Source organism: Taudactylus pleione, unplaced genomic scaffold, assembly GCF_031769625.1.
Source record: "Taudactylus pleione unplaced genomic scaffold, aTauple2 ptg000136l, whole genome shotgun sequence".
In the NCBI taxonomy this organism is placed as follows: Eukaryota; Metazoa; Chordata; class Amphibia; order Anura; family Myobatrachidae; genus Taudactylus; species Taudactylus pleione.
In genome coordinates, this window is record NW_028284538.1 from 2783266 (window position 1) to 2922812 (window position 139547).

The following is a 139547-nucleotide window of genomic DNA, read 5'->3' on the forward strand; positions in this document are numbered from 1 at the left end:
GTTTATTATATGACTACTGTACCTCATACAATGTAAAATAACCACAAAACAATGCAATCACTGATAAGATGGGTACAGGATGACATCGCTCGTGATCCCGGCTGTCAAAATCCTGAGCATACCAGCACCTGTTGGTCGGAATCCTGACTCTACCCCTAACTTTTCCTCCCTGGTGCCTTAACCTAACCTCCCCCTACCTGCACCCTAAACCTAACCCTGCCACCTTAGCATACCTCCCAACTTTTCAGTAGCAGCTCGTGTACGCGCCTGAAAAGGGGGCAGGCCTTCATTAAAAGGGGGTGTGACCTCATGGAAAAGGGGATGGAGCCTCGCGGCATCCCCTTTCGAGTGACTGTGGGGGCAAATCGGGGTCCTGGGCTGCCCCCAGGCTCCCCCTAGACTATGAATAGATGCCGTGGGTATGCGCACAGCATCTATTCCCCCCCTGCTCTGGTATGCAGAGCAGCGGTGTGTGCTCCCCCCAGCTTCCCCCCCACCGCGGGACACTGCAGCTTGCGGGTGGGACAGTCCCAGAAAAACAAAACTGTCCCACTGAATGCAGGACAGTTGGGAGTTATGCCTTAGTGCCTAACCTTCCCCCTAGTGCCTAACCCTCCCCCTAACCTTCGGGTTGCCGGGGGTCGGGAATCCTGCTCCTGCATTAGGACCGCCAGCATCCCTTTTGTCAAGATACTGAACGTATCCCTTACTGATATATACTCTACTGTATATTGTATCACTATTCTAACTCATAGGATGCAATATATATTCCCACTGCAATGCAAGTGCTGATCTGTATTATACTGTATATGATATCACTGTTATCCCTCATGCTCTGTAATCAGGGCCGGTGTAAGGTTTCAGGGCGCCCTAGGCAAAAGTTCACAATGTCGCCCCTGCTTCCCTCAAACTCTCCTCCCAGCCCTTCACACATATCCACATCAGGGGGCCCATTTATCAATGATCCCCGCGTCAAAAAACAGGACTTCCACGCGAGAACACACTGATTCCGCGAGACCTGCGGAATCAGTGTTATTCTTGCTCGCGCGAGGCCGAATAGGGCGGCCTCACGCTGATTTTACCTCGCACCTACATGAGGTGCGAGGTAAAATCAAACAGCGGGGACTCGCGCGCGGGGTCTCAGGGATACCCGCGTGTGGAATCCCCGCTAAATTAATCCCGTCCAGCGTGCCAATTAGCCGCGCTTATTGAACATGCCCCTTTGTGTTTGGGAGCACTTGTCCCTCACTCACCTCTCTCAGGAGCCTATTCGTCAAAACATAATTATCACTTATGATAATTATGGTTGGAACTCGCTGAGGGTTTAAACACAGTTTAAGAGGAATTCATCATGCCTCCTGCCCTAAACGATCACTTCCGGCAAACTGCCATTTCCACTAAGCAGCTTTTTCGGAAATGAAAAACTTTTCATAGGCTGGGAAGAGAGACCAGTTCCAACTTAAGAAAGAGGAACTAACAAGTAATTCAGAAGCGGGCGCTAGAGGATGGCTTTTCTGAAGCAGCTGTATGAAAGAGAGGCTAGTCGCTATCTGTGGTGGAGAATCTAAAGCTGCATACACACGTAAAGATTTTCTGTCCAACCATCCAACTAGTTGATTGGTTGGAAAGAAAATCTGGTAACGTATGGGAGTAAATGATGATCAGCAATTTGCTCCTAAATGCCAGAAAACAGATGAAAATGGTCGTCAGACAAGTTTGTTAAATGTTTGATCTAAACTATTTGTTCAAACAACAGTTTTTGTCCATTTTCCGGCGTTTGGGAGCAAATTGCTGATCGTCAGTTACTGCCATACGTTACCAGATTTTTATTCCAGCCAATCAACTAGTTGGATGGTTGGACAGAAAATTTTTACGTGTGTATGCAGCTTAAGTTGCGCTATGTATCTTGTGCCATATGGTGAAATAAAACAGGTGTATGAGGACACCTCTGTACTGCTTGTTTCTCAGTAGCAGTTTTTTTTTTTTTTGTCTTTACTGTTCCATTTAAAATTTAATCTAATGGGAAAAAAGCAAATAGAATACTAAGGAGTATCATTAAATATTGCAGCATATTCCCCTAGAAACACCCATGTTCGCAAATATTAAGTATACCCCAAATGTACTATGGAGGGATTGTCGCAGATATCTCCAGTATCTGCTGCGGTCCCTCCATTTTCGGCAGCAGGCACAACCCCTAAAGGTTTCTATGGGGTATGCCAAGCCCTGGACGATGGCATTGTGCTGCTGCCTATTGAATACACTGAGCAAAATTTACCCCCGGCAATGCCCCCTGCATATGCGTAATCTGTAGACCGCACATGCACAGGAGTCCCGACAGAGTGAAGAGACCGCTAATGCCACTTCACTCCGAGCACATCGCAGGGATGGGTTCTTTTCAGAGCCCCTGTCCTGCATGTGCAATTGAATACATTTGAGCGGTGATGTATACTAATTGCATGAAATCAATTAATGTGAAAGTGTTATTCCATGTAAATTAGGCTATTCAATCCTACAAAACAAAAGACGTAACCAAAAGAAAAGAATTAGATCACATTGCCTTTAATACCCTATTTAACACTGTGAAATTGCTGGCCGTATGTAGGAATGTGCCAATCCACATGGGTTTTCTTAGCAGCCTGTCAGTTTATTTCTGCTGCTATTACAGTAATAGCACAACCATCCACAGCACTACAGACACTAGGTGGCGCCATATAATAATATAACCTATAGGTAATGACAGGACATGCAGTGTACCACAATTCCCAGATAACTAATACCCCTTTTACACCGGAGCTAAAACCTGGGTTTTTGAAGGGTTAACCCGGGCAGCTCCCTGGTGTAAAAGGGCAGAGGGTTGGATCGCCGGGTCGAGTGACCCGGCAATCCAACCCAGGTAACTAGCAGGGTTTAACACGGGCGTAGCCCGTGAAACCCTGCTATGGGAACAGCGCACTCCGGGTCATGAAGACCTGGAGTGCGCTGCTAGCCGGCCGATTGGTCCGGCTTCAGTGGCGCTTGGAGATGACGTCATCTCCAAGCGTCCACTTTCACTCCGCAAAAGCCGGGTCTATGCAGACCCGACTGTGGTGTGAGCGGCGCTGACTCGGGAATATCCCGAGTCAGCGCCGGTAAAATTCCGTGTCTGATCCGGATAGGAACTTTGTTCCAACTCCGGGTCAGACCCGGAATTTAGGTGGAAAAGGGGTGCAAGTATTGTAGTACTATATTAAGAGCCCCAGAGATGTACGCTATTCCAATGTTTATGCCTTTGAGCGATAATTGGCAATATACGTGTGCATCTGAGTCACACTGCAGATGCAGGTACACTACCAAAGTCGCTTGCAGCGACTTATTTACTCGCAGTGTAAATGACAGTCGGTGAGCATTTGGGAGAGATAACTGGCAGTGGCGAGAAAGAACGCTGGCAAGTCTCACCCATTTAGTGGGCGTGTCACACCCTGCAGATGCGATCCCGTACTCTAAAAAATGCCTCCGCGTCTCAGCTCCCGCAGCCATCCTGAGCGACCATATGCTTACACAGAAGACCGATAATCGAAGGATCATACGACTGATGCTGCATCTATGATTGGCGTCACTAGGGGGGTGCGGACCGCACCAGGTGACATCATCCGAGGGAGCGACCCCAAAATAGCAGAGCTGCTCTGCTATTTTGGTGTCACCATCTCAGATGGTGTCACCGACCAGCAGAAAGTCAGAGAGTGGCTGTGGGCTGCCCCAGCAGCTGCCGGAGCGCTGGGTAAGCCCGTTGTGTGCAGAGATCGGGGGGCACAACATGCGGTCACTCCCCCAAGATCGGCACACATAAGGGTCGCTCCCTTGCTCACCTTAGGCGCTCCAAAGAAGTCCTATCAGCCGCACCTGGTGTAACCCAAGTGACACCGCTGCATCTTTCTTGGATTTGTAAGGCCGCCAGTGGGCGCCTCAATCCTCGGCGTCTGCGACATTTACATATTTTCGCTCAGCAGCTGCGTACGGGATCACTGCTACGATGGCATCAGCCTACATCTCCGAATCCGGCACTCTATTCCTGGTACGCTTCCAGTTCATTCATAAAACATAAACATATACTAAGTAGCACAGATTCTCAAACTCGGTCCTCAGGACCCCAAACAGTGCATGTTTTCCAGGTCTCCTCACAGAATGACAAGTGAAATAATTAGCACCACCTGTGGATCGTATAAAATGTGTCAGTAAGTAATGAATACACTTGTGCACCTGCTGGGTGACCTGGAAAACATGCACTGTGTGGGGTCCTGAGGACTGAGAACCACTGGCATATAGCAGTGGTTCTCTAACTCATTCCTCAGGACCCCACACAGGTCACGTTTTCCAAGTCACCCAGCAGGTGCACAAGTGTATTCATTACTCTCTGACACATTTTAAAAGATACACAGGTGGTGCTAATTATTTCACTTGTGATTCTGTGAGACCTGGAAAACATACAATGTTTGGGGTCCTAGACCTGGAAAACATGCAATGTTTGGAGTCCTGAGGACCAAGTTTGAGATCCTGTGCTATATAGTGTATATAATACTATCCTACCGTCCAACATGACCCCTTCCATCAGATACACAATGCTCTGCTCCTGGACTTCCCATCCAATTTATAAATGCAGCCACTTGTGTTGAACTAGTAAATTGACGACAAGGGTGTTTCAAGTTCAACACAGGTGGTTGCAATATTAAATTAAAAGTGAAGTCCAGTAGCGGAGCATTTTGCAGCTAATGGTACGGGCAGGGCCGTAACTGGGGGGGGGGGGCTAGAGGTGCACGTGCACCGTAATGCAGGGGGTGAAAAAGGGCTGACTCAGCCCCTGCACACCCCGTGTAGTCTTGCAGTGCACAGTGATTGGGGGCTGCAGATTCCGTGCAGACTAGCCATCCGCATGGGCTCTGCTGAAAACGTCCATCCAAAAATGGCTGCCGCCAATGTGGAGCAAGATGCTAGAGGTCCTACTGGAAGTGCCGGGAACGCTGGCGCTGTCGGCAGCAGATGCAGAAAGCTGCATCTTCTCCCGTGAACCCCCCTAGCAATGAACATAAACCCCATGGCAATGAGCATAAAACCCCCTGGCAACAAACATAAACCCCATGGTAACGAGCATGAAACCCCCTGGCAACAAACATAAACCCCATGGTAACGAGCATGAAACCCCCTAGCAATGAGCATGAAACCACCAACAACAAGCATGGAATCCCTGGTAATGAGCATAAATCCCCTGACAACGAGCAGGTCATTTTAAAGTAATTAGAAGCCTTACTGTGGGGCAAATATGTAAGTGGCACTATGGTAATGGGCATTACAGTGTGTGACATAATGTGTAATGGGCATTATGGTGTGTGGAATAATGTAAGTCACTATACCAGGGCCGTCTGACTAGTGCACTGCCTTATGGAGGAGCAAGGACAAAATCCAGGTATGGGAAAGGACGGGGCGCAAAATTACTGCCTTGCACCGGGTGACAGATATCCTAGTTTCGGCCCTGGTACGGGTAATGGTGGAGGGTATGTACTATTGATGATAGCTCCGCTGCTAACCCGCTACCTCTCCCGAACGAGCGCTGCTTTTGAGCGCAGCTGCCATTTTGCTGGAGATCAGCACACACATGACACTAAAACAGTCAGCCGCCCCCACAGCGCAACACGGAAAAGGCGCTGGCTTCACTCTCTAGCAGACATCGCAGCTGCCGCCAGGCCGCCACCAATGACGAGGAAGGAGGAGGGCGCTGTGCACGCGGAAGCAGCCCGCGAGCCGGGGCAAGGGAGGGAGGGCGCGGGCGGGTGTTGGAGGAGCCTCCGGCCAATCAGGTGGATGGAGGAACGTGCCTGCTGCTGACGTCAGTCGGGGCGGCAGCCAATCGGACGCGACTAGGCCCGAGTGCCAGAGAGGAGTGAGGACAGGTCCGGGGGAGACGCGAGCCGACGGGGGCGACAGCGGAGGAGCCCGTATCTTCCCGTATCGCGATATACTTCCCGACTGCCAGTGGGAGGGGCATAAAGACCTCGCGCCCGCCCTGCTGATAGCCAGGTAGGGACCGGGAAGCGCACGATATGACGTGTGATAGGTCTGCAGTTATGATGTTTGGCCGGAATTGAACCTTTAGTATCACGGTCTCGCCGCACTTATAGGTGTAGACCGCTACCGCTAGTGTATTCCTTACATGTATGTATGTATGTATGTGTCATGATGGCTATGTATCTATGTGTGTATATGCAGATATGTGTGTATAAAATATATATATATATATATATATATATATATATATACACACACACATACACTGTGTGTATATAAACATCTATATTCTGTCTATGACTGTTTGGGTATAGAGGTGTGTATGTGTGTATATATATATGGTGTAATGTGTGTGTGTGTGTGTGTGTGTGTGTGTGTATATATATATATATATATATATATATATATATATATTACACACGTGTGTGTATCTCGGTACTTGCTAACACACATACACACCAGGTACGGAGGGAGCGGTAGAGATGGATAATATACAGATAATGGAGGGTAGAAAGACATATATTGCAATATCTAGCTTGTTGTATTAAATTCAGTCACATTATAGATTTAAAATCCTAATTACTACGATAAATATATTTTTAGTTTGTCAGTAGTATGTTGTTGTGTTTTTTTTATATATTTTTTTTTAATTAGAGTGTGATTAAGGAGCGAGGTAGCTGTGAGCATTGACGCCTTGCAGTTCTGGGGCCATGGGTTTCGTCGCAACCCTAACTGTGTAGAGTTTGCATTTTCTCTCCTGCGATGCCTCAACCGAGGATCGCAGAAATCCAACATGTTGTATTTTGGCGATTTGACGATCGCGATTAAAAAATGATCGCAATGGTCAAATCGGGGACATTTGCATTTGCAAATGTCAGCGATCCTGCGATGGATCGCTGAACATCGATGGTGGGCGATCGGAAATTTCCGATCGCATCCCTGCATCGCGATGATCCGTTGCAGATGTATGGGCACCTTTAGGTTTCCTCGCACAGCCTGGAAATATACTAGTAGCTTATTTGGCTGATGATGAAAGTGACCCGTGTTTGTGTGGAAGAGACCTTGGAGTGTAAGCTCCACTAGGGCAGGAAGTGATGTGACAGATTACACAGTGTCTGCTAAGGGCTGTGCACTGTTATTGGTGCTAATGTTCTAAAACTTAATAACCAACAAGGGAGACTGAAATGGAATAGCTTAAGGGGCCCATACATTCTAAGCTGTATCAGGGCAATTCCCCATGTGTGACCAGCTCTGGGCAATATTCTGCTGATAAACCTTGGGTCCTCAACAAAGGCAGACAGAACAGAGCTCCTGGTTAATGCCCTAAAACATAACCTTTAATTCATACATTAAAAATATATAGAAGTCAACACAGACAAAACAACGAGCTAAGAAAATTTTTAAAATGTATTCTGATAGATAGCAGATACGACATGTACTGTAAGAAGTGTCCAAGTATATAGAAAATGTGCAAAACATGTATGTGCATATAAATAGTGACAGTAGTGTTATTCACATGGAGAGTGAATATTGGCGAAAGTATAAAGAAGAAATGCAGAGATTAACAGTAAAAATACACAGTTTAAAAGTACACCAAGAAATCAGACCTGAGACCAATCCGTATCTGCGTATGTTATGTTTTAGAGTCTTAAGGTGTGCCCCATTAACTAGGAGCTCTCTTCTGTCTGCCTTTGTTGAACACTGTTTATGTGCTCTTAGGGTGCACCCTTGCTATGATCTTTGTGCCCATAATATATTTATCTGCCTACTGAAACATTCCTGAAACGGAGAAACTCATTCTAGATGTCTATCGAATTTTTTGACATAACCTACATTATTTAAACGGATCTCTTACCTCGGTGCGGTGTACATTTTTCCTCCTTTTCTCTTCCCCCCCCCTACCCCATTCTATCTTTATTTAGACCAAACCTTGGGTCCTGCCATTTATGTGGATGTTACTTTGACATGTTCCACTTACCTAAACATTGTTGCAGACCAAGTACACCCCTTCAACGGTATTCCCTGATGGCAGTGGCTTCTTTCAGCAGGATTATGCTCCCTGCCATACTGCAAAAAAAATGTTTAGGAATGGTTCGAGAAACACCACAAAGAGTTCAATGTGTTGACTTGTCCTCAAAATTCTCCAGATCTCAATCCCATCGAGTGTCTGTGGGCTGTGCTGGAAAGACAAGTCTAAGCCATGGAGGCCCCGTATAGCAACTTGCAGGACTTTAAGGATCTGCTGCTAACATCTTGGTGCCAGTGAAGTCCATGCCCCGGTGGGTCAGAGCTGCTTTGGTGGCACAAGGGAGACCTACATAATATTAGGCAGGTGGTTAAAATGTTATGGCTGATTGGTATTTGTCACTGTATAAATGTTAATAAATAATCCAGAGGGAAGTCTACCCCTGGTGGTAGAGGCATCCAGTTTATGTTTGCATCAACAAACAAACAAACCTCCTTACAGTTGATAGAATTATAGTTTTCAGATTTCTCAGAAGGCGATGTTCCGTATTGCATTAAAAGGGAAGATAAGCACAATAGCGTAATACAGACAAGATGTTAAACACCCCCCACGTGTCCAGATGAGTCGTTTCTTCAGGTTTAGAGTCCCACAGTCCAGTATATAGCACCAAAGTGTCATGAACAAGCCTAATATCAAGTGCAGAAGCTTACATGTATGCTTACTTCATCACAATGTTTACTGACACATAAGGGCTTCTTTACGGGTCTTCTGACTTCCAAGGTAGGTACACCATACAATAAAGTATTTACCTCGGTTAAAAGTAGAACCAAAACAAATCAGGTGACAGTGTTCTTAGTATAAAACAAAGATTTATTGATAAAAATTAGAGCAGGTATCCATACCACACAGTTGGATACATTACATACTCCACATAAATGGGCAAATGACACCCGGGTATCCCATTTGATTGCGGAATTGGACGAGTGGATCAAGGTACTGCTCCCTAAAACAAAAGAAAATGGCACTCCTATGTGTTTAAACTTACAAACTTGTGTTCATTCCAGAACCCTGCTCCTAACGTGCAGTTCCTTTTTTTAAGCCTGGGGTGTTGCTCTCTGCTCTCGATTTTACTAAAGAGATCAATTTGAAACTCACCCCCACACAAATCTAATCATAATTGCCGCCAGGAAGCCATTTTATACTAGTGCTAGCATCATCTAACTATATTATATCTATCTATGGCCCTCATTTACTAACGAGTTATCACCAAAACGAGTGATAAATGTCACTGTGTATGATAAATGGGGCTCCAGCCAATCAGCTCCCAACTGTCATTTTTCTGACAGTTGGGAGCTGATTGGCTGGAGCCCCATTTATCATACACAGTGACATTTATCACTCGTTTTGGTGATAACTCGTTAGTAAATGAGGGCCTAAATCTGGTCATGGTATTGTAAATAATTTGCAGTGTGTATGCGCTGATTGACTGATCTGCCGACCGTTTTATTTGTGCAGTGTGTACAGGGACACTATTTTTCCTTCGGTCACTGGGACAGATAAATAGGAGGATCGGAAGAAGCAATTGTATAGTGTAGTGTTCCCTCTAAACCCCAGGCAGGCTACTGAGGGTGTGGACAGGGGAGTCCCTGCGCGCACCTCCGGCACAGGCTCCCGAAGAGGGCAAGTGGCTGACCCTGGAGGGTGGTGTGTCCTTCCAGAGGTGCAGGGCTTCCCCCAAGCTCTTCCCTTAGGGTGAAAAGATGCTGCACTCATGCACCTTTTCACCCGGGGGAGATGGGTCACAGCAACTTTTCCCACCTGCGGGCCGCGGGTGAGGAAAGCACAGGGCAGGCTATTTTAGTGGGTCATCGCTAAAAGGGCAGGGCGCGTTTTGCCCATTTCAAATCTGGCAGGGCGCGACGCCCCACTAAAACAGCCTAGCAGGAACACTAGTGTGTACGTATGAATATCGGAAATTCTACACAACCTATTTCCAGGAATATTTTACTTCTTTGTGAATTAGACAAAACAAAACTAACATTTGATAATGTCTGACTTTTTTGTTTCTAAATATTTGAACAAGTCATGATTTGTGTTTGCTCCTTTAACCCTTTACAATCCATTGTTCAACTTTAGGCCAGTACGCAGTAGACGATGTCTAGGGTGTACCGACCTCGTAAGCAACGCCACCCGGCTGGGTGCTGGCATCGGCAAGTGCATATACACTTGCCGGTGACGGCGGGGGCCATGTTGCATTCGGCAGCATGGCCCTCGCTAACCATGTCGCCCGACGGGCGATGTCACTAACGATGCACAGGAGCATGCATCGTCGGCGACGTTGAGGGTACGCACTAGACGATGTGCTTGATATGTCCTCCGGTCTGGCAGGATCAGACGACATATAGTCTACTGTGTACGGCATTAGTCTTTGCTAACCTAATTTACAAACCTTGCTACAGTTTCCTTTGGGGCGGGAATTCAATTGCTTTCGCGTGCCTGATCGCCCTACTGAACTGACGGGGCATTATTCAAATGTTTCAGCTATTCACGCATGTTGCGTAAGGAGGCTAAACCTGTTTAGCTCACCCAAAAGAGTGACTTTTTGCTTATTTTCTGAATGCCACCTCAGGCAGGTGCGAGCAGAAATCAAGCCTAGCGGGAACACTAGTGTGTACTATCAAGCCCACCCGCAGAAACACTTGTATAGCTCCAACTGCCACTCAACAACAATGAAATTTCCCCACATAATATATTTATGTATCTTATGGGGGAATTCAATAGTTTTTTCTTTTTCTAATGAATGGGTACCCGACGGAGCAGTTCAATTGTTTTTGGGCACCCATTAACTATGGCGCTTGTCGCGCCCAAATAGACTGGGTTTAGTCATGTAAAGCGGCTAAACCCATCTAAAGTCCTGGTTAGGGCGCCCAAACCATGGATTTTTCGCAAATTTCTGCTTGCCAGCTCAGGAGACTGAGCAGAAATGTCGGTGCCGGTGGCATTCGCCCCCGAATGGAGCAACAAGTGAATTGCTCCGTCAGGTACCCCATAGAAGTGGCCGCCGGGGAAAACAATTGAATCGCTCCCTTATAGTTTCAAATGATCTTAACACACACACCCTCCATTAGTTTCTTGATGACTACATTAATTGCCCTTCATTCTTACAAATATTCCTGCCATACGGTATGTACAGTATTTATCAAAAGTGTTTAAAAATGTCACAGTAGGATTTTTCTTTTAACTAACATTTCCAGTCTACAAGGTTCATTGCTCCTCTGGTCTGATCAAACTTCCTAACACACTCTTAAGGGGCCTATCCACTAGGCGACCTGAAACAATGAATGGCCCACTCGTATTAAGTGACTCATTTCTGAATTTATCTACCAGGCTCTCTGCAGAAAGTGCCATTAAGCCATGCGAGCAGCATTTGCTTTCTTGTCTAAGAAATGCTCCTGTCGCTATTAGTCTGATATTGGTAATACTTCTTAATGCTACTTACTTTATATTCAAGCTTATCTATTGGCAAAATACACACATTCCTGTCACAGGATGTTGCCAAGGGTTGGGTGCGCAATCCCGGCACTGATGATGCCGGCGGTCAGTATCCCGGCAGCGTAATCCCGACGGTGGATATCCCGACGCATGCAGGTATGTATCCTAAGCCACCTTTCTCGCTGTCTAACACTAACCTTAAACCTAATACAATCGGGATCGTTGCCGTCGGGATGCTGACTGCTTTCGGGATTCCGGCACCGGCATTGTCTGCACCGTGATGGTGACTGCATCTCGTTGCCACAACCCTGATATACTCCCTCATCTCGTGCCTAGATTACTCCAACCTTCTGATGGTTGACTTTCCTCACTACCAGTAGCACCCTCCTAGAACTTATCCTAAAGACTGAAGCAATATTGATCTTTCTTTCTCGCCATTCTATAAATCCCTACACTGCCAGACCAGGCTCTACCTCAACCTTCACTCTTTCAAACGGCCTCTGAAATCCCACATCTTCTCCAGTGCCTGCCTACCCACCACCTGATGCACATACTATCATTCATCCCAACTGTCCTATAATATGCTGCCCATTTTATTTGCTGGTTATGATATGCTGGTCATTTCATTTCTGGGTGTTATATGCTGGTCATTTCATTCTTGGGAATAATATAATGGGTATGATATGCTGGTCATTTTATTTGCTGGGTATGATATGCTGGCCCAGTGTTCTCCCCAGAAAATTTCTCCAGCCGGGTGGCATCAAGAATAATAAAATGTTTTAAATCCTGACCTTATAATGATTTCAACTTGAAATACATTTTTTTATATTAATTCTCCTCTTCTTCTTAGAGGCCCAGTCGTCTGCAGCTTTTCATAAGCAAAGTCTGTAGGATCTGGTCCCTCTAGTGAAATTGGCATCAGGTTATTTAGTGCTGGCACCACAGAATTTTTATTTTTTTATACAGCTCCCAGATACTGACCCAACTTGCTGGTGTCACGACCAGGGCTGTGTGTGTCCAGGGCCAGCGAGCCTTACCTGTTCGGACGTTATTGCGGGGTCACTCTGGTGGGGGTGCGAGCATCTGGAGGTCAGCGCTGCACACCTCAGGGTTATGGAGGCACGGATTCCTGAATGCAGGTGTCAGTATGGGTCACACTAGGCAGTGCTGCAGCGCGACATGGGCGCCGCCATCTTGGATTTCATCAGGTGGCTCATTTCAGCCAATCCAGTCAGAGCATTATTGTGAGTCCTAGCAACCATTATGCACTTCCTTTGGTATTTAAGGGCTGCTGTGCAGTTCTTTCTTTGCCAGTGAAACGTTAATCCCAGTGCAAGCTGGGTACTAGTTCTCTGTGCTTCCTTGCTGTTACCTGCTCCAAGTTGTGTATCTTCAGACCCTGCTTGCTCTAGGCTCCAGCCACCCTTGTCAGACAGCAGTGCTACTCCAGGCTACCACCCCTAGGGGGAACTCCTGCTACTATCCGAACTGTCTGTGCTTCTCCTCGGTCACCCGATTACCAGTTGTCCGTTCCCCATGTACCTATCAGGTATAACTCTGTCTGGGTCTCCATCCGCCAGCGGGCAACTCATGAATAACACCCCCCTTAAACCTGCATCCTTCCTGTACCAGCAATCTGCCCTGAAAACTGCTCCTAGTTCCACTCCGGGTCCAAGTCCTCATCCACCCGTGACAGCTGGCAGAACAGAATTTTTTTTTTCTATACATCTACCAGTTACTGTCCGTGCTTTTATACAAGGGGAGGGATCTCTGCCCTCCAACAAGTGAATTGCTCCGTCAGGTACCCCATAGAAGTGGCCGCCGGGGAAAACAATTGAATCGCTCCCTTATAGTTTCAAATGATCTTAACACACACACCCTCCATTAGTTTCTTGATGACTACATTAATTGCCCTTCATTCTTACAAATATTCCTGCCATACGGTATGTACAGTATTTATCAAAAGTGTTTAAAAATGTCACAGTAGGATTTTTCTTTTAACTAACATTTCCAGTCTACAAGGTTCATTGCTCCTCTGGTCTGATCAAACTTCCTAACACACTCTTAAGGGGCCTATCCACTAGGCGACCTGAAACAATGAAAGTCTACCGTTCAGACCTTCAGGTCGCCGAGATGTGGTGCCCGCACTGAACTGCCTTCACTGAACGTCCTTCAGTGCAGGAGCCCGACCTCCTATCTCTGAACATGCCAAACCTGACGGGCATGTTCAGTAGACAGTCGGGGTCGGCAAGGACCCAGTGTGCACGTGCATCGCTGGTCCTTGCCGGCTATCCATTACACAACTTTGTGAGCAATGTGACCAAAACCTCCTGGTTTTGGTCGGATTGTTCACAAAGTTGTGTAATGGATAGGCCCCTTTACACCAAACGTTTGCGTGAAATATAATTCAGATGCTAATGTCACAGTTTGCCCACTGATAATATAATTCACCTGTACATTAGATATACGTATAGGAAATGATGAGTAATAAAAACTTAAAGTGAAGCAGAGTGTCATTTATAAAAGCACATACTTATCCAGTACCCCCTAACCAGAGAACAAATATACACTATGTCTACAAAACTGATTTGACCCCCCTGCGCAAGCAAAATGCATATCATTGCACACAAGTGGTCACTAATGTGGCGGTTTCAAGAAGAATTTTCGAGAAGAAGACTTGGTAGGGAGGCCATGCACTTGCAGTTTGACGGAAACAACAAATGTTTTTTATCAAGACGACAATGCCACCTGTCATGTTTCCAGGGTGAGCGCTGGACTGGTATACAGAAAATTCGGTAACCCGGATGGACTGTCCAGGTCAGAGTCCAGATCTTAACCCAATTGAGAACCTCTGGGACGAATTGGAGCGACGGGTGCGTTCTAGGCAGATTCAACCTTCTTCAGTGTCACAGTTGGTCACTGTACATAAGACCGGAATGGCAAAACATACCGCCTGCTGTTGTCCAGGATCTTGTGGACAGTTTGCCAAGAAGGGTGTCTGCAGTAACCACTGCCACTTTTGTCTACAGTGTATCTATTTAAATGCCTTTGAGTGGTACGCAAAGATCCCCATCCCTAGAGCTTGGAGGGAATAAATGTATTGCCCAGGCCCCACACTGTACTGGGCATGGTCTGAGGAACCCCTTGGCTTAATTTATTATCACCAGTCCCACATAGCATCAGGTGGGCTATGGTTGGTCCCCCAGTACTCAGCTAAGGGCGGTTTTGTTAAACCGTATTCAGCAACTTTGCAGAAATGTATTTATGTCTTTAATGTTGTTGCTTCAATCACTTTGGGGTGCCTGTACCTACTACAATCAGTATAATGCTGTATATAAATGTGTGGCCTGCATTGCTACGCTGTATTGTAGTATTGGCCATATTGTGTGAGTGCAAGGAGCTGTTATTATTTCTTATTACTTAGTGAAAGGATGTATAGCACTGCATGCTGTTTTGATGTTAGTTATGGACATATTATATGTGGTGTAAACTTTTGTCTGAAGCCTTTGCTTGTAATAAAGTTCATATCATAGTAATTAGTATGCTCTTTATACATTTACAGCATGAGGATTATATCAGGGATTTGCTGTTTGGATGAGTGTGTGAAGTTATAGGAGTTATGAGCCTGGCTTTTGCAATATGTCACTTCTATGGATCTAAACTTTGCTGCTCTGGCTTTGAGATACTCATTCACATATATGTGTACTGGCACTCTCCAAATACAAACTGTACCAGCATTTGAGAAAGACCATATTGTTAATGTGAGTTTTTTTTCCATTAAATGTTGGCGATTCATATGTATGTGCATGTACGTAGACATGGGTTTACTATGTGCTAGTGGGCTTGGACATATTCCTGCTCTATAGTAACAGATGTGGTGCAAGGCCGCATAATAATCCTGGCCCACTCGTATTAAGTGACTGATTTCTGAATTTATCTACCAGGCTCTCTGCAGAAAGTGCCATTAAGCCATGCGAGCAGCATTTGCTTTCTTGTCTAAGAAATGCTCCTGTCGCTATTAGTCTGATATTGGTAATACTTCTTAATGCTACTTACTTTATATTCAAGCTTATCTATTGGCAAAATACACACATTCCTGTCACAGGATGTTGCCAAGGGTTGGGTGCGCAATCCCGGCACTGATGATGCCGGCGGTCAGTATCCCGGCAGCGTAATCCCGACGGTGGATATCCCGACGCATGCAGGTATGTATCCTAAGCCACCTTTCTCGCTGTCTAACACTAACCTTAAACCTAATACAATCGGGATCGTTGCCGTCGGGATGCTGACTGCTTTCGGGATTCCGGCACCGGCATTGTCTGCACCGTGATGGTGACTGCATCTCGTTGCCACAACCCTGATATACTCCCTCATCTCGTGCCTAGATTACTCCAACCTTCTGATGGTTGACTTTCCTCACTACCAGTAGCACCCTCCTAGAACTTATCCTAAAGACTGAAGCAATATTGATCTTTCTTTCTCGCCATTCTATAAATCCCTACACTGCCAGACCAGGCTCTACCTCAACCTTCACTCTTTCAAACGGCCTCTGAAATCCCACATCTTCTCCAGTGCCTGCCTACCCACCACCTGATGCACATACTATCATTCATCCCAACTGTCCTATAATATGCTGCCCATTTTATTTGCTGGTTATGATATGCTGGTCATTTCATTTCTGGGTGTTATATGCTGGTCATTTCATTCTTGGGAATAATATAATGGGTATGATATGCTGGTCATTTTATTTGCTGGGTATGATATGCTGGCCCAGTGTTCTCCCCAGAAAATTTCTCCAGCCGGGTGGCATCAAGAATAATAAAATGTTTTAAATCCTGACCTTATAATGATTTCAACTTGAAATACATTTTTTTATATTAATTCTCCTCTTCTTCTTAGAGGCCCAGTCGTCTGCAGCTTTTCATAAGCAAAGTCTGTAGGATCTGGTCCCTCTAGTGAAATTGGCATCAGGTTATTTAGTGCTGGCACCACAGAATTTTTATTTTTTTATACAGCTCCCAGATACTGACCCAACTTGCTGGTGTCACGACCAGGGCTGTGTGTGTCCAGGGCCAGCGAGCCTTACCTGTTCGGACGTTATTGCGGGGTCACTCTGGTGGGGGTGCGAGCATCTGGAGGTCAGCGCTGCACACCTCAGGGTTATGGAGGCACGGATTCCTGAATGCAGGTGTCAGTATGGGTCACACTAGGCAGTGCTGCAGCGCGACATGGGCGCCGCCATCTTGGATTTCATCAGGTGGCTCATTTCAGCCAATCCAGTCAGAGCATTATTGTGAGTCCTAGCAACCATTATGCACTTCCTTTGGTATTTAAGGGCTGCTGTGCAGTTCTTTCTTTGCCAGTGAAACGTTAATCCCAGTGCAAGCTGGGTACTAGTTCTCTGTGCTTCCTTGCTGTTACCTGCTCCAAGTTGTGTATCTTCAGACCCTGCTTGCTCTAGGCTCCAGCCACCCTTGTCAGACAGCAGTGCTACTCCAGGCTACCACCCCTAGGGGGAACTCCTGCTACTATCCGAACTGTCTGTGCTTCTCCTCGGTCACCCGATTACCAGTTGTCCGTTCCCCATGTACCTATCAGGTATAACTCTGTCTGGGTCTCCATCCGCCAGCGGGCAACTCATGAATAACACCCCCCTTAAACCTGCATCCTTCCTGTACCAGCAATCTGCCCTGAAAACTGCTCCTAGTTCCACTCCGGGTCCAAGTCCTCATCCACCCGTGACAGCTGGCAGAACAGAATTTTTTTTTTCTATACATCTACCAGTTACTGTCCGTGCTTTTATACAAGGGGAGGGATCTCTGCCCTCCAGCCTTACACCGCCCCTGCGCTGTGATGGGCCCGAGCTGCACGACCCAGCACATCCCCCAGTCCCAATGCGCCGCGTCGCCCGGAACCCTCTCTAACCTGACCTGTCCTTATTGCCGGCGGACACAGAGCCTCCGATGGGAAGAACATGTGACATCAACGCAGCTCGGCGTCACATCAGTGTCCGTGGCAACAAAGAGACAGGTTGAGGGTGACCGGGCGATGGGATGTGGAGCATTGGGGCGTTGGAGAGTACCTGGCAGTAAATTATGGGATGCGGCGCATTGGGGCAGGGGGAAGTGTCGGGCGGTAGCTCTTTCTTGTTGCGCCTGCATCAAACAGCCTGGGGAGAACACTGCTGGCCATTTCATTTGCTGGATATGTTACTTATGCTGGCCATTTCATTTGCTGGGTATGATACGTATGCTGGCCGTTTCATTTGCTGGGTATGATACGTATGCTGGCCATTTCATTTGCTGGGTATGTTACTTATGCTGGCCATTTCATTTGCTGGGTATGATACCTATGCTGGCCATTTCATTTGCTGGGTATGGTAGCCATGCTGGCCATTTCATTTGCTGGGTATGGTAGCCATGCTGGCCATTTCATTTGCTGGGTATGGTAGCCATGCTGGCCATTTCATTTGCTGGGTATGGTAGCCATGCTGGCCATTTCATTTGCTGGGTATGGTAGCCATGCTGGCCATTTCATTTGCTGGGTATGGTAGCCATGCTGGCCATTTCATTTCCTGGGTATAATACCCATTCTTGCCATTTCATTTGCTGGGTATAATTTGCTGGGTATGATACATATGCTGGCCATTTCATTTCCTGGGTATAATTTGCTGGCATGATGTGCAATGAATGTGTGTTTTATAAACAACCTAATCAAAATCTTGTTTCATAATGATTATTGTTATTAATATGGGGTTATCTAATAAATTGATCTACTCTTTTATTAACTGTTTAATAATGTGTCCCTGTTAGATTATGAAAATGGGTCTGTAGTGTTCACTCCAGCGGCAGGCAGGGCGCCGGAGCTAAAGAGGGCACTTAAGTGCGCGTGCCCAAAAAGGGGGTGTGGTCATCAAAAAGGGGCGTGTCTATAAGCCGCATCCCCTTTTCATCACGTTTGGGGGCGTGCCCGGCACGTACGGGCACGCCGGGCAGCCCCCAAGCGCTGCAGACAGGAAGAATAGATGCTCGGCGTCTATTCTCCGGCGGTGACCGGGTCACCGCACATTTCTCCACTCGCGGGACACTGCGACCCACGGGTGAAGACGGCACCCCCAGGCTGTGAGGGCAGGGCGCTTTTTGCCCTCCTTCTGGAGGGCAGGGTGCTTTTTGCCCTCCAGAAGGAGGGCAGGGTGCTGCGCCCCGCTAAAACAGCCTAGCGGGAACGCTACATCTCTGTTTCAGATTAAACTGTCTAATAAGGGTTAAACATGGTCTCTAAAGGGGCCTATCCATTAGCAAATCTTTCTGAAAGACAAAAGATTTTTCTACTTCAGGGTCCATAGGGTATCCACAGGATACCTTGGGGTATAGGTGTGACGTCAGTCGCAGGGCACCAAAGAGTTAAGCTTTCAGCCTCCCAGGATGCACTAGGTCCCCCTCCTATACCCCGCCCCCGGGCCAAGGCACCTCAGTTTAGTTTGGTGCCCGGCCGGAGTCGGGTGCACCTGTTGGAGTGGGGGCTAGAAGAGCCCCTGAAGCTTATTCTTCATGCAGCTGTGGCTGCACATCTGGATGTACAGCATGGACAGTCAGTCCTGACGTCCATGCTGTCTTCCCTACACCCCGCCGGTACCAGAACGCCGGTACTGATCCGGGGATGCTGGTGGGCGTCTGGGGTCACAGCTAGCGGTGACCCCAGATGCTCCGGACCATGGCCGGATTCAAGGGGGACAGAGGTAAGCAGCGGGGTCCCGCGGTGGGTCCCCGCTGATCACATGGTCCTAAGTCCCCAGGCAGGGGGCTCCCTGGGGACTGGCTGCAGCGTGGAGCCAGGCGACCAACCTGCGCTTCCACTACCCCCTGGGACAGCGGACCGCAGCAGAGCGGTAGCGCTGCGGCGTCCCAGGGGTTAAATGCATGCCAGGGGAGCGCGCCTTCCCTGTCTCACAGCCGGCGCCTCCCCCGCTGCACACAGCCCTCTCTGCATGCTGCCGACTGGTCCTGTGGCAGCGCTCCTCCCCCAGGCCAGCCTCCTCTCTGCTCCTCGGCGGCCATCTTCTCCAGAACGCATGGTGAACGCTGCTGGAAGCGCTGGACGGAAGCATCGTGGTCTGGGTCCCCCCGCATACCTCTCCTCCGCTGTGGTCAGGTCTGTGTATGCAGCGCTGTGTCCTACCAGGCCCTGTGTCTGTGTAGTTGAGTGATCAGCGCTGTTAGTGCAGGAATTGTTATTTTTCTGCATTGTATGTGACTGTGCTAGCGCTGCTGCCTGTAATCTTTTCTTCTCTAAACTGTCAGCTTTATTACTGTCCCTGTTCTTTCTGCTAAAGCCCTTGCGGTGCGGTGCTGCAGGGTGGTCTCTCGCCTATTTAATACTTAATTGGTGAGAGAGGTCACATACGTGGTGCCATCATGTCTGAAAGTGATTTTCCCCTCCGGCTACAGTGTACCACGTGCAAAGTACCGTTAGCGGAGGGGGAGGGTAGCGCGGAGGGCCTTTGCCGGTAGTGTTTGTCCATGGCGCGGCCTATTACGGTTACAGCACCGGTACAGGAGCCGCCCTGGGCTTGTTTCGCTCAGGCGTTAACAGCTTTAGTGGGCCAGTTAGCTCCGCAGCCCGCGTTTACTCCGATGGGTTTGTCCCAGCAGTCTGTGGTGTCGTCACCCATGCAGGGGTTCCCACGACAATTGGTGGTACCCCACAGTCTCCCTATTTCCCCGCTCCCGGGTTCTCAGGAGCCAGCGTGGGTTAACTCCCTGACGAGTTCTGTACAGCACTTGTCGGATGTGTTGCAAGGGGAGTCTGTGATGCGGTCTCATAAAAGGCCGGTGGCGTCTCTGTCCGCTCCTTATGAGGATGACGAAGGGACGTCTGATGATGGGGAGATTCTAGATCCTTACGATCAGGAACCTCTCCATACTAAGGACGCTGATGCTAAGTCCAAAGTATATATTCCTGGACTTATTCGGGCGGTCCGCACAGCCTTGGTGATTGAGGACGAAGTTCCCCCAGCGGCTAAATCTAAGTATGCCTTTTTCAAAGATGTGAAGGGCGATGCCACAGTCTTTCCTCTTTCGGGTCAGTTGGTGGACCATTTAGAGGAGGCGTGGAAACAACCTGGCAAAAGATACCAGCCGCAGAGACGCCTGGCGGTGGCTTATCCGTTCGCGGATAATTATTTTGCGAAGTGGGAATCCCCTCCACAGGTGGATTCTCACGTGACCCGTCTTGTCCGTAGTGCCACATTGCCGATGCCATCCATGTCCTCCCTTAAGGATGCTACGGACCGCAAGGTAGAAATCTGCCTGAAGTCCGCTTATTCCCTTGCTGGGGGGGCAGCACGGCCGGCTATGGCCATTTGCTGGGTTGCCAGAGCGATGGAGCGCTGGGCGGATTCATTAGAGGCTTCTTTTGAATCCGACTGTCCGGCCGATCAGGCGGAGTTGATTGGCAATCTCCGTGATTCGGCCACCTACATCAACGAGGCGGCTCTAGACATTAGTACTCTGGTGTCTAGAATTTCTTCAGCAGCGGTAGCTGCTCGTCGCACCTTGTGGCTGCGATCCTGGAAGGCGGACGCAGATTCCAAGAAAGGTCTGGAAGCGTTGCCGTTTACCGGAGAAGTTCTCTTCGGTCCGGATCTGGATAAGATTGTGGCCACGCTGGCGGCAGCCAAATCTGCCTGTCTCCCGTCGGCCGCTGCTCCTTCTGGTTCGGGACCATCGTCCTTTCGGTCATCTAGGGCCCAGGGCAGGCCCAAACCACAGTCGTTTCCTCGACAGGCTGGCCCTAAGAAATCGGTCAAGCCCCGGAAGCAGGCATGGAGTACCAGACGTCCGGCCCCCAAGCCAGATGGCAAGCCTGCGGCCTGACGGTCCGGGCCTCCCTTTGGGGGATCCCAGGGTGGGAGGCCGCCTGCTACAGTTCGCCCAGTGTTGGTCGACCACTACGACAGACACTTGGGTTCTGGAGGTGGTTTCCCACGGATACGCCCTCTCCTTCCGGCACAGACCCCCGGCTCGCTTCTTCACCACGGGTCTCCCATCAGACCGGAACAAGGGTACGGAGCTGCGGAAGGTATTGCACACTATGCTCCAGGCTGGAGTTATAGTGGCGGTTCCATTCTCCCAGAGGGGCCAGGGTTTCTATTCAAATCTATTTTTGGTACAGAAACCCAATGGGTCATATCGTCCGATTCTCAACCTCAAAGCACTCAACAAGTCTTTGCGGGTCCCGAAGTTTCGGATGGAGACCCTACGGTCCATCATTCTGGCGCTGGAACCTGGGGACTACTTGGTGTCATTGGACATACAGGACGCTTACCTGCATGTCCCTATTCTTTGGCGCCATCAACAGTTCCTCAGGTTTGCAATCAGCAGCGACCACTTCCAGTTTCGGGCGTTACCTTTTGGCCTGGCAACAGCACCACGTGTTTTCACCAAGGTGATGGCGGTCATGGCGGCTTCTCTGCGGCTGCAGGGAGTCCGCATGTTGCCGTATTTGGACGACCTGTTATTGGTGGCAGGATCTCCAGAGCTCCTGTTACGCCACTTGGACCTGACCATTGCACTGCTGCAACGGCACGGCTGGCTAATCAACTGGCAGAAGTCCACTCTAATCCCGTCTCGGAGGATTCTGCATCTTGGAGCCTTATTGGACTCGGGACAGCAAAGGATCTTCGTGACGGAGGACAAGATCTCTGCTTTACAGTCAAGGGTGCGCAGTTGTCTGCACAGCCGCCGGGTGTCCTTACACTCGGCGATGAGGTTACTGGGCTCCATGGTGTCGGTGTTCGACATGGTGGAATACGCCCAGTTTCACTCCAGACCTCTGCAGCACCTGATCCTGTCCAAGTGGAACGGGCTGACTCAGTCTCTGAAGTCCCAGACGATTGTGCTCACCCAGGAGGTTCGCCTGTCCCTTACGTGGTGGTTACAGACGACCCACCTCAACAAGGGACGTCCGTTCTGGGTTCCAAATTGGGTCCTGTTGACAACGGACGCCAGTCTTCGGGGCTGGGGAGCAGTTTCGGGTCCACACTTGTTCCAGGGCAGGTGGACGCCGACAGAAGCGGAGCTTCCAATAATTATCTTGGAACTCCGTGCGGTCTTCAATGCTCTCCAGCAGGCACAGCGGTTTCTCCAGGGTCGCCCGGTGCAGGTCCAGTCGGACAACGCTACCACCGTGGCCTACATAAACAGGCAAGGAGGAACTCGCAGTCGGGCGGCTCTCGTAGAGGTCTCTCGGATCCTGGTTTGGGCGGAGCGCAATCTTCCGGCCATATCAGCGGTCTTCATCCCGGGAGTGCTCAATTGGGAGGCGGACTTTCTAAGTCGCCAGGACGTTCATCCGGGGGAATGGTCCCTGCACCCGGACGTTTTTCAACTACTGGTGGACAGGTGGGGTCTTCCAGAAATCGACCTCATGGCGTCCCGGCACAACAACAAGTTGCCGGTGTACGGGTCTCGCACAAGAGACGAAGGGGCGTCTCTGGTGGATGCTCTGTCCGTCCGGTGGACGTTCCGGTTCGCATACCTGTTCCCTCCGGTCTCCCTTCTTCCACGGGTAATCCGGAAATTCAAACAGGAAGGAGGGACGCTCCTGTTGATAGCTCCCGCGTGGCCCAGACGGCACTGGTTCTCAGACCTTCAGGGTCTGTCCGTGGACATTCCTCTGCGGTTGCCGCTACGACCGGACCTTCTGTCTCAGGGTCCTTGCCTTCACCCGGACCTGACTCGGCTGTCTTTGACGGCGTGGCTGTTGAGACGGCCATGCTGAGGTCCCGGGGGTTTTCCAGCTCTGTGGTGCGTACCATGTTACGAGCTCGGAAACCGTCTTCCGCGAGGATATACCATCGCGTGTGGCATACGTTCTTCCAGTGGTGTCGACCGAGAGGTTATGCACCGCGGGAGTTTCGTCTGTCTCGGATTCTCGCCTTCCTGCAAGCGGGACTAGATCATGGGCTTCGCCTTGCTTCTTTGAAGGTACAGGTTTCGGCCCTATCTGTCTGGTTTCACCGTAGGATTGCTACAATCCCGGATGTGCGCACCTTTATGCAGGGTGTTCTCCGCATTCAGCCGCCCTTTGTTCCACCTGTGGCGCCTTGGGATTTGGCTGTGGTCCTGAGGGCTCTCCAAGGACCGCCGTTTGAACCACTGGGCTCAGTGGATCTTAAATGGCTAACAGCTAAGACTGTTTTCCTTCTGGCCATTGCTTCGGCCAGACGTGTTTCTGAGTTAGGGGCTCTTTCTTGTAGACCCCCTTTCTTGGTTTTTTATGGGAACAGGGCAGTGCTCCGCACTCGGCCCGAGTTTCTTCCCAAAGTTATTTCCCAGTTTCATATTAACGAGGAAATAGTTGTTCCGGCCTTTAACTCACCGGGTCTTTCCGTGGGTGAGGCCTCTTTGGATGTTGTGCGGGCCTTAAGGACTTATGTTGACCGCACTTCTTCGTTTAGGAAGTCGGACGCTTTGTTTGTCCTCTTTGGCTTCCGTAAAAAGGGTTGGCCTGCTTCAAAGCAAACTTTGGCAGCCTGGATCCGTATGGCTATTTCTGAAGCTTATCTTCATGAAGGCCTACCGGTCCCTCCTTCTCTGAAGGCTCATTCCACTAGGTCTGTGGGTCCTTCGTGGGCAGCTCGACGTGGTGCCTCGGCAGTTCAGATCTGCAAGGCTGCTACGTGGTCTTCTGTCCATACCTTCGTGAGGTATTACAGGTTTGACACCTTCGCCTCTCAGGATGCTTCCTTCGGGCGGCGGATTCTCCTTTCTGCACAGGAGCGTCCCCACCCTTAAAGGATACTGCTTTGGGACATCCCCAAGGTATCCTGTGGATACCCTATGGACCCTGAAGTAGAAAATATGAGATATGGTAAGAACTTACCCTTGTTATCTCTATTTCTACGAAGTCCATAGGGTTCCACAGGACTCCCGCCCTGTCGCACCTGTGCTGCAGATGGGCTTTGCTCTGGTCACCGGTTTTCCGTCTCCCTCTGGTGAGAATGTGATTCTTGTATGTGTCCAGATCTTTGTTCTCTCTCTTCCTTCTCCTCCTCCGGCCTATGGCTTGGTAACTAACTGAGGTGCCTTGGCCCGGGGGCGGGGTATAGGAGGGGGACCTAGTGCATCCTGGGAGGCTGAAAGCTTAACTCTTTGGTGCCCTGCGACTGACGTCACACCTATACCCCAAGGTATCCTGTGGAACCCTATGGACTTCGTAGAAATAGAGATAACAAGGGTAAGTTCTTACCATATCTCATATTATCTTTTGAAAATTCCTGGGGCTGCTGTGACAGATATCTCATGTACATGAGAGATTTTTGCAAATGACAAATGATATTGCATGACATCATTCTGGGAGTGGATTTTTTCTTATGTTCCTATTCATTTTCATTAAAAAATCGTTTGTCGTTTACCGCGACAGATATTAGCGATAAACTATAATTGACCAACATGTTGGAGAGACAAAACACCCAATTTGTCGGCCGCGGGAGTGCGCATTTTTATTGTTCAGAGCCTATCCATTAGCAGATAAATTGAATGACTGAACGATAAATCGTTCATCGTTCAAATTTATCTGTTAATGGATAGGCCCCTTAACAGTATATATTCCCTACTACTACTAATGTGTGCCTAAATATATGGGGGTGATTCAATTGTTTTTTTAAGGCACGCTAACTAGTGGGTGCCCAATGTTGCAACTCAATTGTTTTTGGGCGCTCATTAATTATGGTGCTTGCTACGCCAAATTAGCCCGGGTTTAGCTACATAAAATGGCTAAAGTTGTCTGAAGGCTTGGTTTACAACTTATCGCACATTTCTGCTCACCACCTCAGGAGGGTGCGAGCAGAAATGCCAGCGGCTACCGTGCCACAACGGAGCAACAATTGAATGCTCCATCAGGCGTCCAATTGAGTCCGCCCCCCCTCCCCCATTGGGTTATTAAGTGATTAATGGTACAGGTTGAGTCTCCCATATCCAAAATGCACGGGACCAGGGGCATTTTGGATAACGGAATATTCCGTATTTTGGAATATTTGCATATCATAATGAAATATCTTGGGAATGGGGCCCAAATCTAAACACAGAGTGCATTTATGTGTTATATACACCTTATACACACATCCTGCAGGTAATTTTATACAGTATTTTCAATAATATTGTGGCTCAAGCAAAGTTTTTGTACATACATGAAATTTATTTATGTTTCATATACACCTTATACACACAGCCTGAAGGTAATTTTATTCAATATTTTTAATAATTTGTGCCTTAGACAAAGTTTGTGTACATTGAACCATCAATAATCAAAGGTTTCATTATTTCAGTCATGCCAAAATTATTCCGTATTTCGGAATATTTGGATATGGGAGACTCCACCTGTATATTGTTCTCTTAGATGTTAGAATAGGTTTATTGGGTTACACTTTTCCCATTACACCACACCATGCCTTTATGACTTTACGTAGTAAGTTATTTATATAGCGGACGCATATTCTGCAACTCTTTATAGATAATTTTTCAGTAATTCATATCAGTCCATCCCCCAGTATAGCTTAGTCTGTATTCCCTACCACATGAACACATATGTTAATATTGTCAGTAGCCAGTAAACTCACGAGTATGTGGGTGGAAATCTGTGCACCCGGAGGAAACCCACAGGGTGTTTTCTGCCCCTAGGCAGAAATTTTCTTATTGAGACATTTTTAAAAACCCTGTAAGTGCCCTGTGGAACGGCACACAGTTTGGGAACCACTGCCCGAGCCTATAAATGAAATGTATTTCAGATTCTTTGTAGAAATTTGCTTAGCACGACTCCTCGACCATAAGGTCCTCTTTCCCAAGTGCCTCAAAATGTTTAATAAATAGAGTTTTTGGGCACCAGTCACACCAGAGGTGTTTTCATGACCTAACTTTCCAGCACGTTTATGTGACCGAGCTAAAGAAGCCTGGTTGTTGTGCTGAGGAAATGAGGCACAGCGCCATGGGAGGGGGAGATTATAGCTACTTCTAGGAACTGGTGACTGTATAACAGTCATTCATTATACAATACATATTTCTCCGTGAGGGTACCAGTTCTGGCATGTATGCCACTGATACATGTAATTGTAAGTGGATGGAATATGAGACGAGATCATAGTGCATGTGTAAAAAGTGTACAGGAGCCAAAAAAGGAATATAGATGGGAATCATTCTTGCTGGCACATATACCTCTTATATGTATTGCTGTTGGTTTATCCTTCTCACAGGCCACTAATTACTAGTCTCGGCCTCAGGACTCCTATCGTGCCTCCTCATTTGCTTTAACATTCCACCACATACCACATCCATCTCCCACCTGCTCCTAAATAGCTCCACCTACCCTAAAAACCCACCAAACCCCCAGCTACATATGCTCAAATACTTCTTCACGTTCCCCATTTCCAGAATTTCCTAGGACAAAATTTAGTAAAGCTTCCTTCCCCTAACCTATTTAGGGAAGGGGAGAGGGATGTAATACAGATACAAGTTGGTAAAATTACAGAATTTTGTGTGATTTTTATATTGAGATTTAAAGCAATGATTATATATAAAGACAGACACCACTCTGCAGGCTTAATTTAAAACATCTGTAGCCCTTTATTTGCCAACATGTTCCAGGTCGCTGGTTTCCCCAATTGGTCTCTCTCTCTGTCTCTCTCTCTCTTCTCTTCTCTCTCTCTCTCTCTCTCTCTCTCTCTCTCTCTCTCTCTCTCTCTCTCTCTCTCTCTCTGTGTCTCTTCTCTCTCTCTGTCTCTCTCTGTGTGTGTCTCTCTTTGTCTCTCTCTGTGAGTCTCTCTCTCTCTCTCTCTCTCTCGTGCAAACTCATACCCTGTTACGCTCCCCTTTTACTCCTCTTTGTGTCTTGCTGCCCGTTTGTTTTAGACTCCAATCTTTAAATAGAAATCTATTTGTAAACCACACCAGCCACAAATGGTTAGAGTCAATCTCACTATTATATAAATAGGGATTAACATCCTTTGTCAGCTCCGCTGCCATTGTTCCGAGGCTACATATTAGCCGACCTTACTGACATAATTCTGTCACTGCTCCCTGCCTGTGTATACTAGCAAAACATTAGATTATTATAGTCACAATTTACTACAATCCTATGATGTGACACCTCGCCCTGACATTTTAAATGGTCACAAGTTTCTAATATTTAGGGCGGAATTCAATTGTTTTCGGCAGCAGCTGTCCCCCCTTCGCGCCCCGATGGAGCTGTTCAATTGTTGCTCCTGTCGGGCGCAAACTGCTGCCGGCGTCAGCATTTCAGCTCACACACCACCTCCCCCCCCCCCCCCCCCCCCCCCCGGGGGTGGCGAGCTGTAATGTGCGGAAAGTGACCCGTTTGGGCCAATTTGGTCATGTTTAGCAGTTTTATGCGGCTTAACCCGACCTCTATGGCCGCGATATTCTGAATCAATTGAATATCTCCCCACAATCTCCCGTCCGGGCGCGATGAAACAAATTTCTTTTTATATGTGTTTGTTCCAAGGTATGGATCTAATAATAGGGGTTTGTTCATTATTTCTGTATTTTAGAACAAACAATATAAATGCCAAATCTTACACAGTACTGTGGCAAAAATAAATGGTCACAAGTCATGATCAAGTATAGCAACAGGGTAAAGCGGAGTACACACTGTACAATTATCTGAATGTGTACACATGTACAATCTCCGTTTATCTCTGATAAATCGCTCTGATCGCATCTTCTAGGATGCTCATAAGATGCAATAAATCTGGTCACATTTTGCAGTTTGTATACAGGCACACAATCTTCCCATCCGGTCATTAGGACAGATAAATAGGAGGATCAGAAGAAACAATTGTACAGTGTGTGTGAGCTGACGACCGATATCTGTGCAGTGTGTACAGGGACACGATATTTCCTCCGATCAGTAGAACAGATAAATAGAAGTAACAATTGTATAATGTGTTCACGCGATAATATATAATTTTTTTTTTTTCTGTGTATGACAGGTTGATATTTAATGCGGTTTATTTTTTGTTTTGTTTTTTTACTATTTTTCTGTCTTTTTGTCTCTACAGGTTGCAAATTATTCCAGGAGTGCAGCTCCAAAGAAAACAGACTGAGCACCCACCCCCCAGTGTCATCAGCCACATGGATTACCAAGGGATTACTGCAAGGAGGGAGACAGACTGATAACGGGAGGGGGCAAAGAGCTGCAAGACATTGTATGCTCCCCTCGCTCTGGAGATTTGGAGGAGGGGAGGCTTTCACTATAAACAGCCCCCGATTTATTAAGCGCTGAATTACAGCCCTACGATTTTTATTTACCATGTGGGGAAATATTTAATAGGATTGGTACAGTTCCCTGGCTCCGACGTTTTGTTTCATCCCTAACTCACTTCAGTCCTTCCTGTGTATATTTCTCCCATCGCCTACTAGTGCTGTGTGGGGGATATGCTGTACCCCTTAGTCCCATCCTTCCATCCTCACGATGCCTGCAGGAACTGTCAAGTCATTCAAACCCAGCAAGTACATCCCTGTGGCTGCAGCAACCATATTTCTAGTGGGATCTACAACCCTTTTCTTCACCTTTACGTAAGTCTCTCAGACAACATACGAGGCTACCCCTTTACTCCGAGTATTTACTTTACAGTGTATCTGCATTCTCACAGCATTCTTTGTGGCATCTCCCGATAGCCTATAGTTCAGCTCACTTGGCGATCAACTTGTATTAATGTCACAGCCTTTCTTGATTAGCAACTAGATGCCCAGTTCTGTGTGGCACCATCTACCAGCGCAGCGGTGTCCTTCCTGTGGATGTATTCATCGATCGCTCTCTGATAATGTATATTAGTTTCATGCTGTGTAGACTTTCTTTCCCACCGGTCTGTTTTCATGTCTCTTCTCCTGCCGTCCATTTAAATATCTGTCTGCCGCCCCATCTGTCCTTTTAATTCTGTCCCAGTTTGCGGGATTACTTGGTATATACAAACCATCTAAAGAGATTACGCCAGTCTGAACCTCATGATATATCCGTCTAGTGCCTGACGACTTCAGTATAAAAACCAAATTGGTAAACGTGTAATATAGAGCTCAGTCTCTGTGACTGCCCTTTGTACATTAAGTTGCATGGAAATAATAAGGCTGAGATCTCATCATTTCTTAGTTATGGGCAAGAGCTTTGTACATAAGTAATAATACTGTAAAACATGTGCATACAGTAACTTTTTTCAATAGCATGTGCTATTTACTGTAATTGGTAAGAATATCTTCTCGCCATCTTCCTGATATTTTCGCACTTTGATTATTCCCTTCACCCCATGTCCATGTATTGTACTGTGTCTCTGCACAGTATCTCCTGTTATTCCAGCCCCAGCATACAGCCGCTAGCCAGCGCAGACTTTAGAATGCGTCTAATCTCCTTTGGAATCTCTTATTTGCCCAATTGCTTTGAAAAGTGCTAACGTGTGAGGTAATTCTAAGGAGTCCCACTTATTATTTTCATTAAGCCCATATTTGAGTTCATATCCAGTTACCTAATTTAAAAAGTAAATCAATTTAGAAGTAAATGTATGTACTAAAAATGGTAAACTGAATACCGTCCTCTCTCCTTACTGTCCTGATTTTTAAAAAATAATGTGCGGTTATATCCTTGCTTAACATTTTCTAAGTCATTGAACGATGAATAAATTAGCAGCGATGTATGCGCCAATATTTTTGTTATGTATTTAAATATGCTACTGTGGAAATCTGTAACCAGCCAGACATTCTAGTTATTCTTCCTCATATTTTCCTAATGGTTGCTGACAGCCTCCCAGGAATCCCTATGCGCTGTCGCAATTTGCAGTGTGTCGCGGTAAAGACGTAGGTTTAATGCTTATACATAGGTAGGTGGTGAGGGGTGGATGGGGGTCATAAAGGTGTTAATATACATCAAAGCTTTATAACGCTGAGCTACCCAATATATACTTTAAGTAACATGAGTGTTTATGCTCGACAAAGTTTGTTCATTATGCTCTCTTGACTGAATTAGCAGACAGTGACTGACTGCTAGTGAGACTTGTAACTCAGCCTGAGCTGTGACCTGACACAGATGCCGTCAGTATGCGGCCTAAAGGTGCTGCTGTGTGTAACGGACTGATTTGGTAATCATTTACGTTTTAGGAGTTCCTGTAGTATTATCAGGTATACACTGAACAATGTACTTTACCTTCTTGGTTTGTAGCTGTTTTTTTTTTGTTTTTTTTCCTTCTTTGCTCTATAGTGTTACTTTAATTCTGGCATCTCTTGTGGTAATTATGGGAAATTTTAATAGATGGCCCAAGCAGGATCTTTGTAAATATATATCTATGTATTCAGACCATTCTTATGCAAATGCATGTCTACGTTTTAGGATTGTGTGTGACATATAGATATTATATATATTATTTTTTATTATTATTAATTAATTTATTTATTTTATATATGCAGTAATCAAATGGATGAATAGAAAATTGAATACCAGAACAATAATTAGCTGTTATTTGATTTTAGTATCTTAATATGAGTCATGTACATCTTATAACATGAGACACAGGGTGTTTCTTGCTTTTAAAAGGCTGTTAAACCTAATATACACGTCTAACTATTTTATTGCAACATCATAACATTTCCATACCGTAACAGAACTAGTGGTGTTTTCTATTTACTATGCAGTTAGGTGCAGGCTATTGTTCTGAATGATAACCTTGCAGAAGTGGCCTTCGATATGCTTTCTAGCAGGAAGTATTGTGTGCATAGGAAAAAATAAATCACAGTTTATACTGGTGTAACTTTTTCATATGTTTATTGATGTTACTAGAATTATTTAGCATATGGGTAGTTGCAGTTTGTGTGTAGCCTCCCTTTTATTTATCAGTATATATATTTTAATTATGATCTACTTAGTTGCCTTGTTCACAACTTGTCTACACAGATGCCCTTGGCTCAATGTGGAGGTGTCCCCTGCTCTTCCTGCTTATAACGCTGTCATGTTTCTGTTTGTTTTGGCCAATTTCAGCATGGCCACATTCATGGACCCTGGAATATTCCCACGAGGTAAGAACCTGGTTATTCCTATCTAGAGCTCTCCTGAGAACTCTTTTCCAGCAAGTACTGTCTTACAGGATCTTTGTGCTCACCACCTATTTTCCCCCAGCGGAAGAGGATGAAGACAAAGAGGACGATTTCCGGGCCCCCCTGTATAAGACAGTGGAAGTGAGAGGCGTACAGGTCCGCATGAAGTGGTGCTCAACCTGCCGGTTTTACAGGCCGCCCCGCTGCTCGCACTGCAGTGTGTGTGACAACTGTGTGGAGGTGAGTTACACTTGGTCTCTTACATAGGTTTTAAATGGATGCGATTGCATTATCATTTTGTAGGTCTGTCTTTTGTCTTTGTTTTGAGTACAGCCAGTTTACTTGGGGAATGTGTGATGGGCAGATCCTGATGTAATTGCAGATAGAAGGGACTCCATGTGATGTTCTATCATTTGCCATTCAGAGGCAGCTACTGCCATTAACATCCTTGGAGGTATAAAAAAGGGGGGATTGATCATAAGAGACGACACAGTTTTGCCCATACGTGTCACAGGTGTGGCTGGTTAGCACTATTTTATTAATAGAGGAATTAAAAAAATAAATCTGCAGAAAGGTCAGAGACCCGGCTTGTCTTGTTTGGTTAAAAAGAACCTTAAAGGTACCATTTAATGGGGAGATCAGATTTGCTGATAGACGATGCTTTGGAAAGCAAGGTTTTGTACTTTCTACCTCCCCAAAACCTATTGTTTATCCTGCCCATTGTAACCTATATAGTGCACCCATGATGGATGCATCGTCTGCAACTTATTATTCTTATTAATCCTTTTGCACTATATACATATTCCTCCTCATCCAAGTAGCTCATTCAGTATTACCTGGCAGCACGATGGTTAGCGTTGCTGCCCAACAGCACTGGGGTAATGAGTTCGAGTCCTGACAAGGGCTTTACTTGTGTGGAGTTTGTTTGTTCTCCACATCTTTGCATAAGTTTCCTCCAGGTGCTCCGGTTTCCACCCAGATGCCAAAAACAGACTGGTAGGTCGATTGGCTGCTGACCAAGATGGACCATAATGTGTGTCAGGGTTTTTAAACCATGAACTCTAATGGGACAGGGACTGCCAGGAACCACCAGCACTGGCTGCTTCTTAATATGAGGGTTCAACTTATAGAGGGGAATTCAATTAGTCGCAGAACTTGCCTCAGGATTTTAGCTCCCTGGTTAAGCATTGGTGCTAGGGTTCACCTAACGCCGATTTCTGTTTTCACCCTCAGGGTTTACCACAGCAGTAATTGAATAGCTCTGGGCTCTTAACCCAGGAGCGAAATGTCTACGATAAGTCCCGCTGCTAATTCAATTTCCATCATAGTTATTTGTACTAACAGTCAACGCTCCCTTAAATTGCTGTCTCTCCTGTTCTTCACTTGTCTCCAGATGACTTAACCAATTCTCCTTCTCAGGATCTATGGTTTTCATCCCCTTTATCACTTACTCACATTCCCACAAACGGCTCTCGTGTATTACTCTTTATCTGGGCTGCTCTTCCTCCTTCTATCAGACAATTTCATCACTTTCAGTGTTGAAACCGCTCCTAAATACAAACTAATTAGGGAAGTTCACATTTGTTGCTACTCATCTGCCTTTCTCTAACCGTCTACATGCAGTGTCTACATTACTTCTATTCTTCTGGTTTCCCTTTTCTTTATGTGCACCAATGTATAATTATAAGACATCCCATAGGAGTCACATCAGCCCATGTCCCATAGTACGATTGTTTTTCATGTTTTCAGTCAGGAGGACTGATTTGTGAGTGTAACAACTGAAATGTAATAGTCCGGGACATTGATACTGTGGGTACAAAGAGATAAAGGTAATTTGCAATGTACGACACCATTGTAATTGCAGTGTAATGTGTAATGGCAGTATGGGGGAATTATTGCAGTGGAATGTGTGACGGCAGTATGGGGGAATTATTGCAGTGTAATCTGTGACGGAAGTATGGGGGAATTATTGCAGTGTGATGTGTGAGGCAGTATGGGGGAATTATTGCAGTGTGATGGCAGTATGGTGGAATTATTGCAGTGGAATGTGTGACGGCAGTATGGGGTAATTATTGCAGTGGAATGTGTGACGGCAGTATGGGGTAATTATTGCAGTGGAATGTGTGACGGCAGTATGGGGTAATTACAGCAGTGTAATGTGTGACGGCAGTATGGGGTAATTATTGCAGTGTAATGTGTGATGGCAGTATGGGGGAATTATTGCAGTGTAATGTGTGATGGCATTATGGGGGAATTATTGCAGTGTAATGTGTGGCGGCAGTATGGGGGAATTATTGCAGTGTGATGGCAGTATGGGGTAATTACAGCAGTGTAATGTGTGATGGCAGTATGGGGGAATTATTGCAGTGTAATGTGTGACGGCAGTATGGGGGAATTATTGCAGTGTGATGTGTGACGGCAATATGGGGGAATTATTGCAGTGTGATGTGTGACGGCAGTATGGGGGAATTATTGCAGTGTGATGGCAGTATGGGGTAATTACAGCAGTGTAATGTGTGATGGCAGTATGGGGGAATTATTGCAGTGTGATGTGTGACGGCAGTATGGGGGAATTATTGCAGTGTGATGTGTGACGGCAATATGGGGGAATTATTGCAGTGTGATGTGTGACGGCAGTATGGGGGAATTATTGCAGTGTAATGTGTGATGGCATTATGGGGGAAATATTGCAGTGTAATGTGTGGTGGCAGTATGGGGAAATTATTGCAGTGTGATGTGTGACGGCAGTATGGGGGAATTATTGCAGTGTAATGTGTGATGGCAGTATGGGGGAATTATTGCAGTGTAATGTGTGATGGCAGTATGGGGGAATTATTGCAGTGTGATGTGTGACGGCAATATGGGGGAATTATTGCAGTGTGATGTGTGACGGCAATATGGGGGAATTATTGCAGTGTGATGTGTGACGGCAGTATGGGGGAATTATTGCAGTGTGATGTGTGACGGCAGTATGGGGGAATTATTGCAGTGTGATGTGTGACGGCAGTATGGGGGAATTATTGCAGTGTGATGTGTGACGGCAGTATGGGGGAATTTATTGCACTGTGATGGCAGTATGGGGTAATTATTGCAGTGGAAAGTGTGATGACAGTATGGGGGAATTATTGCAGTGAGATGACAGTATGGGGTAATTATTGCAGTGGAATGTGTGATGGGAATATGGGGTAATTATTGCAGTGGAATGTGTGACGGCAGTATGGGGTAATTACAGCAGTGGAATGTGTGACGGCAGTATGGGGTAATTATTGCAGTGTAATGTGTGATGGCAGTATGGGGGAATTATTGCAGTGTAATGTGTGATGGCAGTATGGGGGAATTATTGCAGTGTGATGGCATTATGGGGGAATTATTGCAGTGTAATGTGTGGCGGCAGTATGGGGGAATTATTGCACTGTGATGTGTGACGGCAGTATGGGGGAATTATTGCAGTGTAATGTGTGATGACAGTATGGGGGAATTATTGCTGTGTAATGTGTGATGGCAGTATGGGGGAATTATTGCAGTGTGATGTGTGACGGCAGTATGGGGGAATTATTGCAGTGTGATGGCAATATGGGGGAATTATTGCAGTGTGATGTGTGACGGCAATATAGGGGAATTATTGCAGTGTGATGTGTGACGGCAGTATGTGGGAATTATTGCAGTGTAATGTGTGATGGCAGTATGGTGGAATTATTGCAGTGTAATGTGTGACGGCAGTATGGGGTAATTATTGCAGTGTAATGTGTGACGGCAGTATGGGGGAATTATTGCAGGGTTTTGTGTGATGGCAGTATGGGGTAATTATTACAGTGGAATGTGTGATGGCAGTATGGGGTAATTATTGCAGTGGAATGTGTGATGGCAGTATGGGGTAATTTATTGCAGTGTGATGGCAGTATGGGGTAATTATTGCAGGGTTTTGTGTGATGGCAGTATGGGGTAATTATTGCAGTGGAATGTGTGATGGCAGTATGGGGTAATTATTGCAGTGAAATGTGTGATGACAGTGTGGGGTAAATATTGCAGTGGAATGTGTGATGGCAGTATGGGGTAATTATTGCAGTGAGATGGCAGTATGGGGTAATTATTGCAGTGGAATATGTGATGACAGTATGGGGTAATTACGGCAGTGTAATGTGTGGCGGAAGTATGGGGTAATTTATTGCAGTGTGATGGCAGTATGGGGTAATTACTGCAGTGTAATGTGTGGCGGAAGTATGAGGGAATTATTGCAGTGAGATTACAGTATGTGGTAATTATTGCAGTGGAATGTGTGATGGCAGTATGGGGTAATTATTGCAGTGGAATGTGTGATGGCAGTATGCGGTAATTATTGCAGTGAGATGGCAGTATGGGGGAATTATTGCAGGGTTTTGTGTGATGGCAGTATGGGGTAATTATTACAGTGGAATGTGTGATGGCAGTATGGGGTAATTATTGCTGTGAGATGGCAGTATGGGGGAATTATTGCAGTGTAATGTGTGACGGCAGTATGGGGGAATTATTGCAGTGGAATGTGTGATGGCAGTATGGGGTAATTATTGCAGTGGAATGTGTGATGGCAGTATGGGGTAATTATTGCAGTGAAATGTGTGATGACAGTGTGGGGTAAATATTGCAGAGGAATGTGTGATGGCAGTATGGGGTAATTATTGCAGTGAGATGGCAGTATGGGGTAATTATTGCAGTGGAATATGTGATGACAGTATGGGGTAATTACTGCAGTGGAATGTGTGGCGGCAGTATGGGATAATTTATTGCACTGTGATGGCAGTATGGGGTAATTATTGCAGTGGAATGTGTGATGGCAATATGGGGTAATTATTGCAGTGGAATGTGTGACGGCAGTATGGGGTAATTAGAGCAGTGTAATGTGTGACGGCAGTATGGGGTAATTATTGCAGTGTAATGTGTGATGGCAGTATGGGGGAATTATTGCAGTGTAATGTGTGATGGCATTATGGGGGAATTATTGCAGTGCAATGTGTGGCGGCAGTATGGGGGAATTATTGCAGTGTGATGTGTGACGGAAGTATGGGGGAATTATTGCAGTGTGATGTGTGACGGAAGTATGGGGGAATTATTGCAGTGTAATGTGTGACGGCAGTATGGGGGAATTATTGCAGTGTGATGTGTGACAGCAGTATGGGGGAATTATTGCAGTGTGATGTGTGACGGCAATATGGGGGAATTATTGCAGTGTGATGTGTGACGGCAGTATGGGGGAATTATTGCAGTGAGATGGCTGTATGGGGGAATTTTTGCAGTGTGATGTGTGACGGCAGTGTGGGGTAAATATCGCAGTGGAATGTGTGATGGCAGTATGGGGTAATTATTGCAGTGAGATGGCTGTATGGGGGAATTATTGCAGTGGAATGTGTGATGACAGTATGGGGTAATTACTGCAGTGGAATGTGTGATGGCAGTATGGGGTAATTATTGTAGTGGAATGTATGATGGCAGTATGGGGGAATAATTGCAGTGTAATGTGTGATGGCATTATGGGGGAATTATTGCAGTGCAATGTGTGGCGGCAGTATGGGGGAATTATTGCAGTGTGATGTGTGACGGAAGTATGGGGGAATTATTGCAGTGTAATGTGTGATGGCAGTATGGGGGAATTATTGCAGTGTGATGTGTGACAGCAGTATGGGGGAATTATTGCAGTGTGATGTGTGACGGCAATATGGGGGAATTATTGCAGTGTGATGTGTGACGGCAGTATGGGGGAATTTTTGCAGTGTGATGTGTGACGGCAGTGTGGGGTAAATATTGCAGTGGAATGTGTGATGGCAGTATGGGGTAATTATTGCAGTGAGATGGCTGTATGGGGGAATTATTGCAGTGGAATGTGTGATGACAGTATGGGGTAATTACTGCAGTGGAATGTGTGATGGCAGTATGGGGTAATTATTGTAGTGGAATGTATGATGGCAATATGGGGTAATTATTGCAGTGGAATGTGTGATGGCAGTATGGGTAATTATTGCAGTGGAATGTGTGATGGCAGTATGGGGTAATTATTGCAGTGGAATGTGTGATGGCAGTATGGAGTAATTATTGCAGTGGAATGGGTGATGGCAGTATGGGGTAATTATTGCAGTGGAATGTGTGATGGCAGTATGGGGTAATTACTGCAGTGGAATGTGTGATGGCAGTATGGGGTAAATATTGCAGTGGAATGTGTGATGGCAGTATGGGGTAATTATTGCAGTGGAATGTGTGATGGCAGTATGGGGTAATTATTGCAGTGGAATGTGTAATGACAGTGTGGGGTAAATATTGCAGTGGAATGTGTGATGGCAGTATGGGGTAATTATTGCAGTGAGATGGCAGTATGGGGTAATTATTGCAGTGGAATGTGTGATGGCAGTATGGGGTAATTATTGCAGTGGAATGTGTGATGGCAGTATGGGGTAATTATTGCAGTGGAATGTGTGATGGCAGTATGGGGTAATTATTGCAGTGGAATGTGTGATGGCAGTATGGGTTAATTATTGCAGTGGAATGTGTGATGGCAGTATGGGGTAATTATTGCAGTGGAATGTGTGATGGCAGTATGGGGTAATTACTGCAGTGGAATGTGTGATGACAGTGTGGGGTAAATATTGCAGTGGAATGTGTGATGACAGTATGGGGTAATTATTGCAGTGAGATGGCAGTATGGGGTAATTATTGCAGTGGAATGTGTGATGACAGTATGGGGTAATTACTGCAGTGGAATGTGTGATGGCAGTATGGGGTAATTATTGTAGTGGAATGTATGATGGCAATATGGGGTAATTATTGCAGTGGAATGTGTGATGGCAGTATGGGTAATTATTGCAGTGGAATGTGTGATGGCAGTATGGGGTAATTATTGCAGTGGAATGTGTGATGGCAGTATGGGGTAATTATTGCAGTGGAATGTGAGATGGCAGTATGGGGTAATTATTGCAGTGGAATGTGTGATTGCAGTATGGGGTAATTATTGCAGTGGAATGTGTGATGGCAGTATGGGGGAATTATTGCAGTGAGATGGCAGCATGGGGGAATTATTGCAGTGGAATGTGTGATGGCAGTATGGGGGAATTATTGCAGTGAGATGGCAGCATGGGGGAATTATTGCAGTGGAATGTGTGATGGTAGTATGGGGGAATTATTGCAGTGGAATGTGTGATGGCAGTATGGGGTAATTATTGCAGTGGAATGTGTGATGGCAGTATGGGGTAATATTGTAGTTGAATGTATGATGGCAGTATGGGGTAATTATTGCAGTGGAATGTGTGATGGCAGTATGGGGTAATTTATTGCAGTGTGATGGCAGTATGGTGTAATTATTGCAGGGTTTTTTGTGATGGCAGTATGGGGAAATTATTGCAGTGGAATGTGTGATGGCAGTATGGGGTAATTATTGCAGTGGAATGTGTGATGACAGTGTGGGGTAAATATTGCAGTGGAATGTGTGATGGCAGTGTGGGGTAATTATTGCAGTGAGATGGCAGTATGGGGTAATTATTGCAGTGGAATGTGTGATGGCAGTATGGGGTAATTATTGCAGTGGAATGTGTGATGGCAGTATGGGGTAATTATTGCAGTGGAATGTGTGATGGCAATATGGGGTAATTACTGCAGTGGAATGTGTGATGGCAGTATGGGGTAATTACTGCAGTGGAATGTGTGATGGCAGTATGGGGTAATTATTGCAGTGGAATGTGTGATGGCAGTATGGGGTAATTATTGTAGTTGAATGTATGATGGCAGTATGGGGTAATTTATTGCAGTGTGATGGCAGTATGGGTTTATTATTGCAGGGTTTTGTGTGATGGCAGTATGGGGTAATTATTGCAGTGGAATGTGTGATGGCAGTATGGGGTAATTATTGCAGTGGAATGTGTGATGACAGTGTGGGGTAAATATTGCAGTGGAATGTGTGATGGCAGTGTGGGGTAATTATTGCAGTGGAATGTGTGATGGCAGTATGGGGTCATTATTGCAGTGGAATGTATGATGGCAGTATGGGGTAATTTATTGCAGTGTGATGGCAGTATGGGGTAATTATTGCAGTGGAATGTGTGATGGCAGTATGGGGTAATTATTGCTGTGGAATGTGTGATGGCAGTATGGGGTAATTATTGCAGTGGAATGTGTGATGGCAGTATGGGTTAATTATTGCAGTGGAATATGTGATGGCAGTATGGGGTAATTATTGCAGTGGAATGTGTGATGGCAGTATGGGGTAATTACTGCAGTGGAATGTGTGATGGCAGTATGGGGTAATTATTGCAGTGGAATGTGTGATGGCAGTATGGGGTAATTATTGTAGTTCAATGTATGATGGCAGTATGGGGTAATTTATTGCAGTGTGATGGCAGTATGGGGTAATTATTGCAGGGTTTTGTGTGATGGCAGTATGGGGTAATTATTGCAGTGGAATGTGTGATGGCAGTATGCGGTAATTATTGCAGTGAGATGGCAGTATGGGGGAATTATTGCAGGGTTTTGTGTGATGGCAGTATGGGGTAATTATTACAGTGGAATGTGTGATGGCAGTACGGGGTAATTATTGCTGTGAGATGGCAGTATGGGGGAATTATTGCAGTGTAATGTGTGACGGCAGTATGGGGGAATTATTGCAGTGTAATGTGTGATGGCAGTATGGGGTAATTATTGCAGTGGAATGTGTGATGGCAGTATGGGGTAATTATTGCAGTGAAATGTGTGATGACAGTGTGGGGTAAATATTGCAGAGGAATGTGTGATGGCAGTATGGGGTAATTATTGCAGTGAGATGGCAGTATGGGGTAATTATTGCAGTGGAATGTGTGATGACAGTATGGGGTAATTACTGCAGTGGAATGTGTGGCGGCAGTATGGGATAATTTATTGCACTGTGATGGCAGTATGGGGTAATTATTGCAGTGGAATGTGTGATGACAGTATGGGGGAATTATTGCAGTGAGATGACAGTATGGGGTAATTATTGCAGTGGAATGTGTGATGGCAATATGGGGTAATTATTGCAGTGGAATGTGTGACGGCAGTATGGGGTAATTAGAGCAGTGTAATGTGTGACAGCAGTATGGGGTAATTATTGCAGTGTAATGTGTGATGGCAGTGTGGGGGAATAATTGCAGTGTAATGTGTGATGGCATTATGGGGGAATTATTGCAGTGCAATGTGTGGCGGCAGTATGGGGGAATTATTGCAGTGTGATATGTGACGGCAGTATGGGGGAATTATTGCAGTGTAATGTGTGATGGCAGTATGGGGGAATTATTGCAGTGTAATGTGTGATGGCAATATGGGGGAATTATTGCAGTGTGATGTGTGACGGCAGTATGGGGGAATTATTGCAGTGAGATGGCTGTATGGGGGAATTTTTGCAGTGTGATGTGTGGGGTAAATATTGCAGTGGAATGTGTGATGGCAGTATGGGGTAATTATTGCAGTGAGATGGCAGTATGGGGTAATTATTGCAGTGGAATGTGTGATGACAGTATGGGGTAATTATTGCAGTGGAATGTGTGATGGCAGTATGGGGTAATTATTGTAGTGGAATGTATGATGGCAATATGGGGTAATTATTGCAGTGGAATGTGTGATGGCAGTATGGGTAATTATTGCAGTGGAATGTGTGATGGCAGTATGGGGTAATTATTGCAGTGGAATGTCTGATGGCAGTATGGGGTAATTATTGCAGTGTAATGTGTGATGGCAGTATGGGGTAATTATTGCAGTGGAATGTGTGATTGCAGTATGGGGTAATTATTGCAGTGGAATGTGTGATGGCAGTATGGGGTAATATTGTAGTTGAATGTATGATGGCAGTATGGGGTAATTATTGCAGTGGAATGTGTGATGGCAGTATGGGGTAATTTATTGCAGTGTGATGGCAGTATGGTGTAATTATTGCAGGGTTTTTTGTGATGGCAGTATGGGGAAATTATTGCAGTGGAATGTGTGATGGCAGTATGGGGTAATTATTGCAGTGGATGTGTGATGACAGTGTGGGGTAAATATTGTAGTGGAATGTGTGATGGCAGTATGGGGTAATTATTGCAGTGAGATGGCAGTATGGGGTAATTATTGCAGTGGAATGTGTGATGGCAGTACGGGGTAATTATTGCAGTGGAATGTGTGATGGCAGTATGGGGTAATTATTGCAGTGGAATGTGTGATGGCAGTATGGAGTAATTATTGCAGTGGAATGTATGATGGCAGTATGGGGTAATTACTGCAGTGGAATGTGTGATGGCAGTATGGGGTAATTACTGCAGTGGAATGTGTGATGGCAGTATGGGGTAAATATTGCAGTGGAATGTGTGATGGCAGTATGGGGTAATTATTGCAGTGGAATGTGTGATGGCAGTATGGGGTAATTATTGCAGTGGAATGTGTGATGACAGTGTGGGGTAAATATTGCAGTGGAATGTGTGATGGCAGTATGGGGTAATTATTGCAGTGAGATGGCAGTATGGGGTAATTATTGCAGTGGAATGTGTGATGGCAGTATGGGGTAATTATTGCAGTGGAATGTGTGATGGCAGTATGGGGTAATTATTGCAGTGGAATGTGTGATGGCAGTATGGGGTAATTATTGCAGTGGAATGTGTGATGGCAGTATGGGTTAATTATTGCAGTGGAATGTGTGATGGCAGTATGGGGTAATTATTGCAGTGGAATGTGTGATGGCAGTATGGGGTAATTACTGCAGTGGAATGTGTGATGACAGTGTGGGGTAAATATTGCAGTGGAATGTGTGATGGCAGTATGGGGTAATTATTGCAGTGAGATGGCAGTATGGGGTAATTATTGCAGTGGAATGTGTGATGACAGTATGGGGTAATTACTGCAGTGGAATGTGTGATGGCAGTTAGGGGTAATTATTGTAGTGGAATGTATGATGGCAATATGGGGTAATTATTGCAGTGGAATGTGTGATGGCAGTATGGGTAATTATTGCAGTGGAATGTGTGATGGCAGTATGGGGTAATTATTGCAGTGGAATGTGTGATGGCAGTAATGGGGTAATTATTGCAGTGTAATGTGAGATGGCAGTATGGGGTAATTATTGCAGTGGAATGTGTGATTGCAGTATGGGGTAATTATTGCAGTGGAATGTGTGATGGCAGTATGGGGGAATTATTGCAGTGAGATGGCAGCATGGGGGAATTATTGCAGTGGAATGTGTGATGGCAGTATGGGGTAATTATTGCAGTGGAATGTGTGATGGCAGTATGGGGTAATTATTGCAGTGGAATGTGTGATGGCAGTATGGGGTAATATTGTAGTTGAATGTATGATGGCAGTATGGGGTAATTATTGCAGTGGAATGTGTGATGGCAGTATGGGGTAATTTATTGCAGTGTGATGGCAGTATGGTGTAATTATTGCAGGGTTTTTTGTGATGGCAGTATGGGGAAATTATTGCAGTGGAATGTGTGATGGCAGTATGGGGTAATTATTGCAGTGGAATGTGTGATGACAGTGTGGGGTAAATATTGCAGTGGAATGTGTGATGGCAGTGTGGGGTAATTATTGCAGTGAGATGGCAGTATGGGGTAATTATTGCAGTGGAATGTGTGATGGCAGTATGGGGTAATTATTGCAGTGGAATGTGTGATGGCAGTATGGGGTAATTATTGCAGTGGAATGTGTGATGGCAGTATGGGGTAATTACTGCAGTGGAATGTGTGATGGCAGTATGGGGTAATTACTGCAGTGGAATGTGTGATGGCAGTATGGGGTAATTATTGCAGTGGAATGTGTGATGGCAGTATGGGGTAATTATTGTAGTTGAATGTATGATGGCAGTATGGGGTAATTTATTGCAGTGTGATGGCAGTATGGGTTTATTATTGCAGGGTTTTGTGTGATGGCAGTATGGGGTAATTATTGCAGTGGAATGTGTGATGGCAGTATGGGGTAATTATTGCAGTGGAATGTGTGATGACAGTGTGGGGTAAATATTGCAGTGGAATGTGTGATGGCAGTATGGGGTAATTATTGCAGTGGAATGTGTGATGGCAGTATGGGGTAATTATTGCAGTGGAATGTGTGATGACAGTGTGGGGTAAATATTGCAGTGGGATGTGTGATGGCAGTATGGGGTAATTATTGCAGTGTCATGGCAGTATGGGGTAATTATTGCAGTGGAATGTGTGATGGCAGTATGGGGTAATTATTGCAGTGGAATGTGTGATGGCAGTATGGGGTAATTATTGCAGTGGAATGTGTGATGGCAGTATGGGTTAATTATTGCAGTGGAATGTGTGATGGCAGTATGGGGTAATTATTGCAGTGGAATGTGTGATGGCAGTATGGGGTAATTACTGCAGTGGAATGTGTGATGGCAGTATGGGGTAATTATTGCAGTGGAATGTATGATGGCAGTATGGGGTAATTAATGTAGTTGAATGTATGATGGCAGTATGGGGTAATTTATTGCAGTGTGATGGCAGTATGGGGTAATTATTGCAGGGTTTTGTGTGATGGCAGTATGGGTTAATTATTGCAGTGGAATGTGTGATGACAGTATGGGGTAATTATTGCAGTGGAATGTGTGATGGCAGTATGGGGGAATTATTGTATTGAAATGGCAGTAAGGGGTAATTATTGCAGTGGAATGTGTGATGGCAGTATGGGGTAATTATTGCAGTGGAATGTGTGATGGCAGTATGGGGTAATTATTGCAGTGGAATGTGTGATGGCAGTATGGGGGAATTATTGCATTGAAATGGCAGTATGGGGTAATTATTGCAGTGGAATGTGTGATGGCAGTATGGGGTAATTATTGCAGTGAGATGGCAGTATGGGGTAATTATTGCAGTGGAATGTGTGATGACAGTATGGGGTAATTACTGCAGTGGAATGTGTGATGGCAGTTAGGGGTAATTATTGTAGTGGAATGTATGATGGCAATATGGGGTAATTATTGCAGTGGAATGTGTGATGGCAGTATGGGTAATTATTGCAGTGGAATGTGTGATGGCAGTATGGGGTAATTATTGCAGTGGAATGTGTGATGGCAGTATGGGGTAATTATTGCAGTGTAATGTGAGATGGCAGTATGGGGTAATTATTGCAGTGGAATGTGTGATTGCAGTATGGGGTAATTATTGCAGTGGAATGTGTGATGGCAGTATGGGGGAATTATTGCAGTGAGATGGCAGCATGGGGGAATTATTGCAGTGGAATGTGTGATGGCAGTATGGGGTAATTATTGCAGTGGAATGTGTGATGGCAGTATGGGGTAATTATTGCAGTGGAATGTGTGATGGCAGTATGGGGTAATATTGTAGTTGAATGTATGATGGCAGTATGGGGTAATTATTGCAGTGGAATGTGTGATGGCAGTATGGGGTAATTTATTGCAGTGTGATGGCAGTATGGTGTAATTATTGCAGGGTTTTTTGTGATGGCAGTATGGGGAAATTATTGCAGTGGAATGTGTGATGGCAGTATGGGGTAATTATTGCAGTGGAATGTGTGATGACAGTGTGGGGTAAATATTGCAGTGGAATGTGTGATGGCAGTGTGGGGTAATTATTGCAGTGAGATGGCAGTATGGGGTAATTATTGCAGTGGAATGTGTGATGGCAGTATGGGGTAATTATTGCAGTGGAATGTGTGATGGCAGTATGGGGTAATTATTGCAGTGGAATGTGTGATGGCAGTATGGGGTAATTACTGCAGTGGAATGTGTGATGGCAGTATGGGGTAATTACTGCAGTGGAATGTGTGATGGCAGTATGGGGTAATTATTGCAGTGGAATGTGTGATGGCAGTATGGGGTAATTATTGTAGTTGAATGTATGATGGCAGTATGGGGTAATTTATTGCAGTGTGATGGCAGTATGGGTTTATTATTGCAGGGTTTTGTGTGATGGCAGTATGGGGTAATTATTGCAGTGGAATGTGTGATGGCAGTATGGGGTAATTATTGCAGTGGAATGTGTGATGACAGTGTGGGGTAAATATTGCAGTGGAATGTGTGATGGCAGTATGGGGTAATTATTGCAGTGGAATGTGTGATGGCAGTATGGGGTAATTATTGCAGTGGAATGTGTGATGACAGTGTGGGGTAAATATTGCAGTGGGATGTGTGATGGCAGTATGGGGTAATTATTGCAGTGTCATGGCAGTATGGGGTAATTATTGCAGTGGAATGTGTGATGGCAGTATGGGGTAATTATTGCAGTGGAATGTGTGATGGCAGTATGGGGTAATTATTGCAGTGGAATGTGTGATGGCAGTATGGGTTAATTATTGCAGTGGAATGTGTGATGGCAGTATGGGGTAATTATTGCAGTGGAATGTGTGATGGCAGTATGGGGTAATTACTGCAGTGGAATGTGTGATGGCAGTATGGGGTAATTATTGCAGTGGAATGTATGATGGCAGTATGGGGTAATTAATGTAGTTGAATGTATGATGGCAGTATGGGGTAATTTATTGCAGTGTGATGGCAGTATGGGGTAATTATTGCAGGGTTTTGTGTGATGGCAGTATGGGTTAATTATTGCAGTGGAATGTGTGATGACAGTATGGGGTAATTATTGCAGTGGAATGTGTGATGGCAGTATGGGGGAATTATTGTATTGAAATGGCAGTAAGGGGTAATTATTGCAGTGGAATGTGTGATGGCAGTATGGGGTAATTATTGCAGTGGAATGTGTGATGGCAGTATGGGGTAATTATTGCAGTGGAATGTGTGATGGCAGTATGGGGGAATTATTGCATTGAAATGGCAGTATGGGGTAATTATTGCAGTGGAATGTGTGATGGCAGTATGGGGGAATTATTGCAGTGAGATGGCAGTATTGGGTATTTATTGCAGTGTGATGGCAGTATGGGGGAGTTATTGCAGTGTGGTGACAGTATGGGGTAATTATTGTAGTGGAATGTGTTACTAGAGGCAGACTAGTGCCTAACAACTTGCCACGCCCACTGTAGATTGACCACACCTTCTTTGGCATCATGGATTTATGTACAGGTGTGGAATGCGTAGTAGTTCCACCTAACGTATATTACAGTGATTTAATCTGTGCATGCAGTGGCAAGAAGTGTGCTGTCTGTTTAAATACGTACCACTGCCTTATTTTCCTGAATTATTGAGGATCACTTGTGTAGTTGTGCAGGGTTATTTTTATATTTATTTATTTCTTCTTCTTAAGCTGTCATTATTTACCTTGTGGCGCACACCTTGTATTTATTATGTAAATCTGCAACAGCATCATGTGCAAGAGTGTTATACTGGGTCTGGGTACCATTGTGAATTGTTTTCTGGGTGTAGATCTTTATGTAGTGTTCATTCTAGTACACTGCAACTGTCACAACCCTGCAGTCAATTTTTTCTGCCTAGGGTGTTGCTCTATGCTCTGGTACTTCTAGCACATTCTGGTCTATCTCGGCAGTTTGTTCAATCAGCGGAGTGTGCTAGAAGCACCAGAGCAGAGACCAACACCCCAGGCAGGAAAGAAGAACTGCACGGGTTGTGACAGGTAGAATGAACACTATTTTTAGCTAATGTATCAAAGACAAGACACCCAGTAAGAGAGTAGGCAGGAGCTCAGTAATACAGACTGTTGCATAGTGTGTTGGCTAGTGACCAAAATATAATAGGCCATGTAGTCCCACTTGTTATTGCTATGCTCCTGTTGGCCAGTTAATGTAGTAAGTTGCTGCATATTCCATTGTCTCCCAGCGCTGGGGACATGTGTTCATTTGACCTTGGCCCTATCTTTGTGGAGTTTGTATGTTCTCTTTGTGTTTGCATAGATTTCTACCAGGTGATGCGGTTACCTCTCATGACAAAAGCCTACTAGTAGTTTAATTTGCTGCTGACAAAATAGCTCCCGTGTGTGTGTGTGTTAGGGAATTTAGGCTGTATTCTCCAATGGGGCACAGACGGATGTGAATGGTGGTGCTGTATTAATAAGCGGTGTGATAATAATTGTACAGGGTTATGATAAGCAAGCTGTATGTGGTTTTGATACTCTATACCTCTGTTCTTTCCCCTGGCACTTTCTGTCTGCTGGGGAGGCTGCAAGATAATGAGCAGACAGGCTGCAGGAGGCAGCGCTGGCACAAGACGTTTGCAGACCTAACCTACCATGGTCTTGTGGGGAAGTGCAACTCTCCTCAGTATAATGTGTGAGGGGTAATGAGAACAAAGGCCTATGTGTACCGCAGTATGCAGGAATTGTTACAGTTCATATTGGAGGTACTGTGGGGGTATTATGGTGGAATGCAGATTTCCTCAGGATAGTATTCGTGTTGGAGGGTAATGAGGACAATTACGTGTGCGTATGGTGCAATGTGCTTGACATAGATTTACGTAGAGCTAATAGAGCTGTCAGATAGAAGTTGGAGTCTCCCGAGTATTTTCTACTTCAGGGTCCATAGGGTATCCACAGGATACCTTGGGGTATAGGTGTGACGTCAGTCATCGGGCACCATAGAGTTAAGCTTTCAGCCTCCCAGGATGCACTAGGGTCCCCCTCCTATACCCCGCCCCCGAGCCAAGGCACCTCAGTTTAGTTTGGTGCCCGGCCGGAGTCGGATGCACCTGTTGGAGTGGGGGCTAAGAAGAGCCCCTGAAGTTTTCCTGCATGCAGCTGTGGCTGCACATCTGGATGTACAGCATGGACAGTCAGTCCTGACGTCCATGCTGTCTTCCCTACACCCCCGCCGGTACCAGAACGCCGGTACCGATCCGGGGATGCTGGTGAGCATCTGGGGTCACAGCTAGCGGTGACCCCAGATGTTCCGGACCATGGCCGGAATCAAGGGGGACAGCAAGGTAAGCAGCGGGGTCCCGCGGTGGGTTCCCGCTGTTACATGGTCCTGAGTCCCCAGGCAGGGGGCTCCCTGGGGACTGGCTGCAGCGTGGAGCCAGGTAAGAACCTGCGCTTCCACTACCCCCTGGGACAGCGGACCGCAGCAGAGCGGTAGCGCTGCGGCGTCCCGGGGGTTAAATGCATGCCAGGGGAGCGCGCCTTCCCTGTCTCACAGCCGGCACCTCCCCCGCTGCACACAGCCCTCTCTGCACTCTGCCGACTTGCCCTGTGGCACCGCTCCTCCCCCAGGCCAGCCTCCTCTCTGCTCCTCAGCGGCCATCTTCCTGAACGCATGGTGAACGCTGCTGGAAGCCTGGACGGAAGCATCGTGGTCTGGGTCCCCCCGCATACCTCTCCTCCGCTGTGGTCAGGTCTGTGTATGCAGCGCTGTGTCCTACCAGACTCAGTGTCTGCGTAGTTGAGTGATCAGCGCTGGTTAGTGCAGGAATTGATTTTCTTTGCATTGTATGTGACTGTGCTAGCACTGCTGCCTGTAACTTTTCTTCTGACTGTCAGCTTTATTACTGTCCCTGATCTTTCTGTTAAGCCCTTGCGGTGCGGTGCTGCAGGGTGGTCTCTCGCCTCTTTAAAATACAATTGGTGAGAGGGGTCACATACTTAGTACCATCATGTCTGAAAGTGATTTTCCTCTCCAGCTACAGTGTACAGCGTGTAAAGTACCTTTAGCGGAGGGGGAGGGTAGCGCGGAGGGCCTCTGCCGGCAGTGTTTGTCAATGGCGCGGCCTATTACGGTTACAGCACCGGTACAGGAGCCGCCCTGGGCTTGTTTCGCTCAGGCGCTTACAACCTTAGTGGGCCAGTTAGCTCCACAGCCCGCGTTTACGCAGATGGGTTTGTCCCAGCAGTCAGTGGTGTCATCACCCATGCAGGGTTTCCCAAGACAATTGGTGGTACCCCGCAGTCTCCCTATTTCCCCTCTCCCGGTTTCTCAGGAGCCGGCGTGGGTTAACTCCCTGACGAGTTCGGTACAGCACTTGTCAGATGTGTTGCAGGGGGAGGCTGTGATGCGGCCACATAAACGGCCGGTGGCGTCTCTGTCGGCTCCTTATGAAGATGACGAAGGGACGTCTGATGATGGGGAGATTCTGGATCCTTACGATCAGGAACCTCTCCATACTAAGGACGCTGACACTAGGTCCAAGGTGTATATTCCTGGACTTATTCGGGCAGTCCGCACAGCCTTGGTGATTGAGGACGAAGTTCCCCCAGCTGCTAAATCCAAGTATGCCTTTTTTAAGGATGTGAAGGGTGACGCCACAGTCTTTCCTCTTTCGGATCAGTTAGTGGACCATTTAGAGGAGGCGTGGAAACAGCCTGGCAAGCGATACCAGCCGCAGAGGCGCCTGGCAGTGGCTTATCCGTTCGCGGATAATTATTTTGCTAAGTGGGAATCCCCTCCACAGGTGGATTCTCATGTGACACGTCTTGTCTGTAGTGCCACATTGCCGATGCCATCCATGTCCTCCCTTAAGGATGCTACGGACCGCAAGGTGGAGATCTGCCTGAAGCTTATTCCCTTGCGGGGGGGGCAGCGCGGCCGGCTATGGCCATTTGCTGGGTTGCCAGGGCGATGGAGCGCTGGGCGGATTCATTGGAGACGACCTTTGATTCCGACTGTCCGGCCGAACAAACGGAGTTGATTGGTAATCTCCGTGATTCGGCCACTTATATCAACGAGGCGGCCTTAGACATTAGTACACTGGTGTCTCGAATTTCTTCAGTAGCGGTGGCTGCTCGACGCACCTTGTGGTTGCAATCCTGGAAGGCGGACGCTGACTCCAAAAAGGGTTTGGAGGCGTTGCCCTTTAACGGAGAAGTTCTCTTCGGTCCAGATCTGGACAAAATTGTGGCCACGCTGGCGGGAGCCAAATCGGCATGTCTCCCGTCGGCCGCGGTTCCTTCTGGTTCAGGACCATCGTCCTTTCGGTCTTATAGGGCCCAGGGCAGGCCCAAACCACAGTCTTTTCCCCGACAGGCTGGTCCCAAGAAATCGGCCAAGCCCCGGAAGCAGGCATGGAGTACCAGACGTCCGGCCCCTAAGCCTGATGACATGCCTGCGGCCTGACGGTCCGGGCCTCCCGTTGGGGGATCCCAAAGTGGGAGGCCGCCTGCTGCAGTTCGCCCTGTGTTGGTCGGTCACCACGACAGACACTTGGGTTCTCGAGGTGGTCTCCCACGGGTAAGCCCTCTCTTTCCGGCACAGACCCCCGGCTCGATTCTTCACCACGGGTCTACCATCAGACCGGAACAAGACCACGGAGCTGCGGAAGGTCTTGCACACTATGCTCCAGGCTGGAGTTATAGTGCCTGTTCCATTCTCCCAGAGGGGCCAGGGTTTCTATTCAAATCTTTTTTTTTTTGGTGCAGAAACCCAATGGGTCGTATCGTCCGATTCTCAACCTCAAAGCTCTCAACAAGTCTTTGCGGGTGCCGAAGTTTCGGATGGAGACCCTACGGTCCATCATTCTGGCGCTGGAACCTGGGGACTACATGGTGTCATTGGACATACAGGACGCTTACCTGCATGTCCCTATTCTTTTGCGCCATCAACAGTTCCTCAGGTTTGCAATCCGCAGCGACCACTTTCAGTTTCGGGCGTTACCTTTTGGCCTGGCGACAGCACCGCGTGTGTTCACCAAGGTGATGGCGGTCATGGCGGCTTTTCTGCGGCTGCAGGGAGTCCGCATGTTGCCGTACTTGGACGACCTGTTATTAGTGGCAGGATCTCCAGAGCTCCTTCTACGCCACTTGGACCTGACCATTGCCTACTGCAACGGCACGGCTGGTTAATCAACTCTCAGAAGTCCACTCTAATGCCGTCTTGGCGGATTCTGCACCTCGGAGCCTTATTGTACTCGGGACAGCAAAGGAACTTTGTGACGGGGGAAAAGATCTCTGCTTTACAGTCGAGGGTGCGCAGTTGTCTGCACAGCCGCCGGGTGTCTCTACACTCGGCGATGAGGTTACTGGGCTCCATGGTGTCGGTGTTCAACATGGTGGAATATGCCCAGTTTCACTCCAGACCTCTGCAGCACCTGATCCTGTCCAAGTGGAACGGGCTGCGTCAGTCTCTGAAGTCCCAGACGATAGTGCTCACCCCGGAGGTTCGCTTGTCCCTTGCCTGGTGGTTGCAGACGGCCCATCTCAGCAAGGGACGTCCGTTCTGGATACCAAATTGGGTCCTGTTGACAACGGACGCCAGTCTTCGGGGCTGGGGAGCAGTTTCGGGTCCACACTCCGTGCGGTCTTCAATGCTCTCCAGCAGGCACATCGGGTTCTCCAGGGTCGCCCGGTGCAGGTCCAGTCGGACAACGCTACCACCGTGGCCTACATAAATAGGCAAGGAGGAACCCGAAGTCGGGCGGCTCTCGTAGAGGTGTCTCGGATCCTGGTATGGGCGGAGCGCAATCTTCCTGCCATATCAGCGGTCTTCATCCCGGGAGTGCTAAATTGGGAGGCGGACTTTCTAAGTCGCCAGGACGTTCATCCGGGGGAATGGTCCCTGCACCCGGACGTTTTTTAACTGCTGGTGGACAGGTGGGGTCTTCCAGAGATCGACCTCATGGCGTTCCGGCACAACAACAAGTTGCCGGTGTACGGGTCTCGCACAAGAGACGAAGAGGCGTCTCTGGTGGATGCTCTGTCCGTCCGGTGGACGTTCCGGTTCGCATACCTGTTTCCTCCGGTTTTCCTTCTTCCACGGGTAATCCGGAAATTCAAACAGGAAGGGGGGATGCTCCTGTTGATAGCTCCTGCGTGGCCCAGACGGCACTGGTTCTCAGACCTTCAGGGTCTGTCCGTGGACAGTCCTCTGCGGTTGCCGCTACGACCGGACCTTCTGTCGCAGGGTACTTGTCTTTACCCGGACCTGGCTCGGCTGTCTTTGACGGCGTGGCTGTTGAGACAGCCATTTTGATGTCCAGGGGGTTTTCCAGCTCTGTGGTGCGTACCATGTTACGAGCTCGGAAACCGTCGTCCGCGAGGATATACCATCGCGTGTGGCATACGTTCTTCCATTGGTGTCGACCGAGAGGTTATGCACCACGGGAGTTTCGTCTGTCTAGGATACTTGCCTTCCTACAAGCGGGACTAGATCATGGGATTCGCCTTGCTTCTTTGAAGGTGCAGGTTTCGGTCCTGTCTGTCTGGTTTCACCGTAGGATTGCTACAATCCCGGATGTGCGCACCTTTATGCAAGGTGTTCTCCGCATTCAGCCGCCCTTTGTTCCACCTGTGGCGCCTTGGGATTTGGCTGTGGTCCTGAGGGCTCTCCAGGGACCGCCGTTTGAACCACTGGGCTCAGTGGATCTTAAATGGCTAACAGCTAAGACTGTTTTCCTTCTGGCCATAGCTTCGGCCAGACCTGTTTCTGATTTAGGGGCTCTCTCTTGTAGACCCCCTTTCTTGATTTTTCATGGGAACATGGCAGTGCTCTGCACTCGGCCTGAATTTCTTCCCAAAGTTGTTTCCCAGTTTCATGTTAACGTGGAAATAGTTGTTCCGGCCTTTAACTCACCTGGTCTTTCAGTGGGTGAGGCCACTTTGGATGTTGTGCAGGCCTTAAGGACTTATGTTGACCGCACTTCTTCGTTTAGGAAGTCGGACGCCTTGTTTGTCCTCTATGGCTTCCGTAAAAAGGGTTGGCCTGCTTCAAAGCAAACTTTGGCAGCCTGGATCCGTATGGCTATTTCTGAAGCTTATCTTCATGAAGGTCTGCCGGTTCCTCCTTCTTTGAAGGCTCATTCCACTAGGTCTGTGGGTCCTTTGTGGGCAGCTTGACGTGGTGCCTCTGCAGTCCAGATCTGCAAGGCTGCTACGTGGTCCTCTGTCCATACCTTCGTGAGGTATTGCAGGTTTGACACCTTCGCCTCTCAGGATGCTTCCTTCGGGCGGCGGATTCTCCTTTCAGCACAGGAGCGTCCCCACCCTTAAAGGATACTGCTTTGGGACGTCCTCAAGGTATCCTGTGGATACCCTATGGACCCTGAAGTAGAAAATATGATATATGGTAAGAACTTACCTTTGTTATCTCTATTTCTACGAAGTCCATAGGGTTCCACAGGACTCCCGCCCTGTCGCACCTGTGCTGCAGATGGGCTTTGTTCTGGTCACCGGTTTTTCCGTCTCCCTCTGGTGAGAGTGTGATTCTTGTGTGTATCCAGATCTTCTTTCTCTCTCTTCCTTCTCCTCCTCCGGCCTATGGCTTGGTAACTAACTGAGGTGCCTTGGCTCGGGGGCGGGGTATAGGAGGGGGACCCTAGTGCATCCTGGGAGGCTGAAAGCTTAACTCTATGGTGCCCGATGACTGACGTCACACCTATACCCCAAGGTATCCTGTGGAACCCTATGGACTTCGTAGAAATAGAGATAACAAAGGTAAGTTCTTACCATATCTCATATTATGTGTGTATCAATTTGTCACCTGATTGTCCCAAACTCCATTTTACTTGGATTCGGCAATACTTTTATGCAAATTGTAGTACCTGTAGTATTATCCCATATTTCTAAAGTGCCAGCTTTTTAACCAAGGCTTTATATTGAGGGTTCCGGGGGACAACCAAATGACATACAATGACTTGCAATAAATGCTAAAGACAAATGAGCTTGCAGTCTCAGAATAACAGTTGTTCTAAAGGTGGAATAATAAAGCTGGGTGAGGAAAGTGGTATTAGTAGGCGGCATTACTAATAATGCAGCCATTGGTGACCGGCATTTCTGTGCAGCTGCCGCTGGTGTGTGTTTGGCATAAGTAAATACAGTGGAAGGAGGGAGACATGAGAGATGAACCCGTTATTGTAGACAATGTCAGCAACCATGACTGTCCATTCCCATTTAAACTCACTGATCCTCCTTCCTGTACTGGCTGTGGAGACGGCACGTTTCTATTCACCTAGGCTCTCGGTTTATGCACTGGAGTGATGGATGAAGTAGGTGTCCTATTAGAGAGTGGTTGCACTGCATTGCCCCCATTCGGATTTCTGGCGGCAGGCTTGTTGATATATTTTTCTGGTCTCGCCCTGTGGGTACTTGCCAGGCCGGAGTAGCTGTCTGACCGACACTTTTGTCCTCAAAGCAACCCTGCCCTTGGTGCTGTGACTCCTCGGCACCACATTGTAATTTCCCTTTGCCTGCACACAAGTCAGAAGGAGATTATGTGGGTGGTAGGGACAGAGCTGATCTGTAAGTGCCATCAGCATGGTAGCCCTACCTTACACAGACCTAGGGTATAGGTACATATCAATGTGTCTTATTGGTCTATTATTTGCAAAACCTGTCGTTAATTACCTTTACCGAATCATAATCTTCTTTCCAGTCCTAAGGTGTATTATAAAATATTAATTCATGATGCTATCATCTCAGCCTTCATCTTCCTTTTGTATCCTATGATTTTGTGACTTGTTTGTTGGTACGCTCCACATACAGTTTTTGTATTTTATTATTTTTCCCCTGAACCCCACCTTCACCCGTAGTTAGATTACACACAGTCATCTGGACTATATAGTGCACATCATGGCAAAACAAATTACCTCAGCCCGTGTTAAGGCCCTCATACATCAGCAATCGATTGTGGCAATTCTGCAATTTGCAGATGATTGTGTATAAAATCTGCAATTTATGGGTATCACAGATCGTAAATTGCAACCAAAAAGTGATCGGAATTGGTAAATCAGATTGTCCAACATGTTGGATGTCACAGATGGATTGGGGCTGTAGATTGCTAGTGTATGGCGATGACCAGCAGATTTGCAGACCATTACCAGTAAAAGGATGGACCTTTCAAGATTGGCAGATCTGTGTTTGCTGCAATCGATCTGCAAATCACTGAAAAAGATCTGTAATGTATGGGCGCAGATTGCTAGATTGGGAAATCCTAACATCGGGCAACAAATCTTCAAATTGTTCAATTGTGGTTTTCAGATTGCTGGTTTTTGGGGACCTTAACAAAGTAGTTCAAGACAATTGCCAATTTATTAATGAAGACATAAAGTTAAGCAGTAAAAAACAGCTGCGTAGGAGTGCAATAACTCCTTTAATAAACAGTACACAACAGCATCATGATAATAGCAACACAATGATACACACATTCTCCATTTTCCCACCGAATAAGACGTTTCTGCAGATAGTGCAAGCCTGCAATAGATTTCCTTTTGTGATGTCTCACACCTTATTTTGCACACAGATTTGTGACAAAGATTGTAGAGTATTTTGGGGTGTAAAAATGTACACCGCCCCATGGGGGGAGTTGAGCAGATTGAGGGAATTCCTTGATAAATGGGTATTAGGTGCAGAACTGTGCCTAGCTTTGCACTGGTCTGAATGATCAAACCTAATTTTCTGGGATGGGAAGGTCTGCATTTAGGCGCACAGCTTTTTCCTCTAAGTACGTCTATTTACACAAAGCCGGGAAGAAGCAGAAATGAAATCCTGGCATGTTTGATACAGTCCAAATGAAGTGGCAGCATTATAACTTTACCTCGCAGAGCAATTTTGCAAAGGGAACACTGAGTTATAGAAGAGCACTTTGTAGAAATGTGCTTCGTGTTGAACCATGCTAACAAAATAACGTGTATCACTGCTTTCAATGTGCTCTTTGACTTAATCATTAGATCTAAACTTCCCTATTGTTGTTTTTCTTTAGCGGCTGCAGCTCCACCACCTGCTTAATGTAGCGCTGTGTGAAGTTGGTACACTCGCCATCATAATGCGGAAGTTATTCAGTGATTAACGTTAACATAAAAACATTTTCCATGAAAACCACAGCACCAATCCAGATTATGTAGAAAAAGGAGGGGGGTTTAACCCCCTATTGTTCCTCAGCACACTGAATAGTACTTGCAACAATATATGAAGACTATATGGTCATAGAAATCAAAGATATTAGTTGCATGCATTTGCAAATACATGGGAAGCTGCTAGGCCACGTCACGGCTTCTCTGCCTCTAGCAGTCCCTGACACTAAGGGGTTCACATCCGGGGCGCAGTGCACCCCAAAAAATGTCCAGCCCTGATCCCCCCCCCAGGGCATCACACGAAAAATAGAAAAAGAGTGACAGTGCAGTGTAAAGTATAGCTGTGTAAGACTAATTAATGTGTGTTGGAAAAAGGGTTAAAATATATGTGAATTATTACATGAAGAAAATACAAACATAATATGTGATGTAAAAAGCAACTATGTGTATTAAGTGGTGATGCCATGAGGGGGCCCAGCCAGACCAGCCCTCTGGGTCTTACGCCCGAACGCTCACCCCAAATGTAAAATATACCAATTATAAGGCCTCATGATAAAGGCACATATAAATTTTGTCAAATGTAAGGCCTCCTGATAAAAGCACATACATAAATGCATCCACATTGAGAGCCAGCTTACCTGGGAGTCACCCCTGGGAACTCCAACTAGCACTACTAGAACCAGCATGCCCTACTAATGCTGGCTCCTTCATGCCACTCATACCAAACAAACAAAAAATGGCAGCTGCTCAATCAATTTAGCAGTACTAATCAGGTGCATGAAAGGGAGGGGTCATACTAAGTAGAAAAAGGAGGGGGGTTTAACCGATCCAGATTATCCAATAGTCCATAAATCATTTTCATTAAATCCTTTACATGTAAAACTTGGTAAGCGTCCGGCTGAGCTACAGAAATGCACCTGCCACAACTCGTGCAGTTCCTCTTTCCTGCTTGGGGTGTCGCTCTCTGCTCTGGTGCTTTTAGCACACTCCGCTTTGCAACAAACTGCTGGGATACCGACCAGATTGTACTAGAAGCACCAGATCAAAGAGCGACACCCCAAGCAGGAAAGCGGAATTGCACAGGGCTGTGACAGGTGCAGGGTGCTAGGGTGAGCACTACATTTGCATAAAGTGGCAGACGGGTGATCACCGATAGACACTGCTGCCGGGCGCTCCTGTCTCCATCTCTGAATCAAGCCCTTTATATTTTGTCTGAATTTGTAGCTTTAGCGTAAGGTGTAGAAGGGGTTTGTCAAGAAAGCAGAATCCCAGGCTGACCACACATCTTACAGCTGCTTCTCTCTTCCCCGTATATATTTCTAAGGTGCATGTGATTGGTAACACTACTCTAAAGAGACCATCACTATCAAAGTCTCTCTTACTAGTGCTCTGTGTATCCCCAGGCAATTGCATGAAGCCAGCAGCTTTCCATACAAACACCAGAAACCGCTAAAATGTGCCATAATCCCCTCGCTGTAAGGGACTTATTTTGACTGTGACACTGTTTGAAGATGACTGTAGTTACTGAAGTAAGCCATGTAAACACTGCCCTGCTCCATCCCATTCATCCTCCATTGTAGTATGTGTCCTGACTACATCGTGTACGTAGGTCAGGTGCTAAGGTAATGTGCTAAAGACAACAGCATTTGAAAAGAGTATGAAGAAGTGTATTAAAGGCATGATAGATGAAGGGAAGGATAACGTAATAGAACATATACAGTAACTGAGACCTGTTTCCGACTAGGCGATAGCCTTACTATACAAGGGTATAGGGTGCAGTCAGTAAGACCAGAGCCAGCATTTCCTCAGCACGTCAGTGAGCAGGCGTCCTGACCTGTACATTCTCCTATGAAAACCCATCTGGCCCAGAGCTGGCAGGTGCATTTCAGTGTCTGATATTTACATCCATGACTGCTGTCCATGTTTGCGTATTTTATTTTTGCTTGATAGATTTTTTGCTTTATTTGTGGAATGACTGTAGCATTAATTGTGCTCAGCACATGTGGTGTACATGTTACACATAGTTATTATCCCTTTGTGCAGGCTATGAGCAAACTCTGGGACAATGTTTTGTTTTCCTTACTGGTGCTACTCCAAGTGACGGCCTATCCTGATCCAGTGATGTCACACACGTCTGTCACATGGCCTCGTTCCGTCTCCCCATCATTCAGCCATTGTTAGAGGATTGTCTGGAGAGCTATTAGACGTGATGAAAGACTTGAGGAGAAGAGAGAGAATACTTTCTACATATATCCCTTGATATTTACATTACTGTAAATGGGAAAATTAAAAAAAAAATAATAATACAAGGGATGGAGTCACAGTAAATATACAGTGCAGAAATGATATAAAAGTATTTAGCCTAGTACCTGCTATTTTAAATTGCCACTTTCATTTCAGTTGTTTTTACTCCGTTCACTGTTTATTTTGCTTGCAGGAGTTTGATCACCACTGCCCATGGGTAAATAACTGCATCGGGCGCAGGAACTATCGTTACTTCTTCCTCTTCCTGGTGTCTCTTACATTGCACATAATGAGCGTCTTCATCTGTGGCCTTTTCTACACATTGGGGCACCCCGACCAACTCCGAGACATCCCAGCAATTGTCACGTATCCTTTCAGAATGATCTATCTGTACCTTCTGTCCTCTCGTCGGTGTTGTGCTTCTGTGTCCGGCTACTTCCACCATTTTGTTAGTGTCACACACTGTCAGTCTGTTCCTTTGGCTCCCATTATTGTCACTTGTATATCTTAACTCAGTTCCAGTATTTCAGTGATGTGCGTGGCTGGCCTATTTTTCTTTCCTGTCGCTGGTCTCACAGGATTTCATATTGTCCTGGTTTCCCGAGGTCGCACTACAAATGAGCAGGTCAGAAGCTGTTGTATATCGCAAATAATATATATATAATATTTGCTGCAGTCTTGTATTATCTATTGTCTTTTATCCTGTTTCTTGTAGTCTTTATAATCCATTTTCTCTCACGTAGTGTATCTTTCCGCATTTTACACTCTTTTTTTTTTTTTTTTTTTACTCTTAGGTTACCGGGAAGTTCCGGGGAGGAGTTAATCCTTTTAGCAATGGATGCTGTCAAAACGTTAGCCATGTGCTGTGCAGCTCTTCCCCGCCCAGGTATTTTCATTTTATCTAGATAACATTTCTGCATTACAGTCAACCAGTCTGTTAACCTAGGGTAAGATCAATAGGTCTCTCCCTCTCCCTCCCCCCTCCCGGTCGCTAAACCCGACCACTTTGGGCGCGAAAAGCTGGAACAATTGAATAGCGGCCCGTGATCTTCCGTCACTTTAGATGGGAGATCCGGACCGCGAAAACAATTGAATTCTGCCCATTGTATTTGTGTTTATGTTTAGTATTATAAGTGATTAGATTGCATGGTTTTTCAAAACAAATAAGTTATGTAGGAGTTTTAGTTTGTAGAATGGATAATCTGTAGTCACCGTGATTATAGTGAATGATAAATGAGGTAAAAGCCGGCCATACATGGTGCGATTTCTTAACGTTCAGATGTCGTGTACGATTTCCCTTGGGATTCTTCCCTTGAAATCCTCTATACGATTTGTCAAATGGTGTACATGATTGTACATACGAGCATACGCGTAAAGTATCACATCGTACACGATAGGTCGAAATCTTACCGCTTTTCCATAAGATCTACGATGCAGAATTACGACGGTGGGGACGCGCACCGTCATTGTAATCGTACAAAGCCGTACACGATTGGTCGATACGATTGATCTAAATCGGCCATATCGTGCAAAAAATCGCACCGTGTATGGGCCGCATAACCATAAGCTGTAAAGATGTGTTGAGGGTGTAATTTATGCAGTTTTAATATGTGTACAGCAGATTTATTTGCAGTACTATATATATATATATATATATATATATATATATATGTGTGTGTGTGTATGTTTATTACATGTGAATAGATGTATAATATGTGGCTTCGCTGACCTGAACTTCTAGCTCACATACCCTACATTAATAAGTGCATTTACACAAGCCAAAGCCACACTCCTACATAGGAACGCATATTATGATGTCCCCAAGGTTACAGGTAAATATGGCAGTGTCACTCTGACCTGAGTAATAATACAGCGCTATAAATCAGTGTGCCTGGGATCTTGTTTATATACAGGGCAGCTGTATGGAGAAAGCACAGAGAAAGGGACATATTACAGTGGCCAGGGTGCATTACTACAGGGGTTTGTCTATCAATACTTGTTCAGTCATAATATGGGGGTGTTATCTGTTTATACAACTCCTACTGTGTTTACAAAATAGCAGCTACAATATGGTGGTTGCTGTTGGTTGATGGCACCGTTTTCTACACAGTTACCTATGTACCTGGGAGAGAGAATATATGTGAAGTGAAGGAAGGAGAGGCAGGAGAGTATAGCTGGGTACACACCTTATGGCTGTGTGATGCTGCGATGTAACGATACATCGCATCGCCATACACAATCCGCTATATGATGGTGCAATGTATTGTTATATGCTGCTTGTAACAACACCATACCGGCAGTGGAATCTTCCTATCTGGTGTACAGCACAGCAGATGGAATGATACAATGACCGATGGCGGGAATGACGGATTGGACATGCACACTATACGATGTGTACGATATATTGTTCCGATCTGCATCAGTCTGATATATCGGACAATAGATCGTATAGTGGGCCTGATTCATTGAAGATCGATATTGCTAAAGCGTACGCATATGGCCGATTGTTGCTTACTGCATGTGCATCGCAGTGGTGCACTAATGAATGCCGTTGGATGGGCGTGCTTAAATTAGCCAGTGTGAATGCATAAGCAGCTTGAGTACAGAGCTGTGATTGGAATAGCGATCCGTAGTGGATCAGACTCAGTAAAACTTCTACCACAAGCATTTGGCAATGAGGGAGCATTATTGGATGTATCTGGTAATTGCCACAACTACTAGTAATTCATCAAAACATATGCATTTAACTAGAAAACATATCTTTCTATATAGAAATACTTACAATCTCTATATCCAATGGCGAAACACACCGCCCTTCCCCCATACAGTTCATGTCTAGTAGTGGATTTACTTACTCCTTATAATTCCTTGACAAGATAGTGGGTGTGCATCACATGCAATTTAATACAGCATATGATGGTATACAGGACACTAATCGTTACCCTTAGATAACCTCTACCAGGGAGTATATTTAACAATCTGAAGGCGCTAAGTAGGAAAGTTATTGCTAAACATGAACCTGTCTTCTCAACTAAATTTGCCAAACATGTATTGTGGATTGATTTCAGCTTGTCCACTGTTATCGTGATTGTTGTTATCTGATATTATTAGCATTGTTATCTTTTTTTATTTCTTTTTCAGATACATAAAGCGCAATCGTAACCAGCCCGTTCTCTCTCTGTCGCCTCCATTTTTGCGCCCAGAGATATCAGAGAGTCAGATTGGCCTTAAAATATTGGATAACGGTGTACAGAGCCCTCTTCAACACTACCAGGTACAGTACATGAAGTATATAAAGGATGTTGCTTCACAGAGCCTCCATCACAGCAGAAGCAAATACAGCACATTACAGGGAATCATGAGGGGTCCATCTCTCATTTGGCAGTCTATTATTCTGTATTAAGCTCTCCAGTGACAGATTATATGTACTGCGATATGTGGTTTTCCTTTCGCACAGGGGAGCTTCAGCTGTGAGAACTATAGGCATTGCTTCACCAGCTGATATGCTACAGCAGGGGTTCCCAACCACGGTCCTCAAGGCACACTTAAGCTGGCCACACATCTAAAGATTATCTGTCCAACCAGCCAACTAGTTGATTGGTTGGAATGAAAATCTGGTAACGTATGAAAGTAAATGACAATCAGCAATTTGCTCCCAAACGCTGGAAAATGGACAAAAACTGTTGTTTGAACAAATAGTTTAGATCAAACATTTAACAAACTTGTCTGACCGACCATTTTCATCTGTTTTCTGACATTTAGGAGCAAATTGCTGATCATCAGTTACTCCCATACATTACCAGATTTTCACTCCAACCAATTAACAAGTTGGCTGGTTGGATGTAAGTTGGGCTAGTGTGTGGCCAGCTTAACAGTCCAGGTTTTGAGGCTAGCCATACTGGAGCACAGGTGACTTAATTAGTACCTCAGTTATTTTGATTAACCATCTGTGCCTTGAGGACCGAGGTTGTGAATCACTGTGCTACAGTGTCATAGGTAAACCAGGTTTAGCATCCCACACACCTGCAGCAGTGTTTCATAGCTCATGGATTGAAGCACAGAAGTTATCATGACTAAGAATAGTTATATCAATAATTTTTTTCCCCTGAAAAGTATTGGCACAGCACGGGAGAATGTGTAAATCACTGCCTTAAGGCTCTGACTGAAAAGCTTTAGAAAATTGTTGTAGAAGGTGCAAATCAAACGTTAGTATTTTTTGTCTCTCGTTTCCCATGCAGCATTGCCGCCTGGTCAGGGTTATTGTACATGACACTTGCTGTGTACATTGCAGCATAGGTTCTTTTGTGCTAAATTAAAATTATACAATTTTTAATGTTTTTTGAGTTTTTTTTTCTTCTTCTGCTACATCCATAACCAAACACTTCTTTTACTCTTTAACACATTACTCTTTCTAGTCTCGGAGCAGTCTGGAACTGACAGAATCTCAGTCAGCAGACGCAGAACCCCCGCCCCCACCGAAACCTGATTTAAGTCGCTACACAGGACTGAGGGGCCAGTTAAGCCTGGGAGAAAGAGAGGGTAAGTTACATAAAGAGATGCATACAGACAATAAGAAGCGGTATCTATATCCCAGAATGCTTTGACTCAGCGATTTCTTAGATAATAGATTTTTATCATGCCTAAAATCTACTAGAAGTTGTTGTTTTTTTTCTTTAATATTTGCATGTCACCAGGTTATAGAGTCAGCCAAGGCAGTGAAGGGAGTATAGAACATAAGCACTGTGGGTTTGCCACCCATCCGGGGTTGCTCCGAACTGTCCGGAAATCAGGACATCTGTCCGGAGCATTAGCAATCCCGGATGAGTTGTGTCTGGAATCCAGAATGTCAGCCAGCCCGGCCCCTCAATCTCTTCTCTGTCCATGCCTCCCTTTTCTCAGTCCCACCTCCTCCTGGTCCGTTCGACCATTACTTGAACTGAAATGCCATGCAAAGACAGAGGGAACATGCCATGCAAAGACAGAGGGAACATGCCATGCAAAGACAGAGGGAACATGCCATGCAAAGACAGAGGGAACATGCCATGCAAAGACAGAGGGAACATGCCATGCAAAGACAGAGGGAACATGCCATGCAAAGACAGAGGGAACATGCCATGCAAAGACAGAGGGAACATGCCATGCAAAGACAGAGGGAACATGCCATGCAAAGACAGAGGGAACATGCCATGCAAAGACAGAGGGAACATGCCATGCAAAGACAGAGGGAACATGCCATGCAAAGACAGAGGGAACATGCCATGCAAAGACAGAGGGAACATGCCATGCAAAGACAGAGGGAACATGCCATGGAAAGACAGAGGGAACATGCCATGCAAAGACAGAGGGAACAGCACCCATGAGTTAAGCTCCAAAACATTGGCACCTGGACATCTCTATCTGCTCAGTTACCTCAACACTTATAGTGAGCTGCCAGGGTGGCGCAAATTGAGTGCATGCAACATTAAAGCATCTTATTGTGAATACTCACTATTCTTAAACTTATGGATTAAGATATCCTGCATTTTATGGACAATGTAAATAACTGGTAACAGATCCTTGACTACTGCAATATAATATGCTGTTCCTGCATAATAGTTTGATGTACGCAATTATCCATGTAACAGATATAACGCGTTGTCAGAGAGTTACTACAAATGCCCTGTCCCAGGTTTGCGGACAGCATACCAAGAGACATGTACAAAGTATTGTCATATAGCTTAGCCTGAATGGGACACACAAAAAGCTAACAATATCCTTGTCAATAGGATAAGGACACTGCAGACTGTAACTCATGCTTAGAGCTGACTTCATCCTGGAATTACTGTGACGGAAATTTATGATCCCTACTGTGCGTACAGGAGTCAGCCACGTGTCAAAATATCTTTCCACAGCCAAGTAGTCCTATAGCGACCTGCCAGCAACTATACAGGCGCTTATTTTACAAAATCCTATTATGTAATTGTTTTATGTTAATAAATAACCCTACTACTGTTTTAGCCACACTCCCGATCGCACCTCCTGTCCGGGAAGCTGAAAGTAAAAAGTTGGTAACCCTAGAGCACTGTCTTATAGTAACAGGCTGATGGTGTGTTAGGGAAGTTGGTTTGGGGGAGAAAGTGACTTATGGGGCCCATACAGTTACAATGTATTGCCCCAATTCCCCATTCTGCCGGGATCTGGGAAATCCAAAATGTTGAATGTAAACCTGACCAAAACATTATCGAGGTCAGCCAGTCAGGGTTTTTTAGCATGCTGTTTTTTTCCCTGATCTGCCGACTGAACGTCGATAATCGATGTCCGCGGATTGGCGTTTTTGGTAGCCTTTCAGCATCAGGGAATTACGGCGCTGATGTATGGCCTGCATTAGAGTGCTGGCAATTTCCTTCAATTAAACAGTCACAAGCCTTCCTAAAATTCCTAGGCTCACAGGTAAACTGCATGACGAGCTGTGATTGCTAGCCGTTCCACCCAGAGAGTATGGCTGAGGGTGTCAGTAGTGGTAATTATCACACACCTCTCCATGACCAAGATTGTCCTAGTAATTCTCCCTCCTCATGCAAGACTGTACTAAGAAGTACAGTCTTTATATCACCCTGATGCTACATTGGATTGTAATTAACTAATGAACTTATTTAATTTTTTTATGTCTCCGGTGCATTTTATTTTATATAATTTTTTTTTTTTTCATTTTCCATGATTCTTGACCAGATAATTCCCTGTTGAGCACAGAGAGCCCTCCTACTCCTACTATGTATAGATATCGTCCGGGCTACAGTAGTGCAAGTGGTGCTCCTCCTCCCAGTTCAAAGGTAAGTGCAGTTGTGTGACCTTATTGCAGGTGTTACCACAACCTAGCCACAGGTCCAGCAGTCCTGACAACCTAAATAGAAGAGAGATGGCTCAGTCAACAAGCCGTGATGAAAACAGGTCCTAATGGATTTCTGCTCAGTCCTCAGACCCGTTCAGAACTTTGAATTTCCTGCCTAGTATCATTGGTTTCTCTTCTTACTGCTGTCGCCTCCTGGCTGCAGTCTGATAATGGTGGGGTTCAAGGTGGTTTCCCCAGCTAGCAGAGCTTGTCGAAGCTTGAGCAGTCTTTTAGTGTAATCTATAATATACGTCCGTTTCGGACTGTAGTTTTGTTTTTGTTTTTTTTATTAATATTATTTTATGACTTGATTTTATACAGAGGCCCAGTTGAAGGTGTAATAAGGCAATAAAAATACAAACCTGTTGTTGAAATAAATTAGCCAAACTGTTAGCAATGCCCACCTGTAATCTTGTTGGTTGCGTGGAAGGACGGATAGGGGGCAAGATTCTGGTGCGCAGTTCTGCCGTCCTGCAGGAGCTTCTGCCAAAGGAAATAGAGTGTATAAGTCTGCTGCATTTATTGATGTATACTTTTGAAAAGACTGCACTAGGCTAACAAACAGGAATATGGTGCTGGTTAGGTGATGATATTCCCTGCATGCACGTAATGGCATGGACTCTTGAGTTTGATGTCCTGTATTGTTTTTATGGGCAGCATTTATGGTATCAGTTACAGCTGTTGTTTCTATCATTTGCAGGTAAATGTATTAAGAGATTGCTCTCCAATATCATATTTATTTTACAGCTCAGATTGAATGGTATTAGTTTCCTGTGAGCTGCAGGACATTTGCGCACATTGCACTGCTTTGTTATATAAGCCTCTGTGGCTACTCTATGTATGCCCATTATGTCCACAACAGCCTGACATTTCTTATTCTGCATTTGTCTTTTCAAACAGCTGTCCCGTGTAGACAGTCTGCAGGACTCTCCTATGCCAACATCTGATCTGTCTCGCCCCCCAAGTTCTCGCTCTGAGCCCAGCCTAGAACCAGATTCCTGCCACCCACCACCGGCCCGCTCGTCCAGTCTGCGCTCTGCCATGGGCACTTCTGCACCACTCCCCTCTCTTCCCTCAGAAGGAACAACGTCCACTTCATACAAAAGTCTAAACCAGACACAGAATGGAAGTCTGTCCTACCAGAGCCTGTTAAGCCCGTCTGATGAGACGGAGCCTGAAACTGCTGGATACTCCTCACCCTATCTCTCAGCTCGGGAACGCCTCCGACCAGCCTGCCCTCCCCCGATTGCTCCTCGCTATGGCAAGCCTCGGATCAGCCATCACCGTGTTGCAGATACAGATGTAGCAGCTCTACCCTTGCTGACACTAAAGTGAGTTTGAGAAGGAATTTCCAGTGTTTCTTTATGGCACACTAACGGTAAAATGCGTTTTATTAAATGCCTAATACAGAGGCATGCATAAGCCAGACAAACGTCGTGGCCGAATGGTCTGTCATCCAGACTATGGTTGATTTCCACAATCTATTGTATTGTAAAATGATTATCATATGTGATTGTTACGTAGTCTGTGAAGGGGTTGGGTACAGCGCTCGGGATCCCGGCTGTCCAAAACCCGGCACCCCGACAGGAAACTTACCTACACATGTCGGTATCCTAACACTAACCCTCCCTCACCGCTGCCTAAACCTAACCCTCACCCCTTAATGCCTTACACTCCCCCTAGTACCTGACCCCCTAACCACAATACTTACCGTTGGGATGCTGGTGCCAGAATTCTGAGCGCTGGCATCCCGATAGCCATTATTTAACTACATCCCCTGTGAAGAGATAATGTGCCTGATTCTGGGTGCCATATAAAGCTGTCACAATTCCCAGAAGGTCATTGGTGAATTTAGTAAGGGTTGTTTCCCTAGAGTAGAGGGGGCGGAAAATACATTGAATAGTGTTAAGAGTGGGAAGAGATTAATGGGGGGTGAGATGGAGAGAAACAGTCCTCTCAAGGAGCTGGGAGGCAAACGGAAGGTGAGAGATGGAGCCGTAGTTTGAGAGAGAGAGTCGGGATTAAGTCTTAATGGAGGATGAAAATAGTGCAAGTTTAATGGAGGATGTGACAGTGCCGGATGGGCAAGATTAGAACAGGCTTCAGTAGAGCGGGAATAGGGTCCAGGGGTCAAGTGGTGGGATGTAAGATGAGAGGAGGACACACACTTTATGGAGGGTCTAGATGTCATTGTGGATTATGTGAACCGAAGCAAAGTAGGTGGCAAAATCTACGGTAGTGGTGGTGGAGGGAGTTGAATGTGACCAAGAGAAGGTGAGTATATGTAGATTGGGAGGAGATTAGAGGCTGTAAGTATGAAAGCTTGGCATAGGTAAGGACAGAGCTGCAGGAGGGGAGTATGAATTTGAAGTGGAGGAAACAAGCATGAGAGTACAATTATATTCCCATTGTTTACAATCGCTCCGTATATATCTGTCAGTAATGATTCTGTGATTGCTATTGATACTAGTTGTATTTGTTGTAACTTTTAATATTTTTTGTTTAATTTAACTGTCCACTGAAATTATGAAATAATTTTTAAAATCATAGGGGGAGGGTTAGGATACTTATCTTCAGGTGTCTGGATTCTGACTGCCGGGATGCCGCTGACTGTATTCTGACCGCCAGCATTCCGACCGTCTGGATCCCATACCCACCGACATACAGATAGACAGATGTCTTCAAAACCTATACCAATAGCCCTGTATTATGTATACTGTCACTGCTCCACTTGCTCCTGCTGGCAGCTTCTTGTTGGCGGACTACATGCTGCCTGTCTGAAGAAAAGATGGCAGGAGTGAGGCGAGTCCAAGTAATGCCTGCTGCACTCCTGCTTACCCGGTCTTCTTTCAAACAGGCAGATTGATGGCCAACAACAACCAGCTGCTAGCGGGGCTCTGCATCAGACGAATGTTTAGAGGATGTGCTGAACACCGGACTCGTGGTAAATATATTTTTGGGATCTGGTTGTACTTTGGAATTTCACGTTTTGGGTTGAATTGAACTTTCACTCTTTGCCATTAGATAAAATGTACGCACATCTTTTTCACAAAAAGTTGCCTAATCAGGCCATTTGTTGGGTCAAAATAAAGGCCAGATGGGATTGGCCCAGATTTATATGCTAGTATAACTAATTTTTTAAATATTCTGAAAAGTATTTATGAAAGTAATTGCTTAGTCTGTACTCTTAACGTAGCAATCATGAACGATCTATTCTCCGACAGTCCATGTTTTTGTTCTGAGATGTTCCTTTATGTCTCTCTGTAGGGACGAGACTACTGTAAAGTCGGTGCACTCTCGCAGCAATGGCCAAGCTACTGTCTCTCCTCCGGTCAGCCCTTCACGTCCCGGAGGTGTAAAGACTGTATCAGGTGTGGGAGGAACTACTTATGAGATATCCGTATGAATAGATGAGAACTTTTGGACACACAGGTGGTCAAAGTGACCAAAGTTATTAGTGTGAGAATCAACAATGGCCAACGCTGGACTCCCTCTGTGTGTCCACACGTCGTGTTCCTGTGGAGTCACTTGTGGGTTCCTTTTCTTTGTTTTTATTTTGTTTTGTTTTAAAAACTTTTCCCACCAACAATTTTTTTTATTTTATTTCACATTTAATTTTAGGGCCAGAAGGTGGGCTGTTTAACAGGGATGCAGATTTCTCTGAGAACATCCAATTTTTTGAATTTTTACTGAGCACCGTCTGTCTTTTTATTGCTAAAACAGCCATTTCTTACTCCATTTTCATCTGGACTCTTTTGCCACCAGAGTGCCAGGGATGCCATGTATTCCCTGCCCAGGCTACAGGGAGCGTGGTATATAAGGTTACACCTGGTGATCGGTTTTTGGACAGAAGGCTTTCTTATACGTAGGCGTGGAAGTTGGGTGCATTTTTTTTTTTTTAATGTTTTATATATATATTTTATTATTATTATTATTTTTTTTTTCATCTGAGGAGGAACATGATCTGCACAAGTTTATAAATAAGAGATGAATATATGATATTATTTTACAGCTGGGGAGCAGGCAATAAATACCCCTCCACCTCCAAACAATGGAGAAATGAGGGAGGGTGCCTTCATTTTTATTATTTCATTTAAAAAAAAATAAATAAATAAAACAATGACCAAATTCTGAGACCTGTAAGGTGGGTGCGAACGTATGTGTATTTTGATTGGTAACAAATACAGTACTATATGATCGTTGCTTCCACCTATATGTATCCATCCTCATTCATTTGTAGATAGCAGTCCTTAAAAGCTTTCTCTTTGCCCTAAATACGGAGATTTATCCCTACCACTTGGCACTGGCTCCTGTTTCTTCTGCTTGCCTCCTGCTGCTTTTCCTCATCCTCATTGTCTGCACTTTGGGCCTGATTCATTATGGATCTCAACTGGGAATGCAATAGCGATTACGCACGCAGTCTAACTGCGATATTATGCTAATCCATTGCGATCGCTTTGCCGTCACAGCACTACATAGGGATGACCACTAACATCCATAGTGTTTAGCAAGACTGCGAAAACATCGGTACAATCCAGTACCATCGCAGCGTCAGATACACTTGCACAGGATCTGACCTTACTCAGAAATTGCTAACTTCAGCGCACGCTATCAGGCTGCGTAGTGGCTAATGCACGCCCCTGCAACGGCGTTCGATTGCACTGGCACGCCTGCGTTTTGCCAACCACCCCCCCCCCCCCCCGTCACCACCCACAAATGACAATTCCTGTAAATCACTCTGCGATGGGTCTGCGTAGTCACTGCAATCGCAGTCCCGATCGCAGTGGCCGGCACGCGCACTGTGGTGCATACTCCTGCCCAGAACGCAACAGTTTGCCGATTGCGTGCATATTAGCAACTGCGATCCGAGCTGAATCAGGCTTTTTGTCTTCACTTTCTATTTGTCATACTTGCTGTCATGTCCTTTTTTTCATTATTTATTTTGCTTTTTTTGTTTGCTGTTTACCCTCTTGTAACATGGTGCAGAAATCGCTGCTGAGTGTGGGCTACACACTGGGCAGGTTGCCACACTGCGCGGAACCGACAGTGAGAAGACGCTGAGATGCTTGAGATAGTTACACTGTGTGATAAGCTTGCAGCATATAGCAAAGCTTATATTCGTCCACCAGTTCCAATAAAAGAACCTCTGTAAAATAGATGCAGACAGTCAACTCAAAGCTCAACATCAAATTTGGGTAGTGTTCCTAAATTCAAAAATGAGAAAAGGTAAAATACCAAGGAAGCAAGCTTTTTTTGCGTCATATGGTGCCAGACCCTCGGCGCAACATGGACTCTCCACCATGGGCAGCGATCCCTGCGCTTCATTACCTTTTCCAGAATTTTGTGTCTTATTGACATTATAACTGCGTACAAAGTTGATTATAGTGTACTAGGCGCAGTAGATTAGCACTTTTGTCGCAAAGACATTGTTACAAAAGTCACAGATTAAGCATAACAATTCGTGGAGCAAGGCATGGCGCAGGTCACTCATATTGGACCTATGTCTTTTGCCTTATTACGTAGATTTGTGACAATCGGGTTAGGTACGCGATCCCGGGCAATGGTGGAACTCCCGACACATGCAGGTAAGTATTCAAACCCTACCCTGAACCCACTTTTCCCGCAGCCTAACCCTCCCCCTAGTGCCTAACCCTTAGTCGAAATTGCAGAGCCAGGATTCGCGCTCGCTAACACTAGTGTTAATTCTGTTAGAATCCAATGAATCTACCGTGATGTTTCTGAAGTACCCAGAGGAAACCCATGCAACACACTCAGGGAAAACATACAAACTACACACAGATGGACCATGACCAGGAATTGAACTCCTGACCTCAGTGCTGTGAGGCAGTAATGCTAACCACTACGTTATATAATATGGGAGAATAGGGAAAAAGTGATGCGCCCTACAGTGCTAAATGAATTCAAATGGAATTTGTAGGTTTCATCCAGAACGCCTTGTCCAGAAAGGAGACAATCCGATAATCCACAATGTTATACCAGCATCACAGAGGAAGATAATTCTGGATAAAATCTGCAATTTCCAGGAATCTAGCAGATAAGATGTCCAGTGCAGGGTTACACTTCCTAAAAATCACAGATAAGCCTTTGTTACACCTTTTTCTTGTATATAATTTGTGTGATGGTTTTATTTAAAAAATACATATATTTAAAACACAACACTATATTGATATTTCTTTGTCTTCACATGAGTGTTAATATGATCTGATCTGATCGCACACGTGGGACTTTGAAGTATTTCTAAAGACAGCTACAGGGGAGGGGGGGGCGGCCGCATTTTATTTCGTTTATTTAAACATAGTTTTTTACTACTGAGTGGTCAGTGTAAATTGTCCCCACTGCCTCCCAGCGCCAGGGCCGCAGAACTGACTCCTGGGTCAGTGACTTCGGCCGCTGACACCGGAGCCGCAGCCAGCGCTTCCAGGGGACAAGGTTAGGCGGCTCCCTACAGTCAGGGAGCAGTGTGCCGCGGCTGATTACCGGCGGTGCAGGAGACCACCGGCGGTACTGGCTAGTGGGGGCTCCCAGTCTCCCACGCCGACCACTAGACACCAGGGCATTATAGTGCAACTGGAGGCTGCTTAATAGCTGCAGCCATTAACCCCATTCCTGGGGTACGCTTATCTTACAGAGACCGCAATCCCCAGGCAGAATCCTCCCCTCTCTGAACGCTGAGCGGCCATTTTCCTCCGCCTGCCTTCGCAATGTCTCCTTTATAACTTGCTCCCTACAGCCTTGTGAGGTCTATTTAACTCCTTCCTGCTTATACAGCTGGATTGTTGAGTAATATTGCCCATATTTTCATGCATTTAGTGGTCTGTGTATATGAGTATTACTATTCTGTGTCTGTGTGCCTGCTGTAATCACTGGTCACATGGGGGACATCCGTGGCAGTTGGGGAGTACAGCTCTCGGTATATTTATGCGTCGCACTTTTAGACCATTTTTGCTACCTCCCTTTTTCCATTGTCATTTGGGTGTGTGGGGATTTCTGCGACGATAACTATGTTCTGAAATAAGACTCCCAAGAAGGTGAGTGCTTCAGTGATGCGCACCTGTAAAAAATCATCTCTCCTCAGGACCCGGAGCGCAATGGCCTTTGCGTCAGTTGCTTTACGGCCCTGCAACAGGCGACCTCTGCCGCTGAGTCCATTAAGGAGCAGACTTGGGTGTCTAGGTTAACGCAGGTAATGTCAGTTTGTAGACCGATTGGCAGCTCCAGTGCCCCCTGCCCCCACCGCTGTGCCTCAGCTTCCTGTGGCGGAGCCTCCTTGGATGCAGACTTTTTCTTAGTCAGTCCAGGGGCTAGCCCAGATGTCCACATATTTTCAGCAAATGCTATATAAAGATAGGGCTCCCAGACGCAGGTCTGCTGCACGCATGAGCTCAACTCCTCTATCCGGGGGAGGTCTGGACTCAGAAGTATCCTCAGATGGAGAAGCGAGCACTTCTGTTACTTCTGACGTTGAATCATCTTCAGTCCCAGTAGATGAAGAAACTCTTATTAGAGCAGTAAAGGCTATTCTCCTGGTTGAGCCTCCTTGATCCAAAGCACCTGTCTTTTAAGAGACAGAAGAAGGCAATAATGGAATTTCCTTCTTCGGCGCAGCTGGAGAACCTTCTAGCGGAGGCATGGTCTCGCCCAATAGACTCAGGTCTACCCGCAACGCATAGGAGAGTCTCCTCCCCCTGTGGACGCCCATATTACTTGTCTTATTAAGTCGTCCCTCCTTCCTATACCTAACACTGCATCTCTTAAGGATCCTAAAGATAGGAAGCTAGAAAATTTCCTGAAGTCCATTTATGATAATGCAGGTGCTCTGGCTCATCCAGCCCTTGCATCGGCTTGGGTAGCTAAAGCTGTCGGATGATGGGCAGATGCTTTAGAGGACGGGCTCACCTCGGGAGCTCACAGAGGAGACCTTAGTGCCTTTGGTTGGGCATGTTAAGGAAGTAGCTTTTTATCTCTCCAAAGCGGCCATAGATTCAGGGATTATAACATCTGAGGTATCTGCTTCTGCTATTGCTTCCATAAGAGCACTCTGGTTGCACACCTGGAGGACTGACACAGAATCCAAGAAGGCTCTGGAAGCCCTTCTATCTTCAGGAGGCATTCTGTTCGGTCCGGAATTGGAAAAGATAGTGGCCACTCTGGCAGAGTCTAAGTCCGCTTTCTTACAGTCAGTTGCCACTCCCAGACCTAGGTTTCTCATTCCTTTCGTTCGCAGGGCAGAGCCAGGGGTCAACCATTTCCCAGAAGCCAAGGTTCGGTCCCCAAAAGTTCCAAACCCCCGAGGTAAGCAACCCTGGTCCACTAGATGTCTGCCTCTCAAGCCAGTGGACAACCCTGCCGTATGATGGGGTGGGCGGCTTCTCTTTTCGGCAGTATGAATGCAGACCACGACACGCTTGGGTCAGATGTCGTGTCTCAGGGCTCCCTTCTAGCATTTCTGCAGCGTCAGCCGTCCCATCAGCCTTCTCACACAGCCAGAAAAGGCAGAAGCTCTAGAGGAGTCTATTCGCTCTTCTGGCCTTAAGGGTCATTATCCCTGTTCCCACGTCTCAGAGAGGGTTAGGCTTTTATGCCAATCTGTTTCTAATACAGAAGCCGGACGGCTCATTTCGACCCATTCTCTATTTAAAGCACCTGGCCAGGTTCCTCTGGATTCCCAAATTCCACATGGATTCCATGCAGTCCATCTTCCTTGCCTAGGAGCAGGGGGACTTTATGGCATTGATGGATATCCAGGATACCGATTTTGCATATCCCCATATGTGCCAATTACCAGCGCTTCCTCAGGTTTCAAGTACAAACCAGCCATTATCAGTTCCAGGCGTTGCCTTTTGGTCTGTCCACAGCCCCTCTTGTGTTCACGAAGGTCATGGTGGTAAAGGCTGCACATCTTTTCCGCAAGGGCGTCGGAATCTTACCCTATCTGTACAATTTGCTTCTTCTGGCCCAGTCTCTGACAGTTCTCAGATTAAGTCCCAGGAGATGCTCCACTTAGGAGCCTTGTTGGATTTAAGAGCTCAAAGAGTCTTCCTTCCTCCAAGATCTTGACCTTACAAACCAGAATCTACACCTTTCTAGCCCAGTACTCATGCATGCAGATTCTGGGCTCTCTGGTCTCAACTTTTGACATGGTGTAGTACGGTCAGTTCCACTCCCGGCCTCTTAAATGGGTCAGTTTTAAACGATGGATCAAGTATTGCCCGAAACTCAAGGTACAGACTCTCATTCTTCCCCCAAGAGGTTCATCTCACTCTGCTGTGGTGGCTCCAGCACTTGGTCGGATCTTCTGTCACAGGATCCATGTTTCCATCCTGATCTGGCCCGTATCGCTTTGACGGGGTGGCTCTTGAGACATCCGTCCTGAGAGCGAAGGGTATTTCCAGAAGGGTAATTCAGACCATGCTGAATGCTAGAAACCTTATCGGGCATAAATCTATTACCGGGTTTGGCATACCTATTTTATTTTTCTTGGTGTGCGACTAGGGGTTTTAACCTCGGGTCTTTTCGCCTTTCTTGTATCCTTTCCTTTCTGTAGACTGGTCTAGACGTGGGCTCTCGTCTGTAAAGTGCCAGGTTTTGACTTTGTCCATTCTCTTCCAGAGGCAGTTACCAGACGTGCTGACCTTTTTCCAGGGAGTTTTCCACATTCAGCCACCGTTTTTGTTTCCTGTGGCTCCCTGGGATCTGTCCCTGGTTCTCTGAGCTTCTCTATTCGGCTCTCTTTGAACTGTTAGAGACTGTTTTCCTTGGAAGCCAGCGTAATTCAACAGTTTTTCTTCTTCATGGTCCATAGGGAGACATTGGGGTGTAGGTGGGACATGGAAAATCGGACACCAACAGCAAAGCATTTCAATCCCTCTATGCTCCGGTCCTTCCCCCCTATACCCGCCCACAGTCTGAGGGCACCTCAGTTTCATTGGTGTCTGGCAAGGAGCTGGACCACCATTATAACAGGGCTGCCTTATGCAGCCCAAGCTTTTATTTTCATTTAATTTTTATTTCTACCAGACTGTCTTCCGGACGTCTGTGCTGCCACCCCATCACCCCTCCGCGGCACCGTGACCCCAAACCTGTCCTAGGTACTCCCGGTGGGGCTCCGTTGGGGACTAGCTAGCAAGCTCCCCGGAACCCCAGACTGAAGCCCGGAATCCAGGGGACAGGTAAGGTGGAACCCCGTTTCCGAGGACCCGCATAATAGTGCAGTCCTGTTTCCTGTCTCCGGAGACAGACCGGAGTCGCCGATGTTATACACTGGGGAGGCAGCCCACCACTCCACTAGACCAACGTGGCATTAACATACTGGCGCAGAGGTATAATTAAGGCCAGGGGACCCGGTGGGGTTAACCTCAGCCAGGGAAAAAGGTGCTCTCCCTGCAGCCCCTCCCTCAGCTCAGGGCGCCGTTCCTTTTCGGTCATGGTGTTCCTTGGGATGCTGCTCCGCCCCCTCAGACACACGACAGCCATTTTAGGAAAGCAGGTCTCCAGAAATCGCTGGGTCCAGTCTCCCTGTATACCTCTCCCAAGGGCCAGATCATACAGCGCTATTTCCTACCAGCCACTGTGATCTGTGTAGTTGATATTAATGCCCATTGCAGAAAATGTGATTTTTCTTTCTGATTTGTATGTGACTTGTGCTAGCGCTAACTTCTCCTTTTCTATACGGTCAGTTATAACTATCCCTTTCTTCTACTTTACAATCATACTAAGGTATAGAGGGTCTTTGTACCTCACATTTGTGAGTGTTATCACATACTTGACACCACATTGCACACTACATGGTGCCATATCTAGTGTGGTTGCACGTTCCCTGGTATCAGATGTAGCGGTTTTGCAACTAACTTGTGCCTTATAAAATACTCACTCTAGGGGGGCCACCAGCGGAATCAGTATGTATGACCGCCGGCGGTTCAAACCCCGACGCCAGAAGACCGGCAGCAGTGAAGATCCCGACAGGTAGGTAAAACTAACCCTGTCCCAACACCCCCCAAGTGCCTAAATCTCCTGACCCCCCCCCTTCTCTTAGCCTAACCCTCTCAGGGGAGGTGCCTAACCCTAAGTCCCCCCTGGGAGCCCCTAACCTAGACACCCCCGCCCCCCTCCCCGCGCCCGTCACCCGGCCTACCTTTGTTCGGTATGTCGGGCTCACGGCGTAGGGATAATGATAGGCGTCAGCATTTCGACGCCTATCATTAGTCCCGTCAGGATTACATAATCGGGAGCCGGCGGTCGGCATTTCGACAGTCTTCTTCCTGACTGCATACCCTACCAGTAGTGCCGTTGCACACTATATTGTGCTACCTTCATGTTCATTTATTGCGCTGTTGCACATTACCTTATGCAATATATGGCGTTGTTGCATACTACATGCTGTCATTTTTAACGCTGTTGCATACTACATCATGCCATATATAGTGCTGTTTCATTTGATATTGGGTCATATATAGGGCATGTGCACCCTACATTGTGCCATATTTCACATATTTTCACAACGTGTTTACTGCCTTGTATCATTACTATGGCAGGCTGAAGAAAGAATAATAAACAGCCTCAGGATCATGCCCCTATTCTGTTGTCCTGTAAAGCCTGCTCAGCGGGTTTGGCCCCAGGGGACTTTATTCAGGATGGGCTTTGCACTAATTGTTACACAGCCCCTGGTCCCTCAGCCCCGGTGTCTCTCCCTCAGGACACTCCCTTGGCTCCTTTTCCACAAGTGCTGGCAAAAATGTTGGAACAGAGCGTTCCCCGTAGTGGCTCCCCCTGTGGGATGGCCACAGCAGGTACTACCTGCAAATCCTTTGCCTCCCTCATGGGTAGACATGCTGTCTAACTCAGTACAGAGTTTGGCTACTACTTCTACAGCCTTGCAGCAACTGCTACACAAGGAAGAGCCTTTACCTACAAAACCCTCTAAACGGGCTCTTTTCCTCCCAGTCCACTCAGTTATCTGATTCTGATAGATCATCTGGGGAGGTGGAAGATGCAGACCTTATTCACTCTGACTTCGTCTCCGGAGAAAAGGAGCCACCCTCTAAGCTAGATATACCTGCTCTTGTTAGAGCTGTAAAATGCATTTTACAAAGTGAAGAGAATGAACCCGCTCCTAAGAAAAAGAATGCACTTTTTATACGACAAAAGGTAGTTTTATCAGAGTTTCCTCAATCAGACCAGCTATCTGATCACATGAGTGAAGCATAGATCATGCCTGGTAAAAGGTTTCAAATTTCAAAACGGTTAAGTTCCTTTTACTGTGCATATAATACAAATCCTTGGACGTCATCCTTTTGCCAAAGTCAAAGGTCCGTCTTTTCCACGGCACCAGACGTCAACCAAGGCCTCCAAGCCTAGGGCCAAACAAGCCTGGACTACTAGACAACCACCAGCCAAGTTTACGGACAAGCCTGCAGCCTGACGAGGCGGGGCTCCCAGGGTGGGATGCCAACTTCTTCAATTCGCCCAGGTTTGACATCAGGCCACATCAGATGCCTGTGTAAGAGAAGTTTCCCATGAATACGCCCTCTCTTTCCTGAGGCGACCCCTGTCCCCCCAACAGTTCTTTTGCACAGTACCTCCATCGGACTCAACCAAGGCCCTACTGCTCTACAAAGCCATTCAGTCTTTACTGAATTCAGGAGTAGTAATTTGGGTCCCCTCGTCACAATGGGGCAAGGGCTATTATTCTACCCTTTTTGTAGTTCAGAAGCCCAGTGGGTCTCATCAGCCTATCCTCAGTCTCATGTCTATGAACAAGTTTTATCAGGGTGCCCAAGTTTCGTATGGAAAGTTCTATTACCCTAGCTAAGGAGCCTGAGATTTTATGGCTTCCCTGGACATTCAGGACACTTACCTACATGTGCCAATAGTGCCTTATCAATATCTCCGGTTTGCTATACTACAGCAACATTACCAATTTCGGGCTCTACCATTTAGCCTCTCAATGGCACCTCTGGTTTTTACCAAGATAATGGCGGCCTCACTTCGTCGTCAATGACTCAGACTGCTCCCATACTTGGATGATCTTTTGCTGTTGGCAAGCTCCCCAGAGACTCAACAACGCCATCTGCAAGTAACCATTCCCTTTATACACATGCACAGTTGGCTGATCAACTGGAAGAAGTCTTTCCTGACACCCTCTCAAAGGATGGTACATTAGGGAGCCCTCCTGGACTCTCGAGTTAAGAGAATCTTCCTGACAGCAGACAAGATTTCAGTGATACAGTACAGACTACGCAGACTGCTTCACAGTCGCAGAGTGTCGATTCACTCTGCAATGCAGACCTTGAGATCAATGGTATCCACCTTCAACATGGTGGAGTCCGCCCAGTTTCACTCCGGGTCCCTGCAAAACCTGATCCTCTCCAGGTGGAACGGACTAACTCATCTGCTCCGATCCTAGATGATGAGCCTCCCCCAGAGGTTCGTCTGTCCCTAGCCTGGTGGCTACAGACTCCCATTTGAACCAGGGTCGTGTCTTTTGGATCCCGTTTGGACTCTCCTCACCACAGACGAAAGCCGCCGAAGGTGGGACGCAGTAACCGGCTTACACTCCTTCCAGGGCCGATGGTCCCCAATCAAGGCAATCAACATCCTGGAACTTCGAGGCATATACAGAGCTCTTACTCTGGCTCAGCATATTCTGAAAACACGCCAGTACAAGCCAGTACAGTCCGATAACACCACGGCTGTGTCCTACCGCAATCATCAAGCGGGCACTCAAAGTAAATCAGCAATGATGGAGGTGTCCAATCTCCCAGCCATCTCCGCAGTGTTCATCGCGGGGATTCTCAATTGGGAAGCGGATTACCCCAGCCATCATGACGTGCATGCAGGAGAATGGTCTCTACACCCAAAAGTCTTCCAGCTTTTGGTGGCTAAATGTCCTCAAAACACAGCAACAAATTTCAGTTTATAGAGCAAGAACAAAGGACCCTGACGGGGCCTTCATAGACGCCTTGTCGGTGACAGGAACTTTCTAGTTAGCATATCCCTTCCCTACTTCCTCGAGTGCTTCGGAAATTCAGACAGGAAGGAGGCATAGTCCCGTTAATAGCGCTTGGTTCAGACGTCATTGGTACGCGGATCTTCTAAGACTATAGACGTTTCTCTTCGACTTCCTATACGAGTAGAACTGTTGTCTCAGGGTCACTGTCTCCATCCGGACTTAGCCAATCTGTCTTTAATGGCTTGGGTCTTAAGACTCTCCCCCCTCCCCTTAATGGCTAAGGCATCTTCTAGCTCTGTGATCCAGACCATGCTTAGCGCATGTAAACCGGCCTCAGCTAGGGTTTACCCCAGAATTTGACATTCATATTTCCAATGGTGTGCTATTAGAAACTACGACCCTCAGGTTTTTAGAGTTTCTCGAATTCTTGCCGTTCCGTTCGGATTTAAAAACCTAATCTTATTGGCTATCCAAAACTCGTGACAGCTGATACCCAATAAGATTCGGTTTTTAAATCCGAACGGAACCGAGTAGAACCGAATCTGCTCACCCCTAGTTTTAACACAAAATTGCCTCTACGCCTGATGTCCACACCTTCATGCAAGGTGTTGTACGGATACAACCTCCCTTTATCCCTCCTGTGGCTCCATGGGATTTGTCAGTGGTGCTCAAAGCACTTCAGGAACCTGGATTTGAACATCTGGAATCCGTGGATATAAAATGGCTCACTACGAAGACCCTGTTTCTTCTGGCTATAGCATCTGCCCGTAGGGTATCAGATTTAGAGGCTCTTTCATGCTGCTCCCCCTTTTTGATATTTCATCAGGATAGGGTTGTTCTTCGAACTCTCCCAGGCTTCCTTTCTAAGGTAGTTTCTCACTTCCATCTGAATACAAAAATTGTGGTTCCGGCCTTTAATTCACCAGACCTCTTGGTAGGTGAGGCCTCTTTGGATGTGGTCCGTGCTCTAAAGATCGTCGTGGACCGTACTACTTCCATCAGGAAATCGGACTCCCTGTTTGTCCTATATGGCTTCCACAAGAAGGGATGGCCAGCTAACAAACAGACTCTGGTCAGATGGATTTGCATGACTATCTCACAAGCTTACACGCAGACGGGCCTTCCTGTGCCAGCTACAGTCTCTGCTCATTCTACTCGCTCTGTGGGTCCCTCGTGGGCAGCCCGGCGTGGCGCCTCAGCTGAACAGCTATGCAAGACGGCCACCTGGTCTTCTGTCCATACCTTTCTTAGGTTTTATGCCTTTGCTTCATTTGGAATCGGTATGAAATAGTGCCGGCCGGCGGTTCGATTCCCGGCAGCGCCTGGCCGACAGATGAGTAGAGCCCGCCAGCGGAAGCCCGACAGCGCTGGAAATCCCGATCGTCCTAAGGTAAGTATAACCTAACCCCCTAACCCTCCTTAGGGGTGCTTAACCCTAATCCCCCCCTTCCCCGCTACCTAAACCTAAGTCCCCCGGGGGGGTGCCTAACCCAAGTCCCCCCCGGAGGTGCCTAACCCTCCCTCCCCCTAGCCTAACCCTCCCGGGGGGGTGCCTAACCCTAAGTCTCCCCCGGGTGCCCTAAACCTAAGCCTCCCTACCCCCCCCCCCCCGCGGCTGTCCGCTCGCGGCGCCCGGCATCCCTTCGATCGGGATGCCGGTCTCCCGGCGTCGGGGAAATGTCAGGCGTCAACATCTAGACGCCCGGCATTTTACCCTCGCCGGGATATGACAGTCGGGAAGCTGGCTGTTGGTATTAAGGCAGCCGGTTTCCCGATTGTATACCCTTCGTTTGCCTCTCAGGATGCTTTTATCAGTGCAGGAGCATTCCCGCCTTTGAACAACTGCTTTGGGACATCCCCAATGTCTCCCTGTCGAGCCCTAAGGACCCTGAAGAAGAAAATGAGTGTTATGGTAAAACTTGCCTTTTGTTAACTCTTCAAAGTCCATAGCGCCCTGTTAACTCTTCAAAGTCCATAGCGCCCTGGCGCACCTGGCTTCTATAGGTTTCTTCTGTTGGTCACTTGTTTCCTTCTCTGTGTGAGTGTGTGATTCTTCAGTGTACCAGTCTTCCTTCTCTCCTGTCCTGCTCCTATCTTGGGCTTGTTAAAGAAACTGAAGTACCCTCAGGCTGTGGGCGGGGTATAGTGGGAAGGACCAGAGCATCCTGGGATTTAAAAGCTTTGCTGTTGGTGTGCAGTCCTCCAGGTCCCACCTACACCCCAATGTCTCCCTGTGGACCCTATGGACTTGGAAGAAAGAGTTAACAAGGGTAAGTTTTATGCTCATATTATTCTAGCAATTGAATCAGCCCGCAGACTTTGCTAAAGAACAAGTGGCCACTTGCAATAACGTTTGAGGAGTGTTTATACTACATATATTGTGGATATTGCATGTTTTTATTGTATTATATATTGGGGTCTATGCAGGGCCAGTGCAAGGTTTCTCGGCACCCTAGGCAAAACTTCTGCCTCCTGCCCCCCTCCTCCACACAGACATTTCAAGGGTTTCAAAGCCGCCACTGACAAATAGAGAAACACCCCCTCCAAAAAAAGAATGTAAAAAACCATCATGCGTGGTATTTGCTGGTACACCCAGGCAGGCTATAGTGTAGACAGGGTACACAGGCAAGATATACAGATAGATAAATAGGGCCTGGTTCAGAGAACACATTTCAAACACGGGGCGTCTGCGCATATGTTCCAATACAGATTGGAATTACATAGCGATCCATGCATCTCCGATAGGGGTGACTGGGGGAGTAACTGTCAGGAGTGGACGTGTCAGTGTCAGAGACTGCTTCGAAAGACGCAGTTCCACTGACACCGGTCGCCATATACAATTGGACATTCTGAGCAACAATAGGGTCGCTCTAATGTCCAATGGTGCGGACGATGTCCGTCCGAAAGTGAGACTTGTACCACATCATGGCAGATTAGATCCGCAGCAGGTAGGCAACCCATTGGCTACAGCATTATCATAAATTCTTACTTCTGCATTACCCTTCTGCTCCATGGGAGGTTTCTGTCCTCCCTGAGCTTGCCTTAGGACACCTGCGTTACGGTTTGACAGGTGTATCGCCCCAGTCAAACTCCCCACCTGCCACTGTCCACCTCTGTAACAGGCCCATAGAGAGAGATAGATAGAACACACGTGTGTGTGTATGTATATGTATATATATACATACACACACACACACACATATATATATATATATATATATATATATATATATATATATTCCACCAGCCTGAATAATGTCCCACAGAATACGTGGAGAGGACATCTGTGCTGTGTGGCTCAGGTCCCTGCACAGGATGGGAGAGGCGTAAGTGCTGGGAGCCAGAGAGCATAGGCATACTGTCAATGCAGACGGAGCAGTAGAGTGGCCCTACCGGTGCCAAAGTGACGTCACTGGCGCCGGACTTGGGTGCTGCTGCTTACCTCCCGTGGCTCTAGTTGTATGCGGTTTCTTTAGCTTGCGCTGCAGGGTCGGTGTAAATGGGCTGCTATCGGGTTGAAGTGGAAATTTTGATGTTGGGGTATGGAAAATCTAAGGCTGTACTTATGGGTGCCCGGTAAAAAGGGCATGATCACTCACAAGGGGTCGTGCACTTACGATGCACCCCCTTTTCATCAGAGTAGTGTACCACACCATAGTACCCTTTATACACATTACGCCACACAATAGTAGTGCCCCTTATACATATTATGCCACACACAGTAATACCCTTTACAAGTGATGCTACACACACGGAAAGCCCTAGATTTGAAATGATGGTGGCTCGTTGCCTCTGTCTCGCCATCCATGAATGTCTGCTGGTGCGCCGGTAATCAGCTGGTGATCCGCCCACAGATCTTTTGCATGTGGACATGGTGCAGCCTCTATAAGAGCAGGGTACACAGCTAAAATAATACAACATTTTAAATGTGAGAGTACAGAGGTTGTATCACCATAGAGAGCAATGATCTTTATTTTGACAGTGGTCAAATATGGTAATGGGAGAAGTCAGCTGACAGTGCCCAGTCTCCGCACACTCCTGTCAGTCGCACAAGGACTGACCTGAATCCTAATCCAGAGGTCTAGTGTGTCTCCAAGATCACACACAGTCCTGGGGGGAGAGACTGGGGAGTCAGTCCTGTCTGCAATCCTTGCCTTATTTCCCTGTCTCCTGGACTCTCTCCTCCTGCTGACTGGCTTCTCCCTGTCACGTGGAAATAATATTGATTTCTCCATGCAAAGAGCCCATCTATAGGGAGCAGAGGCTGCACATCCCTGGGGACACCTCCTGGGACTTCCCCCACTATTGTCAGCACCATTAACAATCCTCCCTACTCCCCTACTCCCAACATCACTAACAGCCTCCCCCCTACTCCTAGCACCACTAACAACCCCCCACCACTATTCCCTACATCACCACTAACAACCCCCCACCACTATTCTCTACATCACCACTAACAGCCCCCCACCACTATCACCCTACATCACCAACAACCTCTCCCCCCCACTATTCCCTACATCAGTAACAATACCCAACCTCTGTCACTCTGTTTTTTTGAGGTGCCAGGAGCGGTGAATCCAGCAAGGGAGGGACAGGTGAAGTTCATTCACCGGGCCCAGTCCCCTCTCTTCGCACCAATCGGTTGGAACTTTTGAGTGTGACGCAACGTTATGACGTCACCGTCACGCTCCTCCTAGCAGGTCCCTGAAACAGTAGGAGCGGAGCTGCTGTCTCACCACCGGGTACCATGGTCTTGCTCGACAGCGCAGTCTGGCTGCTGCCGTTACAAAGTGTGCAGGCGGTACGGTGTACCACCGCCCAAATTCTTAACGGTACAGGCCTGGTGCCCTTAGGTAGCTGCCTAATGGAAGCGCCGGCCCTGGATCTATGATTTTTTTTTTACATCAATATAGAGAAGTTAGGTGGAGAGCCAGAAGCCCTTCGCCACAACTAACATGCCGGAGATGGGACATACCATCTATGAATACGATTATTACAGTATGAGTAAGAAATTGCTTGTTGCTCCCATCTTGCAATACCAACCTTGGGGGTATGGTAGACAAACAACATTGGGGTCAACCCAAAATATTTTTCAAAAAGAGCTGCACTCTATGTGTCTGTCTACCTGCGATATATATATAGACACACACACACACAACTAGTCCATTTATATTTGGACACTGACATAATTTTGGCTCTATACACCACCATAATGGATTTGAAATGAAACAATGGAGATATACTGTAATTGAAGTGCAGACATTTCAGTTTAAATTCAAGTGGTGGAACAAAAATATTATATGAAACATTTAGGAATTGTAAACCTCTTTATACACAGCCCCCAATTTTTTAGGGGCTCAAATGTAATTAGATAAATGCTCATTTTTAATACTTTGTTGAGAATCCTTTGCAGGTGATGACTGCCTGATGTCCGGTACCCATGTACATCACCAAATTCTGGGTGTCCGCCTTTGTCAGGCCTTTACTGCAGCTGTATTCAGTTGTTCTTTGGTCTTAGTTTTGTCTTCAGCAAGTGAAATGCGTGTTTGATTGCAGCTGATTGACTCGCCCATTGCAGAATATTCCACTCCTGGGAAGCTTGTGCAGTATGTTTTACATCATTGTCCAGCTGTATTGTGAAGTGCCAGCCAATAAACTTTGCAGAATTTGGCTGAATCTCATTTTGGGTACACACTGGCCAATAATTAATCAGCCAATATATCTGCCCGTCAGCCAGTGTGTACAGACGATATGTCTGTGAACGATGTCTTTCACAGACATATCGTATTGGCTGTGCTGCACAGCCGATGGACAGATATGTCTGCAAATGCCATACTTGGAATCAACTCCAGATTAGGCCTACTTTATTGATAAATAAGGAAGGAATAGCCCACACGTGTCCTTGAAAACAGCTTTTGAGTCAGTTTTTCAATTACTTTTGGTCCCATGAAAAAGAAGGGGCTACATAATAGACAGCTGTACAGGTGCGAATCCACTACACGAGAGTGGAACGACTGTACGATTAACAACATTGTAATCGTACAATCGTTCATCACCCTGTCCAGTGAGTAATGTGCACACACTGAATTTTATGTCATGGAGTGCAGGCACCCTCCCTCATCCCCGAACATGCACAACCTGGTGATATCGTCAGGTTGGCCTGCATGTTCAGGCGATGAAAGATACTGACAACGACCAGCGGGAGTGTGCATTGCTGGTCATTTAAATTTTTTTTTTCTTTATGAACGATAACTATGTCGTAATCGTCTAGTGGATACGCACAGGGGTGTATCTATAATGGGTGCGGGGAACACGGACCACGCACCGCACACCCTGCACCCATAATAATACTTACCTCTCCGGAGTCCCACATCGGTGCGGGGGTCTGGCGCTGGAAAATGGCCACGGCAACCATTTTCCCGTCGTTTGTGCATGCGTAGTACAGGGAAAATGGCCGCCGCGGCCATTTTCCCAGTGCCCTGTGCATACATTATAGAATCTGGGCGCACTCTAGTGCCCAGAGTCTATAACTCCAGCACTCCTTCCAGGTCAAGAGGGAGGGGATACATTTAAATTAGTTTTGGCAGAAAGTAATGGATCCAGTGCTACTTGACTACCAAGGAAACTTCCCATGGCAGGAGACGCCCATTCACCTGTAACGAGGCTGAAAACACAGGCACAGAAACTGGGGAAAACTACGAATTTCATACATGGCGGATAGATCTCACCAATCCCATGGTTACCACGTAGACGCACCATTGTCACAATGTCCCCTATTCACACGGTGGTGGAAGTAATAGATGGAAGCACACACACACTTTTTCTATAAAAGGATTTTTCCTGCTAGGCTTACATAGGAAAGTATGCAGTTTGCCAAATAAGTATCCTAAATATATTTGTGACGATGCAAAGAGAAACATTTTTAGAAACATAAATCACATTACCTATGCCCATGATGTCCCTGTGTGCAAGGCCGCTCAGAAGAAAATGGCCACTTACCTGCTCAGTAAATGTGTTTTAAAAACAACCCGACGCAAAAAAGAGGTTCCACTCTCTCAATGCCCTCTGGGCCTGATTCAGACCCGGTCGCAAGCGCTGAGCGCTCGCAACCGGGTCGATGGTGGCCCAGAGCGCATGACCCGGATAGCGACGGGCAATCCGTCGCTCAGGGGCTCGCACCAAAGGGGGCGTGCTGTCGATGTTGAGTGACAGCACGCCCCCTTTGGTGGGCGGGCAGGGGGGTAGCTGCCCAGACGGAGGCGTTCCCATGAGAACGCCTGCTGTCTGGGGGCGGCCCCACTGACATCACAAGTGATGTCAGTGGGAGAGCTTTCGGCTCTGTTTGAGCTGAAATCTCTCTGGGGCTTGCGTCCACGAGACCCTACCACAAGGGCCTCATCGCAAGCCTGATGGTCGCGGTGGTCTTGATCATCGCGACCATCATCCTGGCCGCTCCATATAAAAAATAAAAAAAAAGACGCCCTGATTCAGAGCGAGTCCGGCTCTGAATCAGGGCCTCTGTGTCTCTACATGGGGGCAAGAGTGGAATTCATACACAGCAGATACACATTACCTCTGTACTGAATGTAGGAACTTTGGCACCCGTACATCTAAAGGCCCCCATACATCAGCAATCTATTGTGGCAATTCTGCAATTTGCAATCGATTGTGTATAAAAATCGCTAATGTATGGGGATCACAGATCGCAACCAAAAAGTGATCGGAATTGGTAAATCAGATTGTCCAACATGTGGGATGTCACAGATGGATTGGGGCTGTAGATTGCTAGTGTATGGACATGATCAGCAGATTTGCAGACCGTTACCAGTAAAATGATGGGCCTTTCACGATTGGCAGATCTGTTTGCTGAAAAAGACCTGTGTGGGTGCAGATTGCTAGAATAGGAAATCCTAAAATCGGGCAACAAATCTTCAAATTGTTCAATTGTGGTTTTCAGATTGCTGATGTATGGGGGCCTTAAGATAAATCTTAACAGTTCTCTGAATATAAGTGAAATGGGAGACGTAGCTAGATTTGCCTCTACGAACGGTTTTGCGATAATTATAGCTTATATATTAACATACTTATGCTGGGTTTAGGAGAACTAATAAAAGATCAAGACGCCAAAATAATTTTACAAATAATTTATATTAAGTAGTAAGATCAGAGTAAAATACTATATGTAAAACAGCACTTCACAACACTGTATCATACCATAATGGTTTTTATTTAGACTAATATAGAATGTAAATGACTATTATTAGCTAACTGATCTTAATTGTCCACATATGAACCATCAATAGCACATTTGTAGAGAACAGTCTGTCCCGTTAGTCTCACCAAAAAAAGTTTAAAGAATGAATAAAAGTCTGTGCCTCCACTCAGACCTCCAGGTCTATAGCAGTGTAAGCCACGTCAGGCTATGGTAAGGATTACCATAGTGAGGGACTGGTGAATAAGCACTTGGGTGGAATTTCAGTCCCATGGGCATGGGTGTTTTGCAGCTGGATGATACAACACAATACACATACTAGTTGATTAGCACCCTGCTTAGTAGTTTGTTTTCTTATTTTGGACCACTCCTCAGGATCCAGAGTTTACTGTGAGAATGGCTCACAGTACCCAACTCGCACCTAATTGGATTGAGCCCCTAATTTACTACCAGGCCATGGTCAGAATATCACCTATACATATCCCGCCGGCTCAAGGTAAGTATACCTAACCCTCCCCACAACCACACTACTTACCACCTCCGGCATTGTGACCGCCGGAATCCCTGCTGTCGAGATATTAAACGTACCCCCTAATAGTATATTCTGGGTTATAGGTTCATGCAACCATTTCCATTACTCTTAGAAAGGCAGTAGGGCCAAACATTGGTCATGTACAGTGATGGCGTGTTCAAGCATATAGATACCATGCAGGCCACAACATATTTGCCGGTCCGGTACATAAACCTGTGGGTACTCGTCTTGGTGCAAAATCTGTATGGATGACTATGATCGGCAACAGTGCTCTTTGCATTGTGATCCCTTTCGCTGATGCTGTTAATATTATTAGCGTGGCTGCCATAACTATGCACATTGTTTATTAGCTATTTGCAATTACTCAGTGGCACAAAAAAATTCCCTTTTAGACCATCTATTTTCTTACTCAACCAAACTTAATTAGTACTTTATATTTGCATTAGTAGCTCAGGAATTTATTACCCGGCACATACACTACTGGTTTTTCCTGGCATCAACATGATGCATTTTCTACAATATTTCCCTGGTATAAAACTGGCACATATGTTACATGCAGAGAGCTGGACATAGCTTGAGAATCGCCAGTGGCACAAAATGCACCTTTCTGATGGTTCTGTGTACACATGGGCACAAAATTATTAAAAATAAAGTATAAAATGACCTATAGGCTCTCTGTATAAAGTATATTTAAAACATAAATAAATTTCATGTATATACACAAACTTTGGGGTATATTCAATTGGCCACGAGAAAAGCCAAAAACCCGCACCTGCGGGTTTTTTGCTATTCTATTAGGTTCGTGTTTTTTATAAAAACACGCGCCGGGAGGTTTTTTTTATGCGCACCTCCTGAGCAAGCGTGATTTTTCCAGAAATCAATGTTCTTAGGAAAAATCACGTGTACTTGCTCTGACAACCCCCCCCCCTCCCCAAAGGACTAATTAAGCAATTGGAAGTATCCAATTAACTTAATTAGTCCTTAATTACTCACCTTCCGAAGCGCTGTCTTCTCATCTTCTTCTGCATCCAGCGTCGGCACGGTGGTGGTGGTGTGTGTGTCTCCCGGAATGGGCGCTGGGAGAACTACATCTCCCATCAGCCCCCGGGACTACCAGCAGCCCCCTCTCTCCAGTAAGGAGAGAGAGGGGAGGCCGCCGGCAGCCGCGGAGACCCGGACAGGTAAGTGACTTTTTTTTTTTTTCAATTTACGCAGCGCGTGGTTTTCAGTGATGAAAACCCCGCGCCCACTGTTTTTTTAATTGAATCCCGCGGGTATCGGGAGCGCGTATACCCGCGGGATTTCGAAATTCGCCGCGAGGGGCGCGAGGTTTTTTCCTCGCAAAACCTTGCGGCCAATTGAATATACCCCTTTGTTTGAGCCAAAAAATTATTGAATATATTGTATAATATTATCTGCAGGCCATGTGAATAACGTGTACATAAAACATAAATGCACTCTGGTTAGATTTGTGTCCAATTCTCAAGATATCTCATTATGGTATGTAATTATTCCAAAATACAGAATATTCCGATATCCAAATTACCCCTGTTCACAAGCATTTTGGATATTATATATATTTTTTTTAAATGTATTATTTATATTATAGTACAAACATATTATGCAGCACCTTAAAATCAAACTGTTTATTTACAGTACATCAGGCACTGCCCACAGGAATGTTTATAATCTAGTTCTCTATACACAAATTAACACTAGGGGGACGATTTACATAACATCAGATTTTCAAACAGCAATAGTAATCCTTAACAAGCCAGACTTAAAATTAATTACTTATGCCGTTTGAAAAACATTGATAAAAGCCGCCGATCAATGAAAACTTCAAAACTCCACTATTCAACTAATCTGTCCCTAGAGGTTAGATTAACTAAGGTGCGGTTGGACAAAGTTGTAGATCAACGATGGCTTTGACCAATAGTTTTAAAACGGCAATGCAAATAAAAGTGCTAAACGGGCTTACTTTAGCATTTATTCTTATTGGCGGTTTAAAACTAATCGGTCAAAGCCTCTTATCTGCCGCACCTAAGTAAATTTACACCTAGTGCTAGTTTAGTTTGATGCTACTTAAGCTAGCTATGTTTAGGGACTGTAGCAGTAAACCCAAAAGAACAGGAAGTACATACACACACACACAATGCAGATTGCATAAGGGCCCCTATATCACACAACCGTGCAAAGTGCCTCTCCTAATCATCATACACAATTTATTCTTTCCACTTTAACTGCACATTTTCTTAAATAAAAAAAAATACAGTACGGAAAATGAACATTAAAATGTAATGCATCTTACAGAAGTGTTGTCTGTCTATGAAAATATGTTACTTTATTACAGTAGTAGTTACTCAAATACAATATATTTCAGCCATAGCAACAGTGTATAAGCATATAGCAGCTTCCAATAACGTTTTTATCTCCTACTGCTTTAAATAAAAATAATTATATATTTAAAAAAAAAATTAAAGTAAACTATATTAATCTATTTTCCAGTTGTGTTTTATGTTTTATGTCGAAGTGACTAGATGAGGTTTGTGATGCTTCGAATACATGGCAGTCTTGATGTACCCCTCCGAATCTTATGCACTTTTTACAAGACAGACGAAACTTTATTTTAATAACATTAAAATCAGACAGACTCTATTTTACTCAGATTACATAGGGAAAAAAACCACAATGTCCCATTATTTGTTCTACAGCTTAATATGAAATTGTATCACCATTGTAACATTAGTCAGCTACAACAACCCCCTAATAAGTGGCGTACAAGCAAACAGCAGCCGGCTTTCTATCAAGTTATTGGGCACCCCCAGGGAGTTAAAGTTTCATCATTCGCAAGCCAATAAGGTAAAAGAAAAAATAAATTGCGTTGTCACAAACAAAATCTGCAACTAAACCTATTCTATACAAAACATCTGCCCTGTTATCAGCACTCACAGAGTGGCATTAATCAACTATAATCCGATGGTGGCAATAAATGAAAGAAAAATTACGTGGAAGGGGAACCTCTAAAAATTAGCTTTGTTAAAGCCAGTATTGCTCAGTTATGATTTATAGCTCTGCAATACAATTGACAGTGACAAGATGCAGAATATTCTGTATTAGGTCACATGGAGAAACCTCTGCTGCAGTACAGAGAAACCGTTAATTGCAGCAACTCAATATCCAGTATTATCCATAGATCCTAGCTTGTTAACACTTCAGAAACACTGGCTTTCTTGTCAAAATAGATGCAGATCCTTCTACACCGTACCTTTAAAATATTAAAAGCAGCCAGCAAAACGAGGATGAAATATATTAACAATTAGCAGACGAAGTATAGTACGGCCGACAGCCATGGCAGGAGGGACCGGTGCATTCATAGGCGTCAGCGATGGCGACAATTCGTACAGTAGGATGTGAGGTGAAACTGTAATGGAGTGTCAGTCTGTGTTCTATGTACATGATTTAGATAACAGCAGGGAGGAGGGGAATCATGAACAGGGTTACTGGTCCTTCTTGCTCTCTATTGGCAGTTGGTCCTTCTCAGCCTCTGCTTCTGTGTCGTCTTGATTCTTCCAAAGTTTCTTTGCTTTCTGATACAGTTCATTTAGATTAAACTCTCTAATAACATTCTCCTGCGAGACAACACAAGAGAATAGAGGGAGAGGTTAGACTAATCCAGTCCAAAATTGCATCTTGCACCATTAACGTCTAAAATTGCGGGAGAAGGAAAAGGGGTTGTTGGATGGGCGTACAAAGAAGAAAGTAATAAATAAAATTTAACTTTTATTAATTATTGATTTAAAATATATCCCAATTTATTGGGAAATATACAGTGAAATATAAGGATTAAAACTTTTATTTAGACAAAACAAACATGTATCATAAAATGGTAGGTCCACTAATGAATTAATTGATAATATGGGGTGGTTGTATACCTCTTGGAATTGGAAATATATTTATTAATAAATGTTGGAAATATTCAGGCAAAAAATGCAATATTATTATATTAAAGTTAATTGATCAACTATTACTAACTAGTATTGCCTGATTGTATTAATGATGTACTTATAATTCCAATCCACTATAGTTATTATGTATAGGTAGCGGTTTCAGAAATTAAGTCCGTTGCTGTTAAATAGCAGCAATATTCATGAATCACTGTAGAAAATAATATAAACCTTATATATATGTCTCATATTATATGTGATATAATTCAACAATTGTTAATGTCTCATTGACAATATGATTTCACAAATAACGTTCAACTGACTATATAATAGTCTGAGACAAAAATCCCCTATTACATAGTATGTTCCACAGTGTGAGACACTAATTGCTACTAAAAGGCAGTAGTGTCTATAAATCACTGTTTGTCAGTAATACTGATAGCAGTGAAATTTTGGTTTGATTCTTAAATGGCAGTCTGGATGACTGTGTGTCAATTTAAACCAGTTTTTCACACAAAATAATATTTTCCACAGTGTGAGCCGCTACGCAACATATTCCAATACAATATGATATAAGTACTAATGCCCAACAATAATCATAGTGGAGCTGCTAGTGACACCGACGCGCGCGTTTCACTGTGTTAACAACAGCTTTCTCAAGGCTGAACCCGATTGTTCGGCTCAGTCAAATATTTATTCAAGAACGGAACTCCAATCAAATCAGTGTCCTATATCACGTGGGACCGGTAGCCAATAGAAAGTAGTTATATCCGGAATCGTATATTCTCCTACTACGTAGTTTAGACTGGTAATCGTAAGCCCCAAACATAGTCATGTGGTTGGAGCCGCATCCAATAAGAGGAGAGGTGTGTCCATTTGTTTTGTTTATATCATGTGATCGGAACTCTGTCCAATCATAAAGGAGGTGTGTCCATTCATTAAATTCATATAGTATACAAATAGTGATCATTCATTGGGTATTGAATATATATAGAGAGAGTAGAAAGTTATTTATACCTCCATTTGATTACTATACTAGATCAAGTGGTAAAGTACTATGTATATGTGTAAAGCCAACTTGTTAGATTAATAGTCATAAGCTCCAAACATAGTCATGTGGTCGGAACTACATCCAATAGAAGGGAAGGTATACCCATATGTTTTGTTTATATCATGCGATCAGAACTCTGTCCAATCATAAGGGAGGTGTATCCAGGCACTAGGTTCATATAATAAAAGAATAATAGAAGAAAGATGATCATTTATTGGTGTTAAATATATAAAAAATATAAAAAAATAGAGAATTATTTATAATTCCATTCAAACAATGTGCTAAAACAAATAATAAATAAGTGTGGACCAACTATTGAGATAATATTAGAATTAAATATTAAATCTATATAATAAATAATTTTCAACATTAGTTTAAATAAATAACACACAATAAAAATCCCTTATACATATCCCAAAATAAAAAAAAGGAGGAAGAAAGGGGAGGGGAAAAGGAAAAGTAATTATTAATAATAATAAAGAATAATAAATAAATAAGAAATAATAAGAACTATAATAATAAATTAGTTGAATAGATATTATACCAAGGAAATCACATATTCTCCTATCGTATAGTGATTGTTAAATTTATGAATATTGATGTTGATCTATATAAGACCCCATCCAAAATGTGAATTTGATTAATAAATATTAGAGTTGATCAATTATAAAAAATTAATATATATGTATATATACTACATATATATATATATATATATATATATATATATATATATATATATATATATATTATGTGAAGTGACATGTGCAAAAAAAAATTCAATACATATGCAAAAAATTTTAAATATGAAGTGAATACTAGTGAAGAAAAAAGGGGGGGGGGTGGCAAAATGTGTAGTGATGCAAACAAACAATTCCCTAAGTGCTATTAACGTGTCGGAGATGGAATTCCTCCAATAAATTAAATTACTGATATCCTCAAAAATTGATAAATTTATTAACAAAGTGTAGAATTAATAAGTGCTATTAGTATAATTCATAAGTGTACAAGGATTTAACATCCTCTACCTATCTTCACATAATAGTTAAATTGTGAAAACTCATAATAAATATAAAGTGACATAAAAATTAGTTATAATTTTCTATTGTGATAAATATTACGCAAATAATAGTCTATTGAAAAGTAATACCTATAATTTAATGGATCACAAAAATTGGGCATAACTGTTTGCTTCATTTAGTCCTTCCGGATGTAAACTATTCATCACAAAAATCATTTTGGTTTCCCATTTCAATAATTCTCGGTCTAAATCTCCTCCCCTTATTCCAAGTTGTATGTGTTTCATACCATAGGCTTGCAGTCCTATGGGATCACTATTGTGAAATTTTTGAAAATGTTTGGCTACAGATGTTAAGGTCTTGAATCTAGCTTGATCCTTATTTGCGTTCCAAATATTACCCACATGTTCTAATATTCTGACCTTCAAAAGGTCTAGATGTTTTGCCAATATAGATCTTGTGGCATGGACATTCCATATAATAGACAACACCTACAGTAGTGCAGGTTATACAAGAAGATATAACCCATTTGTAATTGAATTTGTCAAAGAAACACTGTTTTGGAACCATGTACTTGCACGCCTTACAACGTCCACAGCATGAAAATCCCTTCTTATTGATACTATTTTTTGGTATTTTGGATAGATGACTATGCACTAAAAGGTCTTTAATATTACGAGACCTCCTCCAACTTGTTTGAACGCTAGCGGGTAAAATTCCCTTCAAGTCATGATCCGTTTGCAGAACTGGCCAGTGTTTCTGGAGAATATGGTTAATATTTCTCCAGTTGGTATTAAAAGTGCCAACAAACCTTATTGGTTCTTCTTTATTACATCTTAGCTTTGGTTTGAGAAGAGAATCCCTAGGGTATGTCTCTACTTCCCAAATCAATTTTTTTACAAGGTTATGACTGTATCCTCTGTTAAGAAATCTCTTACTAAGTTCTCTTTGTCTCATGTTAAAGGTTTCTGGGTCAGAACAATTCCTCTTAGTTCGTAAGAGTTCACCCTTTGGTATTGATTTGATAGTTGCCGGAAGGTGCGAACTACATGAATGGAGAATACTGTTTGTAGATGTTGGTTTCCTATATATATCTGTTACAATACCTTCTTCATCAATACTGATCATCAAATCCAAGAAATTAATTGATTTCTGACTGGTCTCATGAGTTAATCTCAAATTGAGATCATTGTTGTTAAGAATAGATACAAATTTATTGATGTCCTCCAATGTTCCTTCCCAGAGGATCAAAATATCATCTATGTATCGGAAATACAATAAAATATTATCCGTATACAATTCCATCGATTCATGAAACACAAATTCCTTCTCCCACCACCCCAGGTAGAGGTTAGCATAGGTGGGGGCACAAGCTGTCCCCATAGCCGTCCCTCTCACCTGGAGGTAGTGGGATTCATTGCAAGTGAAATAATTTTTCGTCAGGATAAATTCCAATAATTGGATCAGAAAGTTGTTATGCTCACACTGAACTTCCATATTGAGAAAATATTTTGTTGCCTCTATACCTCTATCATGATTGATACTTGTGTATAGGCTTTCAACGTCACAGGATACAAGCCATACACCTGGATTAACATTCAAATTCTGGAGTTTGGTTAAGACGTCCATAGTGTCACGGGTATATGAAGGCAATGCTGTAACATGTTTATGTAGAAATTGATCTACATATATGCTTGCCTTCTCTGTCAAACTCCCTATGCCTGAGACAATGGGTCTTCCCGGTGGTTGTTTTTATGAACCTTGGGGAGAAGGTATAGGGTTGGAACCCTGGGTTTCTCAATTCTCAGAAATGTCAAATCCTGTTTGTTGATTATACCATTCTGAAATGCAGTTTGAATCATTGTATTGTATTGTATTGTTTGAGATAGTTTTGTGTGGGATTGAATATTAATTTTCTATAACATAATGTATCACTGAGTTGTTTCTCAAGTTCATCCAGGTACATGTCCCTGGGCCAAAGTACTACATTTCCCCCTTTATCTGAGGGTTTAATTATCACTTCTTGCCATTTTGAGATCTCACGTAAAGCTAATCTCTCACCTGCACTAATGTTGTCGGGATAAATTTTACCATGTAGACAAAGTTGATCCTAGTCTTTAGATACTAAGTCCTGATAGACTTGTACTGGAGGACAGATTTTATTGTCCGGAAAAAATATAGATTTCTTTTTGATTTTATTCTGATCGTAAGGTTTGGACACACGAGTTGGTTGAATTCCTTCATGTTCCAGATCTTCCAATATCTGTAAGGTAGCCAGATCTTCAGAGTCAAAAATTGATTCATAAGAGTCAGAAAAGTTGGGTAGATCCTTAGAAGGGGTGTGGTTCAAGAAAAATTTCTTTAATAATATTTTCCTTGTGAATAGATGAAGATCTTTTTCTAATTCGAATCTATCCAGATTCTGGGCAGGGGAAAAGGAAAGTCCTTTACTCAAAATTTGTTTTTGTTCTGCGTCAGGATTTTATCGGTTAAATTAATGATTCTTAAAGAGTCTCCGTGGATTACTTCCACTGAAGGCTCCACTAAAAGTATTTCCTGTTCCTCCTTTCTCTTGGTTCCTCCTTCCAATCTAAATTTTCTCTTTTCCTTCTTCCTCCCCTGACCCCTCCTGATCTTCCTCCACTTTGTCCTGGATCGTCCCTCATTTCTCTTGGATGTTTGCCTAAAAAATCCCTTTTATAGGTTTTGTTAAGAGTCATATTATTGATATTCTCACCATCTGACGAGTCAACTTCAGATGTGGAGTAATTAGAGGAATATGTATTTTTCATTCTTTGTGAGGGAATATTCCATTTAAAAACCCTATTAAGGGAATAATCTGTTTTATCCCTTTGAAACTTACGTCTTTTCCTTTCAATGATATCATTCTCATATTCCTCTATTTCTTTCTTATATTTTTCATATCGTTGTTGGAATTGCTCTAATGATTCAAAATTCTTAAGTTTCTCACCTAATCTCGAAATCTCTTGTGCAAGCTGTGTCAGCACAATTTCATCATGTTTAATAAGTACCTTGATTAGCTCTCTTGAACATTGAGTTAATATCATTTCCCACTCTTTTCTCAAATCATCATTGGCTAGCTCATATGCAGGGAACAGTTTTGGTCTAAGGCCTCTGGGAATAAGATTATTTTTCAAATAACTATCAAAAGTAGTTTTATTCCAGCAAGTCTTGCTTTGTTTCATTAGTGCTGATTTAAGTGTATATAGATCATCTGTCCAATTAAAATAGGTACTGTCTTGTCGTTCTGTATTATCACCAAAAAGTGTTTCCATATCATTTTTAAATTTCTCTCTCCTTATCTCCAAATCCTTGGTAAGATTAAAGTGTGACATTTTGCTGAGTCCGTAACAAAAAAAGGAGGGTTTCTTTCACATAAAAATAAAATGTTAATTATATAGTATTGATCTTAAGTAAATATATATATATATATATATATATATATATATATATATATATATATATAATGTGCTAGATACGAAGAATGCTGAAAATCAGCTTCAATAACGTTTATATAGAATAAGGAAAAAGAAAGAAGAAGAAATATCTGCACACTGATTTTATTAGAATGTTAAGCCCCTATATTATCAAAATTAAATACTTAATAAGTGATGGGGGTGCAGCCCTAAATCAACCAGGTTACATTGTATAATTGCGGGAGAAGGAAAAGGGGTTGTTGGATGGGCGTACAAAGAAGAAAGTAATAAATAAAATTTAACTTTTATTAATTATTGATTTAAAATATATCCCAATTTATTGGGAAATATACAGTGAAATATAAGGATTAAAACTTTTATTTAGACAAAACAAACATGTATCATAAAATGGTAGGTCCACTAATGAATTAATTGATAATATGGGGTGGTTGTATACCTCTTGGAATTGGAAATATATTTATTAATAAATGTTGGAAATATTCAGGCAAAAAATGCAATATTATTATATTGATATTAATTGATCAACTATTACTAACTAGTATTGCCTGATTGTATTAATGACTAACTATAGTGGATTGGAATTATAAGTACATCATTAATACAATCAGGCAATACTAGTTAGTAATAGTTGATCAATTAATATCAATATAATAATATTGCATTTTTTGCCTGAATATTTCCAACATTTATTAATAAATATATTTCCAATTCCAAGAGGTATACAACCACCCCATATTATCAATTAATTCATTAGTGGACCTACCATTTTATGATACATGTTTGTTTTGTCTAAATAACAGTTTTAATCCTTATATTTCACTGTATATTTCCCAATAAATTGGGATATATCTTAAATCAATAATTAATAAAAGTAAAATTTTATTTATTACTTTCTTCTTTGTGCGCCCGTCCAACAACCCCTTTTCCTTCTCCCGCAATTATACAATGTAACCTGGTTGATTAGGGCTGCACCCCCATCACTTATTAAGTATTTAATTTTGATAATATAGGGGCTTAACATTCTAATAAAATCAGAGTGCAGATATTTCTTCTTCTTTCTTTTTCCTTATTCTATATAACCATTAACGTCTACACAACTAACTACGCCATACTGTGAGGTGACATGAACTCTAATAACGATCTTGAATTGCTCAGTTGGAGGCTTACATGTGGTGATGCTAAGCTCCTACTGTACTCTCAGTTCTACAATTCACTTACAGGAGCCATTTCTTTTATTTAGCTTTGAGGCTCGTGTAGACCAGCAGTTATGCACATATGTGCCTGTTAGGAGGCGTATCTTTTCTACCTGCTACATAATATCAGATGCAATACACGCTGATGATAATGACCTGTCATAAACTAGACACATATGTGGAGGATTGTAACCCTCAACAATACAGCTCTGCGTATGTGACTAGTTTGCTACCAACTTTGTATTATCCTTGTTGTTTTCAATGGTGCAGCTAGCCAGTATAGGAGTCTTGTTGCTAGCTGCAGCTGCAAGGGCTTCTAATATGATCTTCCCAGTCACATGACTAACAGCCTGGTGAGCGATTGGGTGTAGGACAGTGTAAATATTCGTTTTTATTTGCAATGGGCAGCACTCTAACCTTCAAAAGGGCGGCAAAATACTATCTAAGGAGCATGATGAATTAATACATTTAATCAATGAAAGATACATGTATCTGTAATAACATATCAGCAGGCCTTTTAAGCAAGCAAGCATTACAGTATAAGTGATCGCAAACAAATATGACAAAAACCAGGAGGAGCTGAGGCTTGCAAATGAATGCAATATATGGCCCCAGGACTCCTGTTGCCCATCACGGTCTATCTACATTGACATATGTTTAAAAATAAAAACAACAAACTTTCATGTTTTTTTGAGGGGCAAACAACTAGCCTATACCCAAAGCTCAGGGCCATTAACATTCCTATCCTAAACACCACTGATGCGGCAGCAGAACTCGCTGATCATGGTTTGGTAAGCAATACTATGGTCAGTGGGAGACACCAACCATGTGTAACTTTTAGCAAGCAACTCTGGAAAGATACTGAGCAAGCTGCAAGCCATAAGTTACTGCAGTCTTTGCATAAGGGATCAGTGTGTGTGTGTAATAACGTATAGCAGACAGCATACTCAGGTCAGTGGTCAGCACTGCTCGCTATAACCCACGCCAAGCCCTTATTGTGAGGACGAGTGAAGGAAATCAGAAGGGGTAACGGATTGTATAGGAAGGGAGCGATGACTGAGACTTGGGTATAAACAAGCGCTGTCTGCTCCAATAAAACAGTCTATTGCAAAGAAACAGAAAGGACAAACGTACAAGGGGGTTACTGTACCTTTAATTGTGCAGTGTCCATCCAAAATGTACATAATATAGACCCACCTCTAGTCCGAGACCAGTTTCCCACTGAAGGACACTGAGAATTTTCTCTTGCATATACAATCTCCTCTGATAGTATGGCCACAGAGTGACTCTGGGCCTGATTCAGACCCGGTCGCAAGCGCTGAGCGCTCTCAACCGGGCCGATGGTGGCCCAGAGCGCATGCGCACGGCGGAGCCGGCTCTGTCGTGCGCATGCGCAAGACCCGTATAGCGTCGGGCAATCCGTTGCTCCGGGTCTCGCACCAAAGGGGATGAGCTGTCGATGTTGAGTGATGGCGGGCCGGGTGGGAGGGGGGGTTTGGGTGGCTGCCCAAACGGAGCCGTTCCCATGAGAACGCCTCCCGTTTGGGCGCGGCCCCACTGACATCACGAATGATGTCAGTGGAGAGATTCCGGCTCTGTTAGAGCCGAAATCTCTCTGGGGCTTGCCACCATGAGACCCTACCACAAGGGTCTCGTTGCAAGCCCGATAGTCGCGATGGTCTTGACCATCGCGACCATCATCATGGCCGCTAGCTATAGCTGTGGGTGGTCACCCACAGCTATGCGAGCGGCCGCAAGAAAAAAAAACACCCTGATTCAGAGCGAGTGCTCTGTCAGAGCGTCCGGCTCTGAATCAGGGCCTCTGTTCTATCAGGATACAGGCAGTTCTGCCAATATGCATTTATAGGATGCTACAGGTAAAATGAAGCAAGTGAATGGTTACTCTCTGGTTGCAAATCATATAAAAGGAGGTCGTGTTACCTGAGTGAAGCTCCACGACACAGCGCGCCCCTTTTTATCTACTTGTGGTCGACGAAATATCTCCTTCCCACCTTGGAACAGGATGAGTGTGGGCAGCTGCTTGGAGAGGGGTGATGTACTCACATTGTATCTAGAAAAGTTAAAGTTAGAGGTTTCCATAAAAGGGGCAGTAGTGACAGACAAGATGGGAGGTTATTCAGATAACAAACTAGGACAACTCCGAGTGGAGATTTTCTCACCTAGAACTGACATCAGGATATCGGCCGATATCAACTTTACCAAACTTCAACCCAGCACAGCTGTACCTGTAAGTAAGGATCACAGCATTACATGATACAGCACTGGAGAACATACCTCAGTGATACAATGAGAAGACGGAAAAAACACTCACTTCAGAGACAGCTCTGCATAGATGGGAGCAAAGGACTGGCATTCAGACGACCAGTTCGCGAAGAACTCTACAATCCAGGAGACACGCCGATCAGACTGCATCTCTTCCTAAGGAAAGTGTGTTAGAGGAGATAGTGGTGGTAAAGGCACCCGAACCTTCACTATACCTAGTACAGGCGATACATATACTACATAGCTTTATATCATGTACTTCTGTCTGATAAAATGTTCTATGTCCTAAGTTTGTCAGACCCACCTTTGTCACTGGGAAATGCACAGTTTTATTTTGAGAGAATTATCGCTCATTAATAAAAGATTTTGGAAAGTAATCCTTTTTAGACTACCTTAATGAATGATAGAATCTACTAGAACGAATAACACCACCTTAAAAAACTAGGAGCATCTGTTCAACAAACATCCAAACATTTAAATGCTGGATTACACATCTTCGATTCTTCTCCTCTATACAAAGCTTTAACAGGGCTCTCAAGACGGAATGGGTATGTAATGCCGGGTGCTGGAATGCTTCCTGTCAAAATACAGACAGCGGCATCCTGATGGTTGTTATCCCAACAGGGTTCGGGTAAGGATACTTACCCTCCCTCTTTCTCCCCCTAACCCTCCCTTCTTGTAGCCTAACCATAACCCTCCCCACCCTACACCCTACCTCCCCGTAAGGCCTACACCTAACCTTCCCCCCTTCGTGCCTAAACCTAACTCTCCCCCCTGGGGGTGCCTAACGCTAACCTCCCCCCAAAACCTAACCCCGCTATGCTACGTAAACCTAACTCTCCCCACGGCTAACACTAAGGGCGCCCCGGACTTACCTAGTTCACATTGGCTTCCTTTTGGATTCCGGCGCTGGGATTAAGATAGACATCAGTATTTCGATGCCTATCTTGAGTACCTTGTGGGTTTCCCCTGTCGAGATTTAGACCAGCGGCATTGCGGCTGCCGGTCTCATAACTACATCCCCTCAAGACCCACTTCTTCATCAAAGCCTTCCAGATGTCATCCTAACCCACTGCCCCATGCTCACAGCCTCTCCTCTCTGTGTCACCCAATTTGTCTGCCCCTCCGCTTTAGGATGTAAGGTCTCACGAGCAGGGCACTCTTCCCTCATATGCTTCTTCTTTCCTTACTTGTGCTACCATATACTTCATTCTGAGTACAACTGCACCTAACCCTTGGTTTCTGCCGCTTATTTCAGTATTATGACCACTAATGCAGCAAAGTTTATAAACCATGTACTTGTCCCGAGATGTTCTGTACGGCACTTTTTTCTTGTTTTGCCGAATCTATTTAAGTACTTTGTAAGGCACTGCAGACCCCTTGTGGCGCAATCTAAAGAATAATAATATACGATGCCAGGGGGCGCGATGTGCCATTTTGGTATGGCACATTGCTTCCATTGCGCTGAACTGAACCCCCTCAATGAGTTTACCAAACATCCACCATAACCCCCCTTCCTCACCCACGAGAAAAAAAAAAGGTTAACAAATTACCTCTATTGTTTTGTCGCTGAAATACTTGATATGTTCAGGACCCATATACAGAGGTGGTTTACATGTCATGAGAAAGACTGGAGGAAAGGAATATGAAATAAGTATTAACGGTTATTTTATTTCCTACATTATATCTATGAAAGAAAAGAGGCTATTCTATCATTTGTTTATCAGACAATGAGTGAGAGAAATCACATTATAATCTAGTGTAGAGCCACAATTGCCAGGGAAAGGCCAAGGTCACAACTGACTGATCAATCAAATATTGTAAAATTGGCGGCATAGATTCCCCCACCCCACCAAAAGAAAAAAAACCTCAGGATTAAAGGGCCTTGGTCCTGATTCTGAGTAGTACACTATTCCGATGTTAAGGAGTCGAGCGATAATCATTAAACTGCAAATGCGTCTTTAGTAGACCATTACCGTAGTCACAGGCAGCAACTATTTATTCGCAGTGTGACTGACAGTCAGGGAACATTTGGGGGGGAGGTAACAGAAGCGGCACAGAAAGAAGACGCATCGGGACCTTTTTTTGGGGTCACATACTGCGACTGTGATCCTGTACGCAAGGAATATGGCGCCGGCGTCTCAATTCACGCGTCCATTTTGCGGAACAATAAGCTCACTCAGGACGGCAAAAATCGAATGATCCGTGACCAATGCTGCGACTTTGGATGCAGATGCTGGGACATTTTACACAGAGGTCGGATTTGCAGAGTCGCTAGTCGGCGTCTCAATCTCCCGGCAGCTGCGACATTTGCATATTTACACATAGCAGCAGCATATAAATTAGCAGCTGCGAGAGCAATATCGTACAATTCTGAATCAGGCCCATTGTGACATGTGCTCCAACGTTCTCAGTATTACTACTCTACTTACAGGCGCACAGCAATCGGTGCTGTGTCCATGCTACATTAGTGCTAAAGCCATATGTAACAATTCCTAACTACAAAGCACCTATGTGACACCCCCACTTAGGGTATGATGGCTTCTAAGTGCTCAGCTCAATCACTAAGTTACTGGTACATAGTAATGGAGTAAGAAAATTAATGAGTAATATTAGGACAGTTCAATATCTCAAAAAAGGGGGAAAAAAAAAAGGAAAAGCTATTTGATGGTGAACACAATATTATACAGTGTCCTACTTATGTTATGGATCGATCACATGTAACCCTTTGTGTTTATTAATTGTATTTCTTTTAATTACAAAAGTGGCGACCTGTAAACAAAGTTTTAGGTGTATTTTACTTGGTCACTTTTAAAATGTATGGTTTCTCTCCTCTGACCTGGCTTGGAGATTGAGGGAGATGCTCAGATCAGAGAACAGATGTATGGGAAGGTCATAAAGGTTTGTATGGAGACTCTTGTTACCAATATGTCAAAATGTTCACATGGCGTTAATCTACTTCCCAAATTCCTTGAAGATTTGTGAAACATCACATACATTAATGCTGTACCAAAAGACCACTCCATTTCTGAGTGACAGCATGCTGTGGACAAAGGATCTTGGCTAATTTGCATTACCTCAGAAAGCCAAGGAAAGAATGGGGGGGGGGGGGGCGCGCTATGTGACAGCCCAGGCAGGAATTAATTTGCCATAGTCCTGAAACGGGTACAGCTCTTGGGAAGCCAATCTGACATTTTCTTGCGTCTCCCCCCAAACAGATTCATGTAAGTGAGATTGTTCATTTTGAACCCTTTTTGTTTATAAGAAAATTATTTGCCTAAGACTATTTTTATATGTCCTTCTTATTAATTGTATCTGTATATACTTTAAGGATTATGAGTATCTCTCTCATATTAAACTTAATTTAATAAAATTAGTGTCTGTGCTTCTTATCGGACCCATTTAGCCTATGGATTGGTCTAATCCATGCTACATATATGTACTATAGGTTATTATTTGGGTAATAATAACTGGGTCTTAATTGTCATGGTAGGGAGTACTTAAGGCTTCCTATTTGGAGTGTGCCGCTCCTGAAATATATCTCAATTGGTGCCAGTTGTGCGATACTGGGCCATGTGGTTGCTTATTTTTATTAACTCTATGTTAGGCCCATATCACACAGGCTTAAAATAGTGCTGATCTTGACCAAGTTACAGACAGCGGTCAGAGTATCTTGGAACTGTGTCCATTACATACAGTAAGCAATAAAATATACAATATATTAAGTTTGCATTAAATTGAATTTAAAAACTAATGTTTATTACCTTACTTAATGTTTATTTTATTTTCACATCTTATTAATCTTTACTTTTATAATGTGTTTCTATTATATATGATAAGATAATTACAGTAAAGCCTTTGTATTCTTGTTAGTACTATTTGGGAAGGAGGGTGATCTATATATATATATATATATATATATATATATATATATATACACACACACACACTCAATAAATAGTAGACTTTATTGCTTACTGTATAAAAGTGTGCGCACCCTCAAAAATAGCTTTTACTTTTCCTTCCCCCTTTTTTGGTACATAGTAATGTATTCATTTATTTGCCTCCATACAACCTTTATATGCTCTACAATTGCTACTTCCAAGTCCCCATTCATTACTTTAGCTCCAAGATGCCATGCTTAAAATCAGTCATTGTAATTTTGCGTGCGTCACTACCCCCCTCAAGGGACGATTCTCGTAGAATATCACAGGTTATACCCAACAAAATTGTAGTTATGTATGTGCACCCCATCACTCCACTCTGCTGGCTGCTGCCTGCAACCACTGGCAGCATGTGACTGGTGGGCAACAAGCTGCCAGTCTGAGAAAAGACTGGATTGGCAGGGGCAAGAAGAGCAGACATTCATTATACAGATGAATCAGAAAGTGCTGAATTGCTTGTCTCATTATTTTCCAACACTGTACACAAGCCCTGCTCATTATCCTGCAGTATAGGCAATGTAACATGCCCCATTACGCAAGAGGAATTAAAGTTTTTTGAGGACTTCAAGGGAAGTATAATTTTATATTTAGTGGCCTTCTAGAGTGAAGCATTGGTGCACCAAGTGGCCAACATAAAATGATGGCTGGGTTACCCTGCATTCCATCTGCTCTGTACAGAAAAGCCTATTGGCAGAGAGGATGGTACAGCACTCACCTAGGCACAGAGTGACATACAGAAGCCCCATACGCAGGTCCAAGCGGAAAAACAAGATTATATTGGCAACTTTACTGAACATGAAGATATTTCCAACATGCTGTTCAATTGTAACTGAATACACAAAAACAGGATAGAGAAAGGAGTTAGTGTACAGAATATACAAGAGATGCTCCAACACAGCTTTGCAATAGACTTTAATGACGTTACAAATGGAGCAATCATATGCAACATACACACAATTTTAGCTATAGAAGGATAATTTTCTTTGTTTTCTCATATGAGAGGTTTCATACAAACTTCCTAAATGAACGCACAGTTTAAACACTGCTTCATGATTTATATTATGGTTTAAAAAAAGAATATAAAATATCACTAACATGAAAAGAGCATGTGTATTAAATTTACAACTTAAATAAAAATCATGTCTGTCCTTCCACCAGCTTCCCACTTAAGATCAGCCAGGATTAGGGAAGCCGATCCCAGACATTTTTGAGTCCCAAAAATGTCTGGGATCATTATATCCTGGGTATTACGGGAATCAAACCACACTGTGCATTGGGCCGGGAGTATGGGGATTATACTTACATTCTCAGTTCCAGTCACATTATCCGGTCATCTCAGGCTCTTCCAGCTGATGGGAGTCCCATGATGCAATTACTCTCAGTCACCAATAGGCTGGGAATGCACTGTGCGGTGACATCACAACTGTGCGGCGTGCTCCCAGCCAATCAGTGACTGAGAGCAGTCGCATCACAGGGCTCCAGCTCTTTCACTGCAGCGGAGCCTGGGAGAGGACTGGACACAAGAGCATCCCCTTCAAACCACCGCTGTGACAGTGGTAGAGAGATACCAGGGGGGACGAGGGAGAAGGAAAGCGGGGAAGGGGGGGCATGGAAGGATATCTGTACAATTCAATCCCGGGATAACAAAAATATGCCGGGATTGGCTTCCGCAGCCAGGACGCCAGATTCATCACCTACTCCCAGAACTCATTGTACATATGCATTTTGTCAGCATAGATATGGATGCAATTTACCTTGATTATATCACGTGTTACATGTACAATAACCTCTGTTGTGACCAAATTGGATGCTGAAAGAACAGGTTATATTGGCCAGTATAAAAGGTAGGAATTTTCTTCACCCGTTTTAGATTGTAAGCTTGTGAGCAAGGTCCTTAAACCTTTCTGTCTATTATCTTATTGTTTTACTGTTTTGTTCCCAATTGTAAAGCATAGAAGAATATGCTGGCGCTATAGACGTAACTGTTAGTAAATAAATGATATATTGGGCTCTGGTGCCACATTTGTAGTTATATGGCCTAATTCTGCGTTAGAAGCAAAGTAACGTGAAGCTGTGGCAGCCAGATGTACCACCTCATGCTAATGAAAGCATTGGTACAGATTCAATCCGCACAGCCCACTGCTTTCCAGTCTACAGCCGCAACTATCAGCCCCATGCTAGGTGCAGGAGGATCAGTCTGTCACAGGCCTCCCTTCTCCTTACTAATGACTCAGGACAGTCACTGCCCATTTCACTGGCAAAGATCTGTCCCACTCAGATGGAGATACGCAGACATAAGTAAATTTGCTACTGCGCATGTGCTAAACCTGGATATTTGCATCCGTGAACAGCGATCCATCCGCCTCAGCGCTAGCCCCATGCTGTGGGATTTAAAGCTTACGCATGAATTTACCAAATACAAGACTTGGCTTTTACATTACATTCACTTACTACTACGTCTGTTCTTCATCATGACGATAGCGCTGAGGAACATCAATATCTCCACTTCTCTCTGTGGTAGAGGAAAAATAGAACTCTTAGAACATGAAAGAAAATCATCCTTAGCTGAAACAGACACAGATGTAAGACGGTGAGTGTCAGGGAAAAGCTCTCTGCCATGTCATTACAGACACCATATCTCCCCTAAGCTCACACTACCACAGGACTAATTACACATTCAGGAGTCACATTTAAGATATCACTGTATATTTACCAAGAACAAACAATATTAGAATGGACAAACTAATCTGAAATGCACAGTACTACCCTGAAGGACAGATATTCATCCTGCCCAATGTCACAACCTACCAGGGAGCTGGCACTGGTACAGTTTCACATTAGTGACACGCTTATCTTATAGGCTTTCCCAAAAGATTAGCAGAGATGAGATTTCCTGACACTTTGTAAATGAAAGACTAGTGTTCATTCTAGCACCCTGCACCTGTCACACCCTGTGCAGTTCCTCTTTCCTGCCTGGAGTGTCCCACTCTGCTCTGGTGCTTCTAGCACACTCATCTGATGCCACAAACTGCTGAGACACAGGCCAGAGTGTGCTAGAAGCACCAGAGCAGACAGCGACAACCCAGGCCGGAAAGAGCACCCCAGGTGCTAGAATGAACAATAAAAGTCCATTGCCGAATTCCCCTCAGTATCTCCCGTATGGGCTTCCATGTTGCTTGGGTTCCATTCAAAAGGCCGACAATTACTTGGTCGACACAATGTCGACAGGTACAAAAGGTTGACATGTTAGGTTAGGCACTTACTGGTGGCTTAGGTCAGGCTGCGGAAGGGACAGTTAGGTTTAGGCACTTACAGAAGTGATGATATGGCCCCCACAGAGCCCTGATCTAAACATCATCAAGTCTGTCTGAGATTACATGAAGAGACAGAAGAATTTGAGCAAGCCTACATCCACAGAAGATCTGTGGTTAGTTCTCCAAGATGTTTGAAACAACCTTCCTGCAGCGTTCCTTCAAAAACTGTGCGCAAGTGTGTCTAGAAGAATGCTGGTTTGAAGGCAAAGGGTGGTCGCAGCAAATATTGATTTGATTTAGATTTCTCTTAATTCACTTTGCATTTTGTTTATAAAAAAAAAAAAAAAAAAAAACTATTAACACTTCTATTTTTTAAAACATTCTTACTTTGCAGCACTTTTTCCACACCTGCCTAAAACGTCTGCACAGTACTGTTTGTGTGATAGAAGTTTAAGAGTTTGTTTTCACAATCTCTGTACCACTAGGTAGTCTATTATGTTTTCTAAGGCAGATATCACTCATGGTCCCCTGGGCACCCAGCTGACTGGAAGAACCCCAATAAGTCGTGCCACTCACTGACACAGACTTTGCTGGACTTTATGTGCTAGTGGTCAAACATGTTGCGCGAGTCAGTCATAAGAAACTACACATGGCAAGACTGGACAATGATAACATTGCTCAGGGGGTAAATGTGATTTATGACTCTTTGTCAGTTAAGCAGAGGTCACCGTCCAGCTAGATTTCCCAGAGCAGCTTGCAACAGGGTGTCCTGCTGTTACCTGAGGTCTGTGAAGGGACTCAGGAGGAGCCCCTTCAATAAGCTGGCACCAAACCAAGGCAGGCATGTTAGCGAAGGATTGTCTTTCTGAAGCCACACAACTGGGTATGGAGACAAAAGATGGCATTGCCCCAGCAGCATGCTCTCTATTGCCTGGACAGTCATGACTAGGGATTATGGATCCTGTTGTGCTCATTGGAGGATTATCTTGGTTACCGTGATCATGCAAGCCCCAGTAGACTTTTTGAGCCTGCCAAAATCGGCGAAACAGACTTCATCCTTACTTCACTGTTAAAGCAGAAGATCGTAGTTCAGCAGCACCAACAGGGGACGGTAAATATACAGTAGCTTCTTTTAGCTAGGCTTATATGCTAGGTTTGTTGCTGTAACCCAGCAGTATCTCTTCATGTAAAAGGGCTATTATAATCATGTTTGACAATAAAATCCCTCTATATGCAATTACGTACACTTAGAAATACCACATAACACCACCCCCCCCCCCCCCCAGCCAGCATCATAAAATAGCCCACACAAACCCTCACCCTTGGCAGCAGTACTCTGCCATGGGGGAGACCCCCAATTCCACTGGCGGCCCACTCTGTCATCACCTTATGCTGGTAAAAGCAGTGCCCATCTTTCTGCTCTCCTCCCACAGTTATGCAATGATGTTTAAATCTGCCCATAGCAGATGCCAAGCAGAGCTGACACAAACATTACCACTCAGTGGCACCTGCAATGGAATGGATTAAATACCTGTACATACAGTCTGATGTTATCAGCAAAGTATAAAGAAAAATATAAGGAAAAAACAAACATAACGAATTTCAGCAGTTTAGAAATTCTGACTTACAAAAGACAGAACCATGTGATATACACTACAAATATATATACTACCATGTGATATATACTACCATGTGATATATACTACAAATAGAGTTATTAAGCCTTTTCAGCACCAGGGAACTATGCCAAACTTGCCACTTCGTTTATATGTTAGGAGGGCATCATATCTCTTGCTACCTCAGATAGGAGGTGTAGGGATACCCTTGTAGACAAGTCAATTCTATATTTTTGACATGAGGGAGACACCAGTACCAGGCTATTCTTGTCAGTACTTGTTAGGGAGCCAATGTACAACATGGCAGCAGTTGCAACAAAACTACATAGCTAAAATGCACTGAACAATTTGATGTGTTAATTTGTACATCTATGGTAGAATGTCTACTGATTCAGATACAAAGTGCTATGGTGCAGCTTTTTCTCACACCAAGTGCTGTTGTGCTTAATCTGCGACTTTGTACATGTTTAAAACTAAATCCTGTGCGGATAAAGTCGCAGCCCAGCGTCTCTAGTACACTGTGTTGTTTTGCTACGTATGCGATGCAAATAAAAAGTTGCTACACTATAGCGCTCAGTAGCATGGCATTGAGACTTAGGGGTCTATTTACTAAGCAGTGTTAGGAGACAGAGTGAAAAGTGATGTCTGTGATAAGGTGCCAGCCAATCAGCTCCCAACTGTCATTTTTTCAAACACAGCCTGTGAGATGACAGTTGGGAGCTGATTGGCTGGTACCTTATCACTTTTCACTCTGTCTCCTAACACTGCTTAGTAACTAGACCCATAGGTCTATGAGGACATCTGTATTTGTATGATGTTGAGTATGTGATTTAATGTTACAGTTACAAGGTTGTTAAAAAGTTTCCAGATGGTTTGTTAGGCACCACTAGATTCACAAACATAAAGGAGATACTACCACATTAGGCCATAGAGTGATCGTGCTGACCTGCAGCCCTCCCAAGGAGTTCCATCTGCTGCTAGCCTAAATCTGGATGGGACATACTTTGACAGGCCATGCTGCAGTGAAAGAGATAACAAGTCCAGCAACAGTGCTACATAGAAAAAGACTGATGAGGGTTAACTTTGGGCAAAGTCCTAATATAAGGACTGCAGAGAGCTGATCACCATAGTATGGCTACCGTATCTTGCCATACAGGGGGATGCAAGGTGACAAATCTCAATAAGTACGTACCCAATCTGGGCGGAAAGAGTTAACTAAAATCTGCCCTGATGCAGACACCTCTCCATGGCAATCAGGCCAGAAGTTAGTGTATTGTGTTGTGCTGCATTTTTCCCCATCCACATCAATGAACCATACATTTCAATGGGGTTGTGCGCAACATCCCATTTGAACGAAATGACCCATTCCAATGAATGAAACGTCTTGTTACCCATCCTTCAAATGATTTATTAATGATCCCCATTCATTTCCCCACACACACTACAAAAATTACTGGTAAAGCTCTTATGCTCTGATTGCATTTTCAAATCACATCCAGCGCGTGTCAACCACCATGACAAATGCTTATCGGACGCACACGCAAGCGCACAGCCGTACATACTGTTTGCACTTGTACATTTCCAAGGCAAACGCAACGCCGGCATTTTTGAAGGGCTCTTCTGTTGAGGGCAACACGGGCAGAGATCATCCCTGCAGATCTCAGCAATGTGCATTTTAAAACCTGTGCTTGGCCCACCACTGCCCTCTCTCTCTCCACACTCATGCGCCAAGTTCTTATTTTTTTTGTAAGAAACATGATAATAATTAGCGCGTAATAATAGGCATATACAGGACCGAGCAATTAACGGCAATACCCTCAGTTTTATGGTTATGTACACACCATGGGTACAAATCCATGTGCCTCCACAGGAGACTTGCACAGCTGCTATTTTGGGATATCCCCATTCAGGCACCTGCTGTCTGCAGCACAGATTGAGACAACACAGGGAAATGGCCGGGGCTGCTGCTCCAGCGATAACTGATGCATGTGTGTGGCACATTATAATATATATATATATATATACATATACATATACACACACATTATATATATATATATATATATATATATAGTGTGTGTTTGTGTAGTGTCTGTGTGTGTGTACATCTACATCCATATAACCCATGCACAATGCACAGTGGTTAGGGATCTTGGTGCATATGCCCTTGAGCACCGGAGGAGGCATGCTGCTGCTCACCCAGTCAAAGTCACAGGGGTTGCCGTCCTCCCGCTGGGTCGGCAGCGCGGTGCACACGGGCGGCACTTTCCTGATGAGGACGAAGGAGATGGAGAGCAGGGCTGACAGCAGGTAGTACGGCTGCGACACCCAGCGCCACAGCCCGGGCGCCGCGTATACGAGGGCAAGGAGCGGAGCGATCACCGCCATGATGACCGATTAGCTGCTGCTCTATTGCGGCTGCCTGCACTGTCACTGACACCACACTGGCCAATCATAGCGCAGTGTCTATAACGCTGGCCAATCGTATTCACCACAAGGCAAAACCCGACCCCCAGATAGTGTCGTCAAACAGGAATCGGCCAATCACGGGCCGCAGCGCAGGCAGCAGCTCTGGAATAGGACCTGGCTCACAGCCTGGAGTGGGCCTGATCACTAGGGGGAATGCAGACTCGGCTTCTGATTGGTTAGTCTGCCTGCATGCTCCGCCCACCCCGACGCAGAACGAGAATCCGTCACACGCCAGAAGGCGGTACCTGCCGACGCGTTCCCATTGGTCAGTCGCAGAAGAGAGGCCCCCTATGATTGGCCGGCCAACCTTGCAGAATGATGGAGGGTTTCTCGGGGCTTTTTGCTCCCTCAGAGCCGCCGGCGGCTCTGTCGTCTGGGCCGGGGTTGCCCACGGTGGTGTCCGGCGGCGGTGTGGGGTTCGGGGCAGGGAAGGCTCACTCTGTCTCCGGAGCTCCCAACCCCTCCGTGCCAGGTCCCCCACTGCCTCCACCCCCGTCGCTGTCTGCGGTGCCTGCTGGGGAAGATGCAGTCAGAAGGTCGCCGGGGGGTCCCTTCTATTTGCTCAAGGAGCTGCCCGGTGAGTGAGGGGGGTGGGAGTTGGTAGTGCAGCTGATGGTGCCCACCGAGATGTGACCTGTATAACCAACCCCTTATGTATGTACAGCTGCATTCCCATAATATATTTAAAAATGGCTGCCTCCACAGTCTCAGTGTCTGTGCCATATCTGCTCGAAAGGCAATTTACTAACATAGCTAATCCTCCAAGCATTGTATGTATGTATGTATGTATGTGTATGTATGTGTGTATATATATATATATATATATATATATATATATATATATATATATATATTTCTAATATTGGAGCCTGATGGTGTGATAACCTAATTGTGGCATGTACATGCAGTGCTGGTTTTAGGGGCCAGCAAACGCCTGGGGTGCTGCAGTCACCCTGTTGGCGCCGTCAAAGCTGACAGCGCCCGCCCACACTTACCTGCCGGTGGAGACTGCCATCACCTTGCCCTCTGTTGCCTGCAGCCAACTCTGTGTACATGTTACCCCTAATGTGCACAGCGTGTGCCCCTATCTCCCACTGCATGTGCTGCGCACATTAGGGGTGATGTACATATGCCTTTGGGAAAGAAGAGCATTGGGAATGGAGGAGGGGGGCAGGGCAGAGAGCAGTCTGAGAAGGGGTGGGTGAAACGGGGCTGGCAACTGAGGTTGCCCTGGCAGATGCTAGCTCCATAACTTCTAGTGTATGTATAGATAGACAGATACTAAATATATAGTATGTATGTCCAAGTGGTGCGGCACTCCTAGCATTCAATAAGGTGCAGAGACAGTGGCTCAGTATGTCAACGTTTCAGTGCCAAGTTTAATATTGCGGCACTTTCATCAGGACAAAGAATAACATAAATGGGCTTACAAATACCATGTGGGCGCTGAATGTTGGTCTCGGGACCGACATACACATTTATTAGGAGAGCAGGACCTTGTGTGTATATATTTTGTGATAACGTCGCTTTAGATTTTAAAATGCTGTAAATAAAATTTTTGATGTTTGAATCACAACTTGGGAGTGCTGTTTTCCATCCCTTAAGCTGAGTACACACGTAGCATTATTTTTAACGACGGAACAATATTAATATCGTTCAGTTTCTTCCCCAATACGATGAACGTTGGCCTTTGTTGTTCATCGCCCGAACCTGCTGTCCAAACTGACGATATTGTCAGGTTGAAGCATGTTCGGGGATGAGGGAGGGAGCCCGGCACTGAACAATATCGTTCTTGATGTTGTTCAGTGTTTGTGCTCAGTGTCGTTAACGACACTGAGTACACCCCTGCCGGGGACACACTAGACGATGTTGCTCATCTAGCGAATTGTCCCGTGTTTATGCAGCTTTACATTGCATCTACTATATCCTGGCACCCTTGATAAAATATTGCACACTGGAGTAACCATTTCCTCTAAACGTGTGTGTGTGTGTGTGTGTGTGTGTGTGTGTGTGTGTGGTAATCCATGTAGATGGCACTCCAAGGCTTAAGAGTGAACAGTGCATCAGTGCCCACTCCCTGGAGAGCGGAATACATTATATGTAGTCCTGTGGGCGGTACTCAAGACAGTTAAACAAAAGCCAGCAAGGCAAGTAACAGTAGTACACCTTATTCTGCACTGATAACCAAAAAGAGGTTCAATATAAATAACCCAAGATTATTTGGGAGGACTGCAGTACATTTGATGTAAATCATAAATTTAATGAAGGTTCAGAATAAAACAACCGTAAAATTCAAGTACAAGCATAGTTAAAACACATAAGATTAGGAATTCCTATATCATACCCTTGAAGGCAAGTGGTGTGTGCAAACTGATGGCGCAATAAGCCAAAGAAAGTCCGGAATTTCAGTCTAAGTTTACACACCACAAGTTTTAAGCCTTGCTGAGAAGAGTAGGTTCATGAATCCCAAGTGATAAGCTTGACATCTGCACGATGCATTTCGGAACAGCGTCCTTCAAGCACAGGGAAAAAAATGTATATATCTCTATCGGTACCAGTCAAACGTTTGGACACACCTTCTCATTCAATGGTTTTTGTTTTATTTAAATTTTCAACATAGTAGATTAATACTGAAGACATCAAAACTATGAAAGAACACATATGGAATTATGTTGTAAACAAAAAAGTGTTAAATCAAAATATGTTTTAGATTCCTCAAACTAGCCCCCTTTTGCTTGGATGACAGCTTTGCACACTCTTGGCATTCTCTCAATCAGCTTCATGAGGTAGTCTCCTGGAACGGTTTTGAATTAACAGTTGTGCCTTGTCAAGAGTCAGTCTGTGGAATTACTTGCCTTCTTAATTTGTTTGAGACCATCAGTTGTGTTGTGCAGAGGTAGGGTTAGTACACAATGGTCACCACTATTTGACTACTGTTGTAATCCATATTATGGCACCAACCACTCAACTCAGTAAAGAGAAACGACAGTCCATCATTATTTCAAGACATGAAGGTCATTCGATACAGAAAATTCCAAGAACTTTGAATGTATCCTCAAGTGCAGTTGCAAAAACCATCAAATGCTATGATGAAACTAGCTCTCATGAGGACCGTCCCAGGAAAGGAAGACCAAAGGTTACCTCTGCTGCAGAGGATAAGTTCATTAGAGTTACCAGCCTCAGAAACCGCTTCTTAACAGCACCTCAGATTAGAGACCACATAAAGTCTTCACAGAGTTCAAGTAGCAGATAAATCTCAACATCAACTGTTCAGAGGAGACTGCGTGAATCAGGCCTTCATGGTCGTATTGCTGCGAAGAAGCCATTATTGAGGATGAACAACAAGAAGAGAATTGTTTGGGCCAAGAAACACAAGGAATGGACATTAGACCAGTGGAAATCTGTACTTTTGGTCTGATGAGTCCAAATTTGAGGTTTTTGGTTCCAACCGCCATGCATTTGTGAGACGTAGAGAAGGTGAGTGGATGGTTCTGCATGTGTGGTTCCCACTGTGAACCATGGAGGAGGAGGTGTGATGGTGTGGGGGTGCTTTGCTGTTGACACTGTTGGTGATTTATTCAAAATTCAAGGCACACTTAACGCATCTGGTTTGCGCTTACTGGGACCATCATTTGTTTTTCAACAAGACAATGACCCCAAACACACCTCCAGGGCTACCTGACCGAGAAAGAAAGTGGAGTGCTGCATTAGATGACCTGGCCTCCACAATCACCCGACCTAAACCCAATTGAGCTGGTTTGGGATGAGTTGGACCGCAGAGTGAAGGAAAAGCAGCCAACAAGTGCTCAGCACCTCTGGGAACTCCTTCAAGACTGTTGGAAAACCATTCCAGGAGACTACCTCATGTAGCTGATTGAGAGATTGCCGAGAGTGTGCAAAGCTGTCATCAAAGCAAAAGGGGGCTACTTTGTTAAACAAAAATGTTTTATATTTTAGATTCCTCACTTTTTTTTGTTTACAACATAATTCCATATGTGTTCTTTCATAGTTTAGATGTATTTCGTATTAATCTACTATGTTGAAAATAATAAAAAAAAAACAAAAACTATTGAACAATAAGGTGTGTCCAAACTTTTGACTGGTACTGTGTGTGTGTGTGTGTGTGTGTGTGTGTGTGTGTCCTATAAAAAAAAAATATATATATATATATATATATATATATATATATATATATATTTTTTTTTTTTTTTTTTTTTAATCTACACAGAATAATGACCTTTTATTTGCCTTCTATTTCCAGGACTATCTGACCTCACAGGCAGCGTCAATCTTATACTGCATTATAATCTGGAACATTCCTTTGGTAAATTCTGTGGCAAAAAAGTCAAAGAAAAACTCAGCAACTTTCTCCCAGACCTCCCAGGTGAGCACAGGGTGATAGTATGGAACAGATGAGAGTAGGGGACCATCAGGTAAAGAGTAGCGGATGCAATTCGGAGCATTAATTTGTTTGAGGGTAGAGGAAGAGAGTATGAGAATAATTAATGACTATATCAGCGAAGCTCCTGTATTTCTTCTATCTTCTTTGTAATACCATATACAGTAAATGTTCCTTTTATAACTGAAAACTCTATTTGTGAGTTTGTACCTCATTAATCCCTATGGGTACAGCATCAACACTGATGCCTGTTTATGCTCAGTGTGCATTTGTTCCTTCACCATCACTTGTTTTGAATTGGAAATGCAACTATTTCTGTTGAGTAGATGCTCTCTGGCAGTGTGTGACTAATGCTACCTGCAACTGGCAACTCCTTTCCATGGGAAGGTTATCATTCAAGTCCTCTTCATATGCATCTGTACAATTGTGTTAACTTGAATAAAAAGTATTAAATCCCTGGGATGAAGACCACAGATAGTGCCAAGTCATACAGTTTTGCACGGCTGAAAATGTTGGCAGTTTCGGTCATCACTTAAGAATACTTGAACCCCCTCAGGTGTATGTATAACATGGCCAAGACTTCAACCAACTGCTTACGAGAGGATCTGTTCAGTGATGGACTCGACTAGTAGTAGACCGATGAGCACTGGTACGACTTCAAAAACAGAGATTCAGTTATACCACATCTAGGGGCCAAGTCCTTGGCAGCGAATGTTCCACATTACCAAATCTTGTCCCTGTAAACTGACAGCTGTGATTGTGAAAACAAAGGTTTCGCCACCTATCTCCAAGACTGGGCCCCTGGCATCCGCCACGAGAGGGCATCCTGAAAGTGTGAATTAGAAAGCTCTAAATCCTAAGTGTAATTATAAATGAGTTCCCTTGAGTCACCCCTTTCTCCTAAAATGATCAAAGGTCCAAGACGGAATCCTCTAAAGAGACCTGTGTGGAGGAATACGTGGAGGGGGGAGCCTCTCCCCACTGAAGGGACATAGCTGTGATTATCAGCCCTGTGATAGAAGACACAAGCGACTCTTCTATGTCTTGCCTCGCCCTATCTGTTTGTCACCCTACCAACTGGCGTGGACCCAGTCACATGAGACCCGTATCTGGTTCCGAACCGCTGTGTGGTTATTTTGCTCAGTGTCTGGAAAGTGCAGAATACCTTGAGAGAAACACAGAAGTTAAATACCTCAGGCCTTCAACATTAATAAAATGGGGAAAGTACTCTTGCCTAACTCTGTGGCTAAACATGTCAGTACTCAATATTGACAAGTGGTGAGAGTAACTTAATGTGATCTAGAGACTTAATAAAATGGGTAAATATTGTGACATGACGTAACAGCTGGAGAAAGTGATTACTCAACAGAAAAATGTTAGAGTACCATGACCATGTACTACAGTACAGTCTCCTAACCTGTCTGTACTCAACCATAAAAAGGTGCAAGAGTTTTGTGGCATAAACAATGGAGAAATATAGCACTCCACAGTAGTAAAATGAGAAATAACGTTCACTAAAAAAAAAAAATCTCTGCTCAATATCATATATGTCAAAGTGTTTAACATATGGTAATGGCTAAATACTATCGGCACTCATCTGTAATAAAATAATGGAGTGCATAGCGTGACAGAACAGACTAGCCAAATAAGGTCCATACTCAACAGTTGGTATCCGGATGAAGGGTCGACAGACAAAAGGTCGAAATTGTATAGATCGACACAAATTGGTCAAAAGATTGACACCCAAAAGGTTGACTTTTTTTTTTTTTCAAAAATGTTTAGGGTTAGGCACCAGGGCTAGGTTAGGGCTAGGCTGCTGGAGGGTTAGGGCTAGGTGCTGGAGGGGAGGGCTAAGCACTAGGGGCAGGCTTCCGGAGGGTTAGATTTAGGTATGGGTGAGGTTGCGTTAGGATTAGTCTTAAAATAGTGTCGACCATTTGTGTGTCGATCTTTTGTCTGTCAATCTCTTATATCACACCCTCAACAGCTGTATGAAAAGAGTGGCATGACATTGTGTAATAGCCCTATAAGGGTCACCAGTTACCTGGGGAGAGTAGCCTAACATGAAGCAATAACTAAATTGTATCCTTACTCCTCATAAATGAGAGTATAAAGCACAGCAGCTTTATAAATCAGCTCTCAACCACTTATAAAGGAGGGTATTGTGACTTATGCTGTAAGTGCCCCTCATTTATAGCAGTGACAACTAAAGGGCCACTTATAACTGTTGCTCCATGGAAACGTATGGTCTGGGATTACTTGTAAGCTAGATGCATAGTAATTTCTCACCAAGAGGAGTTGTTGTTTGCCGCTAAAAAACCCCCACACCAACTCACCCCTCCCTTCCAACCTAAAGTCCAGTCTAGAATCCCCATAGACCGGCTTGAACCAAGAGCAGTGCTTATTTCTCTCTAAAGAGGTCCCCACCCGACCACAATTCTCCCACCTCTTATCGGGATGTAGTCAGGAAGCCGATGGTCTAAATGCCGACTGCTGGCTTCCAGACTCTAATCCCGGCGTGGTTCTAATGACAGGCGTCAAAAACTCGACGCCTGTCATTAACCATACGCCGGAAGACCGACACCCGGCATACTGAACGAAGGTAAGCCACGGGGGGCGCGGACACCCCCGGGAGACTTGGGTTCAGGCAGCGGGGAATGTGGGGGTTAGGATTAGGCACTTAGAGGGGGGATTGGGGTGCGGCCGGCGGTAATACCTACTCTACACCCCTCTGATCTCCTGAGTTAAGCCTCTGCTCGCAGTGACTGGTGATCTTGGTGCTTGGGCTAAACAGCGAGATCCTTTTGTGTGTTGCAAAAAGTGTTTATGATTTTAATAAATTATGAATTATTGTTACAAAGAATGTAATAGTACAATGTCTGTCTCTTTTAATGTATTATTGTGCTATTTAGGGATGATTGATACACCCGGCTCCCAGGATAATAGCAGTTTACGCTCTCTCATTGAAAAGCCTCCAATCTGTGGGAACTCCTTCACTCCTCTGACTGGAGCACTGCTAACTGGATTCAGGCTACATGCTGGCCCGGTAAGACCCTCTGGGGTTTAGACTCTAGGTGCTATATTTACAAAGCAGCAGCTTTGAGGGGAACATTTAAAGTGGCATAATGTTAAGTTTAAAGACCGGCGTACTTTACACTTAATGCTGCTTTAAATTTTCACCTTGGCTTAAACCCACCAACAAGCGTCAGTTTACAAAATCCGCTACCTAGTAAATCTGTCCCTAGGATTGTTAAGAGATATGTGACTTTGATTTTCGATGGTGTATAACAGTGTGTCATTGATCAGTAGGCATGTTTGTCAGTCTGTTGCCTTTTAATTATAGCCATCATGCAAATGTGCATCCGAAAATCTAGTCATAAGAATCAAACCACCCCTGGCTATAATCATGTTGGGCACCTTCATTTCAAACGCATTCCTGAAACTCTGATGCCACATATCCACTACTTGACATTACTGGTCGATTACGACATCATAATAGTGTAATCGCTCAGTAATCTGGCACAAATCGTGCACATTAATGTCAGAAATGACCAGCGATGCGCGCTGCCGCTGGTCATATTTGACACCAATCATCGCTCGAACATGCTGGTCAATCTGCCGATAACGACAGATAGACCATGTTCAGGGATGATTGAGTAGCCTACACTGAACATTCAGTGTAGACACAGCATAGACTGTGAAACGACTGCACGATTACAATGTCTTAATCTTGCAGTCGTTTCACAGTCTGCTAGTGGATGTTCCCCTTTACATGTCTAAGGGGAAGATTTACTTACCCCTGGGATGTAGTGCACAGTCTTTTCACTAGGGTAAAGTGCCGGTAACTGTTCACTTATAAAGGGTCACCAGCAGCCCAGAGGAGGCAGTCACTGCTGCAAGCAGACATATGTATTAACTGTTGCTCGCGAGTTGATGTAATTATCCAGGAGAAGAGACCTTGTGACACTACCTGCGGATAATTGAATCATCTGGACCCAAATGTGTCAGATGCTGTTTTATAGCATCACTTGTGCTTAGGTTTCTTTTTTCATTCATCCATAAACTATTATAAGTAGCATCCTCTGTTGCTTTTGGAGAGTTGGACTGGATGTATAGATTTCTTGGAGTTCAAGGGCTTGTATTTATCAGCACTGAACTTTGTTATGGAGAGGAGCCCTTCCAACAGTATGCATGAAATTCATGTTATCTTAAAGTGAAATGATGGGTCTGTCAGCAGGAATAGAGAGAGGTGTCGGAGCAGTCCTCAGTGTGGCAAGGAAATCCTATATATATATATATATATATATATATATATATATATATATAATATTATACACTCTTTATCTCAGCGTATCCTACCTTGGTGAGACCCTCTGATAGGGGATGACTTGCATGGTAAAGCTAGATTTTTGGTGAAATGCTTTCAGGTTATCTTTATAATGTTGGGAGCTTATAACTTTAACTCCTGGATTTTCCATTTCCCAGCTCCCAGAACAATGTCGTTTAATGCACATACAGCCTCCAAAGAAGAAGAACAAAAAACACAAACAGAGCAGAACACAAGAGCCGGCTCCCCCAGGTCTGTATAGTGTTCATACCACCCGTCTCTCACATGACTATTGTATACGTGTTACCGGCTAACTATCCTTTTATCTGTCCCAGAAACCCCTTCAGATTCCGATCACAGGAAAAAGAAGAAGAAACAGAGAGAAGATGACCCGGATAGACAGAGAAGGAAGAAAAAGGAAAAAAAGAAAAAGAAGGTGATGGCACAATGTGGTCCTTATGTGAAATGGTCATGAGCTATGCAGTGGTCAGGAGCTATTCAGTGTATAGGAGGAACAGCAGTGGTCAGGAGATGTTCAGTGTACAGGAACAGCGGCGGTCAGGAGCTGTACAGGAGGAACAGCGGCGGTCAGGAGCTGTACAGTATAAAGGAGGAACAGCGGCGGTCAGGAGCTGTACAGTATAAAGGAGGAACAGCGGCGGTCAGGAGCTGTTCAGTGTACAGGAGGAACAGCGGCGGTCAGGAGCTGTTCAGTGTACAGGAGGAGCAGTCTGGCGATGCTCTGGGTAGAGGAACAGCGGTCGGGAGTTAGACATGTCCGTTACACTAAATAAAGGGGGTAATGTATCTGTACTGATTTAAGGGTTTTTGGAAGTTGTGTAAGGCAGTGACCTTCTATAGGCAAAATTCTTGGATTGAATCTAATATCCTCAGATACAAATGATACTGGATATGATCTGTGAATCCTTATGTGAGGATCTCATTAGAGATGCTAAAATATTATAATGATGGAGTTAAATAAAATGTTTCCCAATTTTAGAGCTGAAAGTTTAAATGTTATATTTAGTTGTGTTCTTGAGGGGAATAGAAGTGTCTTTAAAAAGACTAAAATTAGGGAGAAATGTGTATATTTGCTGTATGCAAAGCTGTACGTATACTGTGATTGCCATCGTCATCTGGGTGCACTTGCATCAGACTACACTTTGTGCAAATGCCTATGACTATAAGACACACACACACACACACACACTACTTGTACGTATTCTAGGTCTTTGTCAATGTACTCGGGTCCCTAAAGGGAAGAAAAATAAAGGAATTTAAATGGAAATAAAGCATAGAAAGACATGCGGCTTTAAGTTTAAAAAAAACATTTTATGTATTTTTTTTAATACCAAAAATAAGTCTAAGTACAAAGGTTTATACATCTAACTTTTAATCTATGTGTCCTGATTGCGTCCATACAAGAGTCGCAGTTGCGATTTCAGACACCTGAGAACTGTATTGAAAATGTAATAAGTGTTCCTGGGCGATGACGGGGAGGTGTCTCTGCGCATGCACGGAGATGGTCTGTCTATGTGGGCGCGACGCCGTTGTGTTGGTGAAAATGGCTGCATACACCCAAAGACGCACCAATCTGTATTACAGTGACTACGGATGCTGAAAGTGGCTGTCTCAGTCCTGGCACATTGGGACGCATGGATGAATACAAATAGAAATACTTTGTAGCGGCAGCTGCATAAAGTTGCAGGCGGGCAACCGCCAATAGATGCAGCTGCGGGTGCATCTGCCTCCACCTTTGAATAAGACCCATTGTGAGCACTTGGTGCACAGGCTTGGGTAGTGCCAATATACCTGGTGCACAGGAAGCTGCCCATTACTGCCTTGGCCTCGCTGCACTAATCTGCGCACATCTTTGGCACTAAGGAATAAGGTGGCTGGTAACATTTGGTTATGAAATCTCCCACAGCTACTCGGTAGTATTGGGGTATGTGACATTGGCACAGCCACACACTGCACTATAGAATAACCGGTCATTTATACATAACTGTATACCAGTATTATACATATATTTTTATGTTTGGGAGTCAGATTTTTTTTCCTGTGGGGCTAAATCCTGTTAGGACAGGGCAGCTATATTACATGTGCACCGCGGGGCTTTGCACATACTGTATATTCTGATTGGTAAATGATAGACTAGGTGTGACACTACTGATTGGGTTTCTCTGCCTATTTCTCTTGCAGAATCGCCACAGCCCTGAGCACCCAGGAGCAGGAAGCTCACAGAGTGGATTGCGCTAAGAGCTCCCCCATATTTGTACATATGTCTTCTGTTACTTTTTATAGAGTTAGTTCTTTTTAATAAAGCTCCCCCCTTCCTCTTCAATGTGGTTGTGTATGGATGTTCTTCTCCCTTTGTATGATGTGAGATGCACTTTATAACAGAGTAGAATTCTTTCCCAGGTTTTCTCTTGTACCCTTTATATTTTGACAGGCAGCTCTGTACTGTACGCTTTGGGTTACTTGTGGTATATGATATGAGAATTAGATCATGGGTGGTACATTGGTGCAGTCTGGCCAACTGATTGTGCAGAATTGGCCATGACACCTCAGCTATTTACAGACCTTGCCATACACCATTATAATTAGACAATATATAACAATTATTTGAAAAAGATGTAATATATTTTTTAACCAAATATACTGGGAGATGGACCAAACACTAAAAATAACCAAGGTAAAATAACTAGATTGCCAAATATGTTATTAAATATAACATGTAAAAGCATAGAGTTGATGGCTCTTATAGCTAGATAATACTTTGCACAAAATTTCTTTTTTACAGTTCTCAACCTGTAGCAGTTTTGTTATTTGTGCCTTGTATCCCTCGTTCTCAGGGGTCAGAGACATTCTGCACTGCTTCCAACAATGAGTACTTTGTATGATCTATGTATAGGCTAGGCCACTGGTTCCCTAGGCACCCTAATCATTCAGGTTTTGTGGATATCCATGCTTAAGCACAAGCAACTTAATTGGTACTTCCGTTTGTTTTATCTGTGCTGATATCCTTAAAACCTGGGCTTTGAGTGCCTTGAGGACCGAATTTGGTAACCACTGAGCTAGACAATAGACAGGGTGCCAGTGCATGCTGCAATTTAGGCCTGATTCAGAGATGTATGCTAATCTGAAGTTTACGCAGTTGAGTGGTAATCTGCACATGCGTAAATCCGTTACCATAGTCTCTCGCAGCGACTGTTTTAATGCAGGGTGATTGACTGTCGGGCATTGTTTGGGGAAGGTAACGGGGCAGTGGCGGCAAAGATGCTGCTTCTTTGCACGCAGTCACTTGGATTTGCAAAGCTGCTAGTAGGCTTCTCGCATATGTCTGCGACCTTTGAATATTCTCTCCTAGTTGCTGCGTACAACAGCGACTGCATTAGCGTACATCTCTGAATCAGGCCCTTAGACCGAAGTTGCTGCAATTCACTGTGTGTGTGTGTATGTATATGTGTATATAATATATATTATACAAACACAGGTGCATAAATATTGGGACATTGACAGAATTTTCATATTTTGGCCTCTATTCACCACCACAATGGCTTTGAAATGAAACAAACAAAATGTGCTTTAACTGCAGACTTTCAGATTTAATTTGAGGGTAATTACATCCAAATCGGTGAACGGTGTAGGAATTACAACTGTTTCTATATGTGCCTCCCACTTTTTAAGGGGCCAAAAGTAATGGGACTATCAACTCAAAAGCTATTTCATGGACAGGTGTGGGCTATTCCCTCGTTATTTCATTATCAATTAAGCAGGTAAAAGGTCTGGTGTTGATTCTAGGTGTGACATTTGCATTTGGAATCAGTTGCCGTCGACTCTCAATATGAGATCCAAAGAGCTGTCACTATCAGTGAAGCTAGCCATCATTAGGCTGAAAAATCAAAACAAACCCATCAGAGAGATGGCAAAAACATTAGGTGTGGCCAAATCAACTGTTTGGAACATTCTTAAAAAGAAAGAACCCACCGGAGAGCTCAGCAACACCTAAAGACCCGGAAGACCACGGAAAACAACTGTGGTGGATGACAGAAGAATTATTTCCCTGGTGAAGAAAAACCCCATTCACAACAGTTGGCCCAGGAGGTAGGTGTATATGTGTCAAAGTCAACAATCAAGAGAAGACTTCACAAGAGTGAATATAGAGGGTTCACCACAAGATTTAAAACATTGTTGAGCCTCAAAAACAGGAAGCCCAGATTAGAGTTTGCCAAACAACATCTAAAAAAGCCATTACAGTTCTGGAACAACATCCTATGGACAGATGAGACAAAGATGAACTTGTACCAGAGTGATTGGAAGAGAAGAGTATGGAGAAGGAAAGGAACTGCTCATGATCCAAAACATACCACCTCATCAGTGAAGCATGGTGGTGGTAGTGTCATGGTGTGGGCATGTATGGCTGCCAATGGAACTGGTTCCCTTGTATTTATTGATGATGTGACTGCTGACAAAAGCAGCAGAATGAATTCTGAAGTGTTTCGGGCAATATTATATGCTCGTATTCAGTCAAATGCTTCAGAACTCATTGGACGGCGCTTCACAGTGCAGATGGACAATGACCCGAAGCATACTGCAAAAGCAACCAAAGAGTTTTTTAAGGCTAAAAAGTGGAATGTTATGCAATGGCCAAGTCAATCCCCTGACCTGAATCCGATTTGAGCATGCATTTCACTTGATGAAGACAAAACTGAAGGGAAAATGCCCCAAGAACAAGCAGGAACTGAAGACATTTGCAGTAGAGGCCTGGCAGAGCATCACCAGGGATGAAACCCAGCGTCTGGTGATGTCTATGCGTTCCAGACTTCAGGCTGTAATTGCCTGCAAAGGATTTGCAACAAAGTATTAAAAAGTGAAAGTTAGATTTAGGATTGTTTAGTTTGTCCCATTACTTTTGGCTCCTTAAAAAGTGGGAGGCACATATAGAAACTGTTGTAATTCCTACACCATTCACCTGATTTGGATGTAATTTCCCTCAAATTAAATTAAATCTGAAAGTCTGCAGTTAAAGCACATCTTGTTTCATTTCAAAGCCATTGTGGTGGTGAATAGAGGCCAAAATATGAAAATTCTGTCAATGTCCCAATATTTATGCACCTGACTGTATATGTGTGTGTGTGAGGAAAAAAAATATATATATATATATAGAGCAAACATTAGCGGCACTCACAGGACTGGATAATGAAGACTCGTGACTCCAATATGTCACAGTTCAACGTGTCAGTTCGAGGACTTTAATCAAGGAATATATATATATATATATATATATATATATATATATATATACACACACACACACACACATACAGTGGGGCAAAAAAGTATTTGGACAGCCACCAATTGTGCAGGTTGTTGCACTTTAAAAGAGGGGAGGTCTGTAATTTCCATCGTAGGTACACTTTAACTGTGAGAGACAGACAGAATCAGAACAAAAAATTCCGGAAATCACATTGTATGATTTTTAAACAATTTATTTGTATTTTCTTGCGGAAAATAAATATTTGGACACCTACCAACCAGCAAGAATTCTGGCTTTCACAGACCTGTTACTTCTTCTTTAGGAAGCTCATCTATCCTCCACTCGTTACCTGTACTAATGGCACCTGTTTGAACTGTTTAACTGTATAGAAGACACCTGTCCAAACCCTCAAACAGTCAGACTGCAACCTCTCCACCATGGCTAAGACCAGAGAGCTGTCTAAGGACACCAGGGACAAAATTGTAGACCTGCACAAGGCTGGGATGAGCTACTCGACAATAGGCAAGCAGCTTGGTGAGAAGAGATCAACTGTTGGCGCAATTATTAAAAAATGGAAGAAACACAAGATCACTGACAATCTCCCTCGACCAGGGGCTCCATGCAAGATCTCACCTCGTGGGGGTATCAATGATCTTGAGAACGGTGAGGGATCAGCCCAGAACTACACGGGCGGACCTGGTCATTGACCTCAAGAGAGCTGGGACCACAGTCAAAAAGGTTACCGTTAGTAACCCACTACGTCGTCATGGATTCAAATCCTGCAGCGCCCAAAAGGTTCCCCCGGCTGAAGCCAGCACATGCCCAGGCCCGTCTAAAGTTTGCCCGTGACCATCTGCATGATCCAGTGGAGGATTGGGAGAATGTCATGTGGTCAGATGAGACCAAAATAGAACTGGTATAAACTCCACATGCCGTGTTTGGAGGGAGAGGAATGATGAGTGGCATCCCAAAAACACCATACCCACTGTGAAACATGGGGTGGAAACATCATGCTTTGGGGATGCTTTTCTGCCAAGGGGACAGGACGACTGATTACAGAGAGGATGAATGGGGATATGTATTGTGACATTTTGGGGAAAAACCTCCTTCCCTCAGTAAGAGCATTGAAAATGCAATGTGGCTGGGTCTTCCAGCATGACAATGACCCCATTCACACCACCCGGGCAACTAAGGAGTGGCTCCATAAGAAGCATTTCAAGGTCCTGGAGTGGCCTAGCCAATCTCCAGACCTCAACCCAATTAGAAAATCTGTGGAGGGAGTTGAAAGTCCATGTTGCCCGGTGACAGACCCAAAACATGACACATCTAGAGAAGATCTGCTTTGAAGAGTGGGCCAACCTGGTCAAGAACTACAGGAAACATTTTACCTCTGTAATTGCCAACCGAGGTTACTTTACAAAGTATTGAGTTTAACTTTTTGATTGTCCAAATATTTTTTTTTCCGAAAGAATATACAAATAAATTGTTTAAAAATCATAGTGTGATTTCCGGAATTTTTTGTTCTGCTTCTGTCTCTCACAGTTGAAGTGTACCTATGATGGAAATTATAGACCTCTCATCTTTTAAAGTGCAACAACTTGCACAATCGGTGGCTGTCCAAATACTTTTTTGCCCCACTGTGTGTGTGTGTGTGTGTGTGTGTGTGTATATATTTATTGCTACTTCAGGTTCCATAGGGTAGCCACAGGATACCTTGGGGTATATGTGATGGCGGCAGACATCGGGCACCACATAGTTACGTTTTCAGCCTCCCATGATGCACTGGGGTCCCTCTTCTATACCCCGCCCCCGGGCCAAGGCAAATCAGTTTCGTAGGTGCCCCGCTCTGAGTCAGATCACCATTTTCAGAGGGGGGCTGTTAACAGCCCCTGAAGTTATTTCAAGGCAGCTTTGCTGCACAAGATGAGCTGGCATAGACAGTCATCACAGACGTCTATGCTGACGCTCCGTCACCCCGCCGGACCAGAACGCCGATACTGATCCAGGGATGCTGGTGGGTGTCAGGGGTCCCAGCTAGCGGTGACCCCGTACTATCCTTGACTGTGGCCGGATTCACTGGGGTTTAGGTAAGCAGTGGGGTCCCGCGGTGGGTACCCGCCAATTCACAGTCAATGTTGTCTCAGGCAGGGGGCTCTCTGATGCAGGCTGCGCGCGGAGCCAGGTAATGATCCTGCACTTTCCACTAGACCACTAGGGACAGCGGGCTGCTGCAGTATGGATCTGTTGCAGCGTCCCAAGGGTTAATGGTTTGCCAGGGGAGCGCGCCTTCCCTGTCTAGCAGCCGGCGCCTTCCCTGTCTAGCAGCCGGCGCCTCCCCTGCTGCACGGTGCTTTTCCACAGCGGTCTGGCTGCCTGTGTCAGTGCTCCTTCCACGTGCCCGCCTCCTCTCAGTTCCTCGTGGCCATTTTCTATTGGAAGTGCTAGCTGGTGATACAGGTGGCATCGTGGTCTGGGTCCCCTGCATACCTCTCCTCCGATAGGGTCAGAGTATGCAGCACTGTTTCCTACCAGGATCTGGTCTGCGTAATTGATCATAGCAGGGCCGCAACTAGGGGGGGGGGGGGGGCTAGAGGTGCATGTGCACCGGGTGCCAGAATGCAGGGGGTGAAAAAGGGCTGACTCAGCCCCTGCACACTCCGCGCAGTCTTGTAGTGTGTGGGGTCTAGGGGGCTGCAGATTCCATGCGGACGGCCAATCCGCATGGGCTCTGCTGAAAATGCCCATCCAAAAATTGGCCGCCGTCAAGGAGGAGACAGATGCTAGAGGTCCTACTGGACCTCTAGTGTCTTTTAGGCCAGCGCAATGCACATAGCGATCCCGGAAGGGCCAGAAAGCTGCATCTTATCCTGTGAAATCCCCTGGCAAGGAGCATGAAACCCTCTGGCAAGGAGCATGAAACCCCTGACAACGAGCAGGTCATTTTAAAGTACTTAGAAGCCTTACTGTGGGGCATAAAATGGTGTTGGGCAAATATGTAAGTGGCACTTTGGTAATAGGCATTACAGTGTGTGGCATAATGTGTAATGGGCATTATGGTGTGTGGAATAATGTAATTCACTATACCAGGGACGTCTGACTAGTGCACTGCCTTATGGAGGAGCGAGGACAAAATCCAGGTACAGGAAGGGAGGGGGCACAAAATTACTGCCTTGCACCGGGTGACGGATATCCTAGTTTCGGCCCTGATCATAGTGCTTGTAGTGCAGGGATTTATTTCTGCATTGTATGTGACTATATGCTAGCGCTGTCTGACTGTACTTTCACTTCTGACTGTCAGCCATTTTTACTATCCTTGTTCTTTCTCTGCTAAAAGCCCTTGCGGTGCGGTATTGCAGGGTGTTTTACCTCACAGTAAAAGTATTTTTCTGTGTGGGGAGTCACATACACTCCGTTTACACTCATCATGTCTGGGAGTGAATGTGAACAGGGCCGTAGCTAGGGTAGTGCGGCCGGTGCCATTGCACAGGGCACCACAGGTCAGGGGGCGCTGTTTGGGCCTGTCAAAATTCTGTTTAATATCATTCTCACTTTCTCTTATTTCATCCCCAGCATCTCCTGGCCTCTCCTATCTCTTCCCTGGCTCTTCCCCATGAGGCCATTCCTCTTTTTTGGGTGCATTATGTCCCTTTGAAAAATGAGGGGGCGCCAATGCTCTTTCTGGCACAGTGCACCAAAAAGTCTAGCTACGGCTCTGAACGTGAATATCCTCTTCAGCTAAAACGTACCACATGTAATGTACTGTTAGTGGAGGGAGATGGGAATGCTGATGGATTATGTAGGGCATGTTATCTGATATCACGCCCGATTTCTGTCACTGCACCTGTGCAGGAACCGCCCTGGGCTCTAGGCTTGTTTTGCTAAGGCACTTACAACCCTTGTGGACCAGTTAGCGACTCTCCCTGCGTTTCCCCAGATGGGGTTATCACAGCTGGCGATAGTCATCACCTTCCCCAGGCAGTTGATGTTACCTGTCTACCGGTTGCGCCCCTCCAGGTCTCGCAGGAGCCTGTGTGAGTGAATTCATTGTCCAACACGGTACAGCACCTGACGGATGTTTTACAAGGGGAGTCACCATTGCGGCCTTCTAAGCTGCCTTTAGTGTCTCAGACAACTCATGATGATGATATGACGGTGAGATTGACTTTTCAGACCCTTCGTGCTAAGGTGGCAGAGTCAAAGTCTAAAGTCTATATACCTGGCCTTATACGGGCAGTCCGTGCAGCCTTGGTTATTGAGGATGACGACCCCCCCCCCCCCCCCATGGCTAAATCCAAATACGCCTTCTTTAAGGCTATTAAGGGAGATGCTACTCTATCTGGTCAGTTAGTGGATCATTTAGAGGAGGCGTGGAAAAATTTGTGTAAGCGGTTCCAGCCTCAAAAACGCTTGGCCTTTGCATACCCCTTTGCGGATAATAATTTTTCCAAATGGGAAACCCCTCCACAGGTGGATTCTCATGTCACACCTAGTGAGGAGTGCAACATTGCCGATGCCCTCCATGTCATCCTTGAAGGATGTTACGGATCGCAAGGTGGAAATATGCCTAAAATCCATTTTTTCCCTTGCTGGAGGGGCTGCCAGACTGGCTATGGCCAGAGCCATGGAGCGCTGGGCAGATAACTTGGAGGTGTCTCTGGACACTGACTGTTCAGCTGAGCAGTTAGTTAGTGGGCAATCTCAGAGACGCAGCCATGTACATTAATGAGGCAGCCTTAGATATAGGTCTCCTCACTTCTAGAATCTCCTCGGCAGCAGTAGCGGCTTGCCGCTCCCTGTGGTTGCGCTCTTGGAAAGCGGACGCATATTCCAAGAAGGGATTGGATTGCTTGCCCTTTAATGGACAGGTCCTGTTTGGTCCTGTTCTTGACAAATTTGTGGCCACGCTGACAGCAGCTAAATCTGCGTGTTTGCCATCGGCTGCAGTCCCTTCAGGGTCTGGTACTTCATCCTTTCGGCCCTATAGGGCCCAGGGTAAGTCCACAGTACAGTCCTTTCCAAGGCAATCGGGGACCAGGAAATCTGCCAAGCCAAAGAAGCAGGCTTGGAGTACAAGATGTCCTACTCCCAAGTCGGACAATAAGCCTTCAGCCTGATGGGACGGGCCTCCCTTGGAGGACCCCAGAGTGGGAGGCCGACTTCTTCAGTTCGCCCAGTGCTGGTATCGAACTACCACGGACTCTTGGGTAAGAGAAGAGGTTTTTCGTGGGTACACCCTCTCCTTCCGGCGAAGGCCTCCCAGACGGTTTTTCACCACAGGCCTTCAGTCAAATCAGGACAAGATCCGGGAACTCAGAAAGTGTTGCTCTCTATGCTTCAGGCTGAAGTTATAGTGCCTGTTCCATTACCCCAGAGGGGCACAGGATACTATCCCAATCTCTTTCTTGTACAGAAATCCAATGGGTCTTACCGGCCCATCCTCAACCTCAAGTCCCTAAACAAGTCCTTGAGGGTTCCGTTATATTGGCAATGGAGCCTGGGGATTTCATGGTGTCGGTGGACATTCAGGATGCCTACCTGCATGTCCCTATTATCTTGGCACACCAGCAATTCCTCAGGTTTGCTGTACTCAACCATCATTTCCAGTTCCAGGCACTGCCCTTTGGTCTGGCCACAGCACCTTGAGTGTTTACCAAAGTCATGGCAGTTATGGCAGCCCACCTGCGGATGCAGGGGGTCCGCTTGTTGCCCTATCTGGATGACCTTCTGTTGTTAGCAGGGTCTCCAGAGATCATTCAGCACCATCTGCAACTGACAATATCTGTGTTGCAGAATCACGGCTGGATGATAAAATGGAAGAAGTCCTCCCTGGTTCCCTCAGAGGATGCTCCATCTCGGAGCCCTGTTGGACTCAAAACAACAGAGGATCTTTGTGATGGAGGAAAAGATCTCTGCATTACAGGTAAAGGTATGCAGTTGCCTTCAGAGCCGCCGAGTGTCTGTTCACTCAGCGATGAGGTTACTGGACTCCATGGTGTCGATGTTCGACATGGTGGAATATGCCCAGTTTCACTCCAGACCTCTGCAGAACTTGATCCTCTCCAGATGAAATGGGTTGCCCCATCGGATAAAGACACAGACCATGGTGCTTTCTCAGGAGATATGCCTCTCAGGCTTGGTGGCTACAGACAGCTCACCTAAACAGGGGACGTCCCTTTTGGGTGGCGGACTGGGTCCTTTTGACAACGGACGCCAGTCTCCGAGGCTGTGGAGCAGTGACGGGTCCACACTTGTTCCAGGGCAGGTGGACACCAGCAGAATCTGCTGGTGTCCACCTGGTGTGAATCTGCTTCCAATAAACATCTTGGAACTTCGGGCAGTATTCAAAGCTCTTCAGCAGGGAAGACACGTTCTCCACGGAAAGCCCATGCAGGTGCAGTCGGACAAGCCACCACTGTGGCTTACATCAATCGCCAAGGAGGGATATGAAGTCAGGTGGCACTGACACAAGTGTCCCGAATTTTGGCCTGGGCGGAGGGCAATCTCCCTGTCATCTCGGCAGTGTTCATACCAGGAGTCCAACTGGGAAGCAGACTTTCTCAGCCATCAGGACATGCATCCAGGAGAATGATCTCTTCACCAGGAGGTGTTTCAACTCCTGGTGAACAAGTGGAGTATTCCAAAGATAGACCTCATGGCCTCCCGACACAACAACAAGCTGACTGTCTACGGGTCAAGAACAAGAGACACGGAGGTTCTTCTGGTAGATGCTCTGTCGGTCCGGTGGACCTTCCAGTTTGCGTACCTCTTCCCTCCGTTCTCCCTTCTTCCTCAAGTGGTTTGAAAATTCAAGCAAGAAGGGGGTACCCTTCTGTTAATAGCTCCAGCGTGGCCCAGGCGTCACTGGTACTCAGATCTTCAGAGTCTCTCCATAGCCGCTCCGATGCTGTTGCCTCAACATCTGGAACTGTTGTCCCAAGGTCCTTGCCATTACCCGGACCTGGGTCATCTGTCTTTGACGGTGTGGCTGTTGAAACAGCCCTCTTAAGGTCCAGGAGTTTTTCTAGCTCTGTAGTTAACACCATGCTCAGCGCTCGGAAAGCCTGCTTCTGCAAGAATTTACCACAGAGTGTGGCATACTTTCTTTGAATGGTGTCGACCTAGAGGCTATGTTCCTCCCTCAGGTGTTCAGGATATCCAGGGTTTGGGCTTTCCTACAGGCGGGCTTAGATCACGGTCTTCGCCTTGCTTCCTTGAAGGTGCAGGTTTCTGCCCTGTCAGTGTGGTTTCAGCGTAGGATTGCTACCCTTCCCGATGTCCGCACATTTATGCAAGGTGTACTTCGTATTCAGCCTCCTTTTGTTCCACCAGTGGCCCCTTGGGATTTTGCTGTGGTCCTGAGGGCTCTCAATGGACTGCCTTTTGAACCACTGGGCTCAGTGGATTTAAAATGGCTTACAGCTAAGACTGCGTTTCTTCTGGCCATTGCATCGGCCAGAAGGGTGTCAGATTTGGGGGCTCTCTCATGTCGCCCTCCCTTTCTGATTTTTCATAGGGATAGGGCAGTGCTTTGCACTCGCCCTGGTTTCCTACCTAAGGTGGTATCTAGTTTCCACATTAATGAGGAAATTATAGTACCGGCCTTTAATTCCCCAGACCTCTTGGCTGGTGAGGCCTCCTTGGATGTGGTACATTCTGTAAGGATTTATGTTGACCGTACCAATTAATTTAGGACGTCGGACTCCTTGTTTGTCCTCTCTGGCTTCCATAAGAAGGGTTGGCCTGCCACTAAGCAAACTTGGGCAGGATGGATTCGCATGGCGATTTCTGAGGCTTACATTCAGGAAGGCCTTCCTATACCATCGTCTATTAAAGCTCATTCCACTAGGTGTGTGGGTCCTTCGTGGGCAGCTCGCCGTGGTGCCTCTGCTGTTCAGCTTTGCAAGGCAGTTACGTGGTCTTCTGTCCATACCTTTTGTGAGATATTTATGCATTTGACGCCTTCGCCTCTCAGGATGCTTCTTTCAGGCGGTGGATTCTCCTTTCAGCACGGGAGCGTCCCCACCCTTAAAGGATACTGCTTTGGGACATCCCCAAGGTATCCTGTGGATACTCTATGGACAAAAAAAACACAGTAATTACACTGCAGAAGCGCTAAATACCCTACAGGGATGCCATATGGACCCTGAAGTAGAAAATATGAGATATGTATGTTATCTCTATTTCTACGAAGTCCATAGGGTTCCACAGGACTCCCGCCCTGTCACACCTGTACTGCAGATGGGCTTTGAGCTGGTCACTGGTTTTTCCGTCTCCTTTTGGTAAGAATGTGATTCCTGTGTGTTCCAGACTTTCTTCTTCTTTTTTTTCCCCCTCCTCTGGGCTATGGCTTGTTACGTAACTGATTCGCCTTGGCTCGGGGGTGGGGTATAGAAGAGGGGCCCCAGTGCATCCTGGGAGGCTGAAAACTTAACTCTGTGGTGCCCGATGTCTGCCGCCATCACCTATACCCCAAGGTATCCTGTGGAACCCTATGGACTTCATAGAGATAACAAGTGTAAGTTCTTACCATGTCTCATATTATACATACTGTAAATACATATCTAAAAAAAAAAAAAAAAAGACAGCTGATCTAAATCTACATGTGATGGCATACAGTTACTGCCTCACAGCAATGAGGTCATGGGTTCAATTCCCACCATGGCCCTAACTGTGTGGAGTTTGTATATTCTCCCTGTGCTTGCGTGGGTTTCCTCCCACACTCCAAAAATATACTGGTAGGTTAATTGGCTCCCAACAAAAATTACCCCTAGTGTGTATGTGTGTGAGCATGTGATAGGGAATATAGATTGTAAGCTCCACTGGGGCAGGGACTGATGTGAATGGCCAAATATTCTCTCTGTAAAGCGCTGCGGAATATGTGTGCGCTATATAAATAACTGGTAGTAATAATAATAACTGATGGATATAGTTGGAAGTGGTCAGCCAACTCTGTTTATGGGTTCGTTTGAGTTTTTATTTTGGGGTGGGGGGGGGGGTTACTAGTCATGCTTTTACAGTGAAAGGTTACACAAATGTAAATAGTACAGGAACAGGGGCTGTAGGAAAGAACATCGGTGATAATTGACACTATATAAAGACCGAAGCAGATAGTATGATAAGAGATATCTTGGGCAGGTTTAGAACTGCAAGCAAGTCGGCTGCACCTGCAGATGTACAGATCTTTGCCATTGTGCTGCCCCTGCCTACTGCTCTGCATAACCCGCAATTCCCTGTGAACATGCTCACTAAATTTGCAGATTCAGTTACACCCATTCGGCTGCAACCAAGAGTATGTGACTGAGGGGTGTGTAGGGCTGAGACTGGGGTGTGTACAGCTGTGAATCACCCATAGATGCATACACAGTGCTAAATATCCAGATTGCTTTACAAGATGGACTTGTATGACTCTCAAATATCATGCCAACTGTATAAAGAAGAGCGAGCAAAGAAGGTATAGTATAATTGTCTCTAGTACCACCAACCGGTCATGTTTTGTGGATGTCTTTAAACATGCACAGGTGAGTTCATCTCTTTTGCTGGGTGAGTAATTATCCCACCTGCCTCTGCAGACAAGCAATCCTCAAAACATGACCTGTTGGGAAACCTTGACGGTTGAGAACTAATGGTCTAGAAACCTAAATTCAACACTGGTGTAAAAATAACAGACTTGTCCATTGGGTTTGTGAAATAATTGAGAAATTGGCCATAAGGATTGGAAGGGCGGAAGAGGGAGTGGAGGGAAAGGATTCACCGTCTTAGGTGCATTCCAAAAAAAAGTTACAAACATCTAAGGCAGTGTTTCCCAACCTCTGTCCTCAAGGCACACTAACAGTCCAGGTTTTAATTATATCCATGGTTGAGCACAGATGGTTAAATCAAAATAACTGAGGCGCTAATTAAGATGCCTGTGTTCAAGTTCTGCTATCCTTAAAACTTGGACTGTTGATGTGCCTTGAGAACTTTGGTTGGGAACCCCTGATCTTAGGACTACATCAGCCATGGCTTCCTATACAAAACTAATTCCCAGGGATCCAACTCTGGTAGTTTGCAGGCTTGGCCATGGGTCGTTCCCGTGGCACCCTGCAGTGTAAACGGTGTGATCCAGGTCACGAAGGCCCAGATCGTGCTGCATGATGCCCGATTGGCAGGCTTCAGTGGCGCTTGGAGATTACATCATCTCCAAGTGTCCTCTACAACGCCAGAAGAGCTGGGTCACTGCAGTCCCGGCTCTGGTGTAAATGGCACCGACTCAGGAATATCCTGGGTCGGCGGCGCAATATGAAAGGGGTCTGATCTGGGTTGAAACGTTGGCCCTGATTCAGACCCGTAAACTTGGCTGCGTTTGCACGTTGCTGGTTGATTTTCACTATCTGCGCATGCGTCGCAGTATGCGAACCAGTCATTGGGATCAGGTAGCGATCGCCCAGAATACACAGACAGCCCGCTAGTTTGCGTGACAGAATGTGCCGTTTGTGGGTGGTGACAGGGAAAGGTCCATGAAATCGGGGGAGTAGTGGTGCGAACGCAAGCGTGTATGAGTGTCAAAACGCCGTTCCTAGGGGATGCATAATTATGACACAGCGTCATTGTACATATCACCTGGCTGTTTAAAACCATGCAGCACTCACAGTGCTTTAGTAGGGTAGGGTCAACCACAAGCGCTGCATTTGCAGCCGATGGTTCTCGATGTTAACGATTGTTATATACACTTCCTGGAGATGATGTGTGTAACGAAGGGCAAGTGGGCGTCATAAGACTGGCCTGTGGTCGCACGCTAAGACATAGTGGGCGTACTGATGTCTTGCTGTGCGATCGCGGGATTTACATACTTGGGCTGCTGATGGCTGCGTGCGAACGCAGCCTAGTGAGTGGGTCTGAATCGGGTCCAGTATTCCAACTCCCGGATTAGACCTAGCACTTTGGTGTAAAAGTGGTAGTATTGTGTTTAGGAGTACCTGGAATGGGTGTTGTCAGCACGGTAGTTGAAGGTATAAGGTGTGCCCAGGAGTTTTTATTTCTATATACAAGAGTGGGTTTGTTTCCAGAAAGCTGATGGTTTTAGACACTTCCACCATGTGTGGACCAGAAAGCTTTTATGTTCAAAGAGCCTGGTATACATGTTCTTGCAGGCTCTAGGTCAGGGGTTCCCAACCACGGTCCTCAAGGCCACTAACAGTCCAGGTTTTAAGGATAGCCATACTTAAGCACAGGTGACTTAATTAGTACCTCAGTTATTTTAATTTAACCATCTGTGCTTAAGCATGGATATCACTAAAACCAGGACTGTTGGTGTGCCTTGAGGACCGAGGTTGGTAATCACTGCTCTAGGTACCATCCATAAATTGATGTAAAGGAATTCTCCTTTATGCAAACAAATAGCAAGAGCTTGGCTCAAATGGGTGCCCAAGCTTGAGCCCAGGATCTGCCGATGTCCTGTTATTATTATTATTGCTTGTGGGATCTTTAGGCTCCATGTCCTGAGGCTGCAGCTGCTGATCTGTGAATCCATTCTTATTCCAGTATGGATCTCTAGGGAAATGGAGCGTGTATAAATTCTGTTTTGGAAGGTACTGAGATGTTGGGAATTGAGAAGCTCCCTTGAATACATGTTGTTGTTGATGGCTCTCATTATGAGGCCAATTCATCATCACTTCATTTTTACAAAAGCAATTATTGGGCCATTCATCAAGAAGGTAAAGCAGGAGATATCACAGATATTTCCTACTTACCTTCCTTTTGCTGAATGGCCCGCTGTCCCCATACACTAGTATGGGGACAGAATTAATCAGGCTCCGAAAATATAATATTTTTGGATTTTGACTGTGGGAGCATTCGCCATCTTCAGATGGTGAATGCTCTTGCTGTGGGCTAGCAACCCGCTCCTTCCCTATGGGAAGGAGGTCTGGGTTGCGAAGAGGGATCCTATGGGAAGGAGGTCTGGGTTGCGATGAGGGATCCTTTCAGAACCCTTCGCCCCTGTCCAGCTCCTTCCACCGGATGTCGGGGCTCTTGTGTGCCTGCGCGACCTGCAGGTCACGCATGCACAGTAACATCGATGCTCCAGTGAAAAGATTCACTGCTCTGATAAGGAGCAGTGAAGCCGCTTGCGGGAACAGCTGATTTCGCAGCAGCTGTCACCGCACCGGAGCAATGATGAATTGCTGCGACAGCCATGGCGACTTAGGATATTACTTATCGGGGTCCGTACCGTCTTCCGATAATTAACATCATGAATAGGCCCCTTAAGGTGGTACAAAATCCAATATTGGTTTTATCATTTTTTTTTTTTTATGTTTTTATTTGAGGCATTACAGTACACAAATATAAAGTACTGAGCCCAAAAACAATATAGATACAATATTGGAAGAGAAAAAACAGTGGTGCAATAAATTTGTTAACCATTGTCAATAATACAATACGATAATAAAATTAACAGATAAACATCAAGGATCCCGGTTTTATCACAGCGTGAAACATTATACATAACAGCTCACACAGATGACCTGGGAGCTGCTGGTGACTGGGGAGACGCAGCATTGCCCTGTAGGCTGGGAGTACAGATTCTCTCAGTGCGAAGCAGCACACTTTCTGTGAACCACATAGTGATATAGTCTAAAGTACTCACAATACAGCGTGGACCTTAAATATTATTTCTCTGGGAGATTTGTTATATGCTGAATTCACACCCTGATAATACCATATCTCTCATTAGAAAGCAACATATGTAGCAGACATCTGGGAATATATTATAATATTGTCAATATTAAGTGAGCTAATACATATTACTCGATTGGAAAACCTACTCTATACTAGAGGAATCTGTCCCAAGGGAGACATTTTCATGTGCGATATATAAATAAAGGAGAATTAAGAATTTGCTATTATGAGCCTACAGAGATTTCTATACCACGTTCTCCTTCTGAATGAGGATCACACATAGATATACAGTATAGCAACGCTACCATTGCATTTCTCCAGTGGGACCTTCATGCCTAAGTCCGACACTGCCCCTGATGTCTTTATCCCATTAGAACTTGCCACCACGTGCTGGACACGCCCACTGTGCTGGTGCATTTTAGTATTGAGGTTGAGCACAAGTTGCATGAACTTGATCCAGGGACAATTCCTACACGCTGCACCTGTGCACACAGATTACATGACCTAAAGCTGGCCTGTTATATCAAACTACAAACCTGGTTTTTATTCAAAGGTGGCGATTTTGCTGCTTTTGGGTGCCCAACGGAGCAATTTCATTGTTGCTCAGTTTGGACACCCATGCCGCATGTACACGCCCCAAAAGTACAGTGTTTAGCAGCTTATAGGAGGCTGCGAGCAGTAATG

At 45.0% G+C, this 139547-nt stretch overlaps 3 protein-coding genes across 4 annotated transcripts; 2 read left to right on the forward strand and 1 right to left on the reverse strand.

The window, feature by feature from the left end:
- The first annotated feature begins 5803 nt into the window (after positions 1-5803).
- On the forward strand, positions 5804-70113 carry ZDHHC5 (zDHHC palmitoyltransferase 5). 2 transcript variants are annotated; one of them, XM_088473498.1, is made up of 13 exons: positions 5804-6048; positions 28569-29085; positions 31445-31566; positions 31667-31824; positions 58599-58771; positions 58928-59030; positions 59200-59291; positions 61547-61679; positions 62821-62944; positions 65114-65214; positions 66174-66604; positions 68131-68217; positions 68541-68630. In XM_088473498.1, exons 2-12 carry the CDS (start codon positions 28982-28984, stop codon positions 68189-68191), a joined length of 1602 nt encoding a protein of 533 aa, XP_088329624.1. In that variant the 5' UTR covers positions 5804-6048; positions 28569-28981; the 3' UTR covers positions 68192-68217; positions 68541-68630. The 2 variants fall into 2 exon arrangements, with proteins under 2 accessions (XP_088329624.1, XP_088329623.1); XM_088473497.1 differs by lacking the exon at positions 68131-68217 and having other exon boundaries at positions 5805-6048; positions 68541-70113.
- A 20157-nt stretch (positions 70114-90270) lies between these two features.
- On the reverse strand, positions 90271-112196 carry TMX2 (thioredoxin related transmembrane protein 2). Its single transcript, XM_088473499.1, has 8 exons — positions 111951-112196; positions 107333-107393; positions 105597-105710; positions 102491-102567; positions 100987-101093; positions 100835-100900; positions 100596-100725; positions 90271-91618 (listed from the first exon to the last, which is right to left on the reverse strand). Exons 1-8 carry the CDS (start codon positions 112137-112139, stop codon positions 91487-91489), a joined length of 876 nt encoding a protein of 291 aa, XP_088329625.1. The 5' UTR covers positions 112140-112196; the 3' UTR covers positions 90271-91486.
- A 262-nt stretch (positions 112197-112458) lies between these two features.
- Positions 112459-123290, forward strand: MED19 (mediator complex subunit 19). Its single transcript, XM_088473559.1, has 6 exons — positions 112459-112797; positions 116482-116604; positions 119532-119665; positions 121105-121198; positions 121282-121382; positions 123149-123290. The coding sequence occupies exons 1-6, from the start codon at positions 112536-112538 to the stop codon at positions 123203-123205; spliced, it is 771 nt and encodes a 256-aa protein (XP_088329685.1). The 5' UTR covers positions 112459-112535; the 3' UTR covers positions 123206-123290.
- Positions 123291-139547: the final 16257 nt, after the last annotated feature.

What these genes read in the sequence shown, in the direction of transcription:
- TMX2 (XM_088473499.1), bottom strand. Translation starts at nt 112,139, where the DNA reads ATGGCGGTGATCGCTCCGCTCCTTGCCCTCGTATACGCGGCGCCCGGG. An exon ending in ACCCCTGTGACTTTGACTGG is followed by an intron (nt 107,394 to 111,950) that starts GTGAGCAGCAGC and finishes CCTCTACCACAG; the next exon opens with AGAGAAGTGGAGATATTGAT. An exon ending in TCAGCGACAAAACAATAGAG is followed by an intron (nt 101,094 to 102,490) that starts GTAATTTGTTAA and finishes CACTTTCCTTAG; the next exon opens with GAAGAGATGCAGTCTGATCG.
- MED19 (XM_088473559.1), top strand. Translation starts at nt 112,536, where the DNA reads ATGATGGAGGGTTTCTCGGGGCTTTTTGCTCCCTCAGAGCCGCCGGCG. An exon ending in TTTGCTCAAGGAGCTGCCCG is followed by an intron (nt 112,798 to 116,481) that starts GTGAGTGAGGGG and finishes TTCTATTTCCAG; the next exon opens with GACTATCTGACCTCACAGGC. An exon ending in AGGAAAAAAAGAAAAAGAAG is followed by an intron (nt 121,383 to 123,148) that starts GTGATGGCACAA and finishes TTTCTCTTGCAG; the next exon opens with AATCGCCACAGCCCTGAGCA.
- ZDHHC5 (XM_088473497.1), top strand. Translation starts at nt 28,982, where the DNA reads ATGCCTGCAGGAACTGTCAAGTCATTCAAACCCAGCAAGTACATCCCT. An exon ending in TGTGTGACAACTGTGTGGAG is followed by an intron (nt 31,825 to 58,598) that starts GTGAGTTACACT and finishes TTTTGCTTGCAG; the next exon opens with GAGTTTGATCACCACTGCCC. An exon ending in GCCCTCTTCAACACTACCAG is followed by an intron (nt 61,680 to 62,820) that starts GTACAGTACATG and finishes TACTCTTTCTAG; the next exon opens with TCTCGGAGCAGTCTGGAACT.